The 121,896-nt window shown below is 43.5% G+C and overlaps 2 protein-coding genes across 6 annotated transcripts in view; both read right to left on the reverse strand.

The window, feature by feature from the left end:
* MRPS23 (mitochondrial ribosomal protein S23) overlaps positions 1–5,749 on the reverse strand; it is a 17,580-nt gene extending 11,831 nt beyond the window's left edge. Inside the window, exons 1-2 of the mRNA XM_070735265.1 lie at positions 5,622–5,749; positions 3,971–4,147 (exon numbers count right to left, since the gene is read on the reverse strand). Of these exons, the coding sequence (XP_070591366.1) occupies positions 3,971–4,147; positions 5,622–5,665 (221 nt within the window). The 5' untranslated portion in view covers positions 5,666–5,749. The remainder of the gene's footprint in view (positions 1–3,970; positions 4,148–5,621) is intronic.
* A 12,985-nt stretch (positions 5,750–18,734) lies between these two features.
* On the reverse strand, positions 18,735–121,385 carry CUEDC1 (CUE domain containing 1). Of its 5 annotated transcripts, XM_070735269.1 has the most exons (13): positions 121,204–121,385; positions 117,927–118,113; positions 56,573–56,714; positions 54,465–55,101; positions 39,982–40,109; positions 38,234–38,360; positions 36,910–37,093; positions 35,538–35,621; positions 29,133–29,222; positions 25,851–25,944; positions 23,184–23,242; positions 22,525–22,590; positions 18,735–20,810 (listed from the first exon to the last, which is right to left on the reverse strand). In XM_070735269.1, exons 4-12 carry the CDS (start codon positions 54,753–54,755, stop codon positions 22,526–22,528), a joined length of 1,122 nt encoding a protein of 373 aa, XP_070591370.1. In that variant the 5' UTR covers positions 54,756–55,101; positions 56,573–56,714; positions 117,927–118,113; positions 121,204–121,385; the 3' UTR covers positions 18,735–20,810; position 22,525. The 5 variants fall into 4 exon arrangements, with proteins under 5 accessions (XP_070591370.1, XP_070591369.1, XP_070591371.1 ...); XM_070735268.1 differs by lacking the exon at positions 117,927–118,113; XM_070735270.1 differs by lacking the exons at positions 117,927–118,113; positions 121,204–121,385 and adding an exon at positions 60,448–60,514.
* Positions 121,386–121,896: the final 511 nt, after the last annotated feature.

Below are 121,896 nucleotides of genomic sequence, written 5' to 3' on the forward strand. Positions count from 1 at the left end.
GACAGCAACACAGCCAAATTCACAATGTCCCCTGATCAAGTTTTACAATGATTTTGCTGAAAACCAGCACTAACTTCCAATTTTCAGACAACTGTGCCCATAACAAACCAGTTTCTCTTAACAACCATGGCATTTGCTTAATGACTACTGCTTAAATAGTCATGAAATTGAGAGAGTCACAGAACTGACCCATTTTACAACTGTCACAACATACAACCAGTTGATGGTCATATCTCGAAAACTGCTTTTGTCGTTTCCTGTGGTATTCGCCAAGCCATCATAACAAGGGACAAAGTTTGTATGCAATAAGTTCCACGATAACATCCCTACCACTTCAAATTGCAAGGAGGGGGAAGGAACGATGCCTTAGATCTGAAAAGCTGTTGCTTACAACATGCTTATCCTGCCTTATATATACTGTATAAAAGCCCCAAGGATTGTAAGAAAGGGATTAAAACATCTATAATCATACTGTTAACACCTGTGAAACAGTGACAATGAGAAGTAATGATTGTCAAATTTGCTCAGTAAGCTTCCAAGAATTGATGTCTCAATCAAATCTCAATTGTCTCAATTGTCATTCAAAATTCTAATCACTTGCTATCAGCAATAATTTACAAAATGCAGGCTGGATGAATTAGGAGTATAAAAATGCCAGTTTGGTGTGATCAGACTGACCCACCACAAAAAGTTGTTGTGGGGAAAATAGGAGACAGGATGCTCTCCACCTTGAATTCACCAATTATACTTTTAAAAGGTTGCATAAAAATGTATGGTAATAATAATAAAATTAAGCACCTTTTTTTAAAGTTGGCTAGCATTATGTAATGAAGATATAGATAAACATTGCAAATATGCATACAAATCTGTAGTTGGCAAATTTGGGGAGAAAAGTACCACTATCTATTCCAAGCAAGTCGAGGCCCCTAAGTGTGCGACATAAGCCATCTTTTAGCTCCGTTGATGGACATTTTATAATACTCAGCTGTTGTGGTTAGCTCTGGCCCAGCTCCTGCCCCAAGCACTGTGGGTGTGGGGGAGACATCCACATGCTGCAGGCCTGTTTTGCCCCCGGTGGAATCCGATGATAAAGGCTCCTCTGACCAAGAAGACATGAGTGACAGGGAGGAGGAGAGTGTGGCAGACAGCTCAGGAGATCAATTATCTAGCTCCTCCTTGGATTCAGAACAAGAGTTCATGATACAGCCACGCATGCGGAGAGCGATGCATAGGCAACAACAACTGAGATTATTATCAAAGAAAATGAGGCCACCTGTGGTTGGGTGAGGCTGTGGTAATTAGTGAGCCTGCAAAAAATAGCAGCCTGTGGGTTTGGCCATTGTGGAGGATTATCTGATCGTTGTGTTTCATGACTGCTTTACTGACTTTGACTTTTTGTGTGCTGCTTTTTCCCTGCTTTGAAACTAAACCAGAGTAAAGTGTGTTTTACTTTGTGAAAGAAGGACTGTGAATTGCCTCACAGCTGCAAGCTAAGTATCACAGGACTGATAAGGGACTTGTATAAATTACCAGTTTGTTTGGAGACGAGTGCTCTTTGCTATACCAAAAGAGGGCTTAGTTTAAGTGAATTTTCATTATAAAGAACATTGTTTTGAATTTTCAAACGTGTGTGTGTCTGAAATTTGTACCTGTGAATTTTTGGGAGGATTCTACCAGAGAGCCCAGCAGAACACTCAGCTACTCTAGGTTTTTAGTGGCATATTAGATACTTCTTGTATTTTATCTATGGCAGTGATGGCGAACCTGTTTTTCCTTGGGTGCTGAAAAAGCGTGCATGAGCGCTATCGCGCATGTGCGAGTGCCCAAACCCATAATTCAATGCCTGGGGGGGGCAAGAACAATTTTCTCCACCCCATAGAGGCCCTCTGGAGGCCGGAAACTACCTGTTTTCCAACTTCTGGTGGGTACGATAGGGTCGTGTTTTGCCCTCCCTAGGCTCCAAAGGCTTCGCTGGAGCCAGGGTGGAAGGTAAAAACGCCCTCCTCCATCCCCCTGGAGGCTCCGTGGAAGCCAAAAATTCCCTTCCAGAGCCTCTGTGCAAGCCAAAAATATGCTGCCTGGCCCACACATGCACCTTAGAGCTGAGCTAGGACAACGGCTCGCATGCCAGCAGATATGGCTCTGCATGCCACCTCTGGCACCCGTGCCATAGGTTCGCCATCACTGATCTATGGAGTTCTTGGTAGTCTCTGATGATTAACAAAATGTCTGCATGCAAACAACCAAGCAAGGTCAGAGGACTACTAAGCACCACAGTTCAACCTTGACCCACAGGTGCTTTTTCAGGAGGCAAGTGGACTTTCCTGTTTTTTCTTTGAAGACGTTTTGCTTCTCATCCAAGAAGCTTCTTCAGCTCTGACATAATAGTGGAGAGTGGAATCCTGTCAAAGCTGAAGAAGCTTCTTGGATGAGAAGCGAAACGTCTTCAAAGAAAAAACAGGAAAGTCCAGTTGCCTCCTGAAAAAGCACCTTTGGGACAACCATGACCTGAATGACTGAGAATCTCTACAGACTTTAAGTTCAACCTGGAGTTACAAATATTCCATTTTACTGCAAGTTGCCTAGAATTGCACATGAGAGGAAGGACTATATAAATTGAATAAATATAAGCAGTCCTCATTTACTGGCTACAATAGAGACTGACAACTCCATCACTAAGCAGCAAGTTCATAAAGTGAAATGTCATGTGACTGTATCTGAGTTGCAATGATAGCTCTGGCTGTAGTTGTTAGCAATTCATGCAGGGACCACAACTTGCAATTTCCTACCACTTTCCCTTTGGAATTTGCTTGTCAAAAGCTAGTTGTGAAGGTCACAAATGGTGATCATGTGACTACAGGACACTAATTGTCCTAAATGCATATTGGTTGCCAAGCGCCTAAACTGAGGTCATGTCACTGCGAGGGACGCTGCAATGACAGCACCTTCGAGGATCAATACTAAATCTTTTTTAGTGCTGTTTGTGGGAGGTGCAATAGTGCAAGGGCTTAAGGACGCTGGATCTGCTGGCCAGAAATGGTTGGCACTCTGGTGGTTCAAGCCCTAGTAGCACCACAGGTTGGGGTGAGTGACCATCGTTCACCTCCAGCTCCTGTCCTGCCCACCCAGCAGTTTGAAAACATTATTGCAAGTAGATCAATAAATACCACTGTGATGGGAAAGGCTAGTTGTGAGAGGAGAATGGGAGCAGGAGGTGGACCTATCCAGACACGAGGTGAGATTGGCAGAAGAAGCCCAGAAGATACCATCAACCCAATTTATTTATTTATTTATTTATTTATTAGATTTGTATGCCGCCCCTCTCCGAAGACTCGGGGCGACTAACAACAATATAAAAAGACAATGTAAACAAATCTAATATTAAAAATAATTTTAAAAACCCCAATTTAAAGAACCACTCATACATACAAGCATACTATGTATAAATTTTATAAGCCTAGGGGGAAGGGAAATTTCAATTCCCCCATGCCTGGCGACAGAGGTGGGTTTTAAGGAGCTTGCGAAAGGCAAGGAGGGTGGGGGCAACTCTGATATCTGGGGGAAGCTGGTTCCAGAGGGTCGGGGCCGCCACAAAGAAAGTTCTTCTCCTGGGTCCCGCCAAACGACATTGCTTAGTTGACGAGACCCGGAGAAGGCCAACTCTGCGGGACCTAACCGGTCGCTGGGATTCGTGCGGCAGAAGGCGGTCCCGGAGATATTCTGGTCCAATGCAAACTACTCCTGAGGTGCACCATGGATAAGGGCACAGGCACGAAACCGAACAAACTAGTAATTAAGCTGTAATGGCTACTCTGTAGATCTCCCTGAAAAACGTATGCCACCTGAAATAAATAAGTGCTGTTTGGAACTTTGAATAGCGCTGAACAAGCAGTTAAGTAAGCAAGGACAACTTGTAAATAAATGGGAGGAGCGGGGAAACAAAGTGGAAAAAGAAAGGGGAGACTCTTACGCTCTGATCTGATCCTCCGGGTACAGTATGGGTGGCACTGTATCTGCTATCTTTCCGTATAATGGGCGAATATTGCGATACGTGGGCTCCCGCAGAGGAGGGAAAGCCTCGTAAACATCATACCAGATGGGTTTCTGAGATTCTTTCATTGCCCCAGAGCGTAACAAGTTTTGCACCCTGCAAGGAAAGAACAGGAAGACAATGTGTATGGAGAGAGAAAAAAAGGGGGTGGGAACATTACTATCAAATTAATCAATACTAGTAGGAAAATTAATATTTTATGTGTTTATTAAATACATTATGAATGCCCATTGCAAAAGAAACTTTATTTATTTTATTTATTTATTATTTGGATTTCTATGCCGCCCTTTTCAGAAGACTCACAAAGGAGGAGCAATACAAAGAGACATATAAGAAACCCAATTAATTAAAACTAATCTAAATTTATCTAAAACCCCAAATATAAAAACAATCATTCACATTCATTCCATTTACACTCATATATGTACAGTATGGGTGGAGCAGAATACTATTGCTCAATGGCCCCAGGCCTGTGGGCAGAGATGAGTTTTAAAGACTTAAGGTAATGCATTTAATAATGTATTTTTATAACACATTATAATAATTTTTTGTAAAGCCTTAAAAACACACCTTTACTGACAGGCCTTGGGTCGTTGAATTTTAATATCTACCCTGGCCTATGATTGAACTGATAAAAGTATGTTAGTATGAAACATGAATGATTGGTTTTAAATGAATCGGGGTTTAGAATGAGATATCTCTTAGTTTTTACATGTTTTTAGATTAGATGTTTTTTAGTATTTTAAATGTTAGATTTCTCACATATTGTACTTGTTTTGTTGTAAGCCGCCCTGGGTCACAGGAGAAGGGCGGCATAGAAATCTAATAAATAATAATAAAATAATGTATATTATTATTAATACATACATTAATAATATATTTATTATTAATAATAATAATAAATAATGCGTTTAATAAAATAAAACAAAACATATGGATAGATAGGTGGATGGATGAATAGATAGACAGTGATAGACAGACAGACATAGGACGAATAATTTGACTAATACATTTATATACATTGCTATCCTGTACTGTATATGTTAATGTACATACAAATATACATTTATATCTTAGTCAAATTACCACTTGATATTTTATGGTTTTTATTGGTATCTTATGGATTTATTAAATTTTGTAAAGCCACCCACTCAGAAAAGAATAGGCATCCATAATTAATTTAATACAGTAAACAAAAGTATAAAACGGATCCTTTTCACTAAAGGGCGGGTTACAACGTAAGGATATTTCCTAAGTAGAAAATAATTTCCTAATTAGGAATAGGCGAAAGTGGCAGGGCTTGCAAATAGCCCCGTCCTGCTCTAAGAGAACCGCAATTCTTTGTGCCTTCCAGGGATTCCCGGGGCTTTTTCCATCCAAACATTGTATTTTTATAGCGAGCGCATTTATCATAAATTTCCAAGATTTTTTTTTTTAATGAAATGCCCCAAAGCAGCCACGCTTTCATTTCGCCGTTTTTGTGCTTCCTAGTATCCATCTTACGATCGTCGCTTTTCACCAGCCTTAATCCAAAATGCAGGAGGGGGGGGAAGGAAATCCAAAGACCCACCGGGTAAAGATTGTTCCCAACTTCTCCAACCGGCTCCCCGCCATCGCGTCTTAAAACGAGGCCTAAACTAGGCCTCTCTTAGCAACTCAAAGCGGCCCTTAGCAACCTCGGGGAACGGAAACGGAAGCCAAGAGATCTCGCGAGACTAGACCCGCGGAGACCCGCGTGAGAGTGGCAAGCCGATACGGGAGCGATATAGATTACAAAGGCAGACAGAAGCAATCGATGAAGGAGTGCTGCTGAAGGAAGTATAGCATTGGCTTCATAATCAAAATTCAAAACCGAAAAACCATTAACATTCTCTTGTGAGTTCTGGCCGGAACTGATCTGCGATTAAAGTTCTTACCTGTAGAATAAAGGGCTTGAAATGCATATTCATATTAATTATTATTTGGAATAGAGCACCAGAGGCTGGATTCATGTAATTTGCAACGCCAAAACGTGGTTTGCTTGAATGTGCAGGCTGTATTTTAAGAATATTATACAGGGTGTATAATATTAAGAATATTAAATATTCTTTGGCTCACTTTTCCACTATAAAGGAAACGTTTCCCAACCGTGGTGACTACGATGTCTGGATTTATAATTCCCAGTAATAATAATAATAATAATAATAATAATAATAATAATAATAATAATAATAGTTGGAAGGGATCTTGGAAGTCTTCTAGTCCAACCCCCTGATTAAGGCAGGAAACCCTACACTACTTCAGACAGATGGTTATCCAACATCTGCTTAAAAACCTCCAGTATTGGGGTATTCACCAGTTCTGGAGGCAAGCTGTTCCACTAATCAACCATTCTGATTGTCAGGAAATTTCTCCTTAGTTTTCTCTTTGTTTAATTTCCACCTATTGCTTCTTGTTCTACCTTCAGGTGCTTTGGAGAATAGGTTGACTCCTTCTTTGTGGCAACCCTTGAGATACTGGAAGACTGCTATCATGTCTCCCCTGGTCCTTCTTTTCATTAAACCATGCCCAGTTCCTGCAACCGTCCTTCATATGTTTTAGCCTCCAATCCCCTAATCATCTTTGTCGTTCTCTGCACTTTTTCTAGAGTCCCAATATACTTTTTTGCATTGTGGTTGGAACTTTGTTGTCTTAAACACGACCTAAGCATAGCCCATAAAATCATCTGCTACAATGTCCTTCCTGTCAACGACTACTTCAGCTTCAACCAAAACAATATATGAGCATATAACATATACAAATTCAAAGTAAATTGCTTCAAACTCGACTGTAGAAAATATGTCTTCAACAACTGAGGTGTTAATGCCTGGAACTCACTACAAGACTCTGTAGTTTCATCATCAAACCCCCAAACCTTTACCCTTAGACTATCCACTGTTGACCTCACCCAATACCTAAGAGATCAGTCAGTAAGGGGCGTGCATAAGTGCACCAGCGTGCTTACCGTCCCTGTCCTAAGTTTCTCTCTTATTAACACCAATTGTGTCAACCCCTAACCCCCAACATTTCTCCCTTAGACTCTCTATGATTGACCTCTCCAGGTTCCTAAGAGGCCAGTAAGGGGCATACATAAGTGCACTGGTGTGCCTTTCGTCCCCTGTCCAATTGTCTTCCCTTTCTCTCACTTATCATATATATTTTCTTTCTTTCATATATCCTCTCCTTTAAGTTCACTTTTACCCTTATACTGTATATATTACTACATGTCTATTTTTCTTCCTATGTATTTGTGTATTGGACAAATGAATAAATAAAATAAATATCATGTATATAAACATTGCTATTTTTTGTATACAACCATGTACTATGTATTTGACAAAATTAAATAAATAAATGGACAAAAACTAGATATTTTTGGATCAAGAGGCCAAAAGTTAGTTGAAAACAAGTCACAGATTTAACATAACAAAATTGCTGTTCCTCACGTTATACTTGGCATGTTGTTTTTCTCAAATCAGCCACCAGATGGCAGCTGGCATAACGTATCTTCCTACAGTCTTTGTCTCTTCCCCAGCCAGGTCAGTATCTCAGTTAACATACAGCACCAAGGTTACTACAACAAACAAGCATACATTAGCCGTCTTTGAGGAGGGACTTTCAGAACAGTCCTTTTGTATTTAGTATTTCCTGTGGTTCGAATGAATCTAAAGCAGGGATGGGTAGTAGCCTTTTCCCAGTTTACAGTCCTGGAAGTATTTGATATCAGAATAACAAAGTCAGAAGGTGTTGCAGTATAGCATGAAATATGTTAGAATAGGATTGTATATCTGGACCTCTAGCATAAAAATACTCTTACCCTGATTCTATAACCCAGGACAGGAAGGGCACTAACCTGCCTAATCTGCATTCCTGGCAATCACAACAGGGAAACAAAAGGGCTCAAATAAACATCTCACAAAGTTTTCACCACTCCATTTTTTTATAGGATCAAAGGGGGGGGGGGATTTACATTGCCTGAAGCAAACAACAGGAGGACAGAGTGATTAAGGAAGATTAGTGAGATAAGGCAGAAGACTTCAGAGAAATTAGGTGTGAGGAACATCTGCTCTTGGGAAGAGTTTTCTAGGAAATTGTTTCTTGATATCTATGGGAAAAGGAAGAACTCAAAAGATACGTTTGAAGTTATGTTATTTGACATGTATATGTAACTATCCCCCATTTCCTTATGTTCCCAAATAAAAAGGGGTACATGGCTCTACACCATGTCACTTCACCCAGAGAGAGAATGTGTCCAGTTTTTCTTTCTAGGATTCGCGTTCGTGAGTGACCCCACACGGCTGGGTTGCACTTAGCCCCTTTTGAGGACATTGCCTTCACTAGGGACTTTGACAGCATCCACAAGAAGGGACTTTAGAATTTGTTCAACCCTCTGCTTGTACACCCATGATGGCGAACCTGTGGCAAGCAGAACCATATTGGAGGGCCCATGACACATTGCCCTATATCAGCTCCAGCACACACTAGCCAGCTGATTTTCGGTCTTGGGGAAGGCCATTTCACCCTTCCCTGAAGCCCCAAAGTGCAAAAAAACAGCCCAGCGGGCAAACCGGATATTCGGAAAACAGATTTCTGGTTTGCCCTTTGGGCTATTTTTTTGCACTCCGTGGCTTCAGGGAGATCCTCCGATGGCTCCGGTGTGCAAAAGACAGCACAACGGACACACCAAAAGTTCAGAAAACAGATATCTGGTTTGCTCGTTGTGCTGTTTTTTTGCACTCTGGGGCTTCAGGAAGCTTCCCTGAAGGCTCCGGTGTGCAAAAAACAGCACAATGGACAATCTGTTTTTTTCTGAACTTCCGGTTTGCCCATTGGGCTGTTTTTTCACCATCCTCAGTGAGATCTATTTATTTATTTTTGCAAAACACGTTAATGTTCCGAACCTGGAACTGCAGCCTCAAACTCCTGAGCTCAAGCTATCCACATGCTGCATTACAGGCATTATGCTACCCAAGCCCAGCTATGTGCATGCCACAGTGGCGTGCTGGGGCAGAGCCGGGGTGGCACAGCAGGTAGAGTGCTGTACTGCAGGCCACTGAAGCTGACTGTAGATTTGTAGGTCAGCGGTTGAAATCTCATCATCGGCTCAAGGTTGACTCAGCCTTCCATCCTTCCGAGGTGGGTAAAATGAGGACCTGGGTTGTGGGGGCAATAGGCTGGCTCTGTTAAAAAGTGCTATTGCTAACATGTTGTAAGCCGCCCTGAGTCTAAGGAGAAAGGTGGCATAAAAATGAATGAATGAATAAATAAATAAATAAATATCTAATAAATAATAATAATAATAAATCATCGACATCACAATCCCAGGAGATAGCAGAATTGAGGAGAAGCAGCTAGAGAAATTAAATACGAAGATCTAAAAATTGAGCTGCAACGACTCTGGCGTAAGCCAGTGAAAGTGGTCCCAGTGGTCCTTGGCACGCTGGGCGCAGTGCCAAAGGATCTCAGCGGATATTTGAAAACCATCGGAATTGACCAAATCTCCATCTGTCAATTGCAAAAGGCCACTTTACTGGGATCGGCAAACATAATTTGCCGCTACATCACGCAGTCCTAGGTGCTTGGGAAGCGCCCGACTGGTGATGAAATACGAAATCCAGCATAGAGATCTCATTTGCTGTGTTGTATTGACATAATAATAATAATAATAATAATAATAATAATAATAATAATAATAATAAATAATACTAATAATACTACTACTACTAATAATAAATAATAATAAATAATTACTAATAATAATAATAATAATAATGGCTCCGCGTGCCACCTGTGGCACCCATGCCATAGGTTCGTCATCACTGTACTAGATACATTCAGTTCCTGCAATCATTCTTTGTTTTAGCCCCCCTAATTAGTTGCTCTTTCCCGCACTCTTTGTAGAGTCTCAACATCTGTGATCCACTCTCCATTTTACGGAAGCTGCAGGGGGAACCAAAATCAGCAGTCACACTTTTGACTGGGCCTTTCTCTTGGGAACGGTGTGACATCTGATCTCCTTTTGCTTCCCGCTCCTTCCTAAACCAAACACAGTTTGCTTTAAAAAGAAATTGCACGCTTTGGACTCTGGCTGGGCATTGGATTTGGTATTGTGTACTGTACTGTTTTTTATTATTGTTGTGAGCCGCCCCGAGTTTGCGGAGAGGGGCGGCATATAAATCCAATAAACCTAAACCTAAACCTAAACCTGGCTGACTGTAGGAGGATCCAATTTAGGCAGAACACTTGCTGGCTGCTTTCCAGAAAACTATGTGTAGGGGTGTGTGTGTTTTTTGAGTTTTTGTAGTTTCCTTGACAAGATTTTTCAGAAGTAGCTGGCCCTTGCCTTCTTTTTGGGGCCAAGAGAGGTCTTAAGCATAAAACGTATCGGGAAAGACTTCATGAACTCAATCTGTATAGTCTGGAGGACAGAAGGAAAAGGGGGGACATGATCGAAACATTTAAATATGTCAAAGGGTTAAATAAGGTCCAGGAGGGAAGTGTTTTTAATAGGAAAGTGAACACAAGAACAAGGGGACACAATCTGAAGTTAGTTGGGGGAAAGATCAAAAGCAACATGAGAAAATATTATTTTACTGAAAGAGTAGTAGATCCTTGGAACAAACTTCCAGCAGACGTGGTTGGTAAATCCATAGTAACTGAATTTAAACATGCCTGGGATAAACATATATCCATCCTAAGATAAAATACAGGAAATAGTATAAGGGCAGACTAGATGGACCATGGGGTCTTTTTCTGCCGTCAGTCTTCTATGTTTCTAATCCAACCCCCTGCTTAGGCAGGAAACCTTATACCATTTCAGGTTATCCATGTCCATGTGCTGCCTCTATGTTGGTTGAGGCAGGTAGGATTCCCTTGAGTTGCATTGGTTGGGGGTCAAGGGAAAGGGAGGGTTTTGCCTTCTCTTTCTGCTCAATATCCCCCTGGACAATTGGTGGGCCCCTGTGTGACACAGAAAGCAGGACTCGATGGGCTTTGGCCTGATTCAGCATGGCTCTTCTTATGTCCTTATGTTCTCTTCTTAAAATCCTCCAGTGTTGGAGCATCCATAACCTCTGGAGGCAAGTTGTTCCACTGATTAATTGTTCTGTCAGGAATTTTCTAGGTTGATTCTTTCCTTGTTTAATTTCCATCCTTGGTTTCTTGTACTATCCTCAGGTGCTTTGGAGAATAGTCTGACCCTCTCTTCTTGTGGCAACCCCTGAGATACTGGAACACTGCTATCATGTCACCCGTAGTCCTTCTTTTCATTAAACTAGACATACCCAAGTCCAGCAACTATTGTTTATAAGTTTAGTCTCCAGTCACCTAATCATAGAACATAGAAACATAGAAGACTGACGGCAGAAAAAGACCTCATGGTCCATCTAGTCTGCCCTTATACTATTTTATCTTACAATGGTTATATGTTTATCCCAGGCATGTTTAAATTCAGTTACTGTGGGTTTACCAACCACGTCTGCTGGAAGTTTGTTCCAAGGATCTACTACTCTTTCAGTAAAATAATATTTTCTCACGTTGCTCTTGATCTTTCCCCCAACTAACTTCAGATTGTGTCCCCTTGGAAAGGGGGGACATGATCGAAAGATCTAAATATGTTAAAGGGTTAAATAAGGTTCAGGGGAGAAGTGTTTTCAATAGGAAAGTGAACCCAAGAACAAGGGGACACAATCTGAGGTTAGTTGGGGGAAAGATCAAAAGCAACGTCAGGAAATATTATTTGACTGAAAGAGTAGTAGATGCTTGGAACAGACTTCCAACAGACGGGGTTGGTAAATCCACAGTAACTGAATTTAAACATGCCTGGGATAAACATATATCCATTGTAAGATAAAATACAGGAAATAGCATAAGGGCAGACTAGTTGGACCATGAGGTCTTTTTCTGCCGTCAATCTTCTAATCATCTTTGTTTCTCTTCTCTGCACTCTGCAAATGCTGGCTGGGGAATTCTGGGAGTTGAAGTCCAGATATCTTCAAGTTGCCAAGGTTGGGAAACACTGTTCTAGAGGTTCAACAATCTTTTTATATCATGGCGACCAAAACTGAATGCAGTATTCCAAGTGTGGTCTTACCAAGGCCTTATAAAGTGGTATTCACACTTCATGTGATCTTGATTCTGTCCCTCTCTGTTTATGCAGCCTAGAACTGTGTTGGGTTTTGATCAATAAGCTTTCGGGGCATTCAATTCACTGCCGGACGACCCACAAATGACAGCAGAGCCTCGCAGAGCGGAAAGTTTAAGAGAGTACAACAGGAGTTTATTATACGAATTAATATTAAACATCTTTTAAGAAAAAAAGCATGTATGGAAATAAATCCTAAAAGACCAACATTCACAAACATCACAAACGCCTCTCGCGTGTTTTATTCTGCCCCCACCCCACTTTCCGGTTGTCGATAATTTTTTTTCCTGGAGAGAGAAAGCAATACAAACATTGTTGTCATGGATTGTACATTATTTGATAGCGGGCGAGGAAGAAACCCTAAACTTTTGGGAGCTGGTCTTTGTAGCCCTGAAAACACGTGGTGGGGGAGGGAGAATATGAGAAACGGAACAAAAAGCATTTACTGTACCATCCTAACAAAATCATTCCATGGATATCATTAGTGGGAATTGCCCAAGGCTCAGAGCCAAACTGTGCTTTTCCAGACCACTTCCAAAACTGAATAATAGCTCCTGGCGTGAAACTTTATGAGAATCTGTACACAGAGACCATGATCCTGTTTTGTTTTGTTTTTGCAAAACATATGTCCAAACTTTGCAACAGCAGTAAAAACAGTTTGGCAAAACTTAAAAGAGCATCCATTCGCTAATGCAGGAAAGGCTGCCATAGCAATGTATGTATGTATATGTGTGTGTATACACAAACAAACACACACACACACACACACACAAGGATGGGCTACTGCCCGGATAGGGGGGAACGCAGTGGGGTAGCGAAAATGGAGCTCCACCCCAGAGCACCCAATTTGCACTGAAAGATGTTGAAAGAAAATGCAGGGTGTCCTGCATAAGCCATGCCCACAGTGTGGTAGTAAAATTTTTGATAGCCATATATATATAATATATATATAATATATAATGTACTGTGTGTATGTATGTGTGTGTTTTTGCTGAATTTGAAAATTAAGGGAGACTAGGATAGATCTATTTCGGCCTTATTTTGGCCTCATCAGCTAGCCATACCCACTGGGACATGAACCTGCAACCTTTGCCTTGTAAGGCAGAGAATTATCCTCTAGGCTACAGTATCCAATATATATTTGTTTTTGTAGATTTTCACGGGTACGGGTATGACGGTCTTGGCATATTCAGGTTTCTTCCCGTGTAGGATTAATAATCCTACACGGGAAGAAACCCGGGCTATCAATAAAATTAGCTGCCTTGGAAATGGTCCTGAGTTGGGCCGAGAGGCAAATAAGGAGCTGTGATGTTCCTTCAATACACCAGGGTGATTCGACACAAAAATATGTAACCCTTCCCTGGTGCAGAGCTGAAGGGATTGGATACTGTAGCCTAGAGGATAATTCTCTGCCTTACAAGGCAAAGGTTGCAGGTTCAAGTCCCAGTGGGTATGGCTAGCTGATGAGGCCAAAATAAGGCTGAAATATCGTAGTCTCCCTTAATTTAAAAAAAAAATCAACAAAAACATGTTATATATATACACTGCTCAAAAAAATAAAGGGAACACTTAAACAACAGAATATAACTCCAAGTAAATCAAACTTCTGTGAAATCAAACTGTCCACTTAGGAAGCAACACTGATTTGACAATTAATTTCACACGCCGTTGTGCACATTCAACTTTGTACAGAACAAAGTATTCAATGAGAATATTTCATTCATTCAGATCTAGGATGTGTTCTTTGAGTCTTCCCTTTATTTTTTTGAGCAGTGTGTGTGTGTGGTGGGGGGATATAATCTGGGGGAAACCGGAGTGAGAAATGGCGACTGCCTTCCGTTCTGGAATTTCTGTCACATGAATCTAACCACAGAATCTAATTCTGGCCATTTGGTTCTTCCCAAGCATCCAAGAAAAGCCTCAGGGTTGCAGTAAAAGTAGAAAATTAGCCAGTGTTTTCAGTTAAGGTAACAGAGGAGAAAGATGGTGTAAACACAAGAACTTTCTGAGTTTTATGGATGTTTTTCTTTCCAGCTCTGGCCAAATAACTAGCTTGCTCTGAGGGCAAAGGCTAAGTACCCTAACCAGGGCAGTTCACTCCTGCCTGTCAGTCATCGGAGAGCTGATCGCCAAGGAAGCGCGAGGCTCCGCCCACCTGCCCGGACACCGCCATATGCATTCTTTTACCTTCTGCACATGCTCGGAACACTTTGCACAGGCACAGCGAGTAAAAGAAACCAAATGGTGGAGTCTGAGCAGGTGGGCAGAGCATCATGATTCCTTCGCGACCAGCTCGCCGACAACTGACAGGCGCGAGTGAACCGGGAGCATTTCACCTCTGACCCTAACCTAAGAACCTGGATTGACATGGTATTAATAATCAATTGCCTGTCCAGGGAGGGTGCCCGGTTTGCCTTTCTTGTCCACAATTTATTTTGCAATCAAAGTTATTTTCGCCTGGTTCGCCTGGTGCACCAGTTGCGGCCCTATCTGGACCAGGACTCACTGCTCACAGTCACTCATGCCCTCATCACCTCGAGGCTCGACTACTGTAACGCTCTCTACATGGGGCTACCTTTGAAAAGTGTTCGGAAACTTCAGATCGTGCAGAATGCAGCTGCGAGAGCAATCATGGGCTTCCCCAAATATGCCCATGTTACACCAACACTCCCCAGTCTGCATTGGTTGCCGATCAGTTTCCGGTCACAATTCAAAGTGTTGGTTATGACCTATAAAGCCCTTCATGGCACCGGGCCAGGTTATCTCTGGGACCGCCTTCTGCCACACGAATCCCAGCGACCAATTAGGTCCCACAGAGTGGGCCTTCTCCGGGTCCCGTTAACTAAACAATGTCATTTGGCGGGACCCAGGGGAAGAGCCTTCTCTGTGGCAGCCCCGGCCCTCTGGAACCAACTCCCCCCAGAGATTAGAATAGCCCCCACCCTTCTTGCCTTTCGTAAGCTTCTTAAAACCCACCTCTGTCGTCAGGCATGGGGGAATTAAGATATTCTTTCCCCCTAGGCTTCTACAATTTATGTATGGTATGTTTGTATGTATGATTGGTTTTAAAATAAGGGTTTTTAGCTACTTTAGTATTGGATTGTCGCATGTTGTTTTTACCACTGTTGTTAGCCGCCCCAAGTCTACGGAGAGGGGCGGCATACAAATCCAATAAAATGAAATGAAAAATGAAATATTTTCTCCAACCTTCATAACAGCCTGGAAGCTAAAATGGAACCCCAGAGTAAAAAAACAATCCCTTTTTTCCAAAATGCAAATAATGTTTTTCAATAGCAATAATAATAATAATAAAACGATAAATCCTGGCTTGGAAAGCATAAAAAAGATTCATTCCGGATTTCCCAGCACCAGCTTAAGCCTCAAGAGAACTCTCCAAGTATTTTAGAGCAACGTGGATATATATAGGCTTGGCCTGGTTTTTATAAGCCTCTTAGAGGGTGGAAAAATCCCAATAATATGCGAAACAGAGAAACGGTACGCATTGTCCAAGTCTCTCCCGAACTGTGCTTCCAATTAAACCTTGTCGCATAATGGATTGCAAAGCTAAATGTTGTACAGTGATACCTTGTCTTACAAACTTAATTGGTTCCGGGACGAGGTTCTTAAGGTGAAAAGTTTGTAAGACGAAACAATGTTTCCCATAGGAATCAATGGAAAAGCGATTAATGCGTGCAAGCCCAAAATTCACCCGTTTTGCCAGCCGAAGCGCCCGTTTTTGTGCTGCTGGGATTCCCCTGAGGCTCCCCACCATGGGAAACCCCACCTCCAGACTTCCGTTGCCAGCGAAGCGCCTGTTTTTGCACTGCTGGGATTCCCCTGCAGCATCACAAAAACATGGAAGTCCGGAGGTGGGGTTTCCCATGGAGGGGAGCCTCAGGGGAATCCCAGCAGCGCAAAAACAGGTGCTTCACTGGCAACGGAAGTCCGGAGGCGGGGCGTCCCAGCGGCAGCGGTGGGTTTGTAAGGTGAAAATTTAGTTTGTAAGAAGAGGGGGGGAAATCTTAAACCCCGGGTTTGTATCTCAAAAAGTTTGTATGACGAGGCGTTTTTAAGTTGAGGTATCACTGTATCTATAAAACTTCAAGGAAGCTTACAGAACCATCCTAACAAACGAAGAAATTTGCCAGCTCGTTTCCTTCGCATCCCGTTCTCTCCGAGTACAAAATAATCACAAAAAGCTTGAGTAAAATTTTATGTTTCGCATCTATTGCTGGGCATTTTGGTGTAGCCAAGTGCATTAGTAACAAAGAGGGGTATACAGGTAACTCTTAGCATGCTCAGGAGCCCTCTGCCACAGGTCCAGCTATAGCAGAGGCCCCAACTATACATGAACTGATATTTTTAAAATGTTAGGGAACCTGGGCAGAGAAGTCCCGAAAAGTACAGGTTGTCCTTGACTTACAACCATTTGTTCAACTGTTCAACGTTACAATGGCAGTGAGAAAGGTTGACTTACAGTCCTCACACTTATGACTACACGATCAAAATTCAGACGCATGTATTCATGATAGCTGCAGCATCCTGGGGGCCCATGATCACCTTTTGCAAACTTCCCAGCTGGTTTTCCGAAAAACAAAACCGCCAGAGGAAGCTGGATTCACTTAACAACTGCAATGATTTGCTTAACAACCGTGGCAAAAAAGAGTGACGGACGAGGATCGCTTTGGCCAGAAAGGGAATTTGGGAGGGGCTGTTGCATGAAGGATATAAAAATGCAGCTGTAACAAATTCTTTCTAAGAGGTTGTATAATCAGGCACAACTCAGTTAACAATCACCTTGCTTAGCAACGGAAATTCTGGTCCCAGGTGTGGTCGTAAGTCAAGGACTACCTAAATCTGCATTTGCACACAATTTTTCCCCCCTTTTATAACAAACATCAGGATTCTCCTCATTGCTGGATTTTAACTTCAAGAGCAGATAAGCCCCAAATGACCGAACGTATAAAGTTTACACAATCCTTTCGCTGACACCCAAACCTCTGCATTAGACACACGATCAAAACAGACGAATATCTGGAAGCGGGCAGCTTGGCTACCATCGCCTGCCATCGCTAGGGATGGAAACAGCAAAACAACTTTCAAATCCCCCTCCAAGTATTACCAATTCTCTCCTAAAATACGCTCACGGCATAATTCACCCAGCAGATACTTGACTGGTTTTGACTCAGTAGTTTGCATGAATCCAATTAGAGTGGTACCTCACCATATCCGAGATACGATCCCAGGGTTCGGAAATTTTTTGTCTCTTCCAAACTTTTTCCGTCTTACGAACCCGCCGCCCGAACACCAAACCCGGAAGTTCGGCAAAAGTTCGGGTTCGGGTGGCCACCGAGAAGCCCCGCTGCCCGGCTGTCGCTTTTTGAAACAGCCGGGGGGCTTCTCCGCGTCCTCCCGAACCCGAACCCGAACGCCAAACCCAAACTTTTGCTGAACTTTCCGGGTTCGGCATTCGGGAGGCCCCCGAGAAGCCCCGCCACCTGGCTGTCACCTTTTGAAATAGCCGGGGGGCTTCTCGGCGTTCTCCCGAACGCCGAACCCGGAAGTTCGGCAAAAGTTAGGGGTCAGCGTTCAGGTTCAGGAGGACGCTGAGAAGCCCCGCTGCCCAGCTGTTAGCTTTTCAAAAGAGCCGCAGAGCTGTCGGGCCGGTCGGGAGGTTGGAAAGGAGGTGGGGAATCCCAATAGGGAATTCCATGGGAATTCCACGCAGCTGGGAGGCAGGTACGTGAGAAACAAGCCCACCTGAACCCCTAAGTCCAACTTCACCAGGAGGGAATCGCAACCCGCAATCTCCGGAGCACCGAGTCTATGCAGGCAAAGGCACTCCCTGGCTATAATAGCCACTCCTCCCCCCCTTCCCCGGGGTCGAGGTTGATGCCATATCTGAAACCTGGCTGGGCAAATTTCAGAGAGAGGAACTCCTCCCTCTGGGCCCAGCCAGGTTTCAGTTACACATGCCCATGGAATTCCTTATTGGGATTCCCCACCTCCTTTCCAGCCTCCTGACCAGCCCGACAGCTCCGCGGCTCCACCTTTCTGCTGGGATCAATTAGAAAGCTGCCTACATTTAACAGGCCTTGATGTGCATTACTTGTGCTTTTATCTATGTCGTTATAAAAAAGTTTAGAGAGAAATTGTCACTTTAAAAAAAAAAAGGTATATTCCCTTATTTCAAAAACATAGGTTAGCACCTAGTTGCCAGTATCGGTTATGGTTATTAAACGAAGACTTATGTAGTCCGTCCTTCTCCAACAAAATGTAGCCCCAAGTTTCTGAACCAGGAGTGTCAAATTTGGGACAACACGTTGTCACTTGATGTATCACTTCCCCCCCCTTCGCTAAAACGGGGGCATGTGTGGCCAGCGCATGATACATCCCGCCTGCAGGCCGGGGATTTGACATCACTGTGACACTATGTCAGCAAGGGCGGGACATGACTAAGGACATATGTCATGAGGATTATGGGAGACACTGGATTCAAAGAAACGGGCAAAGGACAATATATAGAATGCAAGCTTTCACACCATTCATATTTTGCCACCTGATTCTATTTTTCAGCGATGCAAAGAATACAAAATTATCAGAGAGGTTGCACAGAAGCCAAATGGGAGGGATTCCAAATTTGGGCCGAGAGACAATAGGAACAGTGACAGCAGAAAAGTCCCAGGAGGTCAAAAAAGTCAACATGGCACCCAACAACAGGAGATCAGAATCCAACTTTTTTTACATGTAAAAAAAGTCTGAGATTTGTCAGCACCCGGAAGCATTTTGTAAATGAAACAATGCTGAATAAACATGAATGGCGAACCTTCCATGATGTATGAGAATTTTCTTATGGGGATTGTAAAGAGAAGATTTAGTTAAGAGAAGGCTATGCTTCCCGATGGTTTTCTAATGTATATACAATTAACAGAAAGGTTTAAAGTGAAGAAGCGGCTTTATGATTTTGAACAACGCAAGATTGAATTTGAATTAGAAATATATACCAACGATGAATATGTTATTGTCAATTAGGGAAAAAAAGTCCCAGAACTTTGATTTTATTTATGACAACTCTAGCAAGATTATTCTATATGCTGAAAAATGGAAAAGCTCAGCGTTATGGTACCTACAACAGAGGAATGATGGTGAAGATGATATGATTTGTGGAGATGGTTAAATTTAATCTTTTTAATTAGAGAAAAAAACAATATCGACATTTATGATTGACTGGAAACTGTTATAGACTTTTTGCATGAAACAGGGGAAAAAATGCACCTTATGATTTGTGGTAATGAAGATTAGAAAAATAATAATAATTAAAAGTGAGGGTCTTTTTTTAACCAGGGAGCTATTTAACTTTATATTTATATTTTGCTGCAAGGGAATACAAAGAAATCAGAATCCTTCCTTCCTTCCTTCCTTCCTTCCTTCCTTCCTTCCTTCCTTCCTTCCTTCAATCCTTCCTTCCTTCCTACCTTTCTTGTTTTTCTTCTGCTCTTTATTACTGTATTTTTCGGAGTATAAGATGCATCGGTGTATAAAATGCACCAAGATTTCAAAAAGGTAAGTAAGAAAAAAAGTTTTTGTCTTCCCTGGCCCCCAGGAGCACTCTGAAGGACACCCAAACCCTCTTCAAACCCCATTTTTGCAAAAATCAAGACAATTTTTCACAAAAATTGGAATCTGGGACTGGGCTTCGGGAGGCCAAAAATGGCTGTATTCGGGGTATAAGACGCACCAAGATTTTCACCCACTTTTTGGAAGGGAAAGGTGCATCTTATACTCCAAAGATTACGGTAGCTTGTTTTGGATTGTCTGTGTTTTGCAAAACTCAATTAAACAAAATATTTTGAAAAAGTTTGAGTCTTTATCTCGTTTGAAGGTGCCTTTTGACTTTTCTGACCCTTCCCCACACCCGAATAAGACGAAATATCTATCATGAGCAGCTTTTGATTGTGGAAGGAATCTGCAGGAACACTTTTTTCATGTGGGTGGGGGGGAATTATATTATTCTGACCATCACTCTCAAATAGCGTTGATTCAGGTTTCTTTTCTACCGATATTAGCAGCAATAATTATATAATTATAGTAAAAATCATCACCCACAATACAGCAAAATCTGGAGGGCCATCCTCTATCCAGATGAAAGGACACGGGTATATATGCATTCTTTCAAAAGTCACGGTTCAAAAACACCAGCCAGAAACCACATTGGAACAAGGGTGGGGCTTTCCTTTCATACATCTGAACTGCATTTGAAATAACAGATTATAATCGTTATCCAGCTTCAAAGATTGGTGTATAAAAAATTAGGTTAGTTGTCCGTTTTTCTCTTTCTCGCCTTTTTTTTGGTGGCGGTGGAGAGCTGGATTCCTTAGAGTTGAAAAAAAAAAAGATGGAAAACCCCATATTCTTAAGTCATCGGATTTTTTAAAAATCAAAACATGCCTTCAGGTTCCCGCGTGGTTGAACTTGGAGAAGCCTCGGATCTTCCCAGAATAGAGTCACCAGCGTAAAAACCATCTCCCCTCTTTACCATCATGGATTCTTCATGTTATTTGGCTTCTCCCCCCCACCCCCCAATTGCCACCTCTTGATCTAGAAAAGAAAAAAGAGAGAAATATGGGAATATTAGCAAAGGCTTGAGCGCTTTGCAAGTACTCTTCAACTTACGAAAACAAATTATTATTATTATGTCAGTTACAACACAGCAAACGAGATCACTATGCTGGATTTCGTATTTCATCACCTGTCGGGCGCTTCTCAAGCACCTAAGACTGTGTGATGTAGCGGCGAATTATGTTTGCCGATCCCAGTAAAGCGTCTTTTTGCAATTGACAGATGGAGATTTGGTCAATTCCGATGGTTTTCAAATGTCCGCTGAGATCCTTTGGCACTGCGTCCAGCGTGCCAAGTACCACTGGGACCACTTTCACGGGCTTATGCCAGAGTCGTTGCAGCTCGATTTTTAGACCTTCATATTTCACTAATTTCTCTAGCTGCTTCTCCTCAATTCTGTTGTCTCCTGGGATTGCGATGTCGATGATCCATATTTTCTTTTTCTCCACGATCACAATGTCTGGTGATCCGTCCCCACTGTCAATTCGGTCAGTCTGAAGTCGGAAGTCCCACAGTAGTTTTGCTTGCTCATTTTCCATCACTTTTTCGGGCTTATGATCAGTTCTTTGCCACTGATAAATGGTAGTTCTGGCACATGTTCCAGTGGATCATCTGTGCCACACCATCATGTCTATGCTTGTAGTCAGTCTGTGCAATCTTTTTGCATTATTATTATTATTATTATTATTATTATTATTATTATTATTTAAATTTGTATGCCACCCCCTTTCTGAAATTTCTATTGCTAAGCGAGACAGTTGTTTTTGTCCAATTTTATGACATTTCTTGCCACAACTGTTAAATGAATGGCTTGCAGTTGTTAGGTTAAAAACATGGTTATGACCTATAAAGCCCTACATGGCATAGGACCAGACTATCTCCCAGACTGCCTTCTGCCGCACGAATCCCAGTGACCGGTGAGGTCCCACAGAGTTGGTCTCCGTAGGGTCCTGTCGGCCAAACAATGTTGACTGGCGGGGACTTCTCTGTGGTGGCCCCGACCCTCTGGAATCAACTCCCCACTAGTCAATTGTCCTCACTGTTAGGGGGTTTCTCCTTAATTCCAGGTTTCTTCGCTCTATGATTAGTTTCTATCCATTGTTTCTTGTCTTGCTTTCTGGTGCTTTGGAAATTAAGTTGTGGCAGCCCCTCAAACACTGGGAAACTATTAACATGTCCCTGCTAGTCCTTCTTTTCTCTAGATTAGCCAGACCCAAAACCTGCAACCTGTTCTTCAAATGTTTACTCTCCAGCATTTAATCATCTTAGTTGCTCTTCTTTGTACTTTTTCCAAAGTCTCAGCATCTTTTTTTTTTTGTAGTATGGTGACCAAAACTGATTGCAGTATTCCAGGTAGGGATTTATAAAGCAGTACTAATACTTCACAGGATTTTGATTCTAGCCTCTGTTTATACAACCAAGAATTGTATAAATATAAATTCAGGGCAAAAGCTTGCTTAAGACCATCTGTTTCAAAATCTTCCCCATTCCTACTAACTAGCTAGCAACACCACCTATTTCTATTAATTATAGCTGTCCCTGTTTTAACTTTAAATTAAAAGAATATATTATTAAAGATAAGGACATTTTTTTGAATGCTGCTTGGTCTTTGTAAACAGCAATGGCCTTGACTATTTCTGCTCAGAGTACCTAGCAAATGAATTTCTGATCGTTGGAACAAAAACAAGCATACCTTATTGTACATCTTTTGATGGCTCTTCTGCTGCAGGTAATTTTCTTCTTATTTGGCAGTCCTCCTCTGAAAATACAGAGGCAGGAGATGGTTGAAAAATGCAGATCTGTAATGGCCCAACTTTGCAACTGGACTAGAGTTTGGTGTCAAGAGTCCATAGGGAGGTGGGCGGCATACAGTGTTCCCTCGATTTTCGCGGGGGATGTGTTCCGAGACCGCCCGCGAAAGTCGAATTTCCGCGAAGTAGAGATGCGGAAGTAAATACATTATTTTTGGCTATGAACAGTATCACAAGCCTTCGCTTAACACTTTAAACCCCTAAATTGCAATTTTCCATTCCCTTAGCAACCATTTAGATTATTACTCACCATGTTTATTTATTAAACTTTATTTAAAAAATATTTATTAAAGGCGGACGAAAGTTTGGCGATGACATATGACGTCATCGGGCGGGAAAACCCGTGGTATAGGGGAAAAACACGCAAAGTATTTTTTAATTAATATTTTTGAAAAACCGTGGTATAGACATTTCGCTAAGTTTGAACCCACGAAAATCGAGGGAACACTGTATAGCAATATAAATTAAATTAATAAATGGAATAATAAACAAATAAATTTCAAAGGCATGAAAAGGCAGCATATTAAGATCTGGATCTTACCACAAGAATGTCCTTCAACATCATCAAGAAGGTTTGCTGTTGAAGCTGCAGTCCCCATCCTGGACTGGGGTTAAAGAGAACATAATCCAAAGCATACATCAGATGGAAATTTTAAAACACTCAACCAATCGAAAACGTCATCAAAAAAGCACAACAAAGAATGTTCTTTGTGCGCCAACTCAGGAAGCTCATACTGCCCAAGGAGCTGCTGATACAGTTCTACAGAGGAATCATTGAGTCTGTCATCTGCACCTCTATAACTGTCTGGTTTGGTGCTGCAACCCAACAGGACCGACACAGACTTCAGAGGAGAATCAGAACTGCAGAAAAAACAATTGCTGCCAACCTGCTTCCATTGAGGACCTGTATACTGCACAAATCAAAAAGAGGGCGGGCAAAATATTTACTGACCCCTCATATCCTGGACACAAATTGTTTCAACTCCTACCCTCAAAACGTCGCTACAGAGCACTGCACACCAAGACAACTAGACACAAGAACAGTTTTTTTCCGAACGCCATCACTCTACTAAACAAATAATTCCCTCTACACTGTCAGACTTTCTACTAAATCTGCACTTCTATTTCTACTAGTTTTTCTCATCATTCCTATCACCCATTTCCTCCCATGTTGACTGTATGACTGTAACTTGTTGCTTATATCCTAAGATTTTTATTAAAATTGCTTCTTCGTTGCTTATTTGACCCCTATGACAATCATTAAGTGTCGTACCACATGATTCTTGACAAATGTATATTTTATTTTATGTACACTGAGAGCATATGCACCAAGACAAATTCCTTGTGTGTCCAATCACACTTGGCCAATAAAAATTCTATTCTGTTCTATTCTATTCTATTCTATACAGTTCTACAGAGGAATCATTGAGTCTGTCATCTGCACCTCTATAACTGTCTGGTTCGGTTCTGCAACCCAACAAGACAGACACAGACTTCAGAGGAGAATCAGAACTGCGGAAAAAGCAATTGCTGCCAACCTGCCTTCCACTGAGGATCTGTATACTGCACGAGTCAAAAAGAGGGTGGTAAAAATATTTACTGACCCCTTGCATCCTGGACATAAATTGTTTCAACTCCTTCCCTCAAAACAATGCTACAGAGCAGTGCACACCAAGACAGCTAGACACAAGAACAGTTTTTCCCCGAATGCCATCACTCTGCTAAACAAATAATTCCCTCACTACTGTCAAATTATTCACTAAGACTGCATTACTATTGCTATTAGTGTTTTCATTGTTCCTATCACCCATCTCCTCCAACTTATGACTGTAAGACTGTAATGCGTTGCTTGTATCCTTACGATTTATATTAATATTGATTGTTTCCTGGTTGCTTATTTCACCCCTATGACAATCATTGAGTATTGTACTTCATGATTCTTGACAAATGTATCTTTTCTTTTATGAACACCGAGAGCATATGCACCAAAGACAAATTCCTTGGGTGTCCAATCACACTTATTTATTTTTATTTATTTGTTTGTTTTGTCAAGTACATATTGGTGGTATACAAAGATATAATAATATTTATAGACGATACTAGTAAAAGAGAAACATTAGTACAAGGGACGGAAGGCACTCTGATGCACTTATGCACACCCCTCACTGACCTCTTAGGAATCGGGAAGAGGTCAACAGTGGATAGTCTAAGGGTAAAGTTTTGGGGGTTAGGAGATGATACTACAGAGTCTGGTAGTGAGCTCCATGCATCAACTACTCGGTTATTAAAGTTGTATTTCCTGCAGTGGAGTTTAGAGCTGTTTACATTATGTTTGTATCTGTTGTGTACTTGGCCAATAAAGAATTCTATTCTATTCTGTTCTGTTCTGTTCTGTCCTGTCCTATCCCTGGTCCCATTTGGAGCAGGAGGAGAGACAAGAAAATCAGCCAAATTGCTGAATGCCACCACAACACAATAGCTAAACAGCTGATGGGGAAAGGCAAAGAATCCTGCCTTCAAATTCCTGTTCATAATTTATGGACTATATTTCCCAGAATTTATTTATTTATTGGATTTGAATGCCGCCCCTCTCCGTAGACTCGGGGCGGTTAACAACAGTAATAAAAACAGCATATAACAATCCAATATTAAAACAGTTAAAAACCCTTATTATAAAACCAAACATACATACAGACATGCCATGCATAAAATTGTAAAGGCCTAGGGGGAAAGAGTATCTCAGTTCCCACATGCCTGGTGGCAGAGGTGGGTTTTAAAAAGCTTACGAAAGGCAAGGAGGGTGGGGGCAATTCTAATCTCTGGGGGGAGTTGGTTCCAGAGGGCTGGGGCCGCCACAGAGAAGGCTCTTCCCCTGGGTCCCGCCAAGCGACATTGTTTAGTTGACAGGACCTGGAGAAGACCCACTCTTTGGGACCTAACTGGTTGCTGGGATTCATGCAGCAGAAGGCAGTCCCGGAGATAATCTGGTCCAGTGCCATGAAGGGCTCAGCAATGGCCAGAATGACAAGAGAAAAACGTGCTGGAAGTCCACACTAGAATAAACCTCTTTTTACACTGGGATTGGAGTGTCTTTACACTCCATCAAGGCCTGGACTGAGGATTTCATTCATGAAGAGAGAACAGCAGGGGAGAATCACCAGTTTGAGAGACCAACAGAAGGTGACTTCATACAACCAGGAAAGGATACACTTGATGCTTCAAAAGCTGTTTTCTTTTTGACTTCCTCATTTTGGTCTTTTCGGAAAAAGCTCTGGCAAGTTCAAACAACTTCTTGCGTGTAGCTGAAAAGAAAAACGGTGGCACTTTGAGCCCCAAACATTCTTATACTCAGGTATGGGCTTCATGATGCCAAGGTGAGAGGCATAAGGTCTCCATCCTTCTGGGGTGGGTAAAATGAGGACCCAGATTGTGGGGACAATATGCTGGCGCTGTTAAAAAGTGCTATTGCTAACATGTTGTAAGCCACCCTGAGTCTAAGGAGAAGGGCGGCATACAAAAATGGAATGAATGAATGAATGAATGAACGAACGAACGAACGAACGAACGAACAAACAAACAAACAAACAAACAAACCAAAACATAACTTGATGAAGGTAGATCAGATTAGATTAGATTTATTGGATTTATATGCCGCCCCTCTCCGAAAACTCGGGGCGGCTCACAGCAAGACAAAAACAATACATAATGACAATCCAATACCCACCAATCCAATGACAATTTTAAGCTAAAATTCATAAAAAAACAACCCCAGAGTATTAAAACAAATAAACAAAACACGCATACAATCAATCTAATACCAAAACAACATGGGCAAGGGGGAGATGTTTCAGTTCCCCCATGCCTGACGGCAGAGGTGGGTTTTACGAAGTTTGCGAAAGGCAAGGAGGGTGGGGGCAATCCTAATCTCAGGGGGAGCTGGTTCCAGAGGGTCGGAGCCGCCACAGAGAAGGCTCTTCCCCTGGGTCCCGCCAGACGACATTGTTTAGTCTGTAAAAGCTACAGTTCCTTCAAGATCCTGAATTTTGTAATATAAATGAAATAAACACTGATATTGAAATAGGTGACTCAATTCATAGGAAATAATAAATTTATAACAATAACAAATGTCAATAGTTAAGAAAATGATAGTAATAGGCTGTATTTGTTGCTATGTTATTGTTAGTTTGTTATATGTTTCTTTTTTTCCTTTCCCCCCCCTTTTTTCTGTATATATATTTGTGTGTTGTTTTTTTAATGGAAAAATTAATAAAGATTACATATATACAAAAGGAAGCAGTATTCTCCCTCTCACATTTGGGTATACAGTACCAGGTTGATTTGACAAAAAAAACAAAAACAAACCAAAACTTTTCCCTGGTACAAGCTGAGAAAGGAGAAGAACCTGGGCCTAGTGGTTAAAGCTACTGCCTTACGGGCAAACTGTCTGGGCTCATATCCCGGTAAGGGTATGGCTAGCTGATGAAAGCAGAATAGCTTGAAATAGATCTATACTAGTCTCCTTTCATTTTCATTATCAGTAAAAATATGTTACACATACAGAATATAGTTTGTCAGCTATAAAAATTAACTGCCTTGGATGGCTCCTGAAGGGGCCAAGAATTCAATTTGAATTCAATTCAATTTATTAGATTTGTATGCCGCCCCTCTCCGAAAACTCGGGGCAGCTCACAACAGTAATAAAAAACAATATTATAGCGAAATAAATCTAATATTAAAAAGAAGCATATAAAACCCTATCATATTTAAAAACCAAACAACACATACATACCAAGCATAAAATATAAAAAAGCCTGGGGGAAAGGTGTCTCAACTCCCCCATGCCTGGTGGTATAGGTGGGTCTTGAGTAGTTTATGAAAGACAAGGAGGGTGGGGGCAGTTCTAATCTCCGGGGGGAGTTGATTCCAGAGGGCCGGGGCCGCCACAGAGAAGGCTCTTCCCCTGGGGCCCGCCAAATGACACTGTTTAGTCAACGGGACCCGGAGAAGGCCAACTCTGTGGGACCTTATCGGTCGCTGGGATTCGTGCAGTAGCAGGCGGTTTCGGAGATATTCTGGTCCAATGCCATGTAGGGCTTTAAAGGTTATAACCAACACTTTGAATTGTGACCAGAAACTGATTGGCAGCCAATGCAGGCCACGGAGTGTTGTAGAAACGTGGGGAAATTTGGGAAGCCCCACGATGGCTCTCGCGGCCGTGTTCTGCATGGCAGAAAGGAAGCCCCCTCTCATATTTGGGTATACCAGGCGATTAAAACAAAACATAACAAAACAAAAGTAAAACCAAAACATGTTCTTCTCTGCCATCTTTCTAGAGTCTCAACATCTCTTTTTCATCGTGGCAATCAAGAATAGATGCAGTATTCCAAGTGTGGCCTTATGCAGATTCTCTATCTAGGTCAGTGTTTTCCAACCTTGGCAACTTGAAGATATTTGGACTTCAACTCCCAGAATTCCCCAGCCAGCGAATGCTGGCTGGGGAATTCTGGGAGTTGAAGTCCAGATATCTTCAAGTTGCCAAGGTTGGGAAACACTGATCTAGGTCATGGCTGTGCCAAACGTGTTTTTTGCAAAGCCAACTGGACTTTCTTCGTTCTTTGTCCTTGAAAACGTTTCACTTCTCATCCAAGAAAGATGAGGACTGAAGAAACTTCTTGAATGAGAAACAAAACGTTTTCAAGAGGGTGGGGAAACAAGGAAGTCCACCTGCCTTTTTTAAAAGCACCTTTGGGACACAAATCGTAAAGATTGCCAAATTTGGAGTCCCCTGCTATTAATTCTTTCTTTCTTTCTTTCTTTCTTTCTTCCTTCCTTCCTTCCTTCATTAATTTATTTATTGGATTTATATGCCGCCCCTCTCCGCAGCTGACCAACACGAATACCTATCCAAGAAAATGTGCCTTATGTGAACCAATGTCCCTGATGACTGCCAAAGAAGGGGGTGTCACACTGAATATTGACAGCCCCAGAGACACTCAGAGACATTTAGTAATTGAATAGTTAACTGTGTGTGTGTTTTATTAGGTCCTCCTACTATGATGTAAAATCCTGCCACGTCATTATATCTCACATCCGTCTTTATCCTTCTCTCCATATTTGCTATTCATTCCTGTCTTAGCAGCCATCATGTGAAGATGTATTTTTCATTTGTCCCTCGTGACATATTTACTTTTCTATTTTTATAATAAAAATAAATCTTGCTTTGAAAACCAATGTCTGCTCTCTCAATCCATCACCTCCAGGATGATTTAAGGTTCAAACGGACTTTAATTACGCTCATTCTGACAGTCCCAACAGCATCGTCCTGACCTCTTGCTAAATTATGCCGGGCAAAAAATGTATAATACATATTAGATTAGATTAGATTTATTGGATTTATATGCCGCCCCTCTCCGCAAACTCGGAGAGACAATGGCAGGAAATATGCATCACTGTTGGCTTGGGCCCAGCAATGTGCCATCATACAACTCACATTTTCCCATGTGTTTTAACTTGTCCCTGAATAAGGCATCGTCGGAGATAGCCCCGCTGGGCACACTGGTTAAGGAGCGAGTGACCTCATCTGCAAGGCAAGACAAAGCATATTTAAGGTCAATAGGAAGCAGAAAAAAGCCAGGAGAAAGATTTTGAGCACTTTTTCTATCCCACTGGACAACCTGGGATTTTCTGGGTAGTGATTTCTGACAGTCTCAAAATGGGTGAGCAGTGTGGTCGGGCGGTAGGAAAAGCAAGTAGGATGCTTGGCTGCATATCTAGAGGTATAACAAGCAGGAAGAGGGAGATTGTGATCCCCTTATATAGAGCGCTGGAGAGACCACATTTGGAACACTGTGTTCAGTTGTGGAGACCTCACCTACAAAAAGATATTGACAAAATTGAACGGGTCCAAAGACGGGCTACAAGAATGGTGGAAGGTCTTAAGCATAAAACGTATCAGGAAAGACTTAATGAACTCAATCTGTATAGTCTGGAGGACAGAAGAAAAAGGGGGGACATGATCGAAACATTTAAATATGTCAAAGGGTTAAATAAGGTTCAGGAGGGAAGTGTTTTTAATAGGAAAGTGAACACAAGAACACAATCTGAAGTTAGTTGGGGGAAAGATCAAAAGCAACATGAGAAAATATTATTTTACTGAAAGAGCAGTAGATCCTTGGAACAAACTTCCAGCAGACGTGGTAGATAAATCCACAGTAACTGAATTTAAACATGCCTGGGATAAACATAGATCTATCCTAAGATAAAATACAGGAAATCCCAGCGACCGATTAGGTCCCACAGAGTGGGCCTTCTCCAGGTCCCGTCAACTAAACAATGTCGGTTGGCGGGCCCCAGGGGAAGAGCCTTCTCTGTGGTGGCCCCGACTCTCTGGAACCAACTCCCCCCAGAGATTAGAACTGCCCTCCTCTCCTTGCCTTTCGTAAGCTCCTTAAAACCCACCTTTGTCGTCAGGCATGGGGGAACTGAGACATCTCCCCCGGGCATATACAATTTATGCATGGTATGTTTGTATGTATGTTTGTTTAGTAAATGGGGTTTTTAAAATCAAACCGGGGTTTTTTAAATATCTTAAATTATATTTGAATTTGTTATAAATTGTTTTATTCTGTTGTGAGCCGCCCCGAGTCTGCGGAGAGGGGAGGCATACAAATCTAAATAATAAATAAATAAAATAAAATAATAAAATACAAAAGATAGTATAAGGGCAGACTAGATGGACCATGAGGTCTTTTTCTGCCGTCAGACTTCTGTTTCTATGTTTCAAGTCCCATCCTTCCGAACCCTTGGCTATTCTGGCTAGGAATCAAGAAGGCACCTTTTCCTTCCAGATTCTTAGCCTTCTATGAACAGTATTATAGAGCGTTGTCTCTAAACCTCCACAACTTTAAATACTGTGCTGGAGGCAGCTGAAAATTTTTGCTCCTTTTCTTTTCCCTCAATGTCGTTTTTTCTTTTTCTCTGTTTCTCTGTTTTTTTTCAGAAATGCCTATCTCAATAACTGAATGTGAAAATTTAAAAAAACAATACTAGTAACACTTCCCAGATAGCATTAAGGTATTTCAGCAACTTGAGAGAGATATTTAATGCTGTAAAAATATTCCTTGAGGGAACCCTTCAATATTTTTTATCAGGTTTTGGGAAATTTTTATAACAGTCAAAAATTATTTTCTGTCATGTGGGAACTAAAATGTCTTACCCATTTAAGCTTCTGTCTAAAGAAAAGGATTTTTTTTCTCCTTATATATTACTTTTATGCTTACAAGTAGTCCATGACTTATGTTGATTTAGCGATCATTCAGGGTTATGATGACACTGGAAAAGGTGACTTATGACTGTGTTTCACACTTATGACTATTGTTGCCTCTGCATGGTCACATGTCACAATTCAGACTCTTGGCAACGGGTTTCTCAATGGGGAAACCAGGTTCATGAACATTTTTCTCATTTATTATTTATTATTATTATTATTATTATTATTATTATTATTATTATTTATTGGATTTGTATGCCGCCCCTCTCCGAAGACTCGGGGCGGCTAACAACAATAATAAGACAGCATGTAATAATAATCCAATACTAAAAACAATTAAAAACCTATTATAATAAAAACCAAACAGACATACAGACATACCATGCATAAAATTGTAACGACCTAGGAGGAAAGAGTATCTCAGTTCCCCCATGCTTGGCGGCAGAGGTGGGTTTTAAGTAGCTTATGAAAGGCAAGGAGGGCGGGGGCAATTCTAATCTCTGGGGGGAGTTGGTTCCAGAAGGCCGGGGCCGCCACAGAGAAGGCTCTTCCCCTGGGTCCCGCCAAGCGGCATTGTTTAGTTGACGGGACCCGGAGAAGACCCTCGAGGTGACGAGGGCATGAGTGACTGTGTGCAGTGACTCCCGGTCCAAATAGGGCCGCAACTGGTGCACCAGGCGAACCTGGGCGAACGCCCCCCTCGCCACAGCTGAAAGATGTTTCTCTAATGTGAGCTGTGGATCGAGGAGGACGCCCAAATTGCGAACCCTCTCTGAGGGGGTCAATGATTCTCCCCCCAGGGTAATGGACGGACAGATGGAATTGTCCTTGGAAGGCAAGACCCACAGCCACTCCGTCTTGTCTGGGTTGAGTTTGAGTTTGTTGACACCCATCCAGGTCCCAACAGCCTCCAGGCACCAGCACATCACTTCCATCGCTTCGTTGACTGGACATGGGGTGGAGATGTATAAGTGGGTATCATCGGCATATTGATGATACCTCACCCCATGCCCGTGGATGATTTATTATGACCTTTGTTGTAGCTCCATGGTGATGGGATCAAAATTCAAATGCTTTCCAACCGGTTCATATTTATGACCATTACTGTGTCCCAAGGTCATGGTTTCTTTGTCAAGCAAAATCAGTGGGGGAAGCCAGATTCACTTAACAACCTTGTCACTAACTTGTCAATTTACAGTGATTCACTTAACAACTGGGGCAAGAAAAGTTTATAAACTAGGGAAAAACTGTAGCATGGGAAAAGGGAATGGAATGTTAAGAGAGAGCTAATTTCCATATTGTTATGTAAATCAGTTTTTTGGCAGTTGGAAGATAGAATTCTTGGGGATTCCTATGCTAACTGTTGGTGAATCTGCATCAAAGAGGGCAGATGTAGAGAGAAATGTAGTTATACTGTCAAGTTGTTTATTTGTGTAAATATGAAACCAGTTCAATGAGAAAAGAAGAAATAAAAGCATAAGATTTATATTGAAGTCATTGTATCATGTACTCAATATACATTGTAGCACATTTCTGCTATGAAGATACTCTGCTGGATGAAGTGAAGATCACTTAAAACCATAAATCACATAGAAATCCAACAAAAACTCACTTAACAGCATAAATTTTGGGCCTAGTTGCGGTCATCAGTGTGGAAAATGGTCATAAGTCACTTCTTCCAGGGTCATTTTAAGATCGAACTGTCACTAAGTGAACTGTTGTAAGTCGAGGACCATCTGCAGTTGCAGCATCCCAAGTCAGGCAAAGTCAATGGAGAAAGCCAGATTTGCTTAAAGATCACAGGATTCACTTAAGAATTGAAGTGATTCACTGTCTTAACCCAAATTGTATTGGCAGTTCTGTGTTAGCAAATACTTCAAAAGAAAAGGATTTAGGGGGAGTGATTTCTGACAGTCTCAAAATGGGTGAACAGTGCAGTCAGGCAGTAGGGAAAGCAAGTAGGATGCTTGGCTGCATAGCTAGAGGAATAACAAGCAGGAAGAGGGAGATTATGATCCCGCTATATAGAATGCTGGTGAGACCACATTTGGAGTACTGTGTTCAGTTCTGGAGACCTCACCTACAAAAAGATATTGACAAAATTGAACGGGTCCAAAGACTGGCTACAAGAATGGTGGAAGGTCTTAAGCATAAAACGTATCAGGAAAGACTTAATGAACTCAATCTGTATAGTCTGGAGGACAGAAGGAAAAGGGGGGACATGATCGAAACATTTAAATATGTCAAAGGGTTAAATAAGGTTCAGGAGGGAAGTGTTTTTAATAGGAAAGTGAACACAAGAACAAGGGGACACAATCTGAAGTTAGTTGGGGGAAAGATCAAAAGCAACATGAGAAAATATTATTTTACTGAAAGAGTAGTAGATCCTTGGAACAAACTTCCAGCAGACGTGGTAGATAAATCCACAGTAACTGAATTTAAACATGCCTGGGATAAACATATATCCATCCTAAGATAAAATACAGGAAATAGTATAAGGGCAGACTAGATGGACCATGAGGTCTTTTTCTGCCGTCAGACTTCTATGTTTCTATGTTTCTATGTTAACCACAGTGACAATAAAGGTCAAAAATTGGGTACAATGCCTTTAACAACCACTTGTTTGGCAACAGAAAATCGTATGCCAATTGTGACAACACTTTTTGCAAGAGGAAATGACAACCAGACTGCCAAAACAGAAGGAGATGAAATCCAGAAAGAAATATATTTCGTTTAATTTCCACTTGATTAAAGCACTGGAGTGGAACATTTTAAGCTCATACTGCGGGAAAGCACTGTGATTTATAATACCTTGCAAAATTCCAAATATGATTTTAATTTAGTGGGATATTTGGTATGTTAGTAAACCTTCCTAATGTAGCAATATTTTCCTTTTATCTGTGCACAGCAATTGCTTTTGGTTAGGGAATTTCCGGATAGTTCATTCTGACATTTGAAATCAAAACCAATACGATGCAAAATGTATTACAGTTTCAAATCATGGTCTTATGAAATATTTTCCATTTGGCCAAAAAAAAAAAATCAAATATATTTTGAAGGGCTCCTTGGAAAAAAAAAACTTTGCCGAAAGAAATATTTTTATGAAGCAGATGGAACAGGAAATGATAGGGTATTTTTGTATTAACAGGAACATGGTTAAATTGTTGCCTTGATACAAGAAAAATCAAAACCTTTTATTTTGTGATCAACTTACTGTATAATTAGCACTTATGAGATGGAGTGACAACTGGCTATTGATACTTTTTTAGTGATAAATGTTAAGGGATGGTTAACCTTAATGCAAGTCATTAATTATTAGCCAACATAGATAGGATTTTTAAAAATGAACACTTTCTTCCAAAACAGAATTTTTAGTGTGTTGCACCATGATATCTATCTATCTATCTATCTATCTATCTATCTATCTATCTATCTATCTATCGATCGATCGATCGATCTATCTATCTACCTATCTATCTATCTATCTACCTACCTACCTATCTACCTACCTATTTATCTATCATTTATTTATCTATTGGATTTGTCAATCATATTTAATATTGGGGGGAAAATTGGGAAAAAGGAGAAATTTAGTATAGATCAGGAGTGTCAAACTCACATCGTTACGTGAAGTATCGTGACTTTTTCCCCCTTCACTAAACTGGGCGTGGGCATGGCCACATGACACATCTGGTCCGTGGGCCATGGGTTTGACACCCCTGGTATAGATCATCCTCAAATAACCGGCTGGGATATTCTGGGAGTTGAAGGAACAACTTGCTTTGATCCACCAAGGCTGCCAGACATTAAGAACATAAGAAGAGCCATGCTGAATCGGGCCAAAGCCCATCGAGTCCAACATTTTGTGTCACACAGTGGCCCGCCAATTGTCCAGGGGGATATTGAGCAGAAAAAGAAGGCAAAACCCTCCCTTTCCCTTGACCCCCCAAAAACGGTACCCAAGGGAATCCTGCCTGCCTCAACCAACATAGAGGCAGCACATGGACATCCGTTTCATTAACCACCGATACACTTGGCATCCATGAATCTGTCTAGTCCTGCCTTGAAGCTATCCCGGCTGACAGCTGTCACAACCTCTTCTGGAAGCAAATTCCATAAACCAATGACCCTCTGGGTGAAGAAATATTTCACATTATTTGTCCTCACTTTCTTACCCAAGTGCTTTAAGGAGTGCCCCCTTGTCCTAGTATTGTGTGATGGAGAAAATAATTTTTCTCTATCCACCTTTTCTATCCCATGCATGATTTTATACACTTCAATCAAGTCACCCGTTAAACGCCGTCTTTCAAGGCTGAAGAGACCAAGGCGTTGCAACCTGGTTTCATAAGGGAGGGGCTCCATTTCCTTTGGTCCGTTTACATTTGAAGACAGAAGAAGAGAAGCGAGGACTCCACAAAGCTGCAAATGTTGCAGCAATGGTGCCCACGCATATCTACCCAACATTTCGTGCCCATGTAGGCCTTACCAGTCACCTGCAGAGACACACTGTGGACAGCCCACAACCTGTTAGTTGTCAAGATCCTCTTCAAACATGATGGACAAACATCAGACACAAAACTAACAATACCCTTGGTAACAAAGATACATACAGCCTAACACACTTACCTGATAATATTGAGGACAAAGCAGGATCGGAACTGAGGGCAGCACTGTTCGTTCTGGATTTCTTCGATTCATACTTCAACCGATCTAGAGGACAGCCCAGAAAAACAAATGTTTGAAAAGAACTTGCCAAGTTAACTTTCTAGATCAGTGTTTCCCAACCTTGGCAGCTTGAAGATATCTGGACTTCAACTCCCAGAATTCCCCAGCCAGCAGATGCTGGCTGGGGAATTCTGGGAGTTGAAGTCCAAATAGCTTCAAGTTGCCACGGTTGGGAAACACTGTTCTAGAGAAAGGACACTGTAGTTGACAGTAAAGCAATGTGATCAAGAATTTAAGTTGGAAATAAAAGAAGGAGATCAGTGAAGGGTATAAAATACATTAAGATAAAGAAATAAATAATGTGATGATTGTTATTAGGATTATTATGCTTTATATTATTATTATGTTCTTATTAGAAGATATGTTAAGGGGGAGAAATGGATCAGCTTACTATGTTCAATACTGTAATTGTACGATCAGTATCACCATAAATGGTGCCACATGAACATTGGATGCTACACACAGTTGTAAATGTGGCCTGGTTACTGAGCACCCAAAGCACACTTGAGGTTGAGCAGTTTCCATTATGGCTGTAACTCAAGGACTACCTATCTGCACATAAAATTCAGGGTGGGTGGGAACAATATCTTTGGGAATCTTCCAGCTGGTCAATGTGCCCTGACATCTTCGTCAGGATCACATTGGCAAAATCAAAACTATCACATGCTGGTTGGAGAGGAAAGAGTATAGTATAGTATAGTATAGTATAGTATAGTAGAGTAGAGTAGAGTAGAGTAGAGTAGAGTAGAGTAGAGTAGAGTAGAGTAGAGTAGAGTAGAGTAGAGTAGAGTAGAGTAGAGCAGTGTTTCCCAACCTTGGCCACTTGAAGATATTTGGACTTCAACTCCCAGAATTCCCCAGCCAGCATTCACTGGCTGGGGAATTCTGGGAGTTGGAAGTCCAAATATCCTCAAGTGGCCAAGGTTGGGAAACACTGGAGTAGAGAGGAGAGGAGAGGAGAGAGAAGAGAGAAGGGAGAAGAGAGAAGAGAAGAGAGAAGAGAAGAGAAGGGAGAAGAGAAGGGAGAAGAGAGAAGAGAGAAAAGAGAAGAGAAGAGAGAATAGAAGAGAGAAGAGAAGAGAGAAGAGAAGAGAGGAGAGAAGAGAGGAGAGAAGAGAAGAGAAGAGAGAAGAGAAGAGAGAAGAGAAGAGAATTCTTTATTGGCCAAAAGTGTGATTGGACGCACAAGGAATTTGTTAATTATTTTTGTTTAATTATTTATTAACTAAAGGTTAATTATTTTTCATACTTTGATTCCTGAAAAACCTGTTACCTCTTTCAAGGGCCAGGAGGAAATCTCGGTTTCTCTGAAGCTCCTTCATGAATTCTTCATTCTGGAGGAACAGAGCAATCCGTTCGTCTTCCAAATACTGCTTCCATTTCTTCTCCTGATCCAAAGACCCCTGAGCCCTCTGGTTCCCAGAACCCTGTGTGCTTTGATGACAGTTTTGGGTGCTCTAGAAAGAGATTAAGCATTTTTTTTAAAAAAAAGTTCAGCCTTGCTGCAGAACTGTAGCAGATTACAATTGGATATTACAGCCCAACGTATTACCCACTGGAAATATGTTACACACTCTAAATACAGAAATTTTCTTTTTTAATTTTAGTTTTTTTAAATAATTTTTATTACGTTATATACTGTACATTAAAAACAGTAGAATGAACAAAATACATACAAGGAAAAAAGAAAACAAAAATGAAAAATAACACATACAAACAAAAAAAGAACGACATACTCGTATTAAAGAATACCATCACATTTGTACAATACAGTGTTCCCTCGATTTCTGCGGGGGATGCGTTCTGAGACCGCCCGTGAAAGTCGAATTTCCGCGAAGTAGAGATGCGGAAGTAAATACACCATTTTTGGCTATGGACAGTATCACAAGCCTTCCTTTAACACTTTAAACCCCTAAATTACCATTTCCCATTCCCTTAGCAACCATTTACTCACCATTATTACTGGTACTCACCATTGAATAAGACACTTAGTGATCCTGATATTTATAAACATAATTATTTATTAACAATAATTATTTTTTTGTTATTTATTTGCAAAAATTATTAGTTTGGCGATGACATATGATGTCATCGGGTGGGGAAAACAGTGGTAAAGGAAAAAAACCGCAAAGTATTTTTTAATTAATATTTTTTGAAAAACCGTGGTATAGGCTATTCGCGAAGTTCGAACCCGCGAAAATCGAGGGAACACTGTATACCCCTTAGGATTCTCTTACAGCAATTCATATCAACAGGTTAACTACTATAGTTATAAACCTTCTACGTTCCCCTATTTTAAATTTGTTCACCTTAGTAATGCCTTTCCTTAAATAAGTCAACTAATACAAATATTGTCTCCAATTGTGCACCAATATACCAAATCCATTAATCAATCAGCTATTAACACCCTTATATATATTGTTAATTTATTATTGTCCTCTAATTTTTCCCCTTCATTCTAATCAATCATTAAACACATTCCGAATTTTAATAATACCCCGAGTCTTCTTTATTTAAAACGAAATATGGAACATGCAAAATTAGATACGATGACAATGAAATTAAAATTTAAAAATACAGAAATTTTCACTTCCCACCTGCACCACATCCATTTGCTGTGGTAAGATGCGGAGAAAGTCATCTGGAAGATTTCCTAATAATGGTGGGTTCCAGTCCCTATATCGTCTTTGTGCTTGGGAACCGCTGGAATTTTGGATATCAGTTCTGCTTGGAGAGGGGAAAAGGCAAAGTACAATAATATAATTTCACTTCCCTTCGCAACTTCCAGGTGTGTAGACTACAATTCCCCAAATTCTCATCAACTGAGACGAGATGAGACGAGATGTTGGAGGAATTCCAGTGCCAGCCGGAGCACCTATACCAGTAATGGTGAACCTTTTAGCACAGAGTGGAGGTCGGGTTTCGAGGACTTCTGTGTTTTTGCAATGGTGCGATTTCACTGAGGCTTCCCTCGCTGGGAAACCCCACCTCCGGACTTCCGTTGCAAGCGGAGCGCCCGTTTTTGTGACCCTGGGATTCCCCTCCTGGGATTTCCCTACAGCATCACAAAAACTCGGAAGTACAGAGGTGGGGTTTCCCATGGAGGGGAACTTCAAGGGAATCTACTGTAATGCTCTCTACATGGGGCTACCTTTGAAAAGTGTTCGGAAACTTCAGATCGTGCAGAATGCAGCTGCGAGAGCAGTCATGGGCCTACCTAGGTAAGCCCATGTTTCACCAACACTCCGCAGTCTGCATTGGTTGCCGATCAACTTCCGGTCACAATTCAAAGTGTTGGTTATGACCTTTAAAGCCCTTCATGGCACTGGACCAGAATATCTCCGAGACCGCTTGCTGCCGCACGAATCCCAGGGACCGATTAGGTCCCACAGAGTTGGCCTTCACCGGTCCCGTCAACTAAACAATGTCGGTTGGCGGGCCCCAGGGGAAGAGCCTTCTCTGTGGTGGCCCCGGCCCTCTGGAACCAACTCCCCCCGGAGATTAGAACTGCCCCTACTCTCCTTGCCTTTCATAAACTTCTTAAGACCCACCTGTGTCGTCAGGCATGGGGGAACTGAGACATCTCCCCCGGGCATATACAATTTATGAATGGTATGTGTGTATGTATGCGTGTTTAGAAAATGGGTTTTTTAAAATGTTTTTAGTAGAAATTTAGATTTGTTATAAACTGTTTTTTCCACTTGTTGTGAGCCGCCCCGAGTCTGCGGAGAGGGGCGGCATACAAATCTAAATAAAGATAAAGATAAAGAAAGAAAGAAAGAATCCCACCAGCGCAAAAACTGAGCTTTGGCTTGAAAAGGGGGTAAATTTTGGGCTTGCACGCATTAATCGGTTTTCCATTGATTCCTATGGGAAACATTGTTTCGTCTTACGAACTTTTCACCTTACCAACCTCCTCCCGGAAGCAATTAAGTTTGTAAGACAAGGTATTACTGTATTTCTATTTACATATTACAAAGTGCTTCCAATTTATTCCTTGTAGCTTGGTCTTGAATTCTACTAACCATATATCCTCTTGTCCCATCGTCCCATCAGTTCCCGCAAATCAGTTTCATTGGCCGAGTTCATCCTCTTGCCCATAATCTCAAATTGAATATGATCCACCATATATCGGTACCAATTTTGTATTGTCCTTTTTGTTGCATCCTTCCAACCCAAGACTATTACCGGCTGAGCGCTTTCTATCGCCGCTTCTTTTATTTCTCTAAATTCTCCCATCTCGTTCCTTTTAACTAATAGCACCATTTCCTTTGTAATCGTGCTAGACTTCTTGAGGTTGCTGGACCCACCAGCTCTGGGAATCTGGATCTTAATGTCTACATACCTGGGTGGTGGTACTGGAGGAGTCTCCATGTACTTTCGGTCGTATATATGCATATCGTAGGAAGGAGGAGAATACACCGGAGGGGGCTCCTCATCGGAACTGTCTGGTTCCAAAGTCCGTTCCAGAATCTAAACCAAATAAGAAAAATATGCTGAGAGATTAGCAGGGATGGCGAACCATTTTCCCCCCAGGTGCCGAAAATGTGCACACACGTGCTATCGCATATGCACGAGTGCCCACACCCATTTCTTTCTTTCTTTCTTTCTTTCTTTCTTTCTTTCTTTCTTTCTTTCTTTCTTTCTTTCTTTCTTTCTTTCTTTCTTTCTTTCTTTCTTGATTGGATTTGTATACCGCCCCTCTCCATAGACTCGGGGCGGCTCACAGCAATAATAAACAATATATAACAAATTTAATAATTTAAAAGAAACACTAAAAACCCCATTATTAAAAGCAAACATACACGCAAGCATACCATTCATAAACTGTATAGGCCCGGGGGAGATGTTTCAATTCCCCCATGCCTGACGGCAAAGGTGGGTTTTAAGGAGTTTACGAAAGGCGAGGAGGGTGGGGCCAGTTCTAATCTCTGGGGGGAGCTGGTTCCAGAGGGTTGGGGCCACCACAGAGAAGGCTCTTCCCCTGAGTCCCGCCAAACAGCATTGTTTAGTTGACGGGACCCGGAGAAGGGCAACTCTGTGGGACCTAATCGGTCGCTGGGATTCGTGCGGCAGAAAGCGGTCCCAGGGATATTCTGGCCCGATGCCTGGAGAAGGCAAAAACGGCCTCCCTCCCCCCCCTCCCTGGATCCCCTCTGGAGTCCAGGAATGGCCCATTTACGCTTCCAGTGGACTCGGTAGGCTTCCCTGGAGCCTGAGAAGGGCAAAAATGCCCTCTTCCGGAAGCCCTCTGGAAGCTGAACACGAACTCACAGAGCTTCTATGTGAGCTAAAAATCAGCTGGCTTGCATGTACATGCATGCACCTTGGAGCTGAGACTCGGGGCGGCTAACAACAGTGATAAAACAACATGTGACAATCCAATAGTAAAACAATTAAAAACCCTTATTATAAAACCAAACATACATACAAAGCATACCATGCATAAATTGTAAAGGCGTAAGGGGGAAAGAATCTCAATTCCCCCATGCCTGACGGCAGAGGTGGGTTTTAAGAAGCTTACGAAAGGCAAGGAGGGTGGGGGCAATTCTAATCTCTGGGGGGAGTTGGTTCCAGAGGGCCGGGGCCGCCACAGAGAAGGCTCTTCCCCTGGGTCCCATCAAACGACATTCTGTGGGACCTAACTGGTCGCTGGGATTCGTGCAGCAGAAGGCGGCCCCTGACATAATCTGGTCCGGTGCCATGAAGGGCTTTATAGGTCATAACCAACACTTTGAATTGTGACCGGAAACTGATTGGCAACCAATGCAGACTGCGGAGTGTCGGTGAGACATATTTGGGGAAGCCCATGATTGCTCTCGCAGCTGCATTCTGCACGATCTGAAGTTTCCGAACACTTTTCAAAGATAGCCCCATGTAGAGAGCATTACAGTAGTCGAGCCTCGAGGTGATGAGGGCATGAGTGACTGTGAGCAGTGACTCCCGGTCCAAATAGGGCTGCAACTGGTGCACCAGACTAGGGCAACAGCTCACATGCCGGCAGATGGGGACAATTCTGACCTCTGGGGGGAGCAGGGTCGGGGCCACCACAGAGAAGGCTCTTCCCCTGGGTCCCGCCAAACGACATTGTTTAGTCGACGGGACCCAGAGAGGGCCAACTCTGTGGGATCTAACTTGTCGCTGGGATTCGTGCGGCAGAAGGCGGTCCCGGAGATATTCTGGAGATATCTAGTCGGAGATTGCACTCTGGGTAATGTAGTCCCTGTCATGGGACCCATTTTTGTTGTTTAAAGTGTAAAATATTTGAAAATAATAAAAAATAACTAATAAAAAGATACACCTAGGTTTAAAGGAGGAAAATGGGCAATGACAAAAGACTCCACTGGACATCCCAATCAGTTGCCGGTACAGGTACCATGTTTTCCCGAAAATAAGACCCAACCGGACAATAAGTCCTAGCATGATTTTTCAGGATGCTTTTATTATAAGCCCTACCCCCCAAAATAAACCCCAGTTAAGATTGTCAGCCAGACGCATTCATTTAGTACAGAATTTCCCTGAAAAATGCAACATTACCTATGAGCCCTAGCACATCTTTTGGAGCAAAAATTAATATAAGACTCGGTCTTATTTTTGGAGAAACACAGGCAGTCCTCAAGTTGCAACGATAAATGAATCTACAGTTTTTGTCATAAATTGTGCCAGTTGTAATGTGAATCACCATGAGATCGCAATTTATGGTCATTTTTGCTGCAATTGTTTCAGCAAACCCATTTTCACTATTGGGCTGATTTTGCCCCAAATTATTATTTATTATTATTATTGATTAGATTTATAGGCCGCCCTTCTCTTTGCGGACTCGGGGGGGCTTACAAGACAAGGTAAAAATAGAATACAGTGGTCCCTCGAGTTTCGCGATCTCGATCTTCGCTAAACGCTATATCGCGAGTTTTCAACCCGGAAGTAAACTCCACCATCTGCGCATGCGTGCCCTTCCACGCATGCGTAGATGGTGGAGTTTCCCCGCCGGGCAGAGGCTTCCCTGGGTCTTCCCCCTCTTGCCCCGGTAAGGCGCGAGCAACGGCGTGGGCGGGTGGGCGGCACACGCGCGGGGAAACCCCAGGGCCGCTTCTCAGCTGAGAAGCGGCCCCAGCAACAGCGCGGGGGGCGGGCGGCACGCGCGCGAGCGCGGGGAAACCCCAGGGCCGCTTCTCAGCTGAGAAGCGGCCCCAGCAACAGCGCGGGGGGGCGGGCGGCGCGCGCGCGCGCGGGGAAACCCCAGGGCCGCTTCTCAGCTGAGAAGCGGCCCCAGCAACAGCGCGGGGGGGCGGGCGGCGCGCGCGCGCGCGCGGGGAAACCCCAGGGCCGCTTCTCAGCTGAGAAGCGGCCCCAGCAACAGCGCGGGGGGGCGGGCGGCACGCGCGCGCGCGGGGAAACCCCAGGGCCGCTTCTCAGCTGAGAAGCGGCCCCAGCAACAGCGCGGGGGGGCGGGCGGCGCGCGCGCGCGCGCGGGGAAACCCCAGGGCCGCTTCTCAGCTGAGAAGTGGCCCCAGCAACAGCGCGGGGGGGCGGGCGGCGCGCGCGCGCGCGCGGGGAAACCCCAGGGCCGCTTCTCAGCTGAGAAGCGGCCCCAGCAACAGCACGGGGGGGGGGGCGGCACGCGCGCGGACAAGCAGCAGCAGCGAGGCGGCGGGGAAACCCAATCTTCGGCTCCTCGCTGCTGCGGTGGAAATAAAAATACCATCTGCGCATGCGCAGATGGTGTTTTTACTTCCGCACCGCTACTTCGCGACAAATCGATCATCGCGAGGGGTCCTGGAACGGAACCCTCGCGATGATCGAGGGACCACTGTATACAGTGTTCCCTTGATTTTTGCGGGTTCGAACTTCGCGAATAGCCTATACCACGGTTTTTCAAAAAATATTAATTGAAAAATACTTCGCGGGTTTTTTCTATACCACGTTTTTTCCTGCATGATGACATCATACGTCATCACCAAACTAATATTTTTTGCAAATAAATAACAAAAAATATTATTATTGTTAATAAATAATTATGTTTATAAATATCAGGATCACTAAGTGTCTTATTCAATGGTGAGTACCAGTAATAATGGTGAGTAAATGGTTGTTAAGGGAATGGGAAAAGGTAATTTAGGGGTTTAAAGTGTTAAGGGAAGGCTTGTGATACTGTCCATAGCCAAAAATGGTGTATTTACTTCTGCATCTCTACTTCGCGGAAATTCGACTTTTGCGGGTGTTCTCCCCCGCGAAAATCAAGGGAACACTGTACTGTAGATAAAACCCAATATAAAAAACAATCAATCATCCTTCATTCATACTAATGGCTGGAATGGAACTATTGACCACGGTCCCTAGGCCTGCCAACATAAATGTGTTTTTAACGCCTTTTGGGAGGCGAGGAGAGTGGGGGCTGTACGAAATCAGGAGTAAATGGCAGTTTGGGGCAAAAATGTTATAAATCACAGTTGCGTGGCTACAGGATGCAGCAAACAGCCCTAAATGCAAGCCACTTGCCAAGGGTGCAAAATGTGACCCTCTGACTGGACGCAAAGAAGGTGTTGGTGCTTTGCAACTGAGTCATAATTATTTTTTATTATTTTCAAATATTTTATACTTAAAGAACAAAAATATGATAGAATGTCTGTTGTGGTTAGCTCTGGCCCAGCTCCTGCCCCAAGGACTGTGGATGTGGGGGAGACATCCACATGCTGCAGGCCTGTTTTGCCCCCGGTGGAATCTGCTGATGAAGGCTCCTCTGACCAAGAAGACATGAGTGACAGGGAGGAGGAGAGTGTGGCAGACAGCTCAGAAGGAGATCAATTATCTAGTTCCTCCTTGGATTCGGAACAAGAGTTAATGATACAGCCACGCATGCGGAGAGTGATGTATAGGCAGCAACAACTGACAGATTATTATCAAAGAAAATGAGGCCACCTGTGATTGGGTGGGGCTGTGGTGATTAGTGAGGCTGCTATAAAGAGCAGCCTGTGGATTTGGCCATTGTGGAGGATTATCTGATCATTGTGTTTTATGCCTGCTTTACTGACTTTGACCTTTTGTGTGCTGATTTTTCCCCGCTTTGAAACTAAACCAGGGCAAAGTGTGTTTCACTTTGTGAAAGAAGAAGGACTGTGAATTGCCTCACAGCTGCAAGCTAAGTATCACAGAACTGATAAGGGACTTGTACCAATTACCAGTTTGTTTGGAGAGGAGTGCTCTTTGCTATACTAAAAGAGGGCTTAGGTTAAGGGAATTTTCATTATAAAGAACATTGTTTTGAATTTTCAAACATGTGTGTGTGTCTGAAATTTGTACCTGTGAATTTTTGGGAGGAGTCTACCAGAGAGCCCGACAGAACAAATGTCAAGACAATAAACATACATTTCAGGTGTGTCTTATGGTCTGGTGAGTCTTGTAGTGAGAAAAATAACTTTTCCTGCAAAGAACTTCTACCCTGTTCCTCCCAAAATAAGATATCCCCTGATGATAAGTCCAATTGGGCTTTTGCGTGCATGGCAATAAGGCCAAGCGCTTATTACAGGGTTCAAAACAAGTATAAGACAGGGTCTTATTTTCGGGGAAACATGGTACAAAGGAACTTAAGAGCTTCGGTGACGCAGCAGTTAGGGTGCAGTACTGCAAGCTACAGTACTTCTGCTGATCACCAACTGCCAGCAGTTTGGCAGACCAAATCTCAGTAGGATCAAGGTTGACTCAGCCTTCCGTCCTTCCAAGGTTGGTAAAATGAGGACCCAGATTGTTGGGGGCAATAGGCTGACTCTCTGTAAACCGCTTAGAAAGGGCTGTAAAGCATTGTGAAGCGGTATATAAGTCTAAATGCTATTGCTATTGCTATTAATTCTTGCAACACAAAATCTAAACAGATTACAATAGAGTCCTTGGAGAGGGGTGGCATATAAATCTAATTAATAATAATAATAATTATTATTATTATTATTATGGTTGTTATGGTTGTTATTATTATTAATTATTATTATTATTTATTTATTTTTATTTATTTATTCATTTGTCCAATACACAATACATATGGAAGAGAATAGACATGAAGTAATATATATAAGATAATATGTAAAAATAGAGGAGAAGATATATGAAAGGAAGAAAATATATGTGATACAGTATATGAGATAAAAGAAAGACAATTGGACAGGGGACGAAAGGCACACTAGTGCACTTATGTACGCCCCTTACTGACCTCTTAGGAACCTGGAGAGGTCAATCATGGATAGTCTAAAGGAAAAATGTTGGGGGTTAGGGGTTGACACTATTGAGTCCGGTAATGAGTTCCACGCTTCGACAACTCGATTGTTAAAGTCATATTTTTTACAGTCAAGTTTGGAGCGGTTAATATTAAGTTTGAATCTGTTGCGTGCTCTTGTGTTGTTGCGGTTGAAGCTGAAGTAGTCATTGACCGGTAGGACATTGCAGCATATGACCTTGTGGACAATACCTAAATCGTGTTTTAGGCGCCGTAGTTCTAAGCTTTCTAGACCCAGGATTGTTAATCTATTATTATTATTATTACTATTATTATTATTATTATTATTACAATTACAATAATGCTAAATTGATGACAACCTGTATCCTGGTCTATCAGATATTCAAATCTCCTTCCAATACCTGCTTTTACAGCACTGAAAATATCAACATTACGAACACCTAACGCTTGACAAGGAAAGCGCTGTTCACCTCAAGGGTCATAACACACACACAGGCTGCAAAAATTTAGGCAAAGGGCCAACATTTTGTCCTTAAGCTACCCTGCTAGCTCCCAAACCCACCCACCCCCACTCACACACACACTCCACACACCCCATAGCCAGGAGTCATTAGGAAAAGCTTGTGTTTTGGCAGGAAGGACCATCTGCTATCGACTTGCTGGGAGATTTTCACACCCGTAAATAGTTGACAGTGTGCTGCACAACCCCAAACTTGCTCGCAACTGTCTCTTTTCTCAAGTGTTGGGTGCAGTCTGCTTCAGCCAGAGCTGTTTTGTTACTAGGGCAGTGCTTTCTCAGCCTTGGCGACTTTAAGATGCATGGACTACAACTCCCAGAATTCCCCAGCCAGCTATTGCTATACAGAGTGATCCCTGGTTGATTGCGGGGATTACGTTCTAGGATCACCAGCGATAAACGAAAATCCGCGAAGTAGGATTTTCTCTCACTCTCTCCCCAACATATTGTCCATCACTCCCCCCCTCTCTTTACCTCTTGTTAGTGTTGGGCGAACTGAACTTTGCGCGGTTCGGTATACCGAACCCGAACCCGAATTTTTTTGCAAAAGTTTGGTTCGGGTTTGGGTTTGGGAGAGCGCCAGGAAGTGCCGTCGCCCAGCTGTCACCTTCCAAAACAGCCGGGGAGCTGTCGGCCAGTCGGGAGGCGCAAAAGGAGATGGGGAATCACACAAGGAGATTCCAGGGGCGGAGCTTTGACATCACTGAGACGTCCTTCCTGACCGGCTGAAATGGGGACTCCAGGAAGGACGTCTCAGTGACGTCAAAGCTCTGCTCCTGGAATTCTCTCGTGGGACTCTCCACCTCCTTTTGCGCCTCCTGACTGGCCAACAGCTCCCTGGCTGTTCTGGGAAGCACCACCGCCCAGCTGTCACCTTCAGAAACAGCCAGGGCGCTTCTCGGCGGTCTACCGAATGCCGAACCCGGAGGTTCGGCAAAAGTTCAGGTTCAGGAGAGCGCCGGGAAGCGCCCCGACTATTCTGGAAGGTGACAGCTAGGAGGCGGTGCTTCCTGGCGCTTTCCCGAGCGCCGAACTTTTAAAAAAATTCGGATGCCGAACCTGAACCCGAACTTTGTTGGGTTCGCCCAACACTACCTCTGGTCTCTCTGCCTCCATCTCTCTCTCTCTCTCTCTCTCTCTCTCTCTCTCTCTCTCTCTCTCTCGGGGAATCCTCGCGAGGGACTCCCAAGAGACTCCGCTCCGCACACAGCAGCAAAGCGTCGCTTTGGCAAGGACAAGGCAGGGCATTGCTGAGTTAGCCCCAGCCCCTTCCCCGCCACCGCCAGGACCAGCTAACTCAGCTGCACACCTTTAAAGCAGCCTACCTTCCATTTGTTACTGCTCGGGTTAGGGGAGAAGGTCCGACTCAAACAAAACCACCGCCACTCATGCTCACTTCCTGGTCTTTCAGCAACCCGCGATGTACTGAAGCTGTGAAAGGTGAACCGCGAAGTGGCGAGGGATCACTGTATTCCATATTCTATAGAACAGTGATGGTAAACCTATGGCACGGGTGCCACAGTTGGCACACCATATCTGCCCCAGTGTGCATCTGTGTGCCAGCCAGCTGATTTTTGGCTCAGACAGAGACTCTGGGAGGGCGTTTTTGACTTCCAGAGAACCTCCAGAGGGATGGGGGAGGATGTTTTTACCCTCCCCCGGGTCCAGGAAAGACTTTGGAGCCTGGGGAGGGCAAAACACGAGCCTATTGGGCCCACCAGAAGTTGGGAAACAGTCTGTTTCTGGCCTACAGAGGGGCTCCAGGGGGTGGGGAAAGTTGTTTTCACCCTCCCAAGGCATTGAATTATAGGTGTGGCACTCGTGCATGGGAGATATCCACACTCTTTCGGCACCCGAGAGAAAAAAGGTTTGCCATCACTGCTATAATAATAATAATAATAATAATAATAATAATAATAATAATAATAATAATAATAATAATAATAATAATAATAAAAAAAATTTTTATTAGATTTGTATGCCGCCCCTCTCCGAAGATTCGGGGCGGCTATAGAAGAGCACATGACCCTCTCCCTGCCCACCGTCATAAATATGAACCAGTTGCTGACTGTCCAAATTTTGATCATGTGACCATGGGAGAGGCTGCAACAGTTGTATGAAAGACCCGTTGTACCTACCTGAACGGTCTTCTCGATGCACTGGAAGGAGAGTCCAACATGGGTATTTAACCAATCCTATTGGTAGAGACTGAGTAAAAAATTAACATAATAAATAGGCACCGCCCCAACAGTCTCCCATGAGCCTCAGTTTTAAAAACGAATCACCAAGGAAAGAGGATAACCAAATTTATTGAACAATCCAACAACCCAACAACAACAACCCAACCTCCGGAGTCCCGAACCTTCAACTACCGGGTGGGTTTGGACTCTCCTTCCAGTGCATCGAGAAGACCGTTCAGGTAGGTACAACGGGTCTTCTCCACTGCATCTGGAAGGAGAGTCCAACATGGGATATACCAAAGCTCTCAAGGCCCATGGGAGGGAGAAGGTCTAACTAGGGACTTTGGAGAAACACACACCTTCTGGAGGACTCGCCTACCAAAAGCTGCCTCCGCCGAAGCAAAGGAGTCCACCTTATAATGCCTAATAAACGTAGTAGGCGCTGACCAGGTTGCTGCTCTACAAATGTCTTCGATGGACGCCTGAGTTGCCCAGGCCGCTGACACTGCTGAGCTCCTGGTTGAATGAGCTAGTATCCCGTCTGGAGGAGTATGCCCTCCCGCCTTATAGGCTTCAGAGATACAATCCTTAAGCCACCTACTAATAGACTTTGCCGATAGTCCAAGTCCCAATCTAGCCTCTGAAAAGGAAATAAACAGGTTTTCCGACTTTCTGAATGGTTCTGTTCTCCTAATATAAATCTTCAGAGCCCTCCTGACATCTACCTTATGCCACAGTAACTCAGAGGGATGAGTTCCATGAGTGCAGAAGTCAGGGAGGATCAACTCTTGCTTCCTATGGAAGACCGAATTTACCTTCGGTACAAATGCAGGGTCCAACCTAAGCACTACTCTGTCTGGATAGAACTGGCAGAGGTCTGCCCTTACAGATAATGCTGACAGCTCTGACACCCTGCGAGCAGATGTAATAGCTACAAGAAAGGCCGTCTTCAAGGAAAGTAACCTGACTGGTATAGTCCTCAATGGTTCAAAGGGAGGCTTAGTCAATGCTTGCAGTACCAGTGTAAGATCCCATGTTGGGAATCTCCTAACTGGAGGGGAATGAATATTTGTGGCTCCCTTAATAAATTCTCGAATCCAAGTATGCTGTGCTAACGTTCGAGACTCTGATGTCTGGATCATGGTAGATAAGGCAGCTACCTGCCTCCTCAATGTATTAGGGGCTAAACCTTGTTCTACCCCTGCCTGTAAAAATCCCAGAACATCTAAAACAGAAGCTACCCCAGGGTCGATAGAATGTTTAGTGCAAAATTTACAAAAGGCCGTCCAAGTCGCCTGATAGATTCGTGAGGTCGATGGACGCCTAGCGGCCTGCATGGTAGCTATGACCTTCTCCGGCAAGTTAAATTGTCTTAGTCTGTTCCTTTCAAGTGCCAGCCTGTCAAGTGTAGCCACTGGGGGTCCGGATGATGAAGGTTCCCCTGGCTGAGCGAGACAGACCGGTCCGGAATCCTCCACGGAGGCGACACTGAGAGCGCCACCAAGTCGGCGAACCATGGACGTCTTGGCCAGTAAGGGGCTATCAAGAGTACTTCCGCTTTCTCCTGGAGGATCTTCTCCACCACCCTCGGGACCAGGTTCACCGGTGGGAAGGCATACAGCAGACCTGGGGGCCAAGGAGCCCACAAGGCGTTCGTCCCTTCTGCTCTCGGATCTGGAAACCGTGTGAAGAACCTCTCGAGTTGAGCGTTCTGACTGGTGGCAAACAGGTCTACCAGGGGTACTCCAAACCTCTGGGTCAACTGTTTGAAGAGTTCCGGATCGAGTCTCCACTCTGACGGATCCAACGTTGCCCTGCTGAGCCAATCCGCTTTGATGTTGCTGACTCCAGCAATGTGTTCCGCAGTGAGGGACGCTAGGTGAGTCTCGGCCCAATTGAAAAGCCGTGAGGTCTCTTCCATGAGTCGGTGCGACCTCGTGCCCCCCTGGTGGTTCAGGTGGGCCCTGGTCGCCACATTGTCTGTTAATATGAGTATATGTCTGTTCTTTACTATGGGGGCAAAGGCTAAGAGGGCTAAAAAGACTGCCCTCAGCTCTAGAAAATTTATATTGACTGGGGACAGGTCTTCCACTGTCCAGATGCCCTGAGCCATGTGACGGCCCAGATGAGCTCCCCATCCGTATAAGCTGGCGTCTGTGGTAAGTATGAGTCGATCTTGTGTCCGGAAAGGAGAACCTCCCTGGATCGCCTCGGTGGTCCACCACTGTAGGGCCTTTGCGACTGCCCTGGGCAATTTGATTGACCTGTGGGAGTGGCTGATCCTGGCCCTCTGAGCTGGTAGCAGGAACCATTGCAGGCTTCTGATATGGTGTCTGGCCCAGGGTACAATCCCGATAGCGGACACCAGTGTTCCTAACACTTTTGACAACAGTGCCAACGGAACCCGACTGCGGCGAGACAGCTCGGTAACGAGACGGCGGATATTCTCCTGCCGCTCGGGAGACAGAGACACAGTGCCTGACATGGTGTCTATGATGGCTCCTAGATGCTGAAGCTTGGTAGCTGGCACCATCTGGCTCTTTTCCAAGTTGATGGTGAATCCATGGTCTTCTAGAGTACGCACCGTCCTGGACAAGTCCTCCCTGGCCTGACCGGGGGACCTGGACAAGATAATTATGTCGTCCAGGTAGGCCATCAGTCTGATGGAGTGCGACCGCAGATGCGCCGTCAAAGCGTCCAGCAACTTGGTAAAGGTTCGCGGGGCGGAAGATAGGCCAAAGGGCATGGCCTTGTACTGATAATGAATGCCCTCTGAACAAAACCTGAGGAATTTCCGATGAGCCGGGTATACCGGTACATGTAGGTAGGCCTCTTTCAGGTCTATCGAGGTTAGCAGATCTCGAGTCCTGATTGAAGGTAGAATGGTCTGTAATGAGTGCATGTGGAATCTCCTGTACTTTATAAAGACATTGAGCTGTTTCAGGTTTAGTATCATTCGGTATCCTCCTGATGTTTTGGCCACGAGGAAAATTCGGGAATAAAATCCTTTCCCTTCCTCCAGTGGCGGCACCTGCTCGATTGCTTGAATCTCTAGCAAATGAGCCACTTCTTTGTGGATCTGTTGTCGCTTTAGAGGGTCCCGGATTAGCGGGCAGTGTACAAAACGGTGAGGGGGTTGACCTATGAATTCCAACCGTAGTCCGTCTGACACGGTGGTTAGCACCCACCTGTCCGAGGAGGTCCTCCGCCAAGAGGGGCTGAAGTGTTGTAACTTCCCTCCCAGCGGCAGACTCCCGGCTGAGTCACTTTGAACGACGGAAGCCTCTCTGATTATACCCCCGAAAGGGCCGTCTGGTTGACTGGTAACCCCTCTGTCTGTCCTGGGAGAATCCACGGTCGCTCCGAAAGGGTTGCTGTGTATATTGGTTCTGGTTGAAAGGCCGCTGTGTCTGGCCTGAACCAGTAGGTGTCTCCCAGCGAGGGTTCTGGCGGCGCGTGTAAGGAGTGAACCTCCTATCCTGGCGTCTGCTGGATCGAGGCAGGACCTTTTTCTTGTCCTTGTCTTCAATTAAGACCTTGTCTAGGATCTCCCCAAAGAGCATTGAACCCTGTAATGGGGCTGAAGCGAGGCGCCACTTTGACTTCAAGTCTGCTGGCCAATTACGTAGCCACAGAAGTCTACGAGAAGAGAGTGTGGTAGCCATGCCTCTGCTGGCGAACTTAGCCGCATGGAGGGTTGCATCTGCTGAAAATTCAGCTGCCGCCAGCAGCTTACTCAAGTCCTGGCGTAATCTACCCTCCTCTGGTCCAATTCGTGACTGCATTTCTTGGAGCCACATTATGGAGGCTCTGTTAAAGAAGGAGGCCGCGGCCGCTGCTCTGAACCCCCAGCCGGCCATCTGGTGGGTTTTTCGCAATAGAGTTTCCGCCTTCCTGTCCTCAGGTTTTAGGCTCTCTCCCGTCTCAGATGGTACTAGGGCACTGGAAACCAGTGTCACTACTGGTTGATCGATGGGAGGGAACTCCAAAAGTTTCTCCACCTCCTCATCAAACGTATAGAATTTGCGCTCCAGGTTTGATGGTCCCTGGGCCGCTGCGGGGTATTGCCACGGTTTCTTGACCCCTTCAATGAAAATGTGTGAAGCCGGAATAGAATCAGTCTCGGGTTGAGGCTCCCTAAGCAGAGAAGCTGAAGTTTTTCCGGTGTCTTCCTCAGATGTCTTGGTTCCCTGGAGATTCATCACCTGCTTTGCCTTAAAAAGCAAGGTCCTAAACAGTGCTGGTTTGAAAAGACCTGCTACAGGCTGTTGCTCGGGTGGGTTCTCATCCTCTGAGAACTCGTACTCCTTGTCACTGTCCTCGCCAAAAACCGGCTCCTCTGATAGGGACCCCAGCCCCGAGGGGGGCGGTGCTGGCCAAAGGTTCCTTGTCTGAGGTGCAGCTCGGCGTGCATACTGGCTAGACCCTGCGGTCACCCCCTGCGAGTATATCTCAGCCATTAACTCCTGCATATCTGGGGGCATATGTTGCCAAGACCCCTGCTGGGACCGCAATCCGGCCGCCGTGGGGGTGAAGGTGGCTGAAGGGGGTTGTGCGCCTCGTCTTGCTGGCCCCACTGACTCAGGTCGTGTCCAAGACGGGGAGGGTGATGGTGCCGCTTGTGGTATAGAGAAAAACTGTCCATCTGGCGACCAATCACCTTCCTGGAAGGCCCCTGTAGGCCCATAGGCTGATTGCGGGGTCATAGGGTCAGGAGTGGTTACCTGCCGCTGAGTCAAGGGCACCACTGAAGGAGAAGGCTGTAAGGCCGCCTCTAACTTCTTCTCTAGCGCTTTTATGCGCTTCTCTGCCTCTTTAAGTGAAGCTGCTGAGGCTGGGGAGTGAGAAGCCTTGGATTTCTCTTTGGTCTTCCCCTTTTCCTTCTCTTTAGGGCCCGCCGGTGACCCAGCTTTGCTTTCCCCGGCTTGTTTCTCCATTGTACTCACTATTAGCACTTCGTTTTAATCACCGAGCCCGAAACCTCTCCTTAGCACCTCGTCACTCCGAAAAAAAAAATGGCGACCGGCCACCCTGTTGGTACTGCGCCTGCGCTCTGGAGCCCGAAGCTCTCTTGGCGCCCTCCAGCTGCCGGAAGCCCTTCCGGTCGGCGCGCTCCTCGCTCTCTTGGGGGCTACCCAAGATGGCGGCGCCCAGCGCTTTCGCGGGTTTTCCCCGCTTCCTTACGCTCGCCGCCCGAGGAAACCATGCCTGCCGCCGCTTCCCCGGCATCCTCGGACCTCCTGGGGGTCTCCCGGTTCCTGCCTCTTCCGAGGCTCCGTGGCGCTCTCGGCGGCGGTGGCGGCGGCGGCTATATTCAGCTCTCGCCGCTTCACAGCTGATTGGGCTGCCGCTCTTCCCAGCGGAGTCCCCTGGGGTGCCTCTTCGCCTCGGACCTCCCAGTGGGGGGGGCGGACCCCCCCACCTTCGGCCCGCAGCCCTCGTTTGACCGCGGAGGCCAGTGACTCCGGGCTGAGGTGCTCCTCTTGGGGGCAGATCCCGCGGAGGGAAACAGCCCCTAAGGAGATTGGTGGGGGTGTTGTCCTCGGAGGACAGAGACCCCTTCCTCCAACGCAGTTCCATCTGGAGAGGAGACAAAAACAACACATTAAACAAGGTAAAAAACAATAATTTACTCTAAGCAAAACTCAGTATGACTCTACTCTTGGACTGAGTTTTTAAAACTGAGGCTCATGGGAGACTGTTGGGGCGGTGCCTATTTATTATGTTAATTTTTTACTCAGTCTCTACCAATAGGATTGGTTAAATACCCATGTTGGACTCTCCTTCCAGATGCAGTGGAGAAAATGATTCAACATTGAACAATGCCATTGTAACTTTGAATGGCCATTAAAGGAATGATTGTAAGTCGAGGACTACCTCTATTCCAAAATGATGGGAAAGTTTACCTCCGGAGGAATGCTGTCGTCCGAATCCGAACTATCATCACATTCGCTGCAGTCCAAATTCATCTGCAGCAGTTGATCGATGGTGGCGTCTACCGCACCATTGTTGGCCCTCAGGACACATTCGATGATGTCGTAATCCATGTTGGGGAACATGGTCTTGAAATCCTCCATTGCCTGGTTAAACTCCAGCCTCCGTACTTGCCTTGCAGGGCGGCTATTGTTAAGTTCTTGAGCGGAAGAGCTGTTCCTCGAGCCGCCATTGCTGCTGCTCCGTCGGAACAGACTTGTCATTTTGGATAACCGTTTTTGGAAAATGTTTACACTTTTTCAAATCGGCTTCTGAGGTAGGAAAAGGAAGAAACGTGAGAAGAGACGTATAAATCCGAGGAGAAGGGCAGGGGAGGCACAATCCGCCTTCCAGTTTTCTGGTCAAGAAGAAGAAACGCAAGCGTCTCGCAGAACGACTGGCCGACAGTCCACCACAAAATGGCGGCACATTGGAGATGGTGAAACAAGATGGAGGCGAGGAAGCCTACAGAGGTTCAGTCCTGGATCGATCCACAACAAGAGGAAATCGTTGGCGACGGACTTCTTCAGAGATATGGGAGCGTCCAAAACCCCAGTTACATTTCTCTTACTGAAAAAAGAAAGAAATGTGTTTTTAAAATGGAGTAAGCCATGTTATAATATAGAAATTGATATCAATACCTCTCCCACCCTCCCTTAATAAGACCTTTCTGTAGTTTTGCAGAAGTTCAGATGAGTTTAACAATAATAATAACAACAAAGTTGGAAGGGACCTTAGAGGTCTTCTAGTCTAACACCCTGCTTAGGCAGGAAACCCTACGCTATGTCAGACAGATGGTTATCCAACATCTGCTTAAAAGTTTCCAGTGTTGTTTTGCGCTCATAACTTCTGGAGGAAAGCTGTTCCACTGGTCAACCATTCTGATTGTCAGGAAATTTCTCCTTAGTTCTAAGGTACTTCTCTCCTTGTTTAGTTTCCACCCATTGCTTCTTGTGCTACCCTTAGGTGCTTTGGAGAATAGGTCGGCTCCTTCTTTGTGGCAGCCTCTGAGATATTGGAACACTGCTATCATGTCTCCCTTGGTTCTTCTTTTCATTAAACTAGCCATGCCCAGTTCCTGCAACCGTTCTTCATATGTTTTAGCCTTCAGTGCTCTAATCGTCTTTGTTGCTCTTCTCTGCACTTTTTCTACAGTCTGCACTTACTTTTTGCATCGTGGCGACCAAAACTGAATGCAGTAATCCAGGTGTGGCCTTACCAAGGCATTATAAAGTGGTATTAACACTTCACATGATCTTGATTCTATCTCCCTGTTAATGCAGTCTAGAAGTATGTTGGCTTTTTTGGCAGCTCCTGCACATGCCTGGCTCACATTTAAATGATTGTCCCTTAGGACTCCAAGATCCCTCTCACAGTTACTACTGTTGAGCAATGTACAGTGATACCTCGTCTGCTTGCTAAGAAACCCATAAAATATTTTAAATCTGTCAGATTATTTATGATTTGTTTCCACGTGTTGTGAGCCGCCCTGAGTCTTCGGAGAGGGGCGGCATACAAATCTAAGTAATAAATAATAAATAAATAAATAATAAATGAGCGAGCACAAGGGATGTGGAGTTGCGCGCCCTGCTGCATTTTCCCTACCAAAGTTATAGTGTGTTGTGGTTAGTTCTGGCCCAGCTCCTGCCCCAAGGACAGTGGATGTGTGGGAGACATCCACATGCTGCAGGCCTGTTTTGCCCCCGGTGGAATCTGCTGAGGAAGGCTCCTTTGACCAAGAAGACATGAGTGACAGGGAGGAGGAGAGTGTGGCAGACAATTACCAGTTTGTTTGGAGACCAGTGCTCTTTGCTATACCAAAAGAGGGCTTAGTTTAAGTGAATTTTCATTATAAAGAACATTGTTTTGAATTTTCAAATGTGTGTGTGTCTGAAATTTGTACCTGTGAATTTTTGGGAGGATTCTACCAGAGAGCCCGACAGAACATAGTGTAGCCCATACCTGTAGGAACTCAATACTGCTGTCTTTATCTAACACAGGAACTTTGGAATTTTAGGAAGTACTCGTTGTATATACATACCTTCAGAAGTATATTTTGAACATGGAAAAGATTTTCACCATCGCATCCCTCCAATAATTCTGAATGAACTATTTCCGGTCAAGGCAGAGAAAGGGAGTCTTTCATTGTCTGTCCATAAGGATGGAGAAAAAGACATAGCAACCTGCCAAAAGACAAAAAGCACGTGTCTTAATTTATCTCATTTCAGATATAATTGTATGCAATTTATGGATGTGGGCAAAATCCATTCAAAAAACAAAATGAGTAAAGCTCAAATGGTCACTAAATGAACAGCCGCAAGTTGAGGGTTACCTGTATATTTGCTGAGGCTTTATTTAAACTTATACAGTGGTACCTCATGATACGAACCCCTCGCCATACGAACAACCCGAGATACGAACCCGGGGTTCGGATATTTTTTGCCTCTTCTTACGAACATTTTCCGTCTTATGAACCTGCCCCCGCCGCCCAGCTGTCGCTTTTTGAAACAGCCGGGGGGGCTTCCCAGTGTCCTCCTGAACCCGAACGCCAAACCCAAACTTCCAGGTTCGGCGTTCAGGAGGCCGCCGAGAAGCCCCCCGGCTGTTTCAAAAGACAACAGCCGGGCGGCGGGGCTTCTCTGTGGCCTCCCGAACGCTGAATCCGGAAGTTCGGCAAAAGTTCAGGTTCAGGAGGCCGCCGAGAAGCCCTGCCGCCCGGCTGTCACTTTTTGAAACAGCCGGGGGGCTTCCCAGCATCCTCCTGAACCCGAACGCCAAACCCGAACTTCCAGGTTCGGCGTTCGGGAGGCCGCCGAGAAGCCCCCCGGCTGTTTCAAAAGGTGACAGCCGGGCGGCGGGGCTTCTCGGCGGCCACCCGAACCCGAACTTTTGCCGAACTTCCGGGTTCGGCATTGGGAGAATGCTGAGAACGCCCAGCTGTTTCAATTGAAACAGCCAGGCGTGGGCGTTTTTTTTGCGGGGGGGTTTTCCATTGCACGCATTAATTTATTTTTCATTGTTTCCTATGGAAAACAATGTTTCGCCTTACGAACTTTTCGCCTTACGAACCTCCCCCGGGAACCAATTAGGTTCGTAAGACGAGGTATTACTGTATTTGTTTCTGTATGCACAAATACAATATTATACAAAAATATAAACAATATACAGAATATGATACAAATTATTTTACAATGTTTTAATATTTATAATATGAAAATATTATATTTTAATGTAATACAATGTACTATACTATAATAAGTATAGTTCTGTATAGTCTAGTCTAGTATAGCATAGTAGTGTTGTATTGTATTGTATTGTATTGTATTGGTATGCTATGCTATGCTATGGTATAGCAAAATATTTTTATAATATTAAAATATTATAAGAAATATACAAAATATTTGTACCAATATTATACATATATGTGCAATATTTGTCTGGGTACAAATATTGCTTATTTGTACCCGGACTATCATTAAGTGTTTTCTTTTATGTACATTGAGAGCATATGCACCAAGACAAATTCCTTGTGTGTCTAATCACACTTGGCCAATAAAAGTTCTGTTCTGTTCCTTTCTATCCTATTCTATTCTATCCTATGTGTTTTATTAAGGTTGTATACCAGTGATTGCATGACCTCTGTAGATGCCATATGCTAATTAAAATAAATAAATAAACCTAGATGGCCAGAAACAACTGGAAGCAGGCAATCAAATTTGATTCAGGTTTGAGATGTTCATGGGACATTGCTAATCATATATAAAAAGTAGGGAGCTGGCATCATAACTCAGCTTTTACCACTCTGGCATCCCACCGCCCTGGTCTTGCCCTTACATCGATGCTTCGTAACTCAATAGCCCTTGAGAGATCTGTTCCCATGAATGTATTTAAGCTGGTCATGGAATGACCCATTTTCAAGGTTTACACAAGGCACTGAACCATAAATGAACCAAGCGACAGTCACATAATTGGCACGCCATGCAAACGCTATCGCTCTAGCTTTAATTGTATTGCATCCCAGCTATCAGTTAGGTCCCACAGAGTGGGCCTTCTCCGGGTCCCATCAACTAAACAATGTCGTTTGGCGGGCCCCAGGGGAAGAGCCTTCTCTGTGGCTGCCCCGGCCCTCTGGAACCAACTCCCCCCAGAGATTAGAACTGCCCCCACCCTCCCTGTCTTTCGTAAACTACTCAAGACCGCCAGGCATGGGGGAGTTGAGATATTCCTTCCCCCTAGGCCATTACAAGTTATGTATGGTATGTTTATGTGTATGTTTGGTTTTTTAATAAGGGTTTTTAGTTGGTTTTTTAATTATTATTATTATTGGATTGTTACATGTTGTTTTATCATTGTTGTTAGCCGCCCCGACTCTACGGAGAGGGGCGGCATACAAATCCAATAAATCATTATTATTATTATTATTATTATTATTATTATTATTATTATTATTCTAAAAGCCAACAAATGACACTGTGGTTTCTGAAGTGCAAACCAGGCCCTACTTTGCCTTGACATGTGAGAGATTTCTGTCTTTGCAATTAAAAGAAAGATCAAGCTCACTTCAGAATGAGCCTTTCTCTGAGGGACAAATGTTTATTCAGCTTATGATTCTCAATTCTGGATCTGACTTCACGGGAAGAGTCCAAGAAAATTGAACATTTCCTCGTAAATCTCCCGAGCTTTGTTGTTGGGCAATCTGCCAAGGAGGTTCTGGAACAGCATTATTAGCTAGGAAGTAAAAGGATGTTAATCTAATGGCAGATTGCATTCAATTCAAAAAAGTTCACAAATAAAGGGGGGGGTCTGCCTTTTATAATCAAAATAAACCAATATGCATAATTTTTTCCAGTTCAATTTTCATATCATTGTGTGCAGAAATGTTCAGACTACTTTCCAAGTGAAAAAAGTTTTCAAATTGATCAAACATAAGCACTTCAAATGAAGAATTTTTGGTCCGGGTCAGGATGACCCTGAAACAGACCTCTAGGGACTATTTTTTTTCAGCAAGAAAGAAACCCCCAGGTGTTACCCCACTGACTCACCAGGAAGTTTCTACACAGCAGGCAATTGCTGAGCCATCAAACCACACCCAGCCACCAGTATTTATAGAAGGAAGGCAGCTCAGGTCTCGCAGTGTTCGCCTTAGAACAAGGACAGAAACACCAGCCTGAAGATGACGAGTGAGACCTCGTCGAAACGTCGCCAGAAATTTCCAAATCCTACACAGGAAGAAACCTGAATATACCAAGACCATCATACCTGTACCCGTGAAAATCTACGAAAACATATATATATATTCGTAGATTTTCACGGGTATATGTATGTAGATTGTTCTGAGTTCGGGTTTTGCCCCATGTAATATTTTGAGTGTCTATGCAACGTTTCGGTGAAATCACATTCACAATCATCAGGCTGAAGTTTTAAGCTTCGTGCTGCTGTAAATATAGTTTGTTTGCAACTGCCATTTGTTCCTTATATATAGTGGTGGGGGTGGAGATTTGGTTTGAATGTAGCAAATAGATTGGGTGGCTATGTTTTAATGATTTGATTGGTTGGTGGAATCACATTTAGTTGAAGGATTGACATGTTGATGATTATGATATATATATGGTTTTTTTTAGCAGTTGCTGCACACTGCTGGCTCATATTTAAATAGCTGTCCACTAGGAATCCAATTTCAGCTCTTACACACACACACACACACACGCACACACACACACACACAGCCTAAGCAATACACAGATGCACACACACCCCAGATCAAAGCCATATTGTCCTCTTCCTGCATTTGTCCAGTAGCACCTCTTTCCAAGTTCTTAAACACATGCTTCTCCTACGCACCCAAGCCATGGAAAACTCTTCATTCACAGCAATTGGCATTCAAACAGGTTTTACCCATAAAAAGCTCCTACGCACCTCATTCAAAAGCTTTTTCCCCCCATTTGGTCTGGGGCCTTGCGCAGTTGGAAATTCTCAATCATTTTCCGTTAAAGACCGCAAACGCACTCATGATTCGAGCTTGGAAGCTGGCAAGGATGCTTCTCTCGGGACAACTGAACGGGGGCAGCTGGAGTGGGACAAAGGAAGCCTCTTTTCACATTCTGAAACCTGCCAAAAATCTCCTGCCTGTTTTCCGATCCAAGAGCTGCAGACGGGGTTGCGGTTAGAAATGCGAGCTGGCCCCATATTTCCCATTACAAGTCTAGGCTACAGTAATACATTGAAGTATTAGTAGCACTTTGTAAAGCCTTGGTAAGATCACACTTGAAATATTGGATCCAGTTTTGGTCGCCACTATATAAAAAGGATGTTGAGACTCTAGAACTGTGATTTATTTATTTATTTTATTTATTTGATTTTTATGCAGTCCTTCTCCTTGGCTTACAACACATTAGCAACAGCACTTTTTAACAGAACCAGCCTATTGCCCCCACAATCCGGGTCCTCATTTTACCCACCTTGGAAGGATGGAAGGCTGAGTCAACCTTGAGCCGGTGATGAGATTTGAACCACTGACCTGCAGATCTACAGTCAGCTTCAGTGGCCTGCAGTACAGCACTCTACCTGCTGCGCCACCCCGGCTCTGGTGAACTAGTGATGGTTGAGACTCTAGAACCAGTGATGGCACACAGAGCGATATCTGTTGCCCTAGCTCAGCTCCAACATTCATTCATTCATTCATTCATTCATTCATTCATTCATTCATTCATTCATTCATTCATTTATTAGATTTGTATGCCGCCCCTCTCCGTAGACTCGGGGCGGCTCACAACAATAACAAAGACAATGTAAGAACAAATCTAATAATTTAAAAAACACTAAAAAACCCATTATTAAAAGCAAGCATACACACAAACATACTATGTATAAACTGTATAGGCCCGGGGGAGATGTCTCAGTTCCCCCATGCCTGACGGCAGAGATGGGTCTTAAGAACTTTACGAAAGGCAAGGAGGGTAGGGGCAGTTCCGATCTCCGGGGGGAGCTGGTTCCAGAGGGTCGGGGCCGCCACAGAGAAGGCTCTTCTCCTGGGTCCTGCCAAACGACATTGTTTAGTCGACGGGACCCAGAGAAGGCCAACTCTGTGGGACCTAACCGGTCGCTGGGATTCATGCGGCAGAAGGCGGTCCCGGAGATATTCTGGTCCGATGCCATGAAGGGCTTTATACATGCATGTGTGTGCCGGCCAGCTGATTTTTGGCTCACACAGAGGCTCGGGAGGGCGTTTTTAGCTTCCAGAGAGCCTTGGAGGGGATGGGGAAGGACGTTTCTACTCTCGTTTGGCTCCAGGAAAGCCTTTAGAGCAGTGGTTCTCAACCTGGGGGGCCGGGACCCCTTTGGGGGTCGAATGGCCATTTCACAGGGGTTGCTTAAGACCATGGGGAAAAAAACAAATTTCCCATGGTGTTAGGAAATTAAGCTTCTATTCTGGCACCTTGGAACATATTTTTACAATCCAACCAATCAGGCATTTACAGTGGGGGTGTCTCTCTGACCTTCCTGCCAATCCGCTTAAAGTTCTGTTGGGAGAATTGGCACTATACTTATGGTTGGGGGACACCACAACATGAGGAATTGTATTAAGGGGCCGCGGCATTAGAAAGGTTGAGAACTACTGCTTTAGAGCCTAGGGAGGGCAAAACACAAGCTTACTGGGTCCATCAGGAATTGGGAAACAGGTCACGCATGTGCGATAGTGCTCACATATAGTGATGGGCGAAACCAATGGTGTTCGGGTTCGGCAAGTTCGGACGAACTTTAAGCAAAATTCAGCTGAACCCAAACCCAAACCGAACCCAAACCTGAATGGGGAATCCCATCAAGAGATTCCGGGGGTGGAGCTTTGACGTCAAGTATACCGGCAGGTTGCTAAGGACGCCAAGGTGATCACTTCCAGGAAGTGATCACCTTGGCGTCCTTAGCAACCTGCCGGTGACGTCAAGGCTCCGGCCCCGGAATCTCTTTGTGGGAGGGATTCCCCAGCTCCTTCAAAGGGAGGTCTTCACGTAAAAATAAACATTGTTATTTTTACGAGAAAGGACATCGCAGCGGCGCTGCAAGCAAAGGGCGGTCCTTTCACGTAAAAATAACAATGTTTATTTTTACGTGAAGACCTCCCTTTGAAGGAGCTGGGGAAACCTTCCCACGAAGAGATTCCAGGGGCGGAGTTTTGACGTCACTGGCAGGTTGCTAAGGACGCCAAGGTGATCACTTCCTGGATTCCATGGAACCCAGGAAGTGATCACCTTGGCGTCCTTAGCAACCTGCCAATGATGTCAAAACTCCGAACGCTGAATGCGACCCCGAACTTTGCCCCAAGTTTCAAAAAATTTCGGGTTTGTGTTCAGCATACCGAACACCGCAAAATTCGATATGGACCCGAATTGTGCGGGTTTGGTTCGCCCATCACTACTCACACATGCTCTTTCGGCACCTGAGGATGAAACACAAGCCTACTGGACCTACTAGAAGTCGGGGAACAGGCCATTTCTGGCCTCCAGAGGGTCTCCAGGGGGTGGGGAAAGCTGTTTTTCCTTCCCCACGCATTATAGGTGTAGGCAGTTGCGCATGCTCTTTCAGCACCGGAGGGAAAAAAGGTTCGTCATCACTGCTCTAGAAAGAATGAAGAGAAGAGCAAGAAAGATGATTAGGGGACTGGAGGCTAAAACATATGACGAACGGTTGCAGGAACCGAGTATGTCTAGCAACCCTTGTTGTGATGCTTGCGCAAGCAGGGCTGTGCGTATACACACTTGCACACCCACTCATGCAGCCTAGTAGCCAATAGGTGGTAGACCCTGGAATAAAAGACCTACAAGGTCCCTCCCAACTCTGGAATTCTGATGCTATAGAACAGTGATGGCAAACCTTTTTTTCCCCAGGTGCTGAAATAGCATGGGCGTGCGCTATCGTGCCTGCGCGAGTGCCCATACCCATAATTCAACGCCTGGGGAGAGCGGAAAAAAAGCTTCCTGAGGCCCTCTGGAGGCCGGAAACAGCCTGTTTCCCAACTTTTGGTGGGCCCAGTAGGCTCATGTTTCGCCCTCCCCAGGCTCCAAAGACTTCCCTGGAGCTGGAGGGGAGTAAAAAAGCCCTCCGCCACCTCCACACACACCCGGACGCTCTCTGGAAGCCAAAAATGCCCTTCCAGAGCCTCCAGGGGAAGAGCCTTCTCTGTGGCAGCCCCGGCCCTCTGGAACCAACTCCCCCCAGAGATTAGAATTGCCCCCACCCTCCTTGCCTTTCGTAAGCTGCTTAAAACCCACCTCTTCCACCAGGCATGGGGGAATTGAGATACTCTTTCCCCCTAGGCCTTTACAATTTTATGCATGGTATATCTGTATGTATGATTGGTTTTTATAATAATGGGTTTTTAAACTGTTTTTAGTATTGGATTATTATTATATGCTGTTTTATTACTGTTGTTAGCCGCCCCGAGTCTGCAGAGAGGGGCGGCATACAAATCCAATAAATAAATAAATAAATAAATAAATAAATAAATAAATAAATAAATAAATAAATATGAGCCAAAACTCAGCTAGTTGGCCGACACCTGCACGCTCTCCATCGACCCAACAGGCGCAAGTAAACCAGGAGCATTTTACCCCGGCTGCATAGGCATCTTCAGGTAACTTGACAACCATACACAAAGCAATCCATCATTAGCTTCTTCAGAGACGCTTGACTTCTCATCTAACCTAAACCCCTGGGGATTTCCTATCCAAGCGCTACTGCGGTTTCCTAATCCATCCCTATGCTTAATTGCCTACAAATGAACTGTGACAAAAAAAAGAAGCTATACGTGCAACAAATACTGTAAATAAATGTCATCTTTGCAGGGCACACAAAAAAGAGTTGAGCTTGACTCATAGCAACAGCTGCCTTGGTAGCCTTGGGCAAAGGCTTTGTCCCTTTTGTTCTTTTTTGGATTTGGGTTTCTTTATAAACACTCCAAACTAGTCAACGGCTCTGTAAATCCCAAGCAATCAAGTGCTAACCACACAACTCTACTTAGCTGCTGAAATTAGCCAAGTACGCATGATAAACAGTTCTCCAATGTTTCAGCAAGAATCCTTTCCTTGCCCAGTTTGACAAGTCTGCACTGGTTCCTGAACTCTCCTTTTCGAATAGCAGAGTTGGGTAATGTTCTTGAATTGTAGTGTATAAATTCTTGGCAACTGATACTCCTACGTGGGAGTCCCAGGCCTTTCAGATCAAGTTGACTTAAGTTGGAATCAGTTTAAGTTTATTTATTAATTTATTAATTATACAGTGGTACCTCTACCTAAGAACGCCTCTACAGTACTTACGAACTTTTCTAGATAAGAACCGGGTGTTCAAGATTTTTTTGCCTCTTCTCACGAACCATTTTCCACTTACAAACCCGAGCCTCTGACTCTGTAACTGGAAAAGGCAGGGAGAAGCCTCCGTGGGGCCTCTCTAGGAATCTCCTGGGAGGAAACAGGGCCGGAAAAAGGCGGGGAGAAGCCTCTGTGGGGCCTCTCTAGGAATCTCCTGGGAGGAGAGAGGGCCAGGAAAAGGCAGGGAGAAGCCTCTGTGGAGTCTCTCTAGGAATCTCCTGGGAGGAAACAGGGCCGGAAAAAGCAGGCAGAAGCCTCTGTGGGGCCTCTCTAGGAATCTCCTGGGAGGAGAGAGGGCCGGAAAAGGCGGGGAGAAGCCTCTGTGGGGCCTCTCTAGGAATCTCCTGGCAGAAACAGCGCCTCCACCCTCCCTGTGGTTTCTCCAATCGCACGCATTATTTGCTTTAACATTGATTCCTATGGGGAAAATTGCTGCTTCTTACGAACGTTTCTACTTAAGAACCTGGTCATGGAACTAATTAAGTTCGTAAGTAGAGGTACCACTGTACATATAGGCCAGGATAACCTTGTCTTTCATTTCTGGGAACTCTTCTGAAAGCTTAACTTAGCAACAGAGAGGGAAACTTCACATTATAAGCACTGAGGACCTGTATACTGCACGAGTCAAAAAGAGGGCGGGGAAAATATTTACTGACCCCTCACATCCTGGACACAAACTGTTTCAACTCCTACCCTCAAAACGTCGCTACAGAGCACTGCACACCAAGACAACTAGACACAAGAACAGGTTTTTTTCCGAACGCCATCACTCTACTAAACAAATAATTCCCTCAACAATGTCAGACTTTCTACTAAATCTGCACTTCTATTCTACTAGTTTTTCTCATCATTCCTTTCACCCATTTCCTCCCATGTTGACTGTATGACTGTAACTTGTTGCGTATATCCTATGATTTTTATTAATATTGCTTCTTCATTGCTTATTTGACCCCTATGACAATCATTAAGGACGTACCACATGATTCTTGACAAATTTATATTTTATTTTATGTACGCTGAGAGCATATGCACCAAGACAAATTCCTTGTGTGTCCAATCACACTTGGCCAATAAAATTCTATTCTATTCTATTCTATTCTATTCTATTAAGAGCAGCGGTGAGTTGCACCTGATTCGACCCAGTTCTGCGAACCAGGAGCATCGGCAGCAGGCGGCTCCACTCACCCACAACCGGTTTTACAACCCACTGCTGGTTAAGCGGAATCACAAAATAACTTTTTTGTAGTTTATACCAAAGTTTTGAACACGAATTCTTTTCAGAAAGGGTTGGTGCGCAAATCCTTGGAAACATAGAAACATAGAAGTCTGACGGCAGAAAAAGACCTCATGGTCCATCTAGTCTGCCCTTATACTATTTTCTGTATTTTATCTTAGGATGGATATATGTTTATCCCAGGCATGTTTAAATTCAGTTACTGTGGATTTATCTACCACGTCTGCTGGAAGTTTGTTCCAAGGATCTACTACTCTTTCAGTAAAATAATATTTTCTCATGTTGCTTTTGATCTTTCCCCCAACTAACTTCAGATTGTGTCCCCTTGTTCTTGTGTTCACTTTCCTATTAAAAACACTTCCCTCCTGGACCTTATTTAACCCTTTAACATATTTAAATGTTTCGATGATGTCCCCCCTTTTCCTTCTGTCCTCCAGACTATACAGATTGAGTTCATGAAGTCTTTCCTGATACGTTTTATGCTTAAGACCTTCCACCATTCTTGTAGCCCGTCTTTGGACCCGTTCAATTTTGTCAATATCTTTTTGTAGGTGAGGTCTCCAGAACTGAACACAGTATTCCAAATGTGGAAAGGATTTCCATTCATAAAATGACAGGCCTATTCATTTCAACCTAAAAAATTGTACTTGCAACAGTAATATGTCTAGTGCAACCACAAGACCAATACTGAAATATATAGTTAATTTACAGTTACAGGTAGGTTTTGATAAGTACACGTGGAGCACTATTTCACATACAGCGAATAGCAAAAGCAATACCAATAGCACTAGTACCTCCGGAACCGCCTGCTACCGCATGAATCCCGGCGACCGATAAGGTCCCACAGAGTTGGCATTCTCCAGGTCCCGTCGACTAAACAATGTCGTTTGGCGGGCCCCAGGGAAAGAGCCTTCTCTGTGGCGGCCCCGGCCCTCTGGAATCAACTTCCCCCGGAGATTAGAACAGCCCCCACCCTCCTTGTCTTTCGCAAATTACTCAAGACCCACCTATATCGCCAGGCATGGGGGAACTGAGACACCTCCCCCAGGCTTTTATATTTTATGTTTGGTATGTATGTGTTGTATGGTTTTAATTGTTGGGGTTTTATATATCTTTTCTTTTAATATTAGATTTGTTTACTGTTATATTGTTTTTATTATTGTTGTGAGCCGCCCCGAGTCTTCGGAGAGGGACGGCATACAAATCTAATAAATTGAATTGAATTGACTTCTATACCACTTTCACAGTGATTTTAAAGCCCTCTCTAAGCGGTTTACAGAGTCAGCATTTCTCACCCAACAATCTGGGCCCTCATTTTACCAACCTCAGAAAGATGGAAGGCTGAGTTAACTTTAAGCCCTTCAGGATCAAACTGCTAGCAGTGGGCAGAGTTAAGACCAGTCACGGGTTTCTACTGGTTCACACTGGTTCGGCCTCAGTCCTTGATTTGCATGTGAAAAGAAGGGCAGGATAAAACTATATACAGTGTTCCCTCGATTTTCACGGGGGATGCGTTCCGAGACCGCCTGCGAAAGTCGAATTTCCGCGAAGTAGAGATGCGGAAGTAAATACACAATTTTTGGCTATGGACAGTATCACAAGCCATCCTTTAACACTTGAAACCCCTAAATTACCATTTCCCATTCCCTTAACAACCATTTACTCACCATTATTACTGGTACTTACTATTGAATAAAATACTTAGTGATCCTGATATTTATAAACGTAATTATTATTATTATTATTTATTATTATTATTATTATTATTATTATTATTATTATTATTATTATTATTTATTGGATTTGTATGCCGCCCCTCTCCGCAGACTCGGGGCGGCTAACAACAGCAGTAAAACAGTACAACAAAATCCAATACTAAAAAACAGTTAAAAACCCATTATATAAAAACCAGTCATACATACAAACATACCATGTATAAAATTGTAAAGGCCTAGGGGGAAAATGTATCTTAGTTCCCCCATGCCTGGCGGCAGAGGTGAGTTTTAAGCAGCTTATGAAAGGCAAGGAGGGTGGGGGCAATTCTAATCTCTGGGGGGAGTTGGTTCCAAAGGGTCGGGGCCGCCATAGAGAAGGCTCTTCCTCCGGCTCCCGCCAAGCGACATTGTTTGGTTGACGGGACCTGGAGATGACCCACTCTGTGGGACCTTATTAACAATAATATTATTATTAACAATAATAATTTTTTTGTTATTTATTTGCAAAAATTATTAGTTTGGCGATGACGTATGACATCATCGGGCGGGAAAAACTGTGGTATAGGAAAAAATCGCGAAGTATTTTTTAATTAATATTTTTGGAAAAACTGTGGTAGAGGCTATTCGTGAAGTTTGAACCCGCGAAAACAGAGGGAACACTGTATTTAAAAAGAACTGTATAGGTCAGCTGCTTGTAGAAGAAGTTAGCTTTGAGAAATAAACTCAACTAACCAAACTATGCAGGAGAATAAATGCAGATACACACTACAACTATTTGGGGGAGAAAAATATTATGCTTTTAGAGCTGATTAGCTTCCCCTGTATCGTCCTCTTCACAACAGCCCTGTGAGGTATATTAGGACACAAAAAAAGAGCTGTCAAACAGATAAGCTGTCGGGTAGATTCTATTATAATTTCATTCGTACAACATCCTTCATTTACTGTAAAACCTTCTATGGATGTGCGTGATACCCTGGACCTTGAATCAGGAGGCTATCATCACCCCACATACAGAGCTAACAGCATGATCGTCACTGCCGTATACTTAATCCAAATAAAAACTAACCAAGGTCATCCTGCAAATCCATCTCCTACATCTTTAGGTGACCTAGTTAAATATGTTGCATAAATGCAGCTGCTGTGTGTTATCAGTCAAATTCCAATTAAGTGGTAGCAGACAGAACATCTTTTACTCTAAGGTTTCTGTTTCTAAAAGATATCGGTACCTTCATTAAGGGCTTAAACTCGCCCCCCCCCCCTGTATATAACATAGTATATAACATAGAATAGAATAGAATAGAATAGAATTATTTTATTGGCCAAGTGTGATTGGACACATAAAGAATTTGTCTTTGGTGCAGTCTACGGAGAGGGACGGCATACAAATCTAAATAGTAATAATAATAATAATAATAATAATAATAATAATAATAATAATAATAATAATAATCTTTGTTTTGTAAAAAGTGGTCGAAAATGAGCAAGCAAAACTACTGTGGGACTTCCGACTTCAGACTGACCGAATTCTGAAGCATAACACACCAGACATTGTGATCGTGGAGAAAAAGAAAGTATGGATCATCGACATCGCAGTCACTGTTCCTTGAAAGCTGCGCGCGTGCGTGCCCCCAAATACCCTCCCGCACACCCGTTTTCACGGCTGCGCGCTCCCCATCCCTCTGCCAGCCCGCGGGGGGGGGCAGGGAGGCGTCGGCAGCAGAAGGGAAGGGAGCCGCGGCCGTCCCTGCTTCCCCATGGTGCCTCCGGCCCCCTCGGCCTTTCGGCGCTGCCCCCAGCCCGCCCGATCCACCCCCTCTGCTCCTCCGCCGCCTCCTGCCTTTGGGCGTGGCTCCTCCCGCACCCGGAATGAACGCCCTGCCCGTCTCACAGTCCCTTTGCCAAGAGCACTTTCGTCCCGGGCTCTCAGCAAGGCGAAGGCTTTTCTTATTTTGAATGTTCCGAGTGGGCTGGTATGGAGATAGGGAGCGCGCGCAACCGCCCGCGCGCCCCTGACATTGAATATCACCTTCGCCAGCCTCCGCTGAGAAGAACAGAGAGAGAACGAGAGTGAGTGAGAACAACAGACAGCAAGATAGAGAGAAAGTGAGAAAGAGAGAGAGAGAGAAAGGGGGGAGAGAAAGAGATAGCAAGAGAGAGAGAACAAGAGAGAGAAAGAGTGTGAGAAAGAAAACAAGAGAGAAAGAGTGAGAGAGAGAGAGCAAGAGAGAGAAAGAAAACAAGAGAGAGAGTGAGAAAAAGAGAGCAAGAGTGGAAGAGAAAGAGAGAGAGAGATGAGAGGAAGGAAGAGAGAGAGAGAAGAGTGGAAGGAAGAGATAGAGAGAAATGATAGAAAAAAGGGGAGAAAAGAGAAATGAGAAAATGATTGAGGCAGAGAATGACAGGAGAGAGAAACAGAAAGTGACTCTTGATTTAAAGCATATGGTAAAAGCACTTAAATAATAACAGAGAAAAAAACCCCAGCCCTCACCTGTTTTTATTAATAGTTATGTTTTTGGTTTTGCTGGTTGATTTAGTTTTAATAGTAATGGATTTTGGTTTTTTAAAATTATTAATTTCTTTTAATAAAAAAGAAGGGATTTTTTCTTATTTATTTATTTATTTATTTATTTATTTATTTATTTACTTATTTATTCATTCATTCATTCATTCATTTATTCATTCTATGCCGCCCAGTCCCAAAGGGACTGTCGCTCAGACACTATACTTTTCCGCCCACACCAAAAAAAAATTAGAGGGTACATTGATCGCAATCCCAGGAGACAGCAGAATTGAGGAGAAGCAGCTAGAAAAATTAGTGAAATACGAAGATCTAAAAATCGAGCTGCAACGACTCTGGCATAAGCCTGTGAAAGTGGTCCCAGTGGTACTTGGCATGCTGGGCGCAGTACCAAAGGATCTCAGTGGACATTTGAAAACCATTGGAATTGAAAAAATCTCCATCTGTCAATTGCAAAAGGCCGCTTTACTGAGATCGGCAAACATAATTCGCCGCTACATCACGCAGTCCTAGGTGCTTGGGAAGTGCCCGACTGGTGATGAAATACGAAATCCAGCATAGTGATCTCGTTTGCTGTGTTGTACTGACTAATAATAATAATAATAATAATAATAATAATAATAATAATAATAATAATAATAATTTATTAGATTTGTATGCCGCCCCTCTCCGAAGACTCGGGGCGCCTCACAACAATATTAGCCTTCTCATTGTTCTTATCACCCATCTCCTCCCACCTATGATGTTGCTTGTATCCTTATGATTTATATTAATATTGATTGTTTCCTGATTCCCTATGACAATCAGTGTTGCACCTTATGATTCCTGATGAATGTATCTTGTCTTTTTATGTACATTGAGAGCATCTGCACCAAAGACAAATTCCTTGTGTGTCCAATCACACTTGGCCAATCAAGAATTCTATTCTATTCTATTCTATTCTATTCTATTCCATTCCTAAGAGGTCTTTAAAGGGGGCATGCATAAGCACCCCGTCTTACTGACCCCATTTATTTGTATTCATTTCCTTCGTTCATGTTCATGCTTATATCTGCTATCTTGTACATGTCTGAAAAACTAATAAGCAAACAAACCTTGTTTTTGAAAAGAGGGAGGGGGCAGGTAGGATCAAGGAACAGAGTCCCAGCTTGGCAAGGAAAAGCAAGGATTAGCTGCACCCAGGAGACAGAGCTGGATTTGTGGTTTTACAGAGTGTTGCTGCACAGAAACATTCTGTGCATTTTTCGGTGCGTTTCCCACCCTCTTGGCTGTTCACATTCAGCAAAGGCATTTGCTTTTGAAGCCGCTTTCAAATTTAATAATAATAATAATAATAATAATAATAATAATAATAATAATCCCTTATTTAAGGATGAGGTGGGCCAAGTCTTTGCAGCGGAATGTCCTGCTTTTGTGGTGCATTGCTCTATCGGCAGCTGTTCTAATTTCTGACGCTGCCGTTAACTCCCAAACGAAGGCTTTGGGTGGGTGAAGCTGGCAAGAGGGGAAGCAAAATTTATTTATTTATTATTTATTAGATTTGTATGCCGGCCCTCTCCGTAGACTCGGGGCGTCTAACAACAAACATAGAAACATAGAAACATAGAAGTCTGACGGCAGAAAAAGACCTCATGGTCCATCTAGTCTGCCCTTATACTATTTCCTGTATTTTATCTTACAATGGATATATGTTTATCCCAGGCATGTTTAAATTCAGTTACTGTGGATTTACCAACCACATCTGCTGGAAGTTTCTTCCAAGGATCTACTACTCTTTCAGTCAAATAATATTTTCTCATGTTGCTTTTGATCTTTCCCCCAACTAACTTCAGATTGTGTCCCCTTGTTCTTGTGTTCACTTTCCTATTGAAAACACTTCCCTCCTGAATCTTATTTAACCCTTCGACATATTTAAACGTTTCGATCATGTTCCCCCTTTTCCTTCGGTCCTCCAGACTATACAGATTGAGTTCATTAAGTCTTTCCTGATACGTTTTATGCTTAAGACCTTCCACCATTCTTGTAGCCCGTCTTTGGACCCGTTCAATTTTGTCAATATCTTTTTGTAGGTGAGGTCTCCAGAACTGAACACAGTATTCCAAACTTGGTCTCACCAGCACTCTATACAGCGGGATCACAATATCCCTCTTCCTGCTTGTTATCCCTCCAGCTATGCAGCCAAGCATCCTACTTGCTTTTCCTACCACCCGACCACACTGTTCACCCATTTTGAGACTGTCAAGTATTGGAAGGCTGCTATCACCCAGTGCCCTTTTCAGTAGAAGCAAAATAAAACTTTTAAGATCTGTGGTTTTCAGCTACCGGAATTTCAGTCAATGTGAAAATCTAGATGTCCACACGCCTAAAAGTTGCCAAGTTTGAAACACACTGGTCTAAAGAATATATTACCTATTTGGTTTGAATGAGCTTAAACATAGAAACATAGAAGACTGACGGCAGAAAAAGACCTCATGGTCCATCTAGTCTGCCCTTATACTATTTCCTGTATTTTATCTTACAATGGATATATGTTTATCCCAGGCATGTTTAAATTCAGTTACTGTGGATTTACCAACCACGTCTGCTGGAAGTTTGTTCCAAGGATCTACTACTCTTTCAGTGAAATATTTTCTCACGTTGCTTTTGATCTTTCCCCCAAGTAACTTCGGATTGTGCCCCCTTGTTCTTGTGTTCACTTTCCTATTAAAAACACTTCCCTCCTGAACCTTATTTAACCCTTTAACATATTTAAATGTTTCGATCATGTCCGCCTTTTCCTTCTTAACCCCCAAAGGCAGAGGTGTTGGCAAGATCCTATGCTTTGGTCAAAATGAATAAAAATGAATTAAACATGAAAGAGACATGCATCAAAGAGACAGAACTTGTAATATAATGGTATGATGTTCCTTACATCTGTTGTTCCTTCCTACAGGCCCATCTAGCTGCAGGTTAAGATACTTGTAGTCAAAACTTTTATGTATTACTGTATCTCTGAGGTAATACTAGGAGAATAGGGGAAATGCCAGATGGTTGGAAAAGGATAAATATTGCCTTTATCTTAAAAAAAAAAAAAAAACCAGAAAGAAAGCTCCAGGAAAATGTAAACCAATCAGCCTGTCACGAATAGCAGGAGAAAAATCCTACAAATCACTCTGCAGGAGCTTTGGAAAACAATGTGATAATTACCCAAACCCAACAAGATTTTATCAAGAAAATATCTTGTAGGAAATAATCTTGTTATTTCGGCAAAGCACTGAACAAAATGCTTCAGCTGTGATATTCTGATCAGCAGCCAGTTACATTGGAGCTCTTAGCATGAGAGTTGATGTACAACCAACTCAACAAAGGAAGCTGTTGGAACTTTGTCAGGCAACCAGTAGTGGAAAACTACAAACTTGAAAGTTGAGGCCCATCTTCTTAAGGATAAGTAGGAAGAATTCCTTCAGATTTGCAGAAGATACAAAACCAGAATGAATGGCTGATATCCTGAGTGAAGGGGGTAGAGACATAGAAACATACAAACATAGAAGATTGACAGCAGAAAAAGACCTCATGGTCCATCTGGTCTGCCCTTATACTATTTCCGGTATTTTACCTTAGGATGGATATATGTTTCTCCCAGGCATGTTTAAATTCAGTTACTGTGGATTTACCAACCACGTCTGCTGGAAGTTTGTTCCAAGCATCAACTACTCTTTCAGTAAAATAATATTTTCTCACGTTGCTTCTGATCTTTCCCCCAACTAACCTCAGATTGTGCCCCCTTGTTCCTGGGTTCACTTTCCTATTGAAAACACTTCCCTCCTGGACCTTATTTAACCCTTTAACATATTTAAATGTTTCGATCATGTCCCCCCTTTCCCTTCCATCCTCCAGACCAGACTATACAGATTGAGTTCATGAAGTCTTTCCTGATACGTTTTATGCTTAAAACCTTCCACTATTTGTAGCCCATCTTTGCACCCGTTCAATTTTATCCATATCTTTTTGTAGGTGAGGTCACCAGAACTGAACACAGTATTCCAAATGGGGTCTCACCAGCGTTCTATACAGTGGGATCACAATCTCCCTCTTCCTGCTTGTTATACCTCTAGCTATGCGGCCAAGCATTCTCCTTGCTTTCCCTACCACCTGACCGCGCTCTTCACCCAGTTTGAGATTGTCAGGAATCACTACCCCTAAATCCTTCTCTTCTGAAGTTTTTCCTAACACAGAACTGCCAATACAATACTCAGATTGAGGATTCCTTGAGGAGCCCAAAATCATCTCTTTTTATTATTATTATTATTATTATTATTATTATTATTATTATTATTTATTAGATTTGTATGCCGCCCCTCTCCGTAGACTCGGGGCGGCTCACAACAATAACAAGAACAATGTAAGAACAAATCTAATAATTTAAAAAACGCTAAAAACCCCATTATTAAAAGCAAACATACACACAAACATACCATGTATAAACTGTATAGGCCCGGGGGAGATGTCTCAGTTCCCCCATGCCTGATGGCAGAGATGGGTCTTAAGAATTTTACGAAAGGCAAGGAGGGTGGGGGCAGTTCTAATTTCTGGGGGGAGCTGGTTCCAGAGGGTCAGGGCCGCCACAGAGAAGGCTCTTCTCCTGGGTCCCGCCAGACGACATTGTTTAGTCAACGGGACCCGGAGAAGGCCAACTCTGTGGGACCTAACCGGTCGCTGTGATTCATGCGGCAGAAGGCGGTCCCAGAGATATTCTGGTCCGGTGCCATAAAGGCCCTTATAGGTCATAACCAACACTTTGAATTGTGACCGGAAATTGATCGGCAACCAATGCAGACTGCGGAGTGTTGGTGTAACATGGCCATACCTTGGGAAGCCCATGATTACTCTCGCAGCTGCATTCTGCACGATCTGAAGTTTCCAAACACTTTTCAAAGGTAGCCCCATGTAGGGAGCATGGATCTTGAGATGTTAGGGAAATGGGCTGAAAATAACAGAGTGAACTTTAATGGAGAATTGTACAAAGAAATGAAATTTTAATTGGGGTTCTGCAGAAAGAAAAAATATATCTAATGCATGATTATAAAATGGAGAATACCTGGCCTCGTAATAGAAATGCTGCTCCCCCCCCCCCTCAAAGTTGAAGCATTCTTCAGCCATTTTGCTTGCTTGCTTTAAACGTTTCAGTAGTATGATGGTCAAATCCAGATTAAGTCTCTGGTTTCTACAAAGCAGCTTTGAAGGTGCCACCTCTGCTTGTGCTGGCCTCTAAAAATGTCTGGAATGTGCAAGTACATGTAATGTGCGAGTGTGTGCATGTGTGTTTTCCTTTATTTTCCTGCGACTAATGAGCTGCGGATCCACACTGGAATGCAAGTTCTAAATTAAGCCTACATTAATGAGGTATTATACTATAATTGAAAAAGTTCCATAGCTTGCAGATAGTAAATTGCACGAGAAAGCAATTTTAAACTTGAGAGGCTGTTCTTGAAATAGCCAAGGGAATGCAAACTTGAAAGAAGTGTTGGCAAAAGGAAGCCTGGTTTAAAAAAAAAAAAGAGAAAGCAATCATAGATATTTAATGTATTTCAAGGCTGCAACATATAGTTTGTATTTCACTGGAATGGAAAATGTAATTAGAGAACCATTTTTTAAAAATAAAATTACAGTGGTATTTAAAAGCAGCACGCCCCAAAATTGAAGATAAAAGAAAGGGTAATACTGTATAGCTAATATACTGCTCAAAAAATAAAGGGACCATTTAAACAATACAATATAACTGGAATAGCAGCATCATTAGAGTAAGGTAAAGGAAATATACTGGCGACATTAAGGAAACAGTAATCTATATATCAGAAATAATGTAATAACAAAAATGCTTCTATATCAGACACTTTATGTGATATAGCAAAACTAAGTACAGTGGTACCTCTACCTAAGAATGCCTCTACTTACGAACTTTTCTAGATAAGAATCAGGTGTTCAAGATTTTTTTGCCTCTTCTCAAGAACCATTTTCCACTTACAAACCCGAGCCTCCGAAACTGTAACCGGAAAAGGCAGGGAGAAGCCTCCGTGGGGCCTCTCTAGGAATCTTCTGGAAGGAAACAGGACCAGAAAAGGCAGGGAGAAACCTCTGTGGGGCCTCTCTAGGAATCTCCTGGGAGGAAACAAAACCGGAAAAGGCGGGGAGAAGCCTCCGTGGGGCCTCTCTAGGAATCTCGTGGGAGGAAACAGAGCAGGGAGAAGCTCTTCAATTGCAAGGGGACTGAACAAAATTCTTGTATCATTAATTGACAGATACCATCTTGGAAAAAGGATCACACTGGAGGAAAAAAAACCCTCTTTTTAAGTTACTTGCCAATATCACAAACATGGTTTACCCTAAAGTCAAAAAGTACTTCTTGTGTTTCCAAGTTATACCTTAATATGTTTGTTTACATGATTTGAATTGAAACCAGAACCGTTCTCAGTGCAACACACCATAATAAATGTTTATCTGCAGACAGATAATATCAATTCTTAGCAAGACAGAATGAGCAAAGCAAATTAATGCTTACGTCGAATTAATTTAAGGTATCTCAAGAGTGCAAGAATGCTGGCGTAGGGTGCTATAAGTGTCGACTTCTAATTAGGCAACGTAAAACAAATGATGGGTTGCTTTGGTGGGGGAAATTAGGAGGAACAAATATTATGTAAGTTTGCTGCCTTGAATTACTTAACTAATAAAGTGATAAAGCCATTATATAAGTGACGCATTATAAAGTGACAAGGCATTATATAGTGGGATTGTTAATACCACTGTATAATGCCTTGATAAGGCCACACTTGTAATACTGCCTTCAGTTTTGGTCACCACGATGCAAAAAGGATGTTGAGATTTTAGAAAGATTGCAGAGAAGAACAACAAAGATTATTAGGGGACTGGAGGCTAAAACATATGAAAAACGGTTGCAGGAACTGGGTATGTCTTGTTTAATGAAAAGAAGGACCGGGGAGACATGAAAGCAGTCTTCCAATATCTCAGGGGTTGCCACAAAGAAGAGGGAGTCAGGCTATTCTCCAAAGCACCTGTGGGTGAAACAAGAAGCAATGGATGGAAACTAAATAAAGAGAGAAGAAACTTAGGACTATCCCCCACAACTTCCTTGCTAGCGACTGACAGGTTTATGGTCACTTGTAATCACCAGGCTTCCTTTCCTTAATTCACCACTAGTCTGAGGCCTTTCACATGATTGAGACCTTCCTCCCTGAGCCTGGAATGTGAAGCTTTTGCAGAGAGGTGACAATGCGGAAATAGTTTTCAGTCTGTTATTTTTATCAAGCAGCCTAAGCACATCATTCAGTTTCTGACTGCATTCCACATTTTCATTATTTTTAGGAACTTGCTGTCTGGAAACCATAGAATAGCTGCGTGGGCTGTACTGGCTGGGGATGATAGGGTATGTAGTGACAAATCTGGAATCAAATCGAAACAGTCTGTCCTGAACCATATATCAAATTAAATGCTCGCCTTGTTCAGGAGTCATTTTGCTTCCTATGAATAGACTACAAGTAGTCCTGAATTTACCATCATTCATTTAGCGAATGTTCAAAGTTACAACGGCCCTGAAAAAAAGTGACTTATGACCATTTTTCACATTTACGACCCCTGCAGCATCCTCATGGTCATGTGATTGAAATTCAGATGCTTGGCAACTGGTTCATATTTATGACAGTTGCAGTATTTTGTTTTTCATTTATGATGTTCTGACGAGCAAAGTCAATGGGGAAGCCAGATCCACCACCTGTAATTAACTCATCAAATTCACTTAACAGCTGTGACAACAAAGGTCGTAAAATGGGGCAAAAACTGAACTGTCTCGCTTAGCAAAAGAAATTTGGGGATCCACTGTGGTCATGATTTGAAGTCTACCTGTACTTTATTGGCCACGTACGATTAGACACACAAGTAATTTGGCTCCAGTGCATTAGCTCTCAATCCTACATGCAAAACAACAAGAGTAATAATTATATCAAAGCAATAATCATAACACAGATTAGAGAAGGTAGTGGAACAATTTTGGGTCCAATATTGGGTCCAAAGACGGGCTACAAGAATGGTGGAAGGTCTTAAGCATAAAACGTATCAGGAAAGCCTTCATGAACTCAATCTGTATAGTCTGGAGGACAGAAGGAAAAGGGGGGACATGATCAAAACATTTAAATATGTTAAAGGATTAAATAAGGTCCAGGAGGGAAGTGTTTTTAATAGGAAAGTGAACACAAGAACAAGGGGACACAATCTGAGGTTAGTTGGGGGAAAGATCAGAAGCAACGTGAAAAAATATTATTTTACTGAAAGAGTAGTAGATCCTTGGAACAAACTTCCAGCAGACGTGGTTGGTAAATCCACAGTAACTGAATTTAAACATGCCTGGGATAAACATATATCCATTGTAAGATGAAATACAGGAAATAGTATAAGGGCATACTAGATGGACCATGAGGTCTTTTTCTGCCGTCAGTCTTCTATGTTTCTATGTTTCTAACAAGGCGAGGGTTGCGTGTGCAGCTTCAGGTATCCGGCATGTGCACATGTGCACCTGAGCGAGATTTTGCTTCTGCGCATGTGCAAGAAGCAAAATCTGCTAATAGTAATACTTTAGTCTGTGCATTCATGCATTTAATAATAATGATGATGATAATAATAACAACAACAACGACAGAGTTGGAAGGGACACTGAAGGTCTTCTAGTCAAACCCCCTGCTTAGGCAGGAAACCCTACACTACTTCAGACAAATGGTTATCCAACATTTGCTTAAAAACTTCCAGCGTTGGAGCATTCACAATTTCTGGAGGCAAGCTGTTCCACTGGTCAACCGTTCTGACTGTCAGGAAATTTTTCCTTAGTCCTAAATTGCTTCTCTCCTTGTTTAGTTTCCACCCATTGTTTTTGGTTCTACCCTCAGGTGCTTTGGAGAATAGCTTGATTCCTTCTTCTTTGTGGCAACCCCTGAGATACTGGAAGACTGCTACCATTTCTGGGAGTTGTTGTTTGTTGCAAGATTGTGTCCAACCTATCGCGATCCCATGGACGACGTTCCTCTAGGCCAGTGTTTTTCAACCAGTGTGCCGTGGCACACTAGTGTGCCGCGAGACATGGTCAGGTGTGCCGCGAAGAAGGAAGCTCAAGTTCCGGTCTCGCAACTTTTTGCTGAGAGAGTGAGAGTGAGAGAGAGAGAGAGAAAGAGAGGGAAAGAAAGAGAGAGAGAAAGAGAGAGAGAGAAATCAAGAGAGAGAGAGAAAAGAGAGAGAGAGAAAGCAAGAGTGAGAGAGAAAGAAAGCAAGAGAGAGAAAAAGAGAAAAGGAGAGGAAGGGGGAGAGAGAGAGAGAGAAATGAACAAAAAGGGGAGGAAAAAAGAGAAGTGAGAAAATGATTAAGACAGAATGAGAGGAAAGAGAGAGAAACGAGAGAGAGAAGTGACTCTTGATTTAAAGCATATGATAAAAAGCACCCAAAGAATAAAAGAAAAAACCCAGCCCTCACCTGTTTTTGGAATTGGTTCAAGAGTGTGTGTGTATACACACACACACACACACACAACGGTGGGGAGGAGACAGGGATGGAAAAAGAGAGGAGAGTGTCTTAGGGTGTCATTTTGTGTCATTTTGGTTGGTGGTGTGCCCCAGGATTTTGTAAATGTAAAAAATGTGCCACGGATCAAAAAAGGTTGAAAATCACTGCTCTAGGCCTTCCTGTCCTCTACCATCCTCTGGAGTCCGTTTAAGTTCACTCTGATGGCTTCAGTGACTTATCTGTTGTCCCCTTCTTTCCCCCTCCATCTTTCCCAGCATTAGGCTCTTCTCCAGTGAGTCCTTCCTTCTCATTTGGTGGCTAAAGTATTTTGAGTTTCATCTTCAGGATCTGGCCTTCTAAAGAGCAACCAGGATTGATCTCCTCTATGACTGAAACACAAATCCCAGTGGTCGGATCAAAGACTCAGGCCTACTACACAAATAAGGGGAACCGTGTGCCCCACTCTGCCCATTCTTCTTCCCATTCAAGGCCTCCTACAGAAGGCCTCGGGGCGGGGAGACGGGGGGATTACAGATGGGGAAGAGAAATAAACTTAGCCGCCAGCAAAGCAAAAGCAGGCCGCGTTTCTATGGCAACCCAATGCCGTGCGGCTTTCAAAGCAGGCAAGGGGGAAGGAAGGCAGGCCTCAGCGCTGTAAATTATTTAAGCAGGACAGGCCTCCGTCCATTAAAGTTGGAGGGGAAGATTTAAGGCTAATCTTTATGCAGGGAGAGCTGCCACCGCCAATTAATGGGGACAGAAGTGGGGGGCAGGGGACAGCAGGCCCGGCCCAGCTAAAAACAAATGAGGAAAACGAGGCTGCTTAAGTCATCTCGGGAGAGAGAAAGCCGATTATAGAATCTTTCTTGCTTCCCCTTATCCGCCAATCTTGCAAAGCGGGGGGAAAAATAATAATAAACCCAGAAGCACCTTCTTACATTCTGCGACACAGATGTGTCAATGGAGTTTGAATGGTTTATACAGATAGTTCTTGACTTACGTCCACAACAGAGAACAAAATTTCCATTGTTAAGTGAGGCAGTTGCTGTTCTGCCGGACTCTCTGGTAAGAGCCTCCCGAAAATTCAAGGGTACAAATTTCAGACACACATATGTTTGAAAATTCAAAACAATGTTCTTTATCACAAAAGTCAAAATAAACTAAGCACTCTTTTTGTATTGCAAAGAGCACTCTTCCCAAAACAACCGGGTAGTCTGTACAATTTCCCTTAAGCAGTCATTAAGTACTTAGCTAGCAGCTATGAAGAAACTTCACACCCCTTCTACTTACACACACACACACACACACACGTTGCTCTGCTTTGTTTTCCAAGGCGTGAAAAAGCAACAAAGTCCAGACAACACAGGATTCCTGACGAACTCCGATCAGATATTCTTCCACAACGGCCAAACCCACATGCTGCTATTTATAGCAGCAGCCCTAATTACTGGAGCCCCACCCAAACACAGGTGGCCTCCCTTATTTCCTGTAATATGTTCTTACTTGATCTCTTCTACGTATAATTCTGCGCTTGCGTGGGTCCAAAACGTCATCATCTGCATCAAGGGAAGATAAGAGAGATTGACTGCCTGGGCTGTGTGCCAAGCCCTCCTCTGCCGAGTCACTCCCACCTTCTTCTTCATCCGAGGAAACTAAACTCTGACCTGATTCTGTCGGCAATAACACAGGCCTGTGACATGTTGAATTTTCCCCTGCATCCACCTCCCCATTCCCTGGGGCAGGAGCTGGGCCAGAGCCAACCACAACAGTTGCTAAGTGAGTCACACCCAATTTTATGACCTTTTGCAGGGGAGCATGGCTTGCTGTTGTTAAGTTAATAAATGGTTGTTAAGTTAATAAATGGTTGTTAAGCTAGGTGGGCCCAGAGAGCATGGCGCTAGTCCTGCAGGCGTGAGGTGCCTCTGCTGCTGCTGGGAACAGCCGGTCATCGCCGGGCTGGGTCCTGCCGGGCACGGCAGCGGTCAATCTCAGACAGGAGCCGCATGCGCGGAAACAAACACCAACCCCCCCCCCCCCCCGGAAATCGTATAACATCCTTGTGCTTTGAAAAATACGATAAATAAATAATAATTATTATAAAAATAATTTATTAGACTTGCATGCCGCCCCTCTCTGAAGACTCGGAGCGGCTCACAACAACATACAAGGCACAAATCTAATATTAAAAACAATTATAAAAACCCATTATAAAACAGTCATATCATCCAATTAAACCATACGTAAAGTGAAGGGTCAGTTATGTCCCCCAAGCCTGGCGGCATAGCTGGGTTTTCAGTAATTTGCGAAAGGCAAGGAATGTAGGGACAGTCCTGATCTCCGAGGGGAGTTGATTCCAGAGGGCCAGGGCCACTACAAAGAAGGCTCTTCTCCTGGGGCCTGCCTGACGACATTGTTTTGTCGACGGGACCCGTAGAAGGCCAACTCTGTGGGACCTGATCGGTCGCTGGGATTCGTGCGGCAGAAGACGGTCCCGAAGGAATTCTGGTCTGATACCATGTAGGGCTTTATAGGTCATAACCAACACCAAATAAAATCTAAATGACAGCTTTGTGAAAGAGAATAACAGAGTTGGAATGGAAACGTAGAGGTCTTCTAGTCCAACCCCTTCCTCAGGCAGGGAACCCTATTGCATTCCAGACAAATTCAATCTCTTCTTAAAAGCCACCAGTGATGTAGCATCCATAACATCTGGAATCAAGCCTTTCCACTGATTGCTTGTTCTGACCGGAAATTTCTCCTTAATTCTAAGTTGGTTCTCTCCTTGATTAGTTTCCTTCCATTGTTTCTGTTCTGCCTTGTATAACAAAGAACTTAACTAAGGTCATTACAGTAGCCAGGAGAGATATGAAAGAAAGATAGTTTATGTTTTATATTATTCTAACTATTTTTATTAGGGAATTAGCTAAATGTTGGAGTGAGGGTTTTTTTCCTATTCTATTCCTTTTCTCTCTCTTTTCTCTCTCCCTTTCTCTATAAATAATGATGATTATGAGATTTGTAGAATGTTAAGATATTGAGGTTTTGGGTTTTGTTCTTTTCTTTTTTTTTCTTTCTCTTTTCTTTGTTCTTGATTTTAAAGTTTAGTGCTACTTTTAATGTTGGAAAGATGGAGTTATGGGAGGGGAGGGAGAAGGGAGAAAATAAGAAACTCCTTAAAGTACAGTGATACCTCGTCTTACAAACGCCTCGTCATACAAACGTTTCGAGATACAAACCCGGGGTTTAAGATTTTTTTGCCTCTTCTTACAAACTATTTTCACCTTACAAACCCACTGCCGCCGCTGGGATGCCCCGCCTACAAACTTCCGTTGCCAGCGAAGCACCCGTTTTTGCACTGCTGGGATTCCCCTGAGGGTCCCCTCCATGGGAAACCCCACCTCTGGACTTCCATGTTTTTGTGATTCTGCAGGGGAGTCCCAGTAGGGGAAACCCAGCAGCGCAAAAACGGGCGCTTCACTGGCAACGGAAGTCTGGAGGTGGGGTTTCCCATGGAGGGGAGCCTCAGCAAAATTGCAGCATCGCAAAAACACAGAGGTCTGGAGGTGGGGTTTCGAGGACTTTGGTGTTTTTGCAATGCTGCGATTTCACTGATGCTCCCTTCGCTGGGAAACCCCACCTCCGGACTTCCGTTGCCAACGAAGCACCCGTTTTTGCGATGCTGGGATTCCCCTGCAGCATCACAAAAACAAGGAAGTCCGGAGATGGGGTTTCACATGGAGGGGAGCCTCAGGGGAATCCAAGCAGCACAAAAACAGGCACGTCGTCTGGCAAAAGGGGTGAATTTTGGGCTTACACGCATTAATCGCTTTTCCATTGATTCCTATGGGAAACATTGTTTCGTCTTACAAACATTTCACTTTAAGAACCTCGTCCCGGAACCAATTAAGTTTGTGAGACAAGGTATCACTATACATTAGTGATATGGAAATTTAATATGTACATTAACTACATTAATGTACAACATAAGTACATTAATGGAAAAATGGAGTCCTCAGAGGGGTGGCATACAAATCTAATTAATTATTATTATTATTATTATTATTATTATTATTATTATTATTATTATATGTATATGGTTGGATATTGGTATTGTGTTTTGTTATTTACATATGTTTTATCTTAAATTGGAGAAAAAATTTAAAAAATTATACCCGAAGTGGTGTCAGGGTATTAACATATTCCTAGATTGCTGATATAAAATGAGTTTTCTTTTTCCAGAAAACACAGCCAATGTAAAATTTTACAAGAGTAAAACAGAATGGCAGTACCATCATAATAGAAAGAAAGACAAGACGGGAACATCAATTCAAATCAGGGAAAAAACTCAGCAAAACAGTTGAATCTTGCAGAATGCAGCCGCGAGAGCCATCGTGGGGCTTCCAAGATTCGCCCACGTTTCTTCAACACTCCGTGGCTTGCATTGGTTGCCGATCAGTTTCCGGTCACAATTCAAAGTGTTGGTCATGGCCTTTAATGCCCTACATGGCATTGGACCAGATTACCTCCGGAACCACCTGCTACCGCACGAATCCCAGCGACCGATAAGGTCCCACAGAGTTGGCCTTCTCCGGGTCCCGTCGACTAAACAATGTCGTTTGGCGGGCCCCAGGGGAAGAGCCTTCTCTGTGGTGGCCCCAGCCCTCTGGAACCAACTCCCCCTGGAGATTAGAACTTCCCCCACCCTCCCTGTCTTTCGTAAACTACTCAAGACTCACTTGTGCCACCAGGCATTGGGGAGTTGAGATATTCCTTCCCCCTAGGCTATTACAAGTTATGCATGGTATGTTTGTGTGTATGTTTGGTTTTATAATAAGGGTTTTTAGTTGTTTTATTATTGGATTGTTACATGTTGTTTTACGGAGAGGGGCGGCATACAAATCCAATAAATTATTATTAATTATTAAATTAATTATCTTCATACGAGTTGGCGTTTATCAACTGACAAATCCAACTGACAATATAGAAGTGTGTTAAATAGTTGGCATGAAATTAGCCTCAATGCACTTTCAGCAAATAGGTTAATACCTTGTTTTGGAAGATAGACGTTGAGATTTTGGCTAGAACTGAATTAAAAACCTCAGAGATATGAGAACAAGTTGTGATTACAAGGCAAAAAACAAGCTGTGGTTATCATTACCATCAAATACCTACTGGCAATTCTTTCCAGCTGCTCCATCAAATGTTGGCTCGACATTTAAGCCAAGATTGATGGATCTGCATCTCCACAAAACTTGCTCGACCGAGAGGAGATCTGTTTTGCATTGGAAAAATGTTTCCATTTCTTTAATAACGGCAACCGGAAAACAACCATGAAGGCCCCCTTTCTGAAAGAACCTAAAATTATCTAACCGCACCGCTGGATGTAGAATTAATGATCCATCTATTTGCGCATAAACAGAAATGGTGCTCGGCGAAGCACCACCCTTAATGAAAAGTAATATTTTCAAATTAAATACGGTACATCCATTTATCTTCTAGACAGGCGTCCCAAATACAAGGTCCTTACAATAGGGATCATCCATCTCTGGGTAGAATTGAACTCACTGAGAAGATGAGGAGGCAAAGATTTACAGGAGGAGAAAAAAAATAAGAATGTTCTATTTTCCTCTTTTAGCATCACTAGTCCACAGAAGGCAGCTTTCTTGGAAAAACCAACTGGCAACATTAAGCTGGTTTTAGAAGCGAGTCCTGTATTCTAATCAGCAGCAAATCTCTGTCTTTCACTCATTAATCTGCCCTAATCATCCAAGCTCAGAGTGCATAATTTCAATTTTTGTTCTTTTTTTAAAAAAGCAAAAAAGCCTGTGTTCTTGAATGTAGTCTGACAGCATCCTTTACTTTATCTCTTCATCAACAATACATTTGCACTCACAGTTTTAGGGTGCATTATTAACAGAGGGAATAGAATCAAGACCTTGTGAAGTGTTAATACCACTTCACAAATGCCTTGGTAAAAACCATAACCAACAGACTCAAACTCAACCCTGATAAGACGGAGTGGCTGTGGGTTTTGCCTCCCAAGGACAATTCCATCTGCCCGTCCATCACCCTGGGGGGGGGAATTATTGACCCCCTCGGAGAGGGTCCGCAACTTGGGCGTCCTCCTCGATCCACAGCTCACATTAGAGAACCATCTTTCAGCTGTGGCGAGGGGGGCGTTTGCCCAGGTTCGCCTGGTGCACCAGTTGTGGCCCTATTTGGACCGGGAGTCACTGCTCACAGTCACTCATGCCCTCATCATCTCGAGGCTCGACTACTGTAACGCTCTCTACATGGGGCTACCTATGAAAAGTGTTCGGAAACTTCAGATCGTGCAGAATGCAGCTGCGAGAGCAATCATGGGCTTCCCAAGGTATGCCCATGTTACACCAACACTCCGCAGTTTGCATTGGTTGCCGATCAATTTCCGGTCACAATTCAAAGTGTTGGTTATGACCTATAAAGCCCTTCATGGCATCGGACCAGAATATCTCCGAGACCGCCTTCTGCTGCACGAATCCCAGCGACCGATTAGGATCCCGTCAACTAAACAATGTCGTTTGGCGGGCCCCAGGGAAAGAGCCTTCTCTGTGGCGGCCCTGACTCTCTGGAACCAGCTCCCCCCAGAGATTAGAACTGCCCCTACCCTCCTTGCCTTTCGTAAACTCCTCAAAACCCACCTTTGTCGTCAGGCATGGGGGAACTGAGATATCTCCCCTGGACCTATACAATTTATGTATGGTATGTTTGTTTGTATGTATGTCTGCTTAATAATGGGTTTTTAAAAATATTTTAAATTGTAAATTGTTAGATTTGTTATGAACTGTTTTATTGTGTTGTGAGCCGCCCCGAGTCTACGGAGAGGGGCGGCATACAAATCTAATAAATAAATAAATAATTGGAATACGGCATCCAGTTTTAGTCGCCACGATGTAAAAAGGATTGAGACTGTAGAAAGAGTGCAGAGAAGAGCAACGAAGATGATGAGAGGACTGGAGGCTAAAACATATGAAGAATGGTTGCTGGAATTGGGTAGGTCTAGTTTGATGAAAAGAAGGACCGGGGAGACATGATAGCAGTCTTCCAATATCTCAGGGATTGCCGCAAAGAAGAGGGAGTCAACCTATTCTCCAAAGCACCTGAACAAGAAACAATGGGTGGAAGGTAAACAAGGAGAGAAGCAACTTAGAACTAAGGAGAAATTTTCTGACAGTTAGAACAATTAATCAGTGGAACAACTTGCCTCCAGAAGAACACTGGAAGTTTTAAAGAAGAGATTAGACAATCATTTGTCTGAAATGTGATAGGATTTCCTGCCTGAGTAGGAAGTTAAACTAGAAGACCTCAAAGGTCCATTCTCTCCTCTCCTCCCTTCCCTTCCCTTCCCTATTGTGATTTCATACGTTCTGAGAACTCAGATGAAATCTCTAGTTTATAGCTTACTACTATAAAACAAACCATCTCTGCTTTACTCATAAGCTAAGGATCAAGTCGAATCAAATCTCTTTATTACTGTTTTTGACCAGCCTTTACAATTAAATGAAGAAACATCAGTAAAAGAAGGAACAGTTTAATAAAACAATTAGTTGTTAGGGAATGGGGAAAAAAGTAATGGGGCAATAAAGCAGCATGTCTAATTAAAATTTTTATGCAGTTGTGGGACTTGGTGAAAAAAAATCGACTGCCTGATGTGTAAATGTAGGATTAGTATCCCTTAAAAATAGACCATGGGTGAATAAACTACAACTTTGGGAGAAATATCAACACAGCTGTCGCCTTGGGGCATCATTAAATAAAACTTCCAATAACTGAAGGAGGATTTCTTTCACATTTACTTTTACAATGTGAAAAAGAATTATATTAAATTGCGAGTACAGGTAGTCCTCGATTTACATCAGCTCACTTAGTGACGGTTCAAAGTTACAATGCCACTAGAAAAAGTGACTTGCGACCATTTTTCACACTTACGACCGTTGCAGCATTCCCATAGTGACATTTATATTTGGATGCTTGACAACTGATTCACATTTATGACAGTTGCAGTATCCCGGGGTCATGGGATCAACCTCTGCGACCTCCTGAGTCAATGGAGAAAGCAGACTCACTTAACATCCATGTTACTAATTTAACAACCGCAACAATTCACTTAAACAAACGAGGCAAGAAAAATTGTAAGATGGAGCAAGACTCACTTAACAAATTTCTCAATATAAATTTTGGGCTCAATTGTGGTCATAAAATGAGGATTAGATTAGATTAGATTAGATTAGATTAGATTAGATAGAATAGAATAGAATAGAATAGAATAGAATAGAACAGATTAGATTCCCCTGCGAGATTCGAACTGCCCCTACCCTCCTCACCTTCCGAAAAATGTTGAAGACTCACCTCTGCCGCCAGGCATGGGGGGATTAATCTCCCCCCCTTCTTTTTTCCTCTTGACCTTCATTATGTTTATATTCAGTTGGACTGATTGTGTATGATTGTGTAGCAGATAAGTTTTTTTAATAACAATGTATTTTAAATTAGTTTTCTAAATTTTTAATATTAGATTTATATTTATATTGTATTGCTGCTATGTTTTGAGCTGCACCGAGTCTTCAGAGAGGGGGAGCATACAAATCTAATAAATAATAATAATAATAATAATAATAATAATAATAATAATAATAATAATATGCGAACTGGTGGCAAAGGTAAGTTGAACCCACCCCTGCAACCAGCAGAATCTCCTACGAAGCAGTTATAATGCTGCTGTGTCTTGAACAGCTCAGAGCAAAACCAAATTATCTCCTCTGAGGTGGACCCAGGTTGGGACATTTTATTCTATTTTTTTATTCTATTTTTAAATGTTATGTATGGTGGGACTGGTCTCTGGGTGTCACACGACTTCCATTGCCAATGACAATTCGTTGTTTTGACAATGACAATAAATTTATTATTATTATTACCCAAAGGAAGGCCAGAGGAAATCACATGATGATAAACGGATCAGCTAAAGACCTAGCAACTGGGTTCACATATACAAAGCCTGGTTAGATGGAATTTAGGTTGTTGTTTTTAAAAAAATGATCCGATCTATTTTGTTAATGCATTTACTTGGTTGCTGTGGTTTCCTCCACAAACCTGGATGACTCACAATCGCAATAAAACTACTAAACCATGGGATGTGACTCCAGTCACAAAAATGCATTCTTTTTCACTTGCCTGGGGGGTTGGGTCTCACAGAGGTTATCACCTTTCCAAGACTCACTATTTCATTTTAAATAAACATTTTAAATTTACTATACTACTAAAGGCACACTAATGTGGTACAGTATTCTCATCAGGCTTTATTTATGGGGAGGGGAGGAAGGTGGATTCCTTCCTTCCTTCCTCCTCCCTTTCTTCCTTCCTTCCTTCTTTCCTTCTTTCCTTCCTTCCTCTTTCCTTCTTCCTTCCTTTCTTCCTTCGTTCCTTCCTTCTTCCTTCTTCCTTCCTTCCTTCCTCTTTCCTTCTTCCTTCCTTCCTTCCTTCCTCCTTCCTTCCTTCCTTCTTCCGTCCTTTCTTCCTTCCTTCCTTCTTTCCTTCCTTCCTTCTTCCTTCCTTCCTTCCTTCCTCCCTCTCTTCCTTCTTCCTTCCTTCCTTCCTTCCTTCCTTCTTTCAACTTCTATGCCAAATTCCTCAATGGGGAATTCTGAGAGTTGAAGTCCACCAATCTTCAAGTTGCCAAGGTTGAGAAATGCTGAGATAGACTTTTCCATCTTTCGCCAGACCAATCCGTGAATACAGCTCATCTGTCTGCAACTCACACCATATTTCGGACATAAATACTCTAGAAAATGTCCAGAGATACTTTACTAGAAGAGCCCTCTACTCCTCCACTCGCAACAAAATACCCTACGCAACTAGACTCGCAATCCTAGGTTTAGAAAGCTTAGAACTGTGTCGTCTTAAACACGACCTAAGCATAGCCCATAAAATCATCTGCTACAACATCCTTCCTGTCAACGACTACTTCAGTTTCAACCACAGCAACACAGGAGCACACAACAGAAACAAACCTAAAGTAAACCACTCTAAACTCGACTGCAGGAAATATGACTTTAGTAACCGAGTCGTTGATGCATGGAACTCCCTACCAGACTCCATAGTATCATCTCCAAACCCCCCAAACTTTACCCTATCCACCGTTGACCTCTCCCAATTCCTAAGACATCAGTAAGGGGCGTGCATAAGTGCACCAGAGTCCCTTCCATCCCCTGTCCTAATGTTTCTCTTTTACTGGTATCATGTATATAAATACAGTGGTACCTCAGTTCTCGACCACAATTCGTTCCAGAAGTGTGTTCGAGAACCGATTTGGTCGAGTACCGAATTAATTTATCCCATAGGAAATAATGGAAATGGATTTAATTGGTTCCCAGCCCTTGTTGACTCGCTGGGAACCAATTAAATCTATTTTCTTTATTTCCTATGGGATAAAAATCTGAGGAGCTCTATAGTCTAACCTCTCCAAGCTGCGGGAAGGGTGGGGGCGGCTGCAATACCGGCAGTTTCGGGGGGGGCTCCTTTCCTCAGTGCTTTGTCTTGTGCACCAACTTTCTCCTTCCCGGCGGCAGCGGTGGTGATGGCAGCGGCTACCCTTCGAGGAGCAGCAGCGCCGGGAACGTCACATAATGAAGGGAAGCCGGTGGAGTGGTGGCAACAGCTGAGATGGCTCCGGCGGCTTCCCTTCATCACGTGACATTCCCGGCGCTGCTGCTCCTCGAAGGGAAGCCGCTGCTGTCACCACTGCTGCCGCCGGGAAGGAGAAAGTTGGTGCACAAGACGAAGCACTGAGGAAAGGAGCCCCCCGAAGCTATCGGTATTGCAACCGCCCCCACCCTTCCTGCAGCTTGGAGAGGTTAGACTATAGAGACTGGGAGGCTGTTAAGCAGGCGGTAACATTTCGGATAACAAACAAAATTTTCTGTGGCTGTTCAGTATCCGAATTTTTGTTCAGATACCGAAGCAAATTTTTGCCCAAAATTTTGTTCGGTATCCGAAATGTACGAAAACCAAGGCGTTCGAGAACCGAGGTACCACTGTATTATATCTTTGTCTACCAACAATAGGTACTTGACAAAACAAATAAATAAAATAAAATCTTGTCTTTCCGTGCTCCACTTCGACAAACCTTCAAAGGGTGCTCACCCGGCAGCTACCACTTCAGGGGAGGGGAGTACTTCCTGAGATAATCCGTCTACCACAAACAGCAGGGCGAAAGGGAGAACAACACTGAAAAGAAGAAAGGAACTCCCAGGCACAGGAAGCATTAAAATAACCATTTCCCTCCTTCCCTTCCCAATTGCACAACTTCCTGGCAAGATTACAGATTCAGCATTAATAATCCTAAATTTCCGCTTCATCGCCAAAGGTCATCCGAGCTGGAAAATACCAGGAAAGCTCCCAAATCAGCAACAACCACATGGGATACATTTATTACAACCAGTAATTAACTCGGGAGAAGGAGAACAATTCTTCCTCCTCCAACTCTCCATTAACTTTAATGAGATTTTGCACAGAAAGCAGAAGGATGATTGGTTTGGAAATTCAGCTTCGGGGGGTTTTCTTAACAAGGAAAATACCGCCAGCAATTGCTTTGTTGTTGTTGTTAGTTGCGAAGTCATGTCCGACCCATCACGACTTCGTGGACAATGTTCCTCCAGGCCTTCCTGTTCTCTTACCATCACCAGGAGTCCATTTAAATCTCACGCCTGCTGCTTCAGTGACTCCATCCAGCCACCTGATTCTCTGTCGTCCCTTTATTCTTTTTGCCCTCAATCTTTCCCAGCAATAGGCTCTTCTCCAACGAGTCCTTCCTTCTGATTACCGTATTTTTGGAGTATAAGACGCACCTTAGTTTTGGGGGAGGAAAATAGGGAAAAGAATCTGCTTACCAGGTATTGATCTGGCTACTGTCCTTAGCCTGGTCAGCTTCAGCATATTATTTTCTCCCCTGGTTAAGGGCTTAAAAAAACTTTATTCTGAGACAGTAATAATGAAAGAGCCTGCAAGTCGGTAAGAGTTGGGAACATCATTAGCACCTGGAAATAAACAGTCGGAGCAAGTAGAGCAATGGGGAAAACCCTACAATGACTTAGAGCTTGGAAAACCTTCTTCGCAGAGAGTAACAATGAAAGAGCTTGCAAGCCGGTAAGAGCTGGGAACATCATTAGAGCCTGGAAAGAAACAGTCGGAGCAAGTAGAGCAATGGGAAAAACCCTACAATGACTTAGAGCTTGGAAAACCTTCTTTGCAGAGAGTAACAATGAAAGAGCTTGCAAGCCAGTAAGAGCTGGAAACATTATTAGGGCCTGGAAAAAAAACAGTCGGAGCAAGTAGAGCAATGGGAAAAACCCTATGATGACTTAGAGCTTGGAAAACTCTATTATTTTTTAATATTAGATTTGTTACATTGTCTTTTTTATTGTTGTTAGCCACCCCGAGTCTTCAGAGAGGGGTGGCATACAAATCTAATAAATAAAATAAATAAAATAAATAAATAAAACCTTCGCAGAGAGTAACAATGAAAGAGCTTGCAAGCCAGTAAGAGCTGGGAACATTGTTAGCACCTGGAAAGAAACAGTCGGAGCAAGTAGAGCAATGGGAAAAACCCTACAATGACTTAGAGCTTGGAAAAACTTCGCAGAGAGTAACAATGAAAGAGCTTGCAAGCTGGTAAGAGCTGGGAACATTGTTAGCACCTGGTTAGGGCTGGAAAAAAGCATCTGGAGCAAGTAAAGCAATGAAAAAACAAAATGAAAAAAACCCCAACCCTACAAAGACAGGATTTGGAAAACATTCTCAGAGAGTAACAATGAAAGAGTTTGCAAGCCATTAGAGCTGGGAACATCGTTAGCACCTAGTTAGGGCTGGAAAGAAACTTCTTTGGAGCAAGTTAGAGTAATGGGAAAAAGCCCTGCAAAGACTTAGGGCTTGGAAAACATTCTTCACAGAAAGAAACAATGAAAGAGATTAGATTAGATTAGATTTATTGGATTTATATGCCGCCCCTCTCCGCAAACTCGGGGCGGCTCACAACAATAATAAAAACAGTACATAGTAACAAATCCAATTCCCACCAATCTAATTACAATTTTAAATTAAAAAATTCATAAAACAGCCTGCGAGATAAGACCCGGGAAGATCATTACGGGACTTTGAACAGTCCAAAGACGGGCTACAAAAATGGTGGAAGGTCTTAAGCATAAAACGTATCAGGAAAGACTTAATGAACTCAATCTGTGTCGTCTGGAGGACAGAAGGAAAAGGCGGACATGATCGAAACATTTAAATATGTTAAAGGGTTAAATAAGGTTCAGGAGGGAAGCGTTTTTAATAGGAAAGTGAACGTAAGAACAAGGGCGCACAATCTGAGGTTAGTTGGGGGAAAGATCAGAAGCAACGTGATAAAATATTATTTTACTGAAAAAGATGCTTCCCTTCTGTCCTCCAGACTATACATATTGAGTTCATTAAGTCTTTCCTGATAAGTTTTATGCTTAAGACCTTCCATTTTAGTAGCCCGTCTTTAGACCCATTCAATTTTATCAATATCTTTTTGTAGGTGAGCCGCCGCGAGTCTTCAGAGAGGGGCGGCATACAAATCTAATAAATTATTATTATTGTAGTTGTTGTTGTTGTTGTTGTTATATTCAACAGATAAGACAGAACAGGATTTTTTAAAAAGGTTGAATCAACGGGATGAAACAAATGCCTGACCACAAAAATGTTTGCCACAGGCAAAACACCCATTAAAAAATTATGTAATTCCCATTAGTGCCACATACGCCTTCATTGCTTCCTAGTGTAGCGACGGAGTTATCACAATATACAGTGGTACCTTTACTTAAGAACTTAATTTGTTCCGTGAGCAGGTTCTTAAGTAAAAACGTTCTTAAGTAGAAGCAATTTTTCCCATAGGAAATAAAAGCTCGGAATTTGGGTGGAAGGAGGAGGAGGAGGAAGAGGAGGAAGGCAGTCACTGCCGAAGGAAGAAGGTGAGGTGAGGGGAATCAAAAAAATCCAAAACTTTAAGGCTTAAAAAAAAAAAAGGAGGGACTCTGAGGCGGCATGCGCCTCCATTACACCCGGCGTGAGGCTGCCTCCCATACACTGGCTGCTGCTGCTGCTACCTGCTTCCTCTTCCTTCCCATGCTGAAGGGCTCCCTTCTTGTCTTACTCACTCGCTTTGTAGCCGGCGCCTTTCCTTCGCTGTGGTGACTTCCCGGCTTCCCAGAGCAAAGGGAGTGTTTCTTTTGTCTGGGCGCTGGCAGAGGTTTATTCCCTCTCCAAACGCCCAGAGAAAGGAAAATGCTTCTTTCACTCTGGACTGCCAAAGCCTCCTTAAGCACCACCAAAAGGCTCCTCTGGCAGCCCAGATGGCCGGCATTAAAGGGGGAATGGCAGGAAACTGGCCGGGCTTTCATGTCGCACTCAAATTTCCTGGGAAATTTTTCCAGGCTCGTGTTCTTAAGTAGAAAATGGTTTTTAAGTAGAGGCAAAAAAATATTGACTTTTGCCTCGAGAAGGTGTTTTCAGCCTCCGGAGGGCCTCTGGGAAGACAGGGGAGGCCGTTTTTGTCCTCCCCAGGCTCCAGAGAAGCCTTTGGAACCTGGGGAGGGCAAAAAACGGGCCTACCAGGCCCACCAGAAGTTGGGAAATGGGGGAGAAGTAGGGCAGCGCAATGGAGTCACGCGTGCATGCACAGGGGGTGGGGTGCAGGGGGCGGCAATGAATTATGGGCTTTGCACACTTTAGGCGTCCAAGGAAAAAAAGATTCACCATCACTGTTTTAGGCCCTCCGTGCCTTTCCTTTGCTTTCCCAGATTTTTGCACGCACAGATGGATGTCTTCACCCTCCCTTCCTTCCCTCCCATTATCTCCTTTGACATTTACACAGCTTTTCCCCCCCTCCCCTTTGACCTAAATGCTGCAATAATCAAAGCCAAAAAAAAAAGAGGAAGAGGTTGTTCTTTCTGCTCCCAAGTAGATTGCTCTGTAGAAACATAGAAGATTGATGGCAGAAAAAGACCCCATGGTCCATCGAGTCTGCCCTTATACTATTTCCTGTATTTTATCTTACAATGGATATATGTTTATCCCAGGCATGTTTAAATTCAGTTACTGTGGATTTGCCAACCATGTCTGCTGGAAGTTTGTTCCAAGAATCTACTACTCTTTCAGTAAAATAATATTTTCTCATGTTGCTTCTGATTTTCCCCCCAACTAACCTCAGATCATGGCCCTTTGTTCTTGTGCTCACTTTCCTATGAAAAACACTTCCCTCCTGAACCTTGTTTAACCTTTTAACATATTTAAATGTTTCGATCATGTCCCCCCTTTCCCTTGTGTTCTCCAGACTATACAGATTGAGTTCATTAAGTCTTTCCTGATATTTTTATGCTTAAGACCTTCCAACATTTTTGTAGCCCGTCTTTGGACCCGTTCAATTTTATCCACATCTTTTTGTAGGTGAGGTCTCCAGAACTGAACACAGTATTCCAAATGTGATCTCACCAGCGCTCTATACAGCGGGATCACAATCTCTCTTTTCCTGCTTGTTATACCTCTATCTATGCAGCCAAGCATTCTACTTGCTTTCCCTACCGCCTGACTGCATTATTCACCCATTTTGAGACTCCATTATATTCATAACTCGAGGATCGGACGTCTTCGTGACGTCAAAGCTCCGGGTTCGGCGTTTAGGAGAACGCCGAGAAGCCCCCCGGCTGTTTCAGAAGGTGACAGCCGGGCGGCAGCGCTTCTCGGCGGCCTCCCGAACCCGAACCCAAAAAGTTCGGGTTCGGGAGAATGCTGAGAAGCCCCCCGGCTGTTTTAAAAGGTGACAGCCGGGCGGCGGCAGCCAGCGGAGCGCCATTTTGTGATTTTTTTTTCTTTTTGCACACATTAATCACTTTTACATTGTTTCCTATGGGAAACAATGTTTCGTCTTATGAACTTTTCGCCTTACGAACCTACTTCCGGAACCAATTAAGTTCGTAAGACGAGGTATTACTGTACTTCATTTAAGTAGTGTGAAGATCTGTTGTCAGAGACTCTTTGCCAAATATTTTCTTGGCATTGCCATTTGGAAGATACTGTATCGGCCTGGCAGCTCTCCAAGCCTGATAAGGTCTCTAGTTATAAATTCACCTTTGAAAGACTGTTTGCCAGGATTTTGCTGGATGTAAATGAGAGAAATTCACATTAGCTTAATAAAAAGAGGTTTTGTCCAGACAAGGAGTCTACTTCGTGAATTGGTGAAGCCTAGGTCCGAACAGTTTGCCTTAAACACGACCTAAGCATAGCCCATAAAATCATCTGCTACAATGTCCTTCCTGTCAATGACTACTTCAGCTTCAACCACAACAACCCTCGAGCACACAACAGATGCACACTTAAAGTAAACTGCTCTAAACTCGACTGCAGGAAATACAACTTTAGTAACCAAATAGTTGATGCATGGAACTCACTACCAGTCTCTGTAGTATCTTCACCTAACCCCCAAAACTTTACCATTAGATTATCCATTGTTGACCTCTCCCAATTCCTAAGAGGTCAGTAAGGGGCATGCATAAGCGTGCCATAGTGCCTTCTTTTACTAGTATCATGTATTATTATATCTTTGTATACGACCAATAAATAAGTAAACAGTGGATTAATTCAATTACAGCAGCAGTAAAGGCACCATCAGAAGATCAGAAGATCTGGATTAGGGACAAATTACCCTGGAAGAGGTCTACCTATGTGGTCACAAATTGATGGCACATAATCAATCAATTTAAGTTTAACTTAGAAAGTGAAAGAAAATATGAATGCCACAAAGATTTGACCTGGAAGACATACAGTCAGAATCTATGATCTGTAAAAGGAACAGATTCAATGTACTTGCGAAAGAGAATTTGAAGACTTGTGGCAGGAGACAAGAGAGAGTGTGAAAGATGGAAAAAATATTATAATGTCAAAGAAAATTTCCAAGAGGCAGTCAGAATAAGATATTGTGCTAATCAGTGAAAGAAAGAGGATGAAACCCATAGACCCCTGTTCCTCAAACTCAACTTTAAAATGTATGGATTTCAGCTCCCAGAATTCCCTGGTCCATACATTTTAAGAAGTGTGGATTTCAGTTGCCAGAATTCCCCAGCCAACAAATTTTAAGATGTGTGGACTTCAACTCCTAGAATTCTCCAGCCAGCATACTAGACGATATGTGGACCTCAACTCCCAGAATTCCCCAGTACATACATTTTAAGAAGTGTGGATTTCGATTCCCAGAATCCCCCAGTCAACCTGAAAGCAAACTTTCAATATCAAATAAGAAAGGACAAGGCTATAGCAATCAAAAATGGCACCAAACAAAATAAAATTATTATTTTTTTAATCATTTGAGAAATGTTTTCAAGAATATCAGAGAAATCACACGGGTGGCAAAAAATACAACCAAAGTAGTACGAATGATCACAGATGGGAAAAAAAGGGGGGGGGAATTAAAGGAAGAAGGAAAAGTTATTCTGAAATCCTTTACAATGAGGCTGCAGAACAGCAGAAACATTTGCAGAAAAAGAATCTAATCAGCAACTGAACAGAATACAGTGGTACCTTGTCTTACAAAATTAATTTGTTCCGTGACGAGGTTCGCAAGTTGAAAGCTTCGTAAGATGAAACAATGCTTCCCATAGGAATCAATGTAAAAGCAAATAATGCGTGCAATCCCAAAGCTCACCCCTTTTGCCTTGTGCTGCTGAGAATCCCCTGAGCCTCCTGTTGCTGGGAATCCTCACCTCCGGACTTCCGTTGCCAGCGGAAGCACCCATTCTTGCGCTGCTGGGATTCTCCTGAGGCTCCCATCGCTGGGATTCAAAGCAGCGCCGGCAAAAATGAAGGGAATCCCAGCAAGGGGAGTCTTAGGGAAATCCCAGCAATGCAAGAACGGGCGCTTCTGCTGGCAACGGAAGTCCGGAGGCGGGGATTCCCAGCGAAAGTAGGCTGAGGCGATTCCCAGTGCTACGGCTGGCAATGGATGTCCGGAGGTGGGGTATCCCAGCAAAAGGAGGCTGAGGCGATTCCCAGTGCTTCGGCTGGCAACGGAAGTCCGGAGGCGGGGATTCCCAGCGAAAGTAGGCTGAGGCGATGCCCAGTGCTTCGGCTGGCAACGGAAGTCCGGAGGTGGGGATTCCCAGCAAAAGGAGGCTGAGGCGATTCCCAGTGCTTCGGCTGGCAACGGAAGTCCGGAGGCGGGGATTCCCAGCGAAAGTAGGCTGAGGCGATTCCCAGTGCTTCGGCTGGCAACGGAAGTCCGGAGGTGGGGATTCCCAGCAAAAGGAGGCTGAGGCGATTCCCAGTGCTTCGGCTGGCAATGGATGTCCGGAGGTGGGGATTCCCAGCAAAAGGAGGCTGAGGCGATTCCCAGTGCTTCGGCTGGCAACGGAAGTCCGGAGGCGGGGATTCCCAGCGAAAGTAGGCTGAGGCGATTCCCAGTGCTTCGGCTGGCAATGGATGTCCGGAGGTGGGGATTCCCAGCAAAAGGAGGCTGAGGCGATTCCCAGTGCTTCGGCTGGCAACGGAAGTCCGGAGGCGGGGATTCCCAGCGAAAGTAGGCTGAGGCGATTCCCAGTGCTTCGGCTGGCAACGGAAGTCCGGAGGTGGGGATTCCCAGCAAAAGGAGGCTGAGGCGATTCCCAGTGCTTCGGCTGGCAATGGATGTCCGGAGGTGGGGATTCCCAGCAAAAGGAGGCTGAGGCGATTCCCAGTGCTTCGGCTGGCAACGGAAGTCCGGAGGCGGGGATTCCCAGCGAAAGTAGGCTGAGGCGATTCCCAGTGCTTCGGCTGGCAACGGAAGTCCAGAGGTGGGGATTCCCAGCAAAAGGAGGCTGAGGCGATTCCCAGTGCTTCGGCTGGCAATGGATGTCCGGAGGTGGGGATTCCCAGCGAAAGTAGGCTGAGGCGATTCCCAGTGCTTCGGCTGGCAACGGAAGTCCGGAGGTGGGGATTCCCAGCAAAAGGAGGCTGAGGCGATTCCCAGTGCTTCGGCTGGCAACGGAAGTCCGGAGGTGGGGATTCCCAGCAAAAGGAGGCTGAGGCGATTCCCAGTGCTTCGGCTGGCAATGGATGTCCGGAGGTGGGGTATCCCAGCGCCGGCAGCTTGGGTTCATAAGGTGAAAATAGTTCGGAAGAAGATGCAAGAAAATCTTAAACACTGGGTTCATATCTCAAAAAAAGTTTGTTGGAAGAGGCATTCATAAGACGAGGTATCACTGAATATTCTTTTTGTGCAAACTGAACTCCATTAAACAGTGAGGGATGAGAGGAAATAAACCAGCTTGCCAAATAGAAAATCAATGGGTGAAACACCCATTGAACTGTTTAATACTATAGAAGCAGAGGCAAATTTATATGCCAAGAGCTTTGGGTCCACATTTACAAGATTAACAGCTGCTGTCCAGACTGGAAATATTTATTTCAAGCCGGATCCTCCTAGGGAGAGATTCTGGCTTTAGCATATAACATTGATGGCGAACCTTTTTTTCCTCGGGTGCCAAAAGAGCGTGCGTGCAGGCTATCGCACACGCAGAAGTGCGCACACCCATAATTCAATGCCTGGGGAGGGTGAAAACAGCTTTCCTTGGGCCCCGGAGGCCCTCTGGAGGCCAGAAACGGCTTGTTTCCCAACTTCTGGTGGGCCCAGTAGGGTTGTGTTTCACCCTCCCCAGACTCCAAAGGCTTCCCAGGAGCTGGGGGAGGGTAAAAACAGCCTCCCCCATTCCCCCCAGAGCTCTCTGGAAGCCAAAAACACCCTCCCAGAGACTCCGTGTGAGCCAAAAATCAGCTGGCCAGCACACACATGCCCACTGGAGCTGAGCTAGGGCAACAGCTCACGTGCCAGCAGATATGGCTCCACATGTCACCTGTGGCACCCATGCCACTTTGTGTCATCAGCAAATTTGATAGGCTTTCCTTCAATTCCTTCATCTAGATCATTTATAAATATGTTAAATAGCACTGGACCTAGGACAGACCCTTGTGGTACTCCCCTTGAAACATTCTTCCAATTGGATGTGCAACCATTTATTACCACTCTTTGAGTACGACCAGTAAGCCAGTTTTGAATCCATCTAACTGTTCTATTGTCAATCCCATACTTGACCATTTTTTCGATAAGAATGGAATGAGATACTTTGTCAAACGCTTTACTAAAGTCATAAGAACATAAAAAGAGCCATGGTGAATCAGGCCAAAGCCCGTTGAGTCCAGCATTCTGTGTCACACAGTGGCCCACCAATTGTCCATGGGGATCTTGAGCAGAAAGAGAAGGCAAAACCCTCCCTTTCCCCTGACCTCCAAGCCTCAATCAACATAGAGCCGGCACTTGGACATCCGTTTCAATAACCACCGATACACTTGGCATCCATGAATCTATCTAATCCCGCCTTGAAGCTATCAAGGCTGACAGCTGTCACGACCTCTTCTGGAAGTGAATTCCATAAACCAACAACCCTCTGGGTGAAGAAATACAGTGATCCCCGGTTATTGTGTCCCCGACCATTGCAAACAGGGTAATTTGCGATTTTTCAACCCGGAAGTAAACAACACCATCTGCGCATGCGCGCCCTTTTTCTTTCTATGGCCACGCATGCGTAGATGGTGGAGTTTGCCGGGCAGATCAGCTGCTGGGCGGCTTCCCTGGGTCTTCCCCTCTTGCCGGGGTTTCCCCTTTGCGTGGGCGGCGGGGAAACCCCAGCCCCGCTTCCCAGCTGAGTGGCGCGAGCAACAGCGTGGGCGGGCGAAGGGCGGGCGGCGCTGGCTTCCCCTCAGGAGACGCGCCTTCTCTCTTTTTTTTCTTGTGGCGAGCCCGAGCCGTTCCTCTCTCGACCGCAGCCGAGCTTCCCTCGACCCCCTTTGGCCCCATCGCCTCCTCCCCGCCTGCGAGACTCTTCTTCTCCAGCTTTCGGAGCTCCTCCGCCGTCACCCGGCTTCTGGCAGAAGCCTTCTCTCTTTTTTTTCGTGCGCTTGGCAAGGAAAAGCAGGCGGGGAGGAGGCGAAGGGAAGCTCGGCTGTGGTCGAGAGAGGAACGGCTCGGGCTCGCCGCAAGAAAAAAAAGAGAGAAGGCTTCTACCAGAAGCCGGGTGACGCCGGAGGAGCTCCGAAAGCACGAGCGGTGGCCGGACGAGCGGCGGCCGCACCAGCAGCGGCGGCACGAGCGACGGGGCCAAAGGGGGCCGAGGGAAGCTCGGCCGCACCAGCAGCGGCGGCACGAGCGGCGGCCGCACCAGCAGCGGCGGCACGAGCGGCGGCCGGACGAGCGGCGGCCGCACCAGCAGCAGCGGCACAAGCGACGGGGCCAAAGGGGGCCGAGGGAAGCTCGGCCGCACCAGCAGCGGCGGCACGAGCGGCGGCGGCACGAGCGGCGGCGGCACGAGCGGCGGCCGCACCAGCAGCGGCGGCACGAGCGGCGGCCGGACGAGCGGCGGCCGCACCAGCAGCGGCGGCACGAGCGACGGGGCCAAAGGGGGCCGAGGGAAGCTCGGCCGCACCAGCAGCGGCGGCACGAGCGGCGGGCGGACAAGCGGCGGGCAGGCGGGCGGGCAGGCGGCTCCTCAGCTGTTGGGCGGGGGTCTTCCCAGGTGCGGAAGTAAAAAACACCATCTGCACATGCGCGGCCATGAAAAAAGGGCGCGCATGCGCAGATGGTGTTTTTACTTCCGCAGCGCTACTTCGCGAAAACCCGCTCGTTGTGGGGGGTCCTGGAACGGAACCCTCGCAACGAGCGGGGGATCACTGTATTTCCCTTGATTTGTCCTCACTTTCTTTCCTATGAGCTTTAGGGAGGGCCCCCTTGTCCTAGTGTTGTGTGAGAGAGAAAATAATTTTTCTCTATCCACCTTTTCTATCCCATGCATGATTTTATACACTTCGATCAAGTCACCCCTTAAACGCCGTCTTTCAAGGCTGAAGAGACCAAGGCGTTGCAACCTGGTATCATAAGGGAGGGGCTCCATTTCCTTTATTGCCCTTTTTTGTACCTTTTCCAGTTCAATTATATCCTTCTTGAGATGCAGTGACCAGAACTGTACACACGTCAAGATATACCACATCTACGGCATTTCCCTGATCAACCCATTTGGTAATTCTATCATAGAAAGAAATTAGATTAGTCTGGCATGACTTGTTTGTTACAAATCCATGTTGGCTCTGGTTAATTACTGCATTCCTATCCAAGTGGTGGCATACATGCTGCTTTATAACTTGTTCAATGAGCTTTCCTGGTATTGAAGTCAGACTCACAGGCCTGTAGTTTCCTGGTTCCACCTTTTTACCCTTTTTGAAGATAGGGACAACATTTGCCCTTCTCCATTCTACAGGGACTTCTGTTGTCCATGAATTTTCAAAGATCACTGCAAGTGGTTCCGCTATTACTTCTGTTAGTTCTTTCAGTACCCTGGGATGTAGTTGTTCTGGGCCTGGAGATTTTAATTCATTTAAATTAGCCAAGACTTCCCTCACCTTTTCTCTGTCTATTAAGTGTTTTGGTTCTTTTGTTCCTTCAATAGCAGAATGAAGGCCAGTTGTTGTGGTATGTCCTTTTTCAGAAGAAACAGATGAAAAATAAGTGTTTAGAAGGTTCAGCTTTCTCAGTATTGTTTTTGATCAATTCACCATTTTCCCTCTGTAGGACTCCTATAGCATCTTTAGCTTTTCTTTTTCTTTTGACGTAGAATCGTATGATTCTATGATTCTACAACAGTAACAGAAATAGGGAAAAGTTGGCAATTTTTCTAAGCCACTGGGCTTCTCCGGGCCTTTTCCGGTTTATTTATTATTTATTTATTAATCAGATTTCCATGCCGCCCCTCTCCGTAGACTCGGGGCGGCTCACAGCAATAATAATACAATGTAAACAAATCTAATATTTAAGTTAATTTAAAACCCCAATTTAGAAACCAATCATACATACTAACATACCATGCATAAATTTTATAAGCCTAGGGGAAGAGAAAGTCTCAATTCCCCCATGCCTGACGACAGAGGTGGGTTTTAAGGAGCTTACAAAAGGCGAGGAGGGTGGGGGCAACTCTGATATCTGGGGGGAGTTAGTTCCAAAGGGTCGGGGCCGCCACAGAGAAGGCTCTTCCCCTGGGTCCCGCCAAACGACATTGTTTAGTTGATGGGACCCGGAGAAGGCCAACTCTGTGGGACCTAACTGGTCGCTGGGATTCGTGCGGCAGAAGGCAGTCCCGGAGATATTCTGGTCCGGTGCCATGAAGGGCTTTATAGGTCATAACCAACACTTTGAATTGTGACCGGAAACTGATCAGCAACCAATGCAGACTGCGGAGTGTTGGTGTGACATGGGCGTATTTAGGGAAGCCCATGATAGCTCTCGCAGCTGCATTCTGCACGATCTGAAGTTTCCGAACACTTTTCAAAGGTAGCCCCATGTAGAGAGCATTACAGTAGTCGGTTACAGTTTAGGAAGCTTGGGTTCGTAAGTGGAAAATGGTTCTTGAGAAGAGACAAAAAAATCTTGAACACCCGGTTCTTATCTAGAAAAGTTGTAAGTAGGGGCATTGTTAGGTAGAGGTACCACTGTAAATTCCTATATCTTCTCCTCTATTCATTCTTAGATATATTTTACTATGAGTATATCCTCTATAACCTTCATTATGTATTTTACTATGTGTATACCCACTAAAACCCTCATTGTGTATTGGACAAAATCAATCAATAAATCAATTTTTGAAATCAGAACAAAAAATGATTCAGGAAAGTACAAGGTCAACAGCAATGACTACAAAAAATATTTTTTTTGTAGACCTGTGTATTCAAATTCAGATATTAGAGCAGCGTTTCTCAAGTGGAATCACTTTAAAATATGTGAACTATAACGCCCAGAATTCCTCAGTGGCTAAGGAATTCTGGGAGTTGAAGTCCACACATTTTAAAATAGTTATTACTTAGAAACCTTGGGTTACAGAATCTGGTACCTCCTGTTGTTCTGGATTAAAATCAAGAATTTCTTGCCACTGGCTACAATGGTTATTACCACAGACATAAAATCCAAAACACCTGCCAGGCTCCAGATTATCTAATTATTGGTCTAGGTTGATGATGCTCCAAGATTTAGGCAGGTATCTACCCCAGCTGCACCTGGAAAAACTGGAATAGAAACGAAGATTAAGGCGAGACATGACTAAACTTCCCCTTTCCTCTATTTCTGGTTAATGCTATGGATGTATTCACACAAAATGCTTTACAAGGTCACTTAAAAGAATTAGTGGTGTCGCAATGCACATTTAAATTCTGTTTAAGGCTCAGCCTTGCTTTTTGCAACATTGCATGATAGAGTCCGTTTTGGGTTAATGCCCTTTATTAAAACCAGGAAATTGATTAAATCAGAAACTAGCTCTATATCAGAACAATGTTTTGATGTTTGAGCCACCCCGAGTTTTCGGAGAAGGGCGGCATACAAATATATTATAGAACCATAGAAACATAGAAGACTGATGGCAGAAAAAGACCTCATGGTCCATCGAGTCTGCCCTTATACTATTTCCTGTATTTTATCTTACAATGGATATATGTTTATCCCAGGCATGTTTAAATTCAGTTACTGTGGATTTACCAACCACGTCTGCTGGAAGTTTGTTCCAAGGATCTACTACTCTTTCAGTAAAATAATATTTTCTCATGTTGCCTTTGATCTTTCCCCCAACTAACTTCAGATTGTGTCCCCTTGTTCTTGTGTTCACTTTCCTATTAAAAACACTTCCCTCCTGGACCTTATTTAACCCTTTAACATATTTAAATGTTTCGATCATGTCCCCCCTTTTCCTTCTGTCCTCCAGACTATACATATTGAGTTCATGAAGTCTTTCCTGATACGTTTTATGCTTAAGACCTTCCACCATTCTTGTAGCCCATCTTTGGACCGTTCAATTTTGTCAATATCTTTTTGTAGGTGAGGTCTCCAGAACTGAACACAGTATTCCTAATGTGGTCTCACCAGCGCTCTATATAAGGGGATCACAATCTCCCTCTTCCTGCTTGTTATACCTCTAGCTATGCAGCCAATCATCCTACTTGCTTTTCCTACCGCCCGACCACACTGCTCACCCATTTTGAGACTGTCGGAAATCACTACCCCTAAATCCTTCTCTTCTGAAGTTTTTGCTAACACAGAACTGCCAATGCAATACTCAGATTGAGGATTCCTTTTCCCCAAGTGCATTATTTTACATTTGGAAACATTAAACTGCAGTTTATTATTATTATTATTATTATTATTATTATTATTATTATTATTATTATTTATTGGATTTGTATGCCGCCCCTCTCCACAGACTCGGGGCAGCTAACAACAATGATAAAAAACAGCATGTAACAATCCAATTTAATAAAACAACTAAAAACCCTTATTATAAAAACCAAACATACGCACAAACATACCATACATAACTTGTAATGGCCTTGGGGAAGGAATGTCCTAACTCCCCCATGCCTGGCGACAAAGGTGGGTCTTGAGTAATTTGCGAAAGACAAGGAGGGTGGGGGCCGTTCTAATCTCTGGGGGGAGTTGATTCCAGAGGGCCGGGGTCGCCACAGAGAAGGCTCTTCCCCTCGGGCCCACCAAATGACATTGTTTGGTCGATGGGACCCGGAGAAGGCCAACTCTGTGGGACTTTATCGGCCACTGGGATTCGTGCGGTAGAAGGTGGTTCCGGATGTATTCTGGCCCAATGCCATGTAGGGCTTTAAAGGTCATTACCAACACTTTGAATTGTGACCTAATAAATAATAATAATGTTTTGTCTTTTAATATAATTTAATGTATGTTGTTTGTTGCTGTTGTTATTGCCAGGAAGAATATAGATCAGTATTTCTCAGCCTTGACAGTTTTAAATGGTGTGGACTTCAACTCCCAGAATTCCCTAACAAGCATGAATCTGATGGACTTAGAAAAAGGGACTTCTCTGTGATGGCTCCCTCTCTCTGGAATGATTCTCTCAGAGATAATATTGACACACACACCTCGCCTTCTTCTTGCTTTTCCACAAGGCCTTTAAGACATGTTTTATCAATGGGTCTTGGACCTCCTCTGATTGGTGGGTGGGAAAATTGTAAGATAAGCTCCTAATATGGCAAATCTAGCCAGCATTCTAAAAAGCAGAGACATCACCCGGCCAACAAAAGTGTCTATAATTAAGGCGATGGTTTTCCCAGTTACAATGTCGGGCTGTGAAAGTTGGACCATAAAGAAGGCTGAGCGCTGTTCTATTCCTGGACTTTCAGAGTGAAACCATCAGCTGAAACTAACTGTTTTCAGCTTTAAATCACACTCTTTATTTTGAAACACAGCATGAAGCAGAAAGCAGGGTTTTAAAATATTCAGGGAGTATTTTTTTCTCTGCCGCGAAATGATCAGATTAAGTTTCGGGAAAGACGCCAAACTTTGGCCTAATTGCATTCCAGCAAGGTAAGAAAGGGGATGGAGCATAAAATATAAAAGTCGGCTCACTAATTGTCTTAACAGTCATGCAGCGTCTGGCAAAGAGATTTTAGCAAGGTATAAATTAGGGGGGTTGGGGAGGCATTTTCGAGCACCCCAACTCTAACACAGCGTCCATGAAGCAACGTTGAAACCCCACCTTGAATTTCCCCAAATCCTTTGCTTTTATACTTGTTGGGAGTGGCATCAAACCCCCAAGAGGTAAAGCTGCAAGCTTATTTTATTTATTTATTCATTCATTCATTCATTTATTTATTTATTGGATTTGTATGCTGCCCCTCTTCGTAGACTCGGAGCGGCTAACAACAATAGTAGAAAACATCATGTAAATCCAATACTAAAAACTAATACTAAAACAATTAAAAAACCCTTATTTGTAAAACCAAACATACATACAAACAAACATACCATGCATAAATTGTAAAAGCCTAGGGGGAAAGAATATCTCAGTTCCCCCATGCTTGACAGCAGAGGTGGGTTTTAAGGAGCTTACGAAAGGCGAGGAGGGTGGGGGCAATTCTAATCTCCGGGGGGAGTTGGTTCCAGAGGGCCGGGGCCGCCACAGAGAAGGCTTTTCCCCTGGGGCCCGCCAAACGACATTGTTTTGTTGACGGGACCCGGAGGAGACCAACTCTGTGGGACCTAACCGGTCGCTGGGATTCGTGCGGCAGAAGGCGGTCTCGTAGATACCCTGGTCCGGTGCCATGAAGGGCTTTATAGGTGATGACCAACACTTTGAATTGTGACCGGAAATTGATCGGCAACCAATGCAGACTGCGGAATGTTGGTGTTACATGGGCATTTCCTTTTACCCTACAGGTTTTATTGTCTTCTCAGTAACCTCCTGTATCTAGCATCTAAGAGTGGGTCATCCACTCTAATGTCTTCCTCATCCTCTGACCGAGACCACTCCCCCATTGTTATATTAACCCCCTCTGGTGGTTCCTCAGGTTCCTCCAGGTCAATTTCTCCCTCGTTCTCACTCTCTGCATCAGCTGGCAACCCCACTGGCCCAGGGTATCCAGAGGAGCCTGCTCATCCTCCTCAGAATCTGACATTACCAGAGTTGGACAAGAAGCGCTCACAACAAGCGCCAAAGAATGGAGACCTTTGAACTATGGTGTTGCAGAAAAGTCCTGGGAGTCCCTTGGACTGCAAGGCGATCCAACCGGTCAGTCCTAGAGGAGATCAACCCTGATGGCTCTTTAGAAGGCCAGATCCTGAAGATGAAACTCAAAATATTTTGGCCACCTAATGAGAAGGAAGGACTCGCTGGAGAAGAGCCTAATGCTACGAAAGATGGAATGCAAAAGAAAAAAGGGATGACAGAGAATGAGGTGGCTGGATGGAGTCACTGAAGCAGCAGGCATGAGATTAAATAGACCCCAGAGGGCGGTAGAGAAGGCCTGGAGAAACATTGTCCATGGAGTCGTGATATTCGCAACTAACAACAAAAAAAGCTTCTAACATCTCTTCCTCCAAGAACATAAGTTGAGAAGCCATCAGATCTATTTGAGGAAAGCTGCTGGCTGCTGGCCAAGAAAGCTATATATATTTTGACTATATTTACAAGTTCTCAGGTTTTTTGGCCCTGTCCCAGGCAACTTGAAGTCCATCCAAGACAGTGAACCAGCTGAGACATTCGGGTCTTGAAAGAACCAGTTTTTGTAATCAAATCTTGTTCCTGGTTAATAGGGTTGGCGTGTCAAATAAAGGGCTGGTGTTCCTTTTAGGAGCAGGAAAAGAGAGTCATCAACAGGTTGGATAATTACTATAATCTCAGCGTAATAATATACTACACAGTGGTTACACTCTGACATCTAACATTAACAGAAAGGTAACATTTATTATATTAGTAAAGTCTCCCTTGAGGTCAGCTCTGTGGACCTGCTTATGTTGCCACCTTGCAGAGGTAGTATTCAGCTGGTTTTGACCTGTTAGGGCAAACCAAATAGTGACCATCCAATGAGCATATTTGAAGCCGCATAAATGCGTGCTCACCTTTACAAGCCGGTAGGGAAGATAATTTTTTCTTTTGGCAAAAAATCGTTTATTTTTTCACTAAAATCACATATGCAAAATAACATACCATCAATCTTGAATTACATCACAATAAATCATTTTTTTAAATTTGATATTCATAATCCATCCAATGCTGCCTCCTTTACATTTGACATCTAGACAAAAATAGTTACTCAAATTTCTTTTTAGGCAGCTTCTATTCTAATCACATCTAATCATTTAGGACACAGTGCTTCAATCTTCTCCATATATCCTTAATATCAATTTCATGTATACAGTGGTACCTCGTCTTACGAACTTAATTCATTCCATGACGAGGTTCATAAGTAGAAAAGTTCGTAAGATGAAACAATGTTTCCCACAGGAATCAATGTAAAAGCGAATAATGCATGCAATCCCAAAACTCACACGTTTTGCCTTGCAACGCTGGGAATCCCCGCCTCCAGATTTCCGTTGCCAGCCGAAGCGCCCGTTCTTGCACTACTGGGATTTCCCTGAGGCTCCCCTCGCTGGGATTCAAAGCAGCACCAGCAAAAATGAAAGGAATCCCAGCGAGGGGAGCCTCAGGAAAATCCCAGCAGCGCAAGAATGGGCGCTTCGGCTGGCAACGGAAGTTCGGAGGTGGGGTTTCCCAGCGAGGGGAGCCTCAGGGGAATCCCAGCAGTGCAAGATCAGGCGCTTTGGCTGGCAACGGAAGTCTGGAGGTGGGGCATCCCAGTGGCGGCAGCTTGGGTTCGTAAGGTGAAAATAGTTTGGAAGAAAAGGCAAAAAAATCTTAAACATTGGGTTCGTATCTCGAAAAGTTCATTAGAAGAGGCGTTCGTAAGACGAGGTACCACTGTATTTCTTAACCCTACTTTTATAATAGTTGCCTTCTAATTAAAAAAAGGGGGGGAAGAAAAAATTCCCAATTTCTCAATCACATCCATTAAATAGGGAAGATAATTGAATACCACCTTGGCAATAATACAGAACTTCTCCGTGGCAAAAAAAGGTTGTCAAACAGGGCAAAACTCACGTAAGAACAGCCTTGCTTAAAAACAGAAGTTTTGGACTCAGTTTTCGTGTTGGAAGTCTGTTATGCAAACATTTGCCAAAGGTCAGCAACCTTGAGCTAAAACCCCAGATCCAACAGGAAATGTATGGAATCCTAACCTGGAAATGTCTGGAGACCTAGACGGTCAATTGATAGAGAGATGAATGTTAACAATGCAAAATATGTTGCATTGTTTCAGGTTAGAAGTAGAATTTGTAACCCGAAATTCATCCTGACATAGCAGGAAACCCAGCTACATCCGAGAGGAAATTCATACCTGGTTTTGACACTGAATTTTCCCTCCAGACAGACACACACTGGCATTCCTGGGCCAGATTTATTTATTTTATTTATTTATTGGATTTGTATGCCGCCCCTCTCCGGTTTGCTGTTACAAATCAGTCCTGTGTATGTTGACTCAAAAACAAATCTGCAAGTACAGTACAACCAATAATGGGCTGCTGCCCCCACGGGGGGGGGGGGGAGAGAAGCAGTGGGGGTAGTAAATTTATGTACTATTTATTGAATACTTAACAGGTTTTTTATTGTCCTTCTCTAGTCCCTTAGTATGATCCTTAATTACTTTTAAAATAGGAAATAATTAAATAGTATGTTTTTACCCATAAATGTTTTAATCACATTGATCATTTTCTAGAACTGAACTTTGATAACAATGGAAGAAAATCGAGCTACTTGCCTAATCTGTTATCATACTGAACCTGTGGGTTCAGTACAAAACCTCATATTGTCCTTCTCTAGTACCTTAGTATCATCCTTAATTACTTTTAAAATAGGAAATAATTAAATAGTATGTTTTTACCCATAAATGTTTTAATCATATTAATCATTTTCTAGAACTGAACTTTGATAGCAATTTTTAAAAATCGAGCTACTTGCCTAATCTGTTATCATGCTGAACCTGTGGGTTCAGTACAAAGCCTCAAAATGTTACTGAGCTCCTCAACAAATAATGCTGTTTATCATTTGTCCTTTTTGTGGCTATTCAAATAATGTGACTTCATCAACAGAAAAAGAGTCCAAGCACCTATTTGAAAACTTATCTTGGTCGGTAAGCCACTCCCATCCAGACACATGACTTTTAAGCTACCACCAATCACATGATTGTCAAGCCACACCCACCTGGTCACATGGCCAGCAAGTCACTCCTACCCGGTCACATGACCAGCAAGCCACGCCCACACAATAAGCCACACCCACAGTGTGGTAGTAATATTTTTTGCAGCCCTTCACTGCATACAACTACTGTATTCATTTCAGGACTATTTGAAGTTACAATGCATTAAAAAAAAGTGACTGTTTTTTCACACTTTATGACCTTTGTGTCATCTCCATGTCATGTGATCAAAATTCAGGCATTTGGAAACCAGCATGTATTTATGACAATTGCAGTGTCCCAAGGTCATGTGACCACCTTTTATGACCTAGCAAGCAAAATTAACAGGGAAGCCAGATTCACTTAACAACCATATTGCTAACTTAATAACCGCAATGATTCAGTTAACAATTGTGGCAAGAAAGGTCATAAAAAATGATGCAAATTTGACTTAACAACTGCCTTGCTTAGCTCAGTTGGGCTCAATTGTGGTCGAAAGTTGAGGACTACCTATATTTATGGGGTTGCAATTCCAAAGAACATTCACGGAGTTTCAGTTTAGAGTTCATAACTAGACACAAGAACAGTTTTTTTCCGAACGGCATCACTCTACTAAACAAATAATTCCCTCAACACTGTCAGACTTTCTACTAAATCTGCACTTCTATTCTACTAGTTTTTCTCATCATTCCTATCACCCATTTCCTCCCATGTTGACTGTATGACTAAACTTGTTGCTTATATCCTAAGATTTTTATTAATATTGCTTCTTCATTGCTTATTTGACCCCTATGACAATCATTAAGTGTCGTACCATATGATTCTTGACAAATGTATATTTTATTTTATGTACGCTGAGAGCATATGCACCAAGACAAATTCCTTGTGTGTCCAATCACACTTGGCCAATAAAAATTCTATTCTATTCTATTCTATAAATCAGTTAGCACTATTAACTAGCCTGCAAAAATCCCATTATTAAAAAAAATAAGAAAATAAAACAAGTGCACCCCTTTAATTATTGTCCTGCAAGACAATGATTATTTGGAAAGGTTTTTAAATTGCAACGTACTCTCTTAAACATGCAGACGTTTGGCAATATAATTTAGGGTTTCAATAAAAGTGTATTCCTAGAATAAATCGTTAAAACCTGATGAGATTCTCCTCCCCCTCGTATTAATTATTTATACATTTGTTTTCTGCTTTCTGTCATTAAAATTGACTTAAGATGTACACAGTAAAAACAGCTGTGCACAATCAGCTAGAAAAAGGATAGAAAAATAGCTGACATCAAAGGGAAGGTATATTATGAGGTTAAGTTGTTATTCAAAGAACTAGTCAACCTTTTATTCTTGGATAAAGTCATGCCATGTTAATTAACAGATTAAGCATAGATTTAGAGTTGCACCTTCAGTAATTAGATTTTTATTTAATTAATTGAAGTGAGGCATCCTTTACAAGTAAAAAAACAACAACATAGTGTCTAACTACACCACTAATGTCCTCTCCCTCTCTCTCTCTCTTTGCTTTAGACCTTGCCCCTCTGACCAAATAAATGTAATGTATGGCGTGACTGGACTGTATGATTGTGTATGGCATTAGGGTTTTTAGTTGTTTTTTAAATTATTAGATTTGTGCTATATATTTATGTCTGCATCTACTCTGTGAGCCAGAGAGGGGTGGCATACAAATCTAATTAATAATGATGATGATGATGATGATGATGATGATGATGATACATTGCATGTGTAAACCCCTAAATTAAATTTCAATTTCTCACTGAATTCATTTTTTCCTGAAATAGTATTTTTATTCCAATTTATATTGCAGTTTTTGAAGGTGAATTAAAGATCCGTTGATCTATAACAAGGGTCTGCAACCCGCAGCTCTGGAGCCCCATGTGGCTCTTTCATCCCTCTGCTGCGGCTCCCTGTCGCTCAAAATATGCGTCACAACCGCCAATCTGTGAGACCCACCGCCCACCGGCACGATTGAGCTTTTTGACCCACCTTTTTTCACGAAGTTCAAAATGTTTTTGTTGCACGCAGAAATAAAAAGTTGTTTTCTCCATAGCAGATCATTGATTTCATAAATGCAACACAATAGGATTTTTTTATACATAGCATAAAGTTATTTTCATTTTAGAAGTGGCTAAAGGGATTATTATTGTTATTATTATTATTTATTAGATTTGTATGCCGCCCCTCTCCGGAGATTCAGAGCAGCTTGTAAAGCAGTGGTGGGCTTCGAGCCAGAATACTAAATTGTGCTCGCCGCCGTGGCTCATAAGTTCTTGCGGGGCCAGCGCAATTTTGCTTCCGTACCTATGAGGGTAGCAAAATCGCACACGGAGCCACAGGTGCGTCCGTTTCAGCAAGGTTTTTTTGCTTCCGTGCATGCCGAAACAAGGGCGCACCTGTGGCTCCATGTGTGATTTTGGTACCTCCACAGGTACGGAAGCAAAATCGCGCTTCAAGGAAACACTTCGAAATCAAGGAAATGGAGCCCCTCCCTTAGGAAACCAGATTGCAACACCTTGGTCTCTTCAGTCTTGAAAGACAGCGTTGAAGGGGTGACTTGACAGAAGTGTATAAAATCATGCATGGGATAGAAAAGGTGGATAGAGAAAAATTCTTTTCTCTATATCAGTGTTTTTCAACCAGTGTGCCGTGGCACACTATTGTGCCGCGAGACATGGTCAGGTGTGCCGCGAAGCTCAGAGAGAAAGAAAGCAAGAGAGAGAGAAAGAAAGAGAGAAAGAAAGAGCGAGAGAGAGAGAAAGAAAGAGAGAGAGAGAGAGAACAAGAGAAAAAAAGAGAGAAAGAGAGAGAGAGAAAGAGAGAGAGAGAAAGCAAGAGAGAGAGAGAAAGACAGAGGGAGGTAGGGAGGGAGAGAAAGAGAGCAAAAAAGAGAGGAAAGAAGGAAGAGAAAGAAAGAGGGATGGAGAGAGAGAGAAAGAAAGAGGAAGGAGAGAGAAAGAAAGAGGAAGGGAGAGAAAGAGGGAGGGAGAAAGAAATAGTGAAAGGGAGGAAGAGAGAGAGAGAGAGTTTTTTTGTCCAAACTTTTTTTAGTGCCCCACCACCACCACTCAATGTGCCCCAGGGTTTCATAAATGTAAAAAATGTGCCGCGGCTCAAAAAAGGTTGAAAATCACTGCTCTATATCACACAATACTAGGACAAGGGGCCCCTCCCTAAAGCTCATAGGTAAGAAAGTGAGGACAAATCAAGGGAAATATTTCTTCACCCAGAGGGTCGTTGGTTTATGGAATTCACTTCCAGAAGAGGTCGTGACAGTTGTCAGCCTTGATAGCTTCAAGGCAGGATTAGACAGATTCATGGATGCCAAGTGTATCGGTGGTTATTGAAATGGATGTCCAAGTGCCGCCTCTATGTTGGTTAAGACAGGAAGGATTCCCTTGCATACTGTTTGTTGGGGGTCAGGGGAAAGGGAGGGTCTTGCCTTCTCTTTCTGCTCAAGATCCCCATGGACAATTGGGTGGCCACTGTGTGACAAATAATAATAATAATAATTATTATTATTATTATTATTATTAATAATAATAATAATAATAATAATAATTAGATTTGTATGCCGCCCCTCTGCGAGGACTCGGGGAGGTTCACAACAGTAAAAAATACAATACAGTACAAATCTAATATTGAAACTAAATTAAAACCCATATTACTAAAAAACTATCTGTGCTACACAATCACACCATACTCAGATGCTACTGATTAGAAAAGGGGGTGGGATTAAAATGCTGGACTCAATGGGCTTTGGCCCGATTCAGCATGGCTCTTCTTATGTTCTTATGCGCTGGTCCCGCAAGAACTTACAAGCTGCAGCGGCGAGCACAATAAATAAAATGAATAAATAATTTTAGTGTTCCGGCTCGTAGCCCACCACTGCTTATAAGTCAAGGAGTTCTGGGGAGGGGTGGTGGCTGGTAGCTGCACCCTAAGGCAACCGTCAGCAGCAGAAGCTCATATACTTTGGGCATGTGCTACAAGTGGATTCTGAACTTAGAAACATAGAAACATAGAAGATTGAGGACAGAAAATGACCTCATGGTCCATCTAGTCTGCCCTTATACTATTTCCTGTATTATATCTTAAGATGGATATATGTTTATCCCAGGCATGTTTAAATTCAATTAATATGGATTTACCTACCACGTCTGCTGGGCGTTTGTTCCAAGCATCTACTACTCTTTCAGTAAAATAATATTTTCTCACATTGCTTCTAATCTTTCCCCCAACTAACCTCAGATTGTGCCCCCTTGTTCTTGTGTTCACTTTCCTATTAAAAACAATTCCCTCCGGGACCTTATTTACCCCTTTAACATATTTAAATGTTTCGATTGTGTCCCCCCCTTTCCCTTCTGTCCTCCAGACTATACAGATGGAGTTCATTAAGTCTTTCCTGATAAGTTTTGAACTTAAAAAAGCAACTGGGGATTGGGGACGTTGAAGGATTTGGAAGGGAAGGCAAACAGATCAGGCAAGCCAATGGGATTGAAAAGATCCCTGGCTTAATGTTACTAGTCCTGGGTGGAGATCCAGTTTGAAGGAGAAAAGTCAATTTGGAACAGGTATGGACATGAATATACACACACCTGTTGGCTTTCCACGTCACTCCAACACATGTTTTTCTGCATGAGCTCGCAAACAGAACAGAAGATGTTACATGGACACCAGAGGTGAAATTCAATTTTTCCCCTACCAGTTCTGTGGGTGGTGGGCGTGACAGGGAAAGGATATTGCAAATCTTCCATTCCCACCCTATTCCGAGGCCAGCCAGAAGGGGTATTTGAACTACAGTGTTCCCTCGATTTTCGCGGGTTCGAACTTTGCGAATAGCCTATACCACGGTTTTTCAAAAAATATTAATTAAAAAATACTTCGCGGTTTTTTTCCTTTACCACGGTTTTTCCCACCCAATGATGTCATATGTCATCGCCAAACTAATAATTTTTGCAAATAAATAACAAAAAAAATAATTATTGTTAATAAATAATTATGTTTATAAATATCAGGATCACTAAGTGTCTTATTCAATGGTGAGTACCAGTAATAATGGTGAGTAAATGGTTGTTAAGGGAATGGGAAATGGTAATTTAGGGGTTTAAAGTGTTAAGGGAAGGTTTGTGATACTGTCCATAGCCAAAAATGGTGTATTTACTTCCGCATCTCTACTTCGCGGAAATTCAACTTTCGCGGGCGGTCTCGGAACGCATCCCCTGCGAAAATCAAGGGAACACTGTACTCTCAAAATTTCCACTACTGGTTCTCTGTCAGAACCTGCTGAATTTTGACCCTGACGGACATCCACAAACACTGAATCACCTTTGAATGTGGATCTCGGCACAGGGCTACCAAAGGTTATACAGCCATGAAGGTGACAGATCGTTGCCAAGAAACAAAACCCAAACTTGCCAAGCACTCAATTGACAAATCGGAGATCTCAACCGCATTAGGCTTTTTAGAAAGCTTGGCTCCTTTTTCAAGCACAGGGGCCGAGATCTTGGCAGAATCTCACCTGCATGGTTTGATGGGATTCTGCTTTTCAGAGCCTTCAGCTTTGTCGTACAGGTAGTTTTCAATTTATAACCATTTAAGACAGCATTTTTTAAAAAGTGAGTTAGAATCAGTCCTCCGGGTAAACAATCATGAGTTTTTTTATTTTTATTTTTTATTATTATTATTATTATTATTATTATTATTATTATTATTATTATTATTTGTTGTGATTCAGCCTGAGGCTGCTCAGGGACCAGCTGTGTCTCTGTTGGCTCCATGCCCGGAGGAGGATGACAGCGCAGAGGAGGGGGCTGAACAGTCGGACGGGGGAGAGGAAAATCAGGAATGGGATGAAGGAGAACAGCATGAGAACCCCGGGGGGGGGGGCTCTCCCCAGCCAGTAGCTTGGAGTCATTAGGTGATGACGCGCAAGCTGTGATTGACATGAGACAGCGACGTTCAGAGCAACGAAAGGAGCAGTTAAAGAGATATTTTCACCATTGAAATAGAAACAGCTGGGTTTGGGTGTGGTCCTCATCAGCAGGGTTTAAAAGGCAGGCAAGCCCTTTAAGCCATGTGGAGTGTTATCAGCTTGGCGTGGCGTTATCCTGTCTTGTTTCTCGGTGTCTCTGTTCCTGGCTTGTGGCCCAGCAGCTTTGGAAGATCCGTGGGAGGTGTAGGTCTGCTATCTACAGCTTTGGTTTGGTATTGCTGCATGGACTTTTGCCTTCGTGGATATATCTGAAGATACAGCATTTTCCTGTTTGTAAGGACATTTTCTGTTACCTGTGTTTTTCTTGGATTTTATAAAACTGCCTTTGCCTTTTACCAGTGTGTCTGGCTTCTCTTTTTGGGTTGGTATTGGCTTCTGGAGTGACCCAGACAGAACATTATTATTATTATTTATTAGATTTGTATGCCGCCCCTCTCCAGAGACTCGGAGCGGCTCACAACACAAAACACGGTACAAACCCAACAATAAAAAGCAATTTAAAACCCTTAGTATAAAAACAATCATACATCTCAGATAAACCTCACATAAAACAGAAACGGCCCATGGAGGAGCCGTTTACGAAATGCAAGGAGGGTGGGGCAATCCTAATCTCCAGGGGGAGTTGATTCCAGAGGGTCGGGGCCGCCACAGAGAAGGCTCTTCCCCTGGGTCCCGCCAGACGACATTGTTTCGTCGACGGGACCCGGAGAAGGCCAACTCTGTGGGACCTAACCAGTCGCTGGGATTCATGTGACTTACAGAGTTCCTGTAAGTCACATGATCAAAATTAGGGCACTGGGCAACCCCATGTATTTATGATAGTTATGGTGTTCTGGGGAATAACATGATCGCTACATGATCTCCCAACTGGTTTCCGTCAAGTAAAGTCAATGGGAGAAGGTGGATTTGCTTAATGACCATGCCAGTCATTTAACAACTGTGGTAAAAAAACATTCTGTAATCGAGTGTGACTCACTTTACAGCCAACTCACTTACCCACAGATTCTACTTGTTGTAAGTTGAGGACTACCTGTAACATTCTATAGAGCACTGCACACCAGAAAAACTAGACACAAGAACAATATTTTCCAGAACGCCATCACTCTGCTAAACAAATAATCCCCTCCACACTGTCAAACTATTCACTAAGTCTGCACTACACTACTATTAATCTTTTCATCATTCCCATCACCCATCTCCTCCCACAAATGACTGCATGACTATGTTGCTTGTATCCTTACAATTTATATTGACTGGTTTCTAACATGATTTGATTGTTTATTTTTAGCTGGACTATCATTAAATGTTGTACCTTATGATTCTTGACGAACATATCTTTTCTTTGATGTACACTGAAAGCATACGCACCAAGACAAATTCCTTGTGTGTCCAACCACACGTGGCCAATAAAATTCTATTTTATTCCATTCCACTCTATTCTAATTCTTTCTCTTGTTCCGTGAACAGTCACAAGATCAGATTGGGCAGCTATTTAAATTCTGTAAATAAATAAAAATAAACAAACGTTGCCATCTGATTAAGAAGTATTTGAACTATTATTTACTGCCTTCAACTGAGCCTTCGGTGATCTAGGAACAATCCTATAGGCCTACTTTGAAGGGGTGTTGTATAGATTAGGTAACACTCACATGTTAAAACAGGGGATGAGGCGGGATGGAGCAAAAGAAGTATATACAGTACTGCTCAAAAAAATAAAGAGAACACTCAAATAACACATCCTAGATCTGAATGAATGAAATATTCTCATTGAATCATTGTACAAAGTTGAATGTGCTGACAACATGTGAAATTGATTGTCAATCAGTTGTTCTGACAGGCTCTCTGATAAGAGCATCCTGAAAATTCAAGGATACAAATTTCAGACACACACACACACGTTTGAAAATTCAAAACAATGTTCTTTATCACAAAAGTCAAAATAAACTAAGCACTCTTTTTGTATTGCAAAGAGCACTCTTCCCAAAACAACCAGGTAGTCTGTACGATTTCCCTTAAGCTGTCATTAAGTACTTAGCCAGCAGCTGTGAAGAAACTTCACACCCCTTCTTCTTCCAATGAAGGGAGACACACACATACACTGCTCTGCTTTAGTTTCAAAGGTATGAAAAAGCAACAAAGTCCAACACACAAGATTCCTGAGGAAACTACAACAGATATTCTTCCACAATGGCCAAACCCACATGCTGCTATTTATAGCAACAGCCCTAAATACTAGAGCCCCACCCAAACACAGGTGGCCTCCCTTATTTCTTGTAATATGTTCTTACTTGGTCTCTTCTACGCATAATTCTGCGCTTGCGTGGGTCCAAAATGTCATCATCTGAAGCTATAGAAGATAAGGAAGATTGACTGCCTTGGCTGTGTGCCAAGCCCTCCTCTGCTGAGTCACTCCCACCTTCTTCTTTGTCAGAGGAAAATAAACTCTGAACTGATTCTGTCGGCAATAACACAGGCCTGTGACATGTTGAATTTTCCCCTGCATCCACCTCCCCATTCCCTGGGGCACGAGCTGGGCCAGAGCCAACCACAACATCAGTGTTGCTTCCTAAGCGGACAGTTTGATTTCACAGAAGTTTTATTTACTTGGAGTTATATTGTGTTAAGTGCTCCCTTTATTTTTTTGAGCAGTGTATAAAGTCGCTGCTGGATTTCTTCCACCTCCTATTGAACTATAGGTAAGTCCTCAACTTACAACTGTTACTTTAGTGACCGTTCAAAGTTACAACAGCACTGGAAAAAGTGCCTTATGACCATTTTTTCGCACTTATGACCCCCACAGCACACCCATGGTCCCGGGATTAAAATTCAGATGTTTGGCAACTGACTCAGATTTATGACGGATGCAACGTTGCAATCCCCTTTTGCGACCATCCAACAAGCCAAATCCAATTGTTCTTCACAAAAAACCCTGCTCCTAACTCAACCCACCAAACCCCCATAGGAAGAAAGGGGGCAAAAGGGGGCAAAGTTTGCTTAACAACCGCCTCACTTGGCGAAAGAAATATTGGGACCCAACTACGGTCTCAAGTCCAGGCCTAGCTGCAACGAGGGGGAAAGCCCCTGTCCCTTTCCCATGGACGCTTTCGATCCTAGCTAGGTTCAATCCTAGGTAGAGACAGATCTATGGTCTCCTGTTTGGGCAAGGGGTTGGATTAGATGACCTGCATGGTCCCTTCCAACTCTGTCAGTCTGTGAAAATACACTGCTCAAAAAAAAATAAAGGGAACACTTAAACAACACAATATAACTCCAAGTAAATCAAACTTCTGTGAAATCAAACTGTCCACTTAGGAAGCAACACTGATTGACAATGAATTTCACAGGCTGTTGTGCACAATCAACTTTGTACAGAACAAAGTATTCAATGAGAATATTTCATTCATTCAGACCTAGGATGTGTTATTTGAGTCTTCCCTTTATTTATTTTTTTGAGCAGTTGTATTAAGAAATCAAATGGCCACAGAATTCCTACAGATGACATTCCATTAACATATGGAATTATTAATAATTCCATATATTAATATATGCCAAGAAATGGCATATATTAACAGATATATTAATATAATATAGAATAGATATATTAATATTAATTAATTAATTAATTAATAGATTTCTATGCCACCCTTCTCACAGCAACTCAGGGTGGTGTACAATATTATAAATGCAGCAATATATAAAATAAATCTAATTTACTTTAAAAGAATGATACAAATAATTCAAATATACAATACATATTTGATACACAATATATAGTACAAGTATATAATAGATATATTAATATAATTATTAATATTGATTGTTTCTTCATTGCTTATTTGACCCCTATGACGATCATTAAGTGTTGTACCACATGATTCTTGACAAATGTATATTTTTCTTTTATGTATGCTGAGAGCATCTGCACCAAGACAAATTCCGTGTGTGTACAATCACACTTGGCCAATAAAATTCTATTCTATTCTAAATATTATTATACAGTATATTATTAATATATACTGTATTACAGTATATACATCTCGGAACTTCCCCCCCATCCGCCCACTCGCTCTACCACGCAAAACGCCGCGCTCTGCCACGCCTCGCTTCGCTTTCCCCGTTGCGCTTCAGCAGGCGGGGGGACGGACTAGATGACCTCCTAGGTCCCCTCTGCGATTCTGTTAACATCCAGCAAAGCCTCCTCTCCGCCCCCCCCCCCCGCCGGCTCGTCAGGTGCGCTCGCCCACCCGGGTTTCCTTCAAAACCGGCGCCTTCCAAGTCCGGAGACGGGGTGGGGTGGAAGCGGTCCCAGCCCACCTCTCCGCCGCCCGGCTGAGGGAGGCCCGAGGTTGTGAGGGAATGGCTGGAAAGGCCGGAGCCTCCGCGTGGGCTGTCGGCGGTGCGCAGCAAGACGAACGAGGGGGCGGGCAAGCGGCGGGGGCTTCAGCCCTGTCCCCCCCGGGAAAGGGCCCCGCTCGGCTGGAAGAAGCAGCAAGGCGGCGGGGATGGAACGGCCGGTCTTGGGGGAGAGACGCCAGGCTGGAGGAAACCCGCCCGCCCGCCTTCGAGTCACCTCACCTACGTTAGTTTACCTCAAGTTGGCCCCCGTCCTCTCGCGCCGTCCTCCGTCCCAAAGGCTCCCCCGCCAGTGCCGGAGCCGAGCCGGGATTTAAGGCGAAGGCGGCGGCGGAGCACTCGGAGCCCCGTTGCAACCACACCGGAGCGGAACGTGTAGAAGGCCGGGCTGACTGGGTCTCCCCTCCCCTTTTTTTCCCCCCTTTTCCTTTTTCCCAGCCTAGCGGCCGAGGGTTTGAAATGCAACTCGTTGCACGCGGGCACGCGCGCATCGCACACGCGCACGTGGGAAGGCTTTTTTGCCCGGCCGCGAGTGACACGGATTTAAGGAGGGAAGGGACCGGGTGGGTTTATTAGAGGCTGCCCTAATAAAGCGATCGGAGAGGGTAAGGGCTGAAGGAAAGGGCACTTACTCACTCACTCACTCACTCACTTAACTTACTTACTTACTTACTTACTTACTTACTTACTTACTTACTTACTTACTTACTTACTTACTTACTTACTTACTTACTTACTTACATTGGTTGGTTGATTGATGGATTGATTGATTGATGGATTGATTTCTATGCCCCCTTTCTTCTGAGACTCAGGTTTGACTCCGTCAACTCTTGGGGGGTTGAAGTTGGAAGGGGCTATAGAGGTCATCTAGTCCCATCCCTTTCCAAGGGCAGGATCCCCCAACTTTGGACTCATGGTATATAATTCTT

The sequence above is a fragment of the Erythrolamprus reginae genome, chromosome 1 (genome assembly GCF_031021105.1).
Source record: "Erythrolamprus reginae isolate rEryReg1 chromosome 1, rEryReg1.hap1, whole genome shotgun sequence".
NCBI classification, from domain to species: Eukaryota; Metazoa; Chordata; class Lepidosauria; order Squamata; family Dipsadidae; genus Erythrolamprus; species Erythrolamprus reginae.

Bases quoted from the DNA above. Each gene is read 5' to 3' on its own strand.
- CUEDC1 (XM_070735266.1), bottom strand. From the start codon at position 53,495: ATGGAGAAACAAGCCGGGGAAAGCAAAGCTGGGTCACCGGCGGGCCCT.